The sequence below is a fragment of the Ostrinia furnacalis genome, unplaced genomic scaffold (assembly GCF_004193835.3).
Source record: "Ostrinia furnacalis isolate ACB-3 unplaced genomic scaffold, ASM419383v2 OfSCF2350, whole genome shotgun sequence".
In the NCBI taxonomy this organism is placed as follows: domain Eukaryota; kingdom Metazoa; phylum Arthropoda; class Insecta; order Lepidoptera; family Crambidae; genus Ostrinia; species Ostrinia furnacalis.
In genome coordinates, this window is record NW_021132589.1 from 962 (window position 1) to 145140 (window position 144179).

Sequence of the window (144179 nt, forward strand, 5' to 3'; positions counted from 1 at the left end):
GATAGTTTTATCCCAAATGAATGCATGCTCATTCAATATTACATTAGGTATAATAATACATACTTCTATAGGATAACGTGTCCTATTGAATAATATACAAAATTACAGGATAAGTATAGAGTGAGATAAAGAAAGAGAAGCTAAGTGAATCTAGAGAAAGATTATTGCATCATGAGACCCTGAAACCTATTAGGTATGCGGTTTATTACGATACAGATCTTATCGCTCAAATCACAGAGTGCAAATCGACATTTAAAATATTCACGAGATAGCCTTAATCACGCGTAAATAACTGCATATTTACATTTCGATTCCAGTGCTCGCCGAAAGCGTCATTAATTCCTTTAATGATTTTGTGCAACGCGTGTCAGGGGACATTTAATATCCACCAGTTTATATCGGGACGAAAAATTAAAAGTAGCCGTGTAATAAGTTTAAAAACATGAGTCAGGTCGGTCACGAATATAATTTACTCGCATAGGGCAGCAATTAATGCCTCAACTTTAATCTGAGGGGTGGGTCAAATGTCAACTGGTGGATAAGGTTGCAATGCTCGGTTTCGACAAGCTGACGATCAATCACCGCAAACAGGTTATGATTACCCTCAATAACTTCCATTTGGCACATAAAGAGTGGAAAGATAGGACACAGTACTTGCGCCACAGCGTTCCGACAACGCTGCGTGCATTTGCAATGCAAATGCAGTGTAAAACAAACAAATCATATTTTATACGCATACCCAATGAACGATGATTAATTTGGTTTTAAGCTCAGTTATGTAAGTTAACCAATTGCGATTAATGAATTTAAATCACGTATGTATGATAAAGTGCGTATATAGGCAGGTACGGAGATTTGGACATAGACGTCTAACTCTACATTTTTCTAGGAATCACAGAAGATTTTATTACCCCCCAAAAGGACAAATAAATAAATAGTATAGTAGTGAAGTCTTTCTTTAGCCTAGCTCAAATTAAATCCAGTAAAAAATAATAGGCACTTAAATAATGGAGATATAAAAATAAACAATTCGAGTTAAGAAACTTAACATTCTTTCCGAAAATTATCTTGCATCGTTATTTCCATTAAATGCAGTGTCATTAAATTGAACGCGTATAATCGCGGCATGTCATGTCTGCATCGTTATGGCGCCGTTGTTTTTAATCCGCGCGTTAACAATGTCGACACAGCGTGCAGCGCGTAAAGTTCACGAAAAAACATACAATATTAAAATGCAGTGCAAAAAGTGTAATTGCGTGTGTGCACGTAATTTATGTTATTTTAGTATGATTGATCGCGGGCCCATCGGCTTAATGATCTCGCTCCTGTTATTGCGCATAAAATTGTGCAAGATATAATGTTAAAAACACGCCCGCATATAGGTCAACGGGCTGCGTTTGTGATTTCTCGGAATGTACTGTGGGACCGCTTCATTCACGCAACTGATAAAAGATAGTTACAATATCGCATTCGATCCTTTTTATATTCTCATTCGCGTATTTAGGATGTGTTTTGCAAGTTACATCACATCGCACATTTCTTGCAAACTGTGCATATTTACAAGGTTAAGCCACAACATTTTGCTTTTTCAGACTTTTTTCACACGTTTACATGAATCCGGCCCACTGTGTAACGGTGTTACCGCGCGGATGTTTGTTGATTCCGCGTACGTACTCCAACTGCACACGGGTGCGTTTACGCGCTAACAGGAATCACACATTGTAAACCATTAATGGTTTTAGAATAGCATTGTTTTGGAAACAGAAAACTGCATGAAAGAAAGTAAATTTCAAAGGTGATTTATTTATTTTCACATCGACGTGTGGTCTTCACTGTCGGCCGGTGAAATAAAGCAAGATAAATAAAAGCGATTCGTCTTATCGAATGATTGAAGGGAAACGTAAATGTAAACATCGAAATCTACGGGGCGCTCGCTAATTAAATGTCTGATAAGTTTTATTGGTTTCTTTCAAGAGTTTTTAATGATTTCTGGCTGCTGAAATATGAATGTTACGAAAGCATTGCTCGTAGTTTATTGGTATTTCTGTCATGTTCACGTTTATAAAATGGAAAACCTATACCAATACTTATCTTACTAATGGTTTAAGTATCGGTAGCATTTTTATTTTTTTACTAATGTAGTTCAATATTTGCATCATTTGTAGTAAGTATCTTTTATAGCAATGTAAATTAATGAGTTAAGATTGTTTTGTTTAACTAAAAAATTAACTACACTCAAGTAGGTATTTCAGGCATTCAATTTAATATGACAATAAGACAAGGCATAAACCAACCGATTCCTTTTTAAAGTGTCCAAAATAACAATGACTTCACGGAGTAGAATGTATGAATCACTGACGCGTCCGTTAGGTATTAATAAATATTGTTAACCTAATAATATAACTTTCTCGTTAACTCCACGCCATTAGTTACACTTTGTTTGCGAGGAGCGGATATTGGAAAATGGGGTACGCAGGAAATTCGAGGATCGATCGAAGCACTCCACGAGATTGTGTGGAGTCATCAGAATAAAGGACTTCGTATGCGTGCTGAAGGAGTAGCCATCAAATACATAAATGTATTAGGAAGAGTGGCCACGTATGAGTCAGGAATATTGGATCAACATTTCAGGATTGGGACTGTGTTAATATTGTTTTGTTAAAACCCCAAAACATATATGGAAAATATAGAGTCAGGATAATTGAAATCTCCATCGATGGAGATGAAAAAATAGTAACTTTTTAGTTATCGAAGTTAGCTTTTTCTACGACAAAAACATTAGTTAGCTTTTTCATGTACCTTTTTCGTGTGTCAAATGTGACTTGCATCCATTGTTGTTCTCATTGTGCATATTTTGTGTTGTTAAAACAGAATTGCTTTCATCAACTAAATTGTTTCTCCCGCGTCTGATTCACACCTCCAGTAATTAGTTGATTTTAGTAAAATTAGCATTATGTTCTAATTTTAACTTTTCGCTCGTTGAAACAAGATTAATTTACATAGACTCTGCATCTGTAGTCTGTACTGCCAGCAGTTGGGGAAGGAAAGGATTGCCGACCGTAGACTGGAAGACGTAGCGTGGGTAGGCCTCCCACCTAGTGGACCGATGACCCAGTTAAGGTTGCGGGAAGCTGTTGGATGCAAACGGCTCAGACCTCAGAACTACGTGTTTTAGCGTTCTATGCGACTTCTATATCCAGCAGTGGACTTTCAAAGGCTGATGATGATGAAAATTATGATTATAATTTCTAGGATTCCTTATCATTACTAACTTCTTATAATACAAGTAGTTAATATAATGTAAGATATAAAATATAACACATAAAGCTAAGTGCGTAATGACGTCAAGTAGCGAGAGAAACATAAAATGTGCGCTGCGCCCGCGCATCCGATAACGCATTATTATTATGAGAGAAAACAACTGAATGGATGTGCGAAGTATGACGTTATGCCCGCATATGGCGGCCGCAACGGTAAATGAGTAGCCAAGGTCTTGCTTTTATTTTCATTGTTTTAGTCATAAAGTGAGCCGCCGCGAAAACAACATAAAAATGAAAAGTAAAAGTTCTTATCCTTATATATTCAACGTTTATTGACATGTTTGTATTTAGTAGTAGGCATACCTAAAATCTGGTTTCATTCATAAATTCTACGGTATGAATAGTCACAATTTGTACGGGATGAATAATAGTCATTTTAGGTAAACAGTTTCAGGCATTCATATTAATTTGTTTACAGCAACTACTGAAAAGTATGAGTCATCTACATCGTTAATGATAATAGTATTTACAACTCTATCCACTTTGCTTTTAAGGTAGAAGTTTCTGTAACGGTCCATGGGGCTTTTAGTGCTCCTCCTCCAGTGTTAATAAACTGAGAAGTGCAGTCTGGCTGCCCCTGTCTCTATCGTCTATGCACTACATAAACGTTCAGCAGAATTGCCACCCTTATCCCCCCTTGGCTTGCTGGATGGTCTGGAATACTTTGTAAATGTTCCTTAATGTGTTTGTTTTTGTGCGATATTTTATCTAATAGTAGTGTATTGTAAAAACAATAGATTATCAATTTGCAAGTAAAGTTTGTGTTTCATACAAAACATGCATGTTTAATGTGTTGGTAAATATACATATTGTTATTGTTATTTTATGTTTTATCTAGAGCTTATTCTTAATCGTTCTGCCCTTTAGAGACAATACCTAAATAAATAGCCATTTTATTAATGACCTTTTTATGACTGGCAATAAGATAGAACTTGTTTTAAAACTACATTGCGCATCAAATATTTCGATTATTCGGCAGGTTTATTGAAAATTGATTGACCTGCCGAAGCAACATCCTAATAAGACCCGTGGTCCGTTATGTTTCGTAATGATTATCACAATTAACAGGTGCAATTAGCAGGTCAGGTACAATCGCGGTACCGACCGAGTGGATATATTCTGGGGTGGAACTACTGACTACCAACGGTGGACAAATGAGCAAGGTAAGTTCGGGATAGACTTCTTTGAATTGGTAAATAATCTCGTTGACTAAATTTTATACAAATAAAGCTCATAGATTAATGATAGTTACGGACAAGGAATGTAGTGTAGAGGGTTTTCTATCGGACTTTATATGACTATTTCTTTGACTCTACAAATAAAAATAATACCTTTTCTAACTTTGAGTGATTAGGGTCATTATATACCTTGTTGATACAGGTGCCTATGTACTATTTTTATTACAAATGCGTTAATATGTCATGAATTAACCGAATTATGCTTATATATTTTTATTTAGTGTTTCTTTCATGTTATCCATATTATATGCTTTTTTATTTTACTTAATTTCTTCAGTTTTGTTAATTTAGCTGATCTTTTCGCTTTCTTAGTTAATTTATATTATGTATTTAGTTAAAAAAGTTTGTATAATATTAGCGCGCATGTTGCATTCGCCATAATAGTTTCGTCACTGGTCGTTTCATAACATAACTCGATTGTTAATTTAATTGAAGCGTAACATTTGGTAATATTAATTATAACAATATTATGTTACTTACTCGTACTACCACTCTTAGAATGGTCCAGTCCACATTTCAAATTGTTTCTGCATTATCTTGAAATGGCTCTACCTATTAAATTACTACTTATTGTCAGTGGAATTGAAATATTTTCGTAAAATTCTTCTCATTAGTTAATGAGAGCTATCTGGAAGTAGTATCATCATCATTTCAGCCACAGAACGTCCATTGTTGAACATAGACCTCCCCAATGATTTCCACAATGGCCGGTTGGTAGCGCCTTGCATCCAGTGCCTTCCTGCTAGTAGACATGGGGTCGATAAACCGTCATTTACGTTAATAATCCTCAACAAAAAAATCTCCCAAGAAAACAATAGAAACCTTTCAGCTGTATCATTAGGGTAGATTACTCGAAGTTTTTATAACTGTTGTTTCGATTTAATATTTTAGTTGATATCTCGTAAGAGTATTTCTACTTTAATTCCAACTCGAATTGAAGTTAAGGTCGGTAAAATGTCAGTGTCACTTTACAAAATTCCCATGACTAAAGTGAAATAATATGTGCAACTGTTTAGCAGTTCAGAGAGAAATTGACATACTTTGAAACCTAAAGGCGGATACAATGACGCATTGTGTAAAAAATGCAAACACGATTAAGCAGATCAAGAACCAAAAAGTGATGTTTTAAGGTTTAAAACATGTTCTCTACTCCATTCCATTCGTGTTGCTTCATCACCGGACCTGCAGGAGCAATTTTTAAATTGCAGGTCCATTACGAAATTGCACAAATCGCGTGTGGATCAAACATGTAAACCATGAGGTTATCTTAGGCTGGATTGCCCATCTTATTTTAACTTTAACAAACGTCAAAAATCTGTAAAACTCTATACAAAAACACCAGTTAAGAGTTACGGTTAAAGTTAGATGGTGCAACTCAGTCTTAATGTCTACCGAGTAACAGGTGACTTGATATGTTTTTTTTCCGAACGAGTGACACTGATACTGTTACACGATACAGTGCGACTGGAAGGGAACACCCCCTTATAATTATCATCCGACTCCGACTAGTCGTGTTTTCATCTCAATCAATCTCCGAAAGCAAATCAAAACTCGCGACATTGATTACCCACATCAGCCACAAAAGGACTGCGAGAAACGACTGTTCCTTACTTAGACCAAGTGTCTTTTTAGTCCCTAGGTGGGGCATGAGCGAAACGTGAGCAGTAAAAATAGCTGGAATTTGAACTTGGCTGTCAGTTCATTGAGTCAATTGTTTCTTCCTTTGGCTCCACGGTTTTCTTTGTGCGGCTGCGCACTTATTGCCTACGGAAAAGCAATTGAGCTGATCATTCATGAGAACTGTTCAATTGGTTTGGTACACCGGAACGTCTTCATCTAAGAAAGTGACAACTTTAAACGCTCTACAAGATATTAGTGTGTAAATGTTTGTTTAGATTGTGACGTAAATATTCCTATACCTAATACATAAAGTAGGTATATTTGTTATGTCATAAAGTCAACGAGTAACATTAGCGTTATCTTTAATGGCTTCCGTTTGTATTCGTAATATCAAGTTTTATTCTCTCTCTGGTAAGGATGAATTTCTTTCCGCGTATTAAAATTTGGGCCTCTTAATATTTAAATGGAAAGAACTATAAATATTAATTTATAATTAATTATTTATTACTTCATACCCAATTAGTTTCAAAGAATGGCAGTCAAAGAATTTAGGTGACATTTGTCGAGCCTGACCTAATAATACTGTATTTGGTCAAATATGTACATATTAAATAAGGAGTAAAATTACGTTTGAATGTTAATCAAGCGGTTAATAATACCATCGCAATTATATCATTAAAAATCACGACATGAAAGAAACTTGCAAAAGTTTCATTGACCATAAAGACTGCGGGTGACAATGAAATGCGTTCAAAATTACTTTCGCGCACACCCTACTTGATTTAATTAACTTAATAGTACAGGTTTAAGTTTAAACTTATTAACATTGAACCTATGAACCGGGTCTTTGTTATTTCCAATAAGCTGTAATGATTCATCAAATCAGTTTACGATTGTGAAACAAAAGATGTTAGTATTGATAAAAATATTTTCTTTTTAGAATTTTCCATCAATACCTCTCTCTATTTGCATCTTACCTTACAAAAATATCACATTCGTGTACAATTTTGTTGAAATTTTTAAAATTAAAAATGGAGGTAGTTAATACTCACGTCTTTCTCCCTTGGCTTGTTGCACCAGTAGCCTCCACACCTGATGCAGTCGTCACAATTCATCACCGTTTCGAGGTTAACATTGAAGCAGTCGATCGCGAAAACTTGCTGTAACGAACACGCCACCAAAACAAAATAAAACACATATCCAGCCATCTTAATTTTTTTTAAACAAAAGAAATTGAATACACTGCACTTTTTTATTAAGTCTAAACGGCCAGTGCTTATTTCTTTTTAAAATAAACAAAACTTTTTTACGCGGTCAATTTGAAATTCAAACACGACTCGGAGCGTTCCAAATATGAAAAAAACGCGCGCGCCGCGAGACGTCTCGCCACAGACTGTAGACGAACGCGACCTCTCTACATCAAGAAATAGTTGCGAGGAGATGAATCATCGCGGATCGAGGAAATTCGCGGAAATCGCATTTGATGGTGTGCGTGTATATTAAAAAAGTTATTAGAAATAATTATGTAACTTGTTTGATTCCTCTATTATGATAAATTACCTAGGTACTCAAGTATAGATCAGGTATAGTTAGTGGATTATTTATTTATGGTTCAATTAATTCTAGTTACGTTCTGCTTTTGCTACATTAAGTAGGCACCTACATACTACCTTATTTCAGGTTGTTTCACGTAAGAGTTATGTATATATCATCAGCAATGAAAAATATTTTGTTATAAGTAGATCTGTAATTCATGTTATATTTTATGTTTTGACTTGTTTTTAGAATTTTTATTTAATTTTGAAAGAAACCTAGATCTTAAGCCCTTATGAAACTTGCGTTAATTTTGGGACACCTTTTACTTATACGATAAATATAAAACAATGCAAAAACATGTGATTTAAGTATTCTGTACTTCAATTTTACTGAAAATCAGCAGTCTCAAGTTTTCAGTGAAAGCGTAAGCCTGGCCTACCTGTATAAAGTCAAAGCCTAACTAATTAAATGTTAATGAAAAAATATTTATTTACTATATTTTTATCGTAAAGATTCCTATAAAACCCAAATACACGAGAGCAGTCCATATTAGGTAGCGCCATCTGTGGTGTAATAATACATTAGTGATAAATGTAATTCTACAGGCTGTCCTAGAGGGGCAAATCAAATCCAACTTCAATGGAGGTAGCTTGACATAATCTGACCTAGTTAATATACCTCTAAAAATATGTTAAAAAATTGTACAAAAAATATTATTAAAAATGGTATGGAATTTTCTTAAGTTTACGAATTTATTTGCTACTTACTAACTAATAATAATTGCAAGCGATTGTTTGGTCCGACTGTAAAAAACGTTTTTTTTTGTATGTAATAAAATATTTTAAATATTTTAGGGGTAGGTCAGAGGTAACTATAGCTGTTTGATTCACCCATTCTGGGTCACCTGTTAACTCCTTAATAATATACCATAGTGTTTTGACGCTGTTATTTTAGGGGGTGGGTATGTAAAAGGTTTCATCGCCATTGCAACTTTTTAATCTCTACTTAGGCTGAGTTAACTTACTTACTTTAACCGTAAGGCTATGCGCGCACGGGTGACTTTTTGTTACTACAGTGACAGTATATCTTTCTCATTTACACTTGTAAGAGAAAAAGAGAGAACGTTGTACTTATTCTTATCTATGGAAAAACAACTGTGACGGTGATTAAAGTCACCTAGACTTACCAGTGATTTTTGTATGGAGTTTGACAGATTTTTGACGTTTGTTAAAGTTAAAGTAAGATGGTTTAATAACTCGGCATTAATATAAAATTCTCATGTCACAGTATTTGTAACAAAATCCTCTAAAACGTTTCCGATTCCTCCGAACTGATTCTTATGAAATTTTGTGTTTACAATTAGTAGATCAGAAAATAGGACGTAATAAACTTCATTTTTAATACTCCTACCTGCAAAAAAAATGTTAGCTGGGTCAGCTAGTAATTAATAAGAATCTTGTTACAAATAAGTACCTACTAAATTTTTGGGTAAGTAATTTAACAAATACAACAATAAGGTTTTATTTATTAAGCTTAATTATTTTTAAATTATCTTGGACATTTACATATTTTAATACTTGTTTTTGTATAAGCTTTGTTTATACGAAGCACTTGTGTAGTTGTGATAGGTTCGATTTTTCTGCAAAATAATTTGTGGCTGTACGCTTAACTGTACTACGTTAATAGGTATGTAACTTAAAGTAATGTTAACTAAAATTTTAAATACATAAGGTTGTACAAGTTTTTTAATTATCTAATAAAATCTCAACATCCGTACTTAATTATTTTTGAAATCAACTGCAGGATTTCGAAGTGTGCTTAGTAACTAAAACCTCAAATAATATTTTTTTACATTAAGAAAATTAATAAAATTAAAATGATATTAAGAACAAGTTTTAGTTATTGGCATTCTCCAAAGTACCACTATACTCGTAGGTAATTTACCTAGGTAATTAATTGTTTTTAATATTGTAAGTAATAAGTAACTATTTAATAAAATATTTAACTGAACTAAAATTAGAAATATTTAATGTGTCGTAGTAAGATACTTAAAAATGTCGTAAAAACAATATCAGATCAAGAGCTAAGCTAAGATAGTTATTAGTTAAGTGTAGACAGCATGCAAACAATATGGAAAACTGCTTCAGCTATGCGAGATAAGCTTTTTTTGTCGCGGAGGAAATTATTTGCGCACCGTCACCACTGCCAAGGGATACGGTGGTGTGTGGGACTCCCGGCGCCTTGAAAAGGGCGATGCTCCGTCCTGAAAAGGACGGGGTATACCCACTAAAACCTCCGCGGCGTTCCGTCATCGCCCGAGTGGGGGTGTCGCGAGAATCCGGCCGTAGCCTTATGCCCGTTTTCACCATCAATCCCTAACTTGTAAGTGACCCCTATGGTAAAATTTAACAGGAATTTTGTTTTCAAAGGGGTCACTTAAAAATTAGGGATTGATGGTGAAAACAGGCATTAGACTTCAGCGACACATGCGAGATAACCTAAATTAACTTAGCTTAGCTCTTGGTCTGCTAGTTGCATTAGCCCCCACTGATTGGTAGGATAGGTATGTATTTGAAAATACATTTACTTTTTATTTACAGTGTAAACTCTATAAAAATGACATAAGGGTCATAATCTATGATCTGAGGTCATAACATTTTTCAACATTATACAGGGTGACTGAAACTGAACCCGCCATAGCTAATACGCGTATAGAGGAGGTCATTTGCTAATTATTGAACCCTACTTTCTATGACTAAAGTTTTATAGTTTAGGAGATATGACAATTTTTATACTTGTTTCAGATTTTCCCGAAATTTGACCTAAAAACTGCTAAAATTTTTTTTCTCGCATGATTTTAACCGATTTTTTTATTTGATACTAATATCGAATAAACCTTTAGTCAAATAAAATAAATTTCAGATCTAGATAATGATTCAATAACTAGTTACGAGCCGCCAAAGTTCAACAAAAGTAAAAACCACGATAAAAAATTCAAATTCTATTTCAATTTAAGAAAAAACCAATGGTGATAATGGATTGCCAATGATCTTAAAAATATCTCTACCTTCTCTTCTTTCCAATGACATATCACACGTAGTAATTAGATATTGAAATTTATTAAAAATTCAAAGTTTATGGAAGAAAATGGAGTAATTTACGAAAATTATCCATACAAAGTTTCTTCAAACAACTCATATTTTCTGCTATACTCCTTTTCATAACTATTTTCGTGTTTTTTTTTAAAATGAATTTAAAAATAATAATCACATTATAAAGAAAAAAAAAATTAAAAAAATTCAAAATCAACTTTGTATGGATAATTTTTGTATTATTACTCCATTTTCTTCCATAAACTTTGAATTTTTGATAAATTTCAATATCCAATTACAACGTGTGATATATCATTGGAAAGAAGAGAAGCTGGAGATATTTTTAAGATTATTGGCAATCCATTATCACCATTAATTTTTGTTTCAATCGAATTTGAAGTAGAATTTTTTATCGTGGTTTGTACTTTTGTTGAACTTTGGCGGCTCGTAACTAGCTATTCAATCATTATCTGGATCAGAAATTTATTTTATTTGAATAAAGACATATTCGATATTAATATCAAATAAAAAAAACTGTTGAAATCACGCGAGAAAAAAAATTGAAGCAGTTTTTAGGTCAAATTTCGGAAAAATCTGAAAAAAGTATAAAAATTGACATATCTCCTAAACTATAAAATTTTAGCCATAGAAAGTAAGGTTCAATAATTAGCAAATGACCTCCTCTATACGCCTATTAGCTATGGCGGGTTCAGTTCCAGTCACCCTGTATAAGGAGTTAAGAGAGAGAAGAGAAGGAGGAACGTTAAATAAGGAGGCACGGTAGAGCACCGTGGTAGAGCGGATAGAAAGATATTTCCACGCCTTTGTATAACGTTTACAAAACTTCTAGCTGTTATTGTATTGGATAAAATATTTTTTTTCCAGCTTAAATGTTTATTGGGAAATAAGTAAAATCGACGTTTTAGAGAGTGTGGCGTTACATCGAATGACGTTGTAAAGAGTTTACGTATTTATTTTATTTGAAGTCTACTGAGAGTTTCCTGAAGACTGGATTGGATATTGTGGTGGAGGCAGGCCGGTAGTTTGGGTTCGTCTGTGGTTCCTCCTCGTGGTCGTCCGCGTGTTCCTTGAGGAACTGCTCGTACTCCCGTCGGTCCTGGGCGTCCGTCAGCCACTTCCAGCCCACCAGGGTGGCTATCCCTATCAGGATGATGGATCCTAGGCATATCCCGCCGTATACTGAAATCGAAAGGAATAAATTAATGTCAACAAGCATTAAGCACTAACAACTAACATTATGGGCGGGGCATATAGCTCGTAGAGACGATGGCCGTTGGGGCAGGAAAGTTCTCCACGGGCTGGAAGACGTAGCGTGGGCAGGCCTCCTACTAGGTGGACCGACGATCTGGTAAAGGTCGCGGGAAGAGCCTGGATGCGGGCAGCGCAGGACCGTTCATTATGGAAAACCTTGGGGAAGGCCTTTGTCCAGCAGTGGACGTCATTTGGCTGAAACGAACGGACGAACTAACATTAAAACTGCATGCAGGAAGATTTATGAATGCTACTGACAACGCCACCTTGTAGCAGAGTTGGGCTGATACTCTGTAGGTACATATGTTAGCGACACGACAAGAAGAAGAAGCAATAAGCAAAACGATATCATCGTGGCCTTATAAAAGAGGCTTTAGAATGAAGCAATTTGCATGTTTTTTATAAGATAAAAAGTTCAAAATAATACTAACAGTAGTAACTCTCCAAGCAATTCTTATAGGTTTGTACCGCCAGTTCAATGCCATACACACTGTCATCGTATCTATACATATACCGGGTGTAGCACCCGACTTCCACTCTCAGGTCTGGGCAAATATTCCACGAAGAATCCTCCGTAGAATTAAGGAATTCTACGCGCGTGATTTTGGTACCATTGTGGCACATTGGACAGGTTTCCTCGGAGAAGGTGCACTTGGCGCAGGCTTCTAGCATGATGCATTGGGGGTTGTGGCAGTCGGGACAAGGCAGTATCTCGCAGTGACGGTCCAGGTTCTCCCGGGCGTCCCAAGCAGCAGTGCGATCACACACGCACTCCCCGCACCGGCATTCGCCTCTCCCATTGCATAGCTGAAAAAGCATTTAGGAATCACTAGCTTGTAATCGATTAAGGCTGAGTTGCACCATCTTATTTTAACTTTGACAACGTCAAAAATCTGTCAAACTCCATACGAAAAGCACCGGTTATTGGTACGTTGGTGGTGGTGCAACTCAGCCTAAATGTCATAAGTGTCACAAACTAACCCGTTGTCCTAGGTGAGCAACGGGACGCGAAATACGACCAATACTTCATATAATATGACACATGTTATGACATGATACACACGTCTGCGAAGGCCAGTAAAGTTTGACAACACTGAGGTGTCCCAGACGTTTCACATTCACAGGAGGGCGCTACTATCAAAGTGGGTAAATAATTTAGACTTGACGTTTCAAAATCATTGCACTTTATTATTAAAACTACTTGATATTTTTACATCGGGTCGTCGCGTTGCCGCGTTTATCTTTCTCCCACGACAACGGGTTAGTGAGCAATATCTCAAGAAGGACAGCATGTCCAGCCCCCCTAGACAAGTGCCAAAACGTCACAGTTGTAATGTCGAAACACGGTCGAAAGGCTGTTTTTTTTTGTATGAATTATTTATTTATTTATTTCTTTATTAATAACTTTATTGCACACATAATAAACAGCGGTACAACAGGCGAGCTTAATGCCATATGGCATTATCTTCCAGCTAACCAGAATATTAGACAAAACAGAGAATTAATTATATCGCTTTGTGAACGGATTCTATTTTCGAATCAAAAAGTGCCACATAATTATCTTTGCTTGTTACTTACTTCTCCGCTTGATCCGATGCATCGTTTGTTGAAGCTAGGACACTGGCAGGCGTCACCATTCCACTCCTTGGAGCAAACGCATTTTTCTTCTATGCACTTCCCGTGCCCGTTGCATACTTCGTCGTTGTGTCTCGGGCAATTGTCGCTGTTGAATTGGCAATACTTTCCCACGTAGCTATGAAAAAAAAAAGAAACAGATTCTAAATAGGTAGGTGAAAATTTTCATGTGAATTAAAATTATTTTATTTTCAATTCGGTCTGTAAGTGGCGCGTGTATACGGCTAGAAGTACCTGGCGCTGAGACGTCACATCCACGCTCTGGTATGTGGTATGGAACGGGCCGAAATCGGGAGAGGTGTGAGGTTAGTGCGAGGGAGAGTCGCATTCCAGCGAGGTGCGCAGTTCAGTCGACAGGGTTGTATATCGATGCTAAAACACTTACGGCGAGTCACTGATGCAAATGCAAGATCCGCAAATGCAGGATCCGTGGCCGCTGCACAGTTCCTTGTCGCCCTTGGCGATGCAGGTGGAGTTGTCGTCGGCGCCCGGGTTCTTCGGCTCACCGGGCAGGCTGTTCGTCAGGCAAGCGCACTTCTCACCATATCTGCAATGAATACATATTCTACATTACATCTTTTAATCTTAAATTAAATAAGTTGTATTATAAACTGACTAATGTCCACGTTTTCACGGTGACATAATTCTGTCTGTATAATACGACTTAGTGACTTAGTTTTTTTATGCAAGACAAGGCAGGTATTTGACCGTAATCGCTCTCTCTCTCTTAAAAATGTTTCAAGAGTATATTTTCAAATTCTACTTACTTTACTAAGTATCTACTTACTCTAGTAGTAACAGAGAGAGATAGAGAGAAAGAGAGATAGAGCGATAATTAATTTTATATGGTTCTGTACTTCTTAGTAGAAAAGGCAATATTTGGAATCACTGTAAACTAATATGTAGTTAAAATGTGTTAATTATGTGTGTGCTGTGAATTATGCTACTAAAGGAAAATACTCTACAGTGTAACACTGATTTTATGTACTTTTATTAAAAGGGGATTCTGATGAACAGACGAGTTCACGGGGATCCCTTGGGGGATCGGGTTAGGGGATCCTAGTGGACGAAAGGAAATAATCGATAATTCCTACACATAAGCTTTACCGAAGAGGTTCATTAATGCAACCTCTTGTCAAACTTACCTATGCTCATCACATTTGCACACTCCGCATGTAAATGTTCCTGCATTGTTACATAGCGGTGATTGAACCACAGCATTTGGACAGTCGCAGTCTTTTATTAAATTTACTTTAAGAGTTAACTTCTCGTTAATTCCTTCGATTATTATGTCAATTTCAGTTTCGTTTTTTGTTTTTTCTTCAAAATAGTTTAAAGCTGTTATAGTACCAATGAATTGTTTCTCTTCCACCTTCTTTACATTACAATTTAAGGTATTTACTTTAGTCGTAGCACAATCCGGATGGAATGTAATATGGAAGTCATCATTATGTTCAGAAGGTATATTTACTTTTAATTTTATGGTTCGAGTTATTTCCTGAAATAGAGTGTAAATTTTAATGGCGAACTACGAGTACTTATATTAATATAGAAACATTTTGACTATGTTAAACTTACTTCATAAATGTCGGTAAGAACAGTTGTTATCTTTTTGCCATCATCGATTGTAACATATTTTGATCCACTTATGGCTTCACTGAGATGACTGTAAATATTATCTACATTCTTATGTACAGCAAAAATAATAGTGATTTGTTGATCTGATGCTAATTTTCTAATGATGCTCACGGAAGGGTAATCCATGTTTAATTCGTTTGTATAAACACCATCTTTCATGTAACATTGGCCATCGTAGGGTTTGTAAATGCCTGCTGAAATTCCATCACCAGCTTGGTGAAAAGGTCCATCAGTGAAAAGCAGGATCAGTTTTCTGGACTCAGTCCTCCACTTGATGAGATCTGTGCAGGTGATGACCTGTGCCAGTGCATCCAAACCTCCTTCTGGTTCGTCAAAGTTGTATCCTTGTAAAGGCTTGTGAACCGTGTCCTTGAACTGGGTCGAGTTGTCTGTTAAACTCAAATGATTTCTAAAGGAGTATGTGTTTGTGCTATTCAATATGCTGCAACAGAATAAATTCAAATTAAATGATTTATTTGCTAGAATACATAAATTACATGCTCGTTTTACAAAGCAGATCTTATGGCTAATATGATTCCTATGTATTCAACCTGCAAGTAGACGTACAAATATTTTATCACTCAGATTATTATTTAACATACAATGTTACAAATCAAATTAATGTATTAATATTTCAGTTAATAAATTTACAATGTCAAAAAAAAATGTAATAAAGTATGAGTTATTGTTATTTTTATGATTAAACTTGATCGGAATAAGAAGCATCATCGGCAATACAGCACTTCTTAAGACATCCTAATAATGCCATAGTGTTTGGTTTACATTTCAGGAAATTTTTATGTTTGTATACTGTATTAAGCCTTACTGTAGTATGCGTTTTTCCGTTTTTCCATTACGCCTATAAAGGAAAATCTAACTTACTCGGTAAAAGGTATCGCGTTTTTATCGACGAAGGTCCCCATTCCTAACTTGATATTGGTTGTTAACTCCTGCATAGTGGCAAATATGTTCAAGGCCTGTTCTTCAATCTTATCTTTAATTCCTGCCATCGTGGACGATGCATCCAGTAAGAAGTAAAGGTCGACTGGGTAGTTCGATGCTGGTTTGTAAGAAAAACTGAACTCCTGCGGCTGACCTGCGCGCAAATCCAGTGTGACCTCTTGGGGCTTAATCTGGATTACTTTGCCTATGTCAGAGCTGAAGTCTACGTTTTTGATGGGGTCTGTGGAGATTGTGTTATTTGGATTTTGTACTGCTCCGAGGCACCAGTTCTCAGAGACCAATCTGGACGATTGGCATCGCGCGCCGTCGAACTGTGTCTGGAATAAGTCAATCAAGGCGTGGTATTTTTATATCTGTATGTATATCTAACCAATTTATTATCGTCTTCTACGTTTACATTTTTTTCTTAATTAGCTTTACCGGTATTACGAGTAGGTATACCTACGCGCCAACCATGCATTCTTCTTGCAGTTTCAGAATTTTAAATCCGTTAGAGCGCTTTCACAGCGCGGCAGTGGAGTTTTTATAATGTAAAGGCATGCATCCGCTGTCACATAGTATGAAATTTTCGGCAGCGCGGCTGTCACACCTTTGTCGCGCTGCTAGATCGCCTAAATGTGAAAGTGCTCTTATTCCAGAAGTTAGTAGGTATTATTTCTGTTGTTTTCCGGGACAGTGGATAAGGTAAAAAATATTAGTAACCTACTTTTGTTTTAATCCAAATTAGCAAATAATGTTAGTAATAACAATGTGATGAAAATTAAGGAAAACTACATTTTCAAGGACATTAAAACCCCTAGTTTTAAATTTACACCTGGTCATTAGAGTTTGTGCAATGTAATTAACCTGTTTATTTCAGATAAACTCCGTGGCGTATTGTTTACTTGTTATATACTGTAACTTATTTGCAACGAAAATTTTGATACTATAGGAACTCACCAAAGCACACCATACGCAGACACTAGGATCCTTGATGCAGTCGTTGCAATCATCAGTGTGGCTCGCACATGTGTCTGCCTCACTCCCTTGGCCCATGACCCTGGCCAGCAGTACCAGAACATAGAATACAACCACACCCATGGCTTCTGGGTCTTCTGATTACCAACTAAAATTAAATATGATTCCAACACCGGAAAATCAAACAGGAAAAGTATTTGATTTAAGGCAAAGGACTATTTGTAAATTGTCAGGCTCGGGATGGATTAAAAAATAGAGATTTTAAGCATCTGGTGTGTTAGAATGTATATGAATCCTAACGATGATTTGTTATGTGAGTCCAGACCAATTTTTCTGTTTTGGGTAGAGCGTTAGTAAATTCAGGACTTATTGTTTTTTTCCATGAAAATTTATAAAGGCCCTAATACTTCGTGTTGCCATTAGGTGATGGGGAATCATTTACCTACATAATGTCTTTTTTTGTTTTGGTTTAGCCTTTAACTTTTCCAGCTAGTTTCATAGTCAAGATGATTCATTCCGGTTTATTTTAATTATTAAATTTATTTTAATTCATTAATTAATTAAATATATAATAAATAAACATAGGAATAGTAATATAGGTTTCATAGTCTTAAAATAAATTCCGAACCTAAAGGGCCAGGTATTTGTAACTAGAAAATTACTTATTAATATGTTCTAAAACATCATTTTTATGAGCTACTAGCTGACCCGGCGAACTTCGTACCGCCTTAGCGTAGAGATTTTCTTTATATTTTTTTCCGTAAAAACCTTGTACAGAGTATTAGAAAACTACAAAAAAAAATCAGCCATATCGGTCAAGCCGTTTTCATGTTATGTCGTGACAATGGAAAACGGGTTTCATTTTTATATATATAGATTTATGATAAATGCCACAAGGCATTAAGTTCGCCTTTTGTACTGCAACTATTTTTTTGTGCAATCAAGTTTTAATAATAATTAATTAATTAAAAGTACACAATGTCAAACTTGCCCTTAACCTATCGAGCTAAATATTGAAATAACATCCTCATTCAAAATGATTAACAAAGCGAGCACCATAACGGTCGTTTGAGTTAGTTTAATTATTAAAGAGTTATCATGAAAGTGTTAGTTGCAATAGTTTTCTTCATTTTGTATGTAAAACCATCATTTTGTGGTATAAGTTGTAGTAATTTTGCAACATGTGGAGAATGTATAGCCTATGGCGGTGATAAGTGCGTCTGGTGTTCTGAAGTACGTATCTAAATATATAACTCAAAGGTGACTGACTGACTGATTGACTGACTGACACAGTGATCTATCAACGCACAGCCCAAACCACTGGACGGATCGGGCTGAAATTTGGCATTCAGGTAGATGTTATGACGTAGGCATCCGCTAAGAAAGGATTTTACGAAACTCCATCCTAAGGGGGTAAAACGGGATCCAACATGATGACGATTGTAATTCGTTTCAATTTGTTGGGATAGCCCCGATATAAAAAATAATACCTACAAAATTATAATGCTCTTGATCTCACAATCCATCAGGCAGCTACTTTTTTAATTTAGAAAATAATTAAATCATTTTAACCTTTTCGCAGCCAAATATAACCACTAGCAGATGCCAGTCAGAGGCTTTGTCTAAGAAATCATGGTGCAAGAAAGAATTCTTGTACAACCCAGTGATGTATACAGAAAAAAATATCACAAGTGAAAAATTTCGTTTAGGAAACGAAAAATTAAAAAGTATTCAGTTGAGACCTCAAAAATTACATTTGAAAATTCGCCCTGGAGCCACCTACAACTTTGTTATGGATTACAAGCCTGCCAAACATTTTCCACTAGATGTATATTATTTGATGGACTCTTCCTATACTATGAGAGACACGGTGAAATCATTAAAAACAAAAGCCAAGTCTGTGTTCGAATTGCTTACTAAATTCACCAACAACGTAAAATTTGGTCTTGGAACTTTTATTGAAAAACCAGCCCTGCCTTTTGTTGAGTATGTTTTTTCATAGTACCTACCTATTTACGCATTTTTTTAAAGTAAACATACTCGTAACACATTTCAAGATTGTTCTTTTTTGCAGACCAAATTTGCATTACGCTTATTCCTATCGACATCACCTGAATTTCACTTCAAATATGACGGAGTTTGTTGAGGCCATGAAGGAGATAAAAACCGGTGGAAACTTCGATGACCAAGAAGCTGGCCTCGACGCGCTTATGCAAGTGATGGCTTGTGATGATGAACTGGAATGGAGGTCTGATGCGAAAAGGATTATTATCCTGTGCACCGACGCGGCCTACCACAGCGCCGGAGACGGCAAAATGGTCGGCGCCGAGATACCTAATGACATGAAGTGCCACCTAAACGAATCCAAGTTCTATGATCACAGCCTCATACAAGACTATCCATCAGTCAGTCAAATCAATAAGATGTCTTCCGATGGGAATTTTATAATCATCTTTGCAGCAAATAAAATAGTTGAATATGACTACACAGCTCTGGCAGAGCAAATAACAGGTGCTAAATATGTCGAGCTGACATCAGACATTTACGAAATTATAAAGACGGCTTATCTGGTAAGTTTTAAGAAAAATTGCTTTACTTGGGTTGCGCTATCTTACTTTTAGGCCCTTTTCACATGTCCCGGTTGCCGGCTAACCGGCGCCGGGTACCCGGTGGTGAAGTGTATGGGCATGCCTGTACGCAGCTTTCACATGTACTGGCGTAATTAATCCGACATGCCCATACACTTCACCACCGGGTACCCGGCGCCAGTTAGCCGGCAACCGGGACATGTGAAAAGGGCCTTAGGCTGAGTTGCACCATCTTACTTTAACTTTGACAAACGTCAAAAATCTGTCAAACTTCATTCAAAAACCACCGGTTATCGTTATAGTTACCGTTAAAGTTTGGTGGTGCAACTCAGCCTAACTGTAACAGCGTCAAACTCCATACAAACACCGGTAAAGCTAAAGTTAAGGTAATGCAAATGATTCAAACCATCTACGAAAAAGAGTGTTTACTGAAAGTGGTAATGCTGGCAGTACAGTAGGTACAAGCACATACGGCTGTCTCGCGAGACATTCGGGCGAGGCTGGGCGAGAGCTCTCGGACTACATTTGACGAGAGTCTACAGCTGGTATTAATGTACGATTATGGTTTTTCTACAGTCGACAGCACATCAGCTTATAGATACATTTTTGTTGCAAAATAGCCTGGATTTTAAACGAGATAAGATGACACTGTGTTTAGCTTGTTGTGCTGTCGTCCGTACTCTAACTCAGCCTGTGTGAATTACAGAAATCAGTAAGGCACCTCACGATAAAATATCAGTGGCCACCGTACGTACAGTTGAAGTTGGACCCAGATTGTACTGTTGTTGACGAAAGATGCAAAATGGCACACGAAGAAGCTGTTTCTATGAAAGCTGAAATAAAAGTGACTTCTTGTCCAGAAAACACTACCGTAGATCTGGAAGTAGGTCCCACAGTCGGCGGGCTGGCAGACAAATTGATGATCAAACTCGAAATCGACTGTCAATGTGAATGCGAAAGAGATGAGAAAGCTGTCCAAAATTCATCTATGTGTAGCAATGCTGGCAGTTATCAGTGCGGTATCTGCAACTGCAATAGCGACCGGTTAGTAGTTGACAATCATCAAATGAAGGGTACAGACAAAGATAGGGAATCTCCTTTAAGAATATTGTGAAAAACCTTCATAATTTAACCCTTTTCGCTACAAAATACTACTTACCTATTGAATTAATCGTATGAGAAAAATCTTACCTAATAACCTAAATCTAAGGTTTATTTCCCAGGACATTCCCGTTCTTTGCCCGTATTCACAAACATTACTATGAGGTCTCACAGTGAGCGTGAACGCACAGGGTGAAACACGACCCAATAACAGAGCTTTATTCAACGCTGTTCGTTTGATTTATTGCTTCACAAGCAAGCATCGTTTGTGAATACGGGCGCTCTTACTTTCAAATTGATTAGCTGAATAGTCACTTGTTAATAAATATTTTTGGATTAATAGGTTGACGGGTAATAATAACGTCCCGATCGAGCAAACCGAGGCTAATATTTATAAAATAATAATTATTGATTATGATTTAGATAACTGTGTTTATGTTAAAACCAATTAATTATTCCGTTTGTTCACAGAGGTGGTAATATTTGTCAATGTGATAAAACTGCAACGAGTACAACAGACTTGGAAATAGACAAGTGTAAACATGAAAATGGTACAAGGTTCTGTAGTGGGAGGGGGTCATGCGAGTAAGTGGTCATTTAATATTTTATTTGTCCATGTTGGTACAAAATATCAGTATCTTTTTTCTCTAGCCCTTTTTCCCATTATTTGGGGTGGGTTCTCGTTGTTCTGAGGCGCCAGGACAGCTTGTCTTGGGTTGTCGAAATACTTGTCTTACAAATAAGTATGAGTTTAATTCCTAGGTTTAGTTGTATCTTTATAACCTGTACCTCTAGTAGGAAAAACTTTCGAGTTCGTTTCGTTGCGTATTCAAAGTGTCATCGAAAAATTTTGTATGAAAAATTAAACAGCGCCCCCTATATTATAGCCGCCCTAGGGGGCGCTGTTTAATTTTTCATACAAAATTTTTCGATGACACTTTGAATACGCAACGAAACGAACTCGAAAGTTTTTCCTACTAGAGGTACTATATTCATCTTCTTATCGTGTCGACAACAAACCTACACAGTGTCAGCCCAAAACTCCGCCACAAGAGTGGCGTTGTCAGAGGCATTCATTAAATTCTTCTGCGTGCAGTTGCTCAGGCACTCAGGGCACGACATCTTGTGCTTCCTCGACTGGGGAACATAACCTGTATTATTCGATGCAGATGCGGGAAATGTAAGTGCAGCGTTGGCTTCTCCGGTGACTTCTGCGAGTTCGACGACAACTCCTGCAAGAGACAGGACGGCAAGCTGTGCTCGGACAACGGCCGGTGCACCCACGGCGCCTGCGAATGCGACGAGGACTGGGGAGGCGAGGACTGTAGCTGCTTCAACCGTAACTCTAACTGCTTCGCACCGTACTCTAAGGAGGTAGTTACATCGTTCATTCAGCCGAATGACGTTCACTGCAGGACAAAGGCCTCCCCCAAGGATTTCCACTAAGACTGGTCCTGCGCCGCCTGCGTCCATGTACCTCTCGCGACCTTCGCCAGATCGTCGGTCCACCTAGTGGGAGGCCTGTCCACACTATGTCTTCGAGAACTTTTGTGCCCCAGCGGCTATCAGTTCTGCGAGCTATGTGCCCCGCCCAATAGATACATAGTGATACCAAATCGAAGGAGTCTTACGCTAGTGTAAACGTTAGCTTGCTTATAATATTATATTGTAACGGCATGTTTTTGATTTAGCCGTGTGGTTTCGGTAGAGTGGATGTTATATGATAATATGAGACGAATTAAGAATCTTGTTTAGCTCAGCTGGACCTCTCCATTCCATACCTCTACCCTCTATAATAGCTTTAAACATGTTGTCCTGAAATGTAGTGTAGCATTTAATGCATTGATGTGAAATATATTTTTGTCTAAGTGAATATATTTCCTCAGGTTTGCTCGAACAACGGTCAATGCGTGTGCGATGAATGTGTGTGCCACAAGATAGCAGGGAAAAACGAAACTTATTCAGGCGCGTTCTGTGAAGACTGTGAAGACTGCGCCGAGAAGCGATGCAAAGAACTCGAGGATTACGCCTACTGCAACTACCTAAATAACCAAATGTACTGCGACGATAAATACAATCAGACATCCAACACCGACGTCCAAATCTTGAATAAAACTGAAATAAGCGCATCAAAATGGCCGACGGCCAAATGGTGCCGGAAAGTATTGGAAAACGGTACAGCACTAGTATTTCTTCACAGCTACAACAAAAACAGCAAGAAACTGCATATAATAATACAGAAGGAATTAGAAGCGCCACCGAAAGCTAATATTTGGGGTAAGCAACGTAGGACGTCCACTGTTGAACATAGGCCTCCCCCAATGCTTTCCACGTTGATCGATTGGTAGCGGCCTGCGTCAAATTGTATCTGCAGGAAAATGCTAAGATTAAAACTAACTGAAATTTTGTTTTTCAGTTCCCGTGGGCATTGCAATTGGCACCGTCATCCTCATTGGCTTATTGACTGTCCTGGTTTGGAAGGTGCTAGTGGACATAATGGATGAACGGGAATACGAGAGGTTCGAGGCGGAAGCCAAGGCACAGGGCTTCGATGTCCATGAAGAGAATCCTATTTTTGAACCAGCGTCCATAAACTTCGCCAATCCGACCTACACTCGCGGCATCGCTACGAAATAAGTGGGTAAAAATGACAGTTTCACCAGGTCATGAAGAAAACTTTTATGGTACGACAAAAAACCTACTCTTAAGATTGTAAACTGAACTGAACTAACATTACATTATTATTGTAACAAAAAGATTAGGCGGTCTAATCGCTTTTAGGCGATCTTTTCCAGACAACTTAGGTCCTAGAGGATATTATTAGGTACCTACTTATTTAGATTAGTATTAATTTATTGTTATGAGACTTGCGCTCTTTGTCCCTCGTAGTTTTTGTAAATAAAAGGAAAGTAAAATGTGTAAGTATAATGTTTTTGGTTTGTTTGTGTTTTATATGCGAGAAAACGTATTACGTACTGCAAAATAAAAACTGGATAAATTTTAATGGTTTTTTATTACAACAAATAATTTATCAATAAATAGGTAGGTACATATAAATAATACTTTCAACGAATAAACAAAGATAAAGGATAAAAATACTTTGTAAATAAATATAAAATCGTCCACAAATTTAGATGCACACCGACACCGCTTGTAAAGAAATGATATCCGTAATTTTGAAGCAAGCGATCACAAACTTCTAGGTTCTTCTAGAATCCGCGTCAATCTGGGATTCTCTCAGGAGATAATGTCAATCCGTTGTCTTGTCAAGTCCTTGTAGGCGGGATTAGAAAGGCCTTTCAAGTTGGCCTGTGTTGTAAGTCTAACCCCGGCCAAAAGTAGTCGCTATTTTTTGTGGAGCCGGATGGACTGGCGGTCGTGAGCCCGTCGCAAGCGCGTCGGCGGCTCGTCATTGTATAGTTTTCTCTCTCGTCTTTCCTCCACGTCAATTTTAGCTAGGACCGCCTGTAAAAGAAAAAGAACATAGATAGCGCGTAGCTGAATAGTCCAAAATCTGGATTATCGAAGATGGCATAAGAGGGTACTTTTTATGAGCTGTAAAAATTACCCCATTGTGTATGGTGGAGGAAAGTTGGTTTTTAAGTGGTGTTCCGGAATTATATCTTTACACTACTAACCCTGTTGCTCTCAGTCCGAGTGCGTTTCTGTTTCAAGCCGCCAGACACGCCGGGCACCAGGTCCCCAGCCGACCTTCGTTCACCGAGCTCCAGGTGGCACGTAGCAGTTTTACAGCCACACCTTAAATATTTTAAAAATAAGTAGACGTAAGTTTATGTATTTACATTTACATTGTAGACATACTGTAGGGGACTAGTCTCTTTCTATCTTCGTCGTCTCGCTTGCGCTTGCAGCAGCACCGCTGCGACGCCAATGCTGAGCGACTGCCTAACAAGCACTTAACGCAATAGCCGGGTTGCGTTACGCGTCGATGCTGTCTGCGTCGACCTCAGTACCTCTAGTAGGAAAAACTTTCGAGTTCGTTTCGTTGCGTATTCAAAGTGTCATCGAAAAATTTTGTATGAAAAATTAAACAGCGCCCCCTAGGACGGCTATAATATAGGGGGCGCTGTTTAATTTTTCATACAAAATTTTTCGATGACACTTTGAATACGCAACGAAACGAACTCGAAAGTTTTTCGTACTAGAGGTACAGATCATAGATCCCTTCTATGATCTGAGGCGTCGACGCTTGCGCGGGCGCTGGAAAGACAACGACCTTTGAAAGACGCTAGTGTGGGGGGTCCCTTATACGTAAATGACAATCTAATTCTACACTCCAGTAGGCCAAGCAGAAAATGAAAATGATGATGAAATTAACGTTCGCTATACAACATTAACATGTTAACAAAATAGACGTGTAATCTTCCTTGTAAGTGCAATTGCACCTGTGCCAGAAGGAGTCTCTCTCCCTTGATAAAAGAGGAAGGTGAATAATGATGATGATGACAATAATGATGATTAACACGTACAAGAAATCCTTTTCGGCTGCAGTGGGCGGCGGCGGGGGCACGGCGCGCGCGCCGGACTGCGGGCTTTCCGCGCGCGACACAGGCGCGCCGGTACACACAGCCTCTCGCACCTCTTGCAAACGCCGCCTCTCTTCTGCCACTTTTCGGTCTAAGTCCGCTACTGTTAAAAGATACGCAGTTTTTTTAAACGGGTCTTTTTTGACTGAACCAGTAATTCCAAGGTACAACTTGCTGAAAATAGAGTCGTTTTCAATTGGCTGTAAATTCGATTTTTATTATAATAAATCCTACTAATATTATAAATGCGAAAGTTTGCATGTCTGGATAGACTTTTGTTACTCTTTCACGAAAAAACAACTGAATGGATTTTGATGAAACTTTACAGTATTATTCTTTATAACCCAGAATAACATATTATAGGCTATAATTTATGTCGATCTGTGACAAACTAAATTTCAAGCGGGTGAAGCCGCGGGAAAAAACTAGTAAATAATAATTTGTCAGTCAATCGAGTTCGTGACATGACTGCATAGTTTCGCTATACAAAAAAATGGGAGTCGCATTTTAAGAGTTCAGAAAAGGTTTGTCGATTGACTGTGATTGCATTGACAAAAAAGTTTTATGATACTTGTGTTACATTAAATAATGTGTAATTCTTACTATGTTGCTGTGCGTGACGTTGTTTGTTTAGCAGCTCACTCTCTAATGAGTCTATTCGTTTTTGAAGAGCCTCTTCTTTGGTCAGTTTAGTTTTCCACGTTCGACATACTTTGAGATGTAGAAATGAGAGCTCTTGTGCGTCTAGTGCCTGAAAACATTGGAATTAATATACAGGAAATACCTCTAATTTTAAAGATTTATGAATACATTTTAATGTCTATATATCACCTCGACATTGCCGTTAAGTATTTTGTTCGCAATATACTTGACGTAGGTATGTTCGGCCATTTTCCGTTGGTCGATATCGACTTGCTCAAAAATATTCCGGATGGTGTCAGAGACATTGACATCCAGGGAGCAAGTGCACGGCCCATGCGCACGTATCTTGGGTCTAACGTTAAACGCTTCCACGTTCGTTTTTGTTAGAGTTCTAGTATCGATACGAGATCTTCGGCGTTTCTTAGCGTCAGGCGCTATCTTGGTAGGCTCCTGCAATAGTGAAATACCTCGTAATAATTATAGAAACGTACTATTAACAATGAATAGTAAGAGGCGACTAAAGGAGTAGTTATGCTAACATTAAGCCTCCTCAAGCTATGGTAAGGAAGTTGTAGAGAGTCATGTTCCTACAGTGAAGACTAAAATAATGATGATGCTGATGAAGATGAAGATTACAGACTTATTTAAACTTACACCAACCTCATCCAAGCCTGTTGTGGATGAATGATCTTGAATTTTAGTTTTTAAGGAGCGATTCTCCTTTTCAAGCTTTTCTGCTTTTCGGTTTGCTTCTATGCTCATTGTTCGTAAATTTTCGATCTCATTTTCGTGAATTTTAATAATGTCTTGAAGTGTTTCTTCATGGAGCCCTTGTATATTTCTAACTCCTTGATTATGTTCATTAAGTATATTTTTAATATTGCTATCGTATTGTACTTTTATTGCATCCAGCCTTTTTTTATAATCTTTTTCTGTATTTTCCAAAGTTTTAGTTAAATGTTGAATTTTTGCCTCATAGTCTGTCAAATCGTCTATCTTAGCCATAACACTGCGCTCAACTACAGAATGTGTTTTGTCACTTATTCTTCCAAAACTTCTACTTGGACTTGATATTGTTTTATACTCTAATGAAGACACTTTAAGCGGGCTGTGTTTTGATGGAATAGAATCGCTATTTTCTCTTATCTTTCCCAAATTAAATCTTTCATCACTTTTGCTTTTACGAAGATCTTTTACTGCGTCGAAAAATTTTACATTGTCTGTATCTACTTCACGCTTGACTGTATCTAAAATGTAATCTAGAGCAAAGTTTCTGGATTTTTTAGTGCTTGAAGCGTTTTTATTTTGATCGTTGGAATCTGCAATATTGCTGTTAGATTTTATTAAATATACATCAGCTCCAACTCTGGATAGTTTGTGATGTGATGCATCATCTTTATAATTATCCTCATTAGTTTTATTTTTATTAGATTTTAACTTTTTATTTTGGGTGATTTTTATTTTTCTATCCGGTTGTTGAGGACTTTCATTGTATTCTGAAGTGTTTTTAGTATAATTTGGATTTTTCCTATCAAGTATCTGCGTCAAATCCTCCTCATCAGAGTTTAATCTAAACGAATTATACGAATCTAAGTATTGATTTCCATCATTAGATAAAGTAGGTAAAGATGGTGAGTCCTGTTTTAATGTGGTAAAATCTAAATCTCTGATGCGTTTCATATCCGTAAATGAATTTTGTTTCGGTGACGGATAAATGCCTAAAGTATACGAGTCAAGAGATTTCTTGTCACCTTCAGATGTTGCTACGATAGATCTACTATCATTTTCTACCCTGGGTAAATTTATGTTCAGTTTAGGTTTTACACTATCATCTTCATCATTCTCTTCTTCTTCAAGATAAACGTCGTTGTCAGTAAAGATAATTTTTCTCTCTTTTGTTTGTCTATGTTGGTTCATTCGTTTATTTTCTTTAGAATATTGCTGACTAGAAACTGATTCAGCTATCATTTCTGCTTGTTCCATTGTTGTCATCGGCTTTCTACCGATTTTTTTGTCTCCATAATTACTATCACTATCTTTATAAATAACAAAAAGATCTGCGTCTGTCGACTGTTGAGATGCAGGCTCAATAAAGAGTGAATCTTTGTATCTATTATTCTTATTACTTTCCGTTTCAATACTGTTTTCGTATGTGTAATCGTAAGCTGTAAAGGCACTTGACTTTTCAGGGCTTTGTGGACTTTGAGGTTTAGTAGCAACGTGGTCTTCTTCATTTTCAAGTATTTTCGAAGAAATACTGTGTATTGACCGATTGTAAATATCAACCAGATGACGATCATTTAAACCGTCATTTTCAATATGATTTTGTGAATGGGAACTGCCTGGCTCTTCTGCATTCGAAATAGAGTACTGTTCTAAACGTCCAGGACTAAGGCGTTGTATTTTATAATTTAAATAACTACTTTTAACAAAATCAAATGTAGGGTCAACATTGGCGGTTAAAATTTGAACCTCGTTGAGTGAATGAGGATGCTGTCTTGGCAGTATATTTGATACGGGTATATTTTCAGCTGGTTTAGTAGTCTGAATTATATTGGCATGTGAGACAGTACCATTGTTTTTCTTTACGCTTTTGTCACTGCTTGTAATGTCTGGCTCTAATATCGGAAAAGAGTTTTCATAATCAAAAATATGCATTCTGTCAGTCTGAGATGCTACACTTCTATGATTACTAGGTAAGCGTACTTGAATTCCATAATTACGAATAGGTTTGTTGGTGAATTCAGTTAACTGACGCGTCAATTCTTCAAGTTCTTTACATTTGTCATTAAAGTCAGAGTTTAACTTTTCAATTAACTTTTCGTGTTTTTCTTTCTCTTCGCTTAAGTTCTGAAGTTTTTCTTTTAGAGAATCAGCTGCTGCAACAGATTTTTTGTAAGATTCTTGAAGTTCTTCTTTTAATTTAGATATCGTATGTTCGTTCATCAACTTTTGATTTAGTATATTAGCTTCAAGATCTTTGATTATCTTCGCATCATTGCTAATTTGAGTGTCTAATTTATTTTGTAGTTCTTCTAGTCTTTTTTCCATGTTTAGTCTGTCTCTTATGGCATCTTCCTTCTCCATAATGATTTTCTGTTTTTCTTTTTCTACTAACTTTTTAGCTTCATCAGCTTTGGTGAGTAAAATTTGCGATGAAGTTTGCACTTTAAGTATAGTTTGCTCCAGAGAGGTACTTTTAGAACTTTTAGCTTCCAAGCTTTTCCTGATGCGGTCCAATGACACTAAAACATCTTCTACGCTACATTGCTCTGGTGATAGTGCACTGTCACCAACACTTTTCAATTCTAGCTGTTTTATGTCAGTCACAATAATTTCTCTCTCATTTTGAAGATGGACTACTTGTGATAAATACTTGTTTCTATCTCTTGATGATTCTTCGGTTTTCATTCTGGTAACTGATAATTGTTGCTCTAACTTTGAGTTTTCATTTTGCAGTTTTGCTAATTCCATCTTCATATTATGAGCCGCTTTCGAATCTGAGAAAGTATTTTATTTAAATTATTTAGAACCTTAATGAAACCATTTTGAGTATCCCTGAGTAAAAATTGGTTCCTGTAGAGAGGATGGAAGACTATTTCTTATAAATGAATAATAAAACTTACGATGAGCTTCAATATTCTGGATTGACTGATCCATTTTGATAAAGCTATTATCTCTAATGTTTTCCCCTGCATCAATAACCTCGCCTAAGCTATCTTGTAATCTTCTGATTTCATCTTCCATGCGGTTTATGTGATTTTCCAAAATGGCGATTTTATCATCGCGATTCGAAATCTCTTCACTTAGGTTAATTATTTTGGTGTCCTAGAAAAATATTATCATGACAAATTTTGTTAATAGATTAAATATAAATCATTCGTTCGTGTAAATACAAATCATCAATACCGATTCATCTAATTTATTTATGAGATTTTTTATTTTATTGTAGTTTTTGAGTTTTTCTTGTTTCATTTCATCTAATTCCTTAAGAATGTCTTGATGCGTTATGACTGAACCTCCGGGCTTAGAAACGAGCTGTAAATAAACAGTATAAGATGAGTACCTGTAAAATTCATAAGCATTTTAAATAATTGCATCAGTTTAATATTGAACTTACTTGATTCCTCGTATTTATTAAAGATTTTTCTAAATCTTCGTTTATTGTCTGTAAATGTTTGTTTTCGTCGATCAAACTTTTGTTTTCTTTTTTGGTGAATTCCAAAACAGCTATCTGGCGACTCAACTCATCTTGAAGGCACTCGTTTTCACATTTAATTTTGTCAAAATCTGACTCTAATACTTCATATTGTTTTAATTTATCAATGAGCGCAGCACTTTCTTTTTGAATAGCACTTAAAGTATTTTGAGTAAGCATGTTTTCATTTTGTAAAGCAATTAGATTATTTTTAGTTGTCTTTTGATGCACCTCTAAGCCTTTAATTTGTTCTAATAACTCTCGATTTTCTTCAATTTTCTTTTCCAAAGTATTGTATAAATTATTGAGGTCCTCAGTTTTATTATCGAAATCATTTTGTAAATCGTTTTTCTCGACTAACAGTTGATCATAACCTTTTTTAAGATCAATCAGTTCATTTTCCAATTCAGCAATTTTTTTAGAAGATTGAAGTAAAAGTTCGTTTTTACTATTGACAGTTTTTAAAAGACTTTCAAAATTTCTTCTTCTATCAGTTAGCTCTAATTGCAGTGCGTGCTTTTCATCCATTAATTTATTATGTGCTTCATTCAATCTTGCTAACTCATCTTCCCACATTTGAGCTTGATCTAATTTAACTATCAATTCTTCACTTTCTGTTTTACATAGCTGAAGAGATTTTAGTGCTTTTTCGAGTTCATATTTTTTGCTGCGCAATTCATGCTCTAATTTTTCTTTCTCTTTTGTGAGATTTTCGTAGGCCATTTTAAGTGAATCAGTTTCTTGTGATAAATATTCAAATTGCAAAAGCTTGTTTTCCAAAACTTCGCTTTCTTTTTTCGTAAGCTCAAAAGACGTTTTATATTCATTTTTTTGATCTTGTAAATTATTAATATTATTTATTGCGTAGGAATTTACCTCTCTAAGCCTTTGAATTTCTTGCAACAATATCGAGTTATTATTCTCCCTACTAATCAGATCCATTTGAAGACTTTTATTTTCTTCTATGGTATCTTTAAGAACATTTTTTAAATCATCGTAGTCTTTAGACGTAGTAGCCAAAGATTTTGTCATGTCATTATTTCGGTGTAAAACGTCACTATAATCTTTCACCTTCTCAAGTAGCTCTTGACTTTCTCGTCGTGCTAATTGCAATGACTCTAATGCTTTAACTTTTTCTTCTTCTACAGCTGACATGTTATGGCTATAAATTTCTTTTAATTTTTGGATTTGATTATTTAAAATTTGTTGCTCCTCATCTTTTTTTTCAATATTGTCCTTTAATTGTTTAACCTCTTGTGATTTAGTATTGATAATGTTTATGAGATTTTGAACCGCAGTAGATTTTTCTTCTACGTCTTGAGATAAATTCCCGTTTTCTTCCATAAGTCTATGCATTTCTTCCCTAAAATTGTCTGCGCATTTTTCCAAATAATCATTGCGATGAACTGTTTTCTCATACGTACCTACAATGTTAAAAATGTTTTACTTAAAATCTGTAAATAAAGTGTGCTTAATGATGATACAACACGACGTCATGTCAAAAATCTTAAAGACTTCTGACGTGATGTTATGCCGTGCTTGCGTTTTTTGATCCTTACTCTTCCAATCTTCAATTTCCATTTTGAGTTCATTAATGAATTTGAGTTTATCTTGATATTCTTCATGTAATTGTTGTTTTTCTTCTTCAGAACAAAATAGTGTGTCCTTCAGATTTTTAATCTGTTCTTTCAGAGATTCTATTTCATCAATCAAAGCTAAGGACTGTGATGGGTCTTCATGTGATTGTAACTGAAATGCGTAAGGTAAAAGAAATTTTGACGATTGTTACAAATTTTTGCAGTCTTGTTAGTGCAACTTACCTTAAATCAGTTGCCTTTTTGCAAATACCAACAATTAATTGAACTACAGCTTGTGGAAAGGTAATAAAACAAAATAAAATAAGTAAAAAGATTGAAACTACTAAAACTCATAATATACCAACTTTGTCGTGACTGTGTTCTAATAGTCTATCAATTTGAACCGACAAACTTTTTATTTGTTGCTCTTGACACATAACCGTACACTCAGTTTCTTTTATTTTACATTGAAATGCATTTTTTTCTTTCTCAAATGCAATCAGAGCTTCGTTTAATTTTCTCTCTAGTGCTATATTTTCACTTCTTAATTCTTCGATAGTAATAGATTTCATATGGTTTATTTCGCATTCAGCCTTAAGTTGGGTTTCTAAGTTGGATGTTTCGTCAGCTAACACCAAGTATTGTTCTTTTAGGGAATCAATGTCAATGGAACGTTTTCGATAATGCTCTTTCTCTGTCCACAAAGCATTATACTCTCTAAGTTGGTCTTTTAAATCATCGAATTCCTTTTCTAACTCTTCATATTTACGGCATTTAGATTGCAGGTTGTCTCTTTCAAATTTCAATTTCTCGTAACATGTCATTAGATCGTCGTAATTTTCTTGTAAATTTTTCAAGCGCTTCAAATTCTCTGTGTCTATACTGTAGGTATCGAATACACAGGCGTCGTCCGTTCGTTCTTCGTCGTTTTTTTCTGAAGCACTGTCTTTGCTCAAGATCTCTTTCATTTCATCGTGCTCCATTATGTCGGCTACTAGTTGGGCTCTTTTGTTGTCGAGACTCGGCGTTTTGTTGTCGGCTGCTAAAGGCGCGAAGTCCAGGCGCGCAACGACTTCAGCTCGAAGGCAGGCGCAGTCTTGATTCGAGTCCCTCATTTCTTGTGAGCAAGGAGCTATAAGAGCCATACTAAACTTTTCTAGCACCTTCAACTTATAAAGAATTTTGCCTTTGATATCAATGCACCGGGTATCTTTGCCTGCTGTCTAAAAAAATAAAATTGTACGTTCAGCTCTCTAAAAAATTTAGTGTCACTGTTCATTATGTAACTTTGTTTTAAAAAGATTAATTGTATTAAAAAGACTAACCATTAAACTCAAATACAGCTTATACTTATCGTTTTGACACAATACTCCAAAAATTTTCTCTAATGCGGTGTAAATATGCGCATAAATGCAATATGGTTCGCAGACGTCATTCTCCATAACCTGATGAAATTGGTAAGAATCGGGTGATTAAAGGTATTAATATTTTGTTAATTTGAAAAAGTAACATTTTCGGCACATACCGCTATTGTGTTTTGCATGGCGCATAATTTGGCATCTTTACTGATAATAACGTCTTGCATCTCTTGAATTCTTGGATCTTGAGCATCTAAACGTAAAGGTTTAAAGTTATTTTTTCAAAGATGGCATCAAAAATATTGTAATCACAGCTCAAGTAACTAAAGTTTTTAACTATATGTTAGCGCCATCTATGGGCGCAAGAAAACAACTCATGACGTCAAAGGCGCGGAACCAGAGTGAAGATCGCAGCTAACTTCGCGCCGCGCCGCCCTCCTGTCAACTTAAAATCGAACGTTTAAAACACTCGACAATTTGATCTCGTTGCATACAGTCTGTAAACCCATCACTTTAAATAAACGTTAAAACCGTAATTTCAATAATAATTAGTCATTGAAGAGACCCTTATTCCAACATTATATTCGAAAGTCTGAGCTCGAAACACTATAATTGACTTTAATCAATCAAGACTATAGGTAGAGTCGCATTAAAAAAGTACATTCATACAGTATTTTTGGGGCACTATCCTAGGGGCTAGTCTAGTCAAGATTCAATAAATCAGAGTCTTACGTGTACTAGCATCACAGATACAAATTAACCCAGCTTGATTGGATTTGGTTTCCATTCTTGGAGTCGCTTCTTTCTCAAAATTCCACTGCAAAGTGACAAAATAATGTAAAATTAGCGTCAATAAAAGACTATACAGGTTTAAGCTATTTAACACGAAATATCTATTTTTTTATAAGCCATCTCGAGGTAGAGCAACATTTTTTTTCACATAAAGGTTTTTAATATTTTTATTGTACTAACTTAAAAAAATCTAAACGATGGCAAAAGCACGAGTCTGAAAAGTTAGGAAAGTGAACTCACTTCGTCACCTCGAGACTTGGCACTCTGGAAATAAAAATAGTACAAAATTAGGTACATTGTCAATACTAATTTAGCTTACCAGGAAACAAAATAATAATGCCAATTTACCTCACTTCCTTTTGACATCATAGTCTGTAATGTTATAATAAAATTCATAAATCATTTACCCAATAATTAAAATATGTGTGTAATTAGGTAGGATGCATTCGCAAAATACTAGGTAGGTAATAAATGTAATAATATTAATATGTTTAAAATACTAATGCGGGGGTAAAACTGTGTCTGAACGAAAGTGACACTTCTAGTACAATTAAAGTAGTGTTTAGACCACGGGCTGGAAGACGTAGCGTGGGCAGGCCTCCTACTAGGTGGACCGACGATCTGGTTAAGGTCGCGGGAAGAGCCTGGATGCGGGCAGCGCAGGACCGTTCATTGTGGAAAACCTTGGGGGAGGCCTTTGTCCAGCAGTGGACGTCATTTGGCTGAAACGACGACGACGAACGAGTGTTTAGTAAGTAAGTGTAGTGCTTGAGAGATTCTACAATATCTATTTAATTTATTACAAATTTCCTTTACCTCTTCGGTTCGGTATCGGCATGGCTAAAAATAAAATAAGGAATTCAATGAAAAATTAATAACAAACCTATACCACATACCTAACCTATTTCATGATCTAATTATAGTATAAATACCTCATCTCCTCGCGATTTTCCTGTCTGTAAATAAATGTAAATAGTATAGTTCAAAATAAGTAGGGAGTGAGTATAACAACTAAATTATTTACACAGTAACAAAATTGTGAAAAAAACTACTACACACCTCAAAAGCGTCGGAATCCATGCCCTGAAAATATGTTGGTTTAGTTATTTTACTTATTAATAATTGTATTTTAAAAATTGTTATTACACAAATGCATACCTCAGTGAAACCTGATAGATCCAAATCCAAGCACTGTAAAATAATTAGTAATGAATTACAATTACTTATGCAATTTATCTTAAGTATTATTTCAGCATTAGTATACCATTTCGTCCAGTTCTTTGTTGGCTGCTTTTATAGCTGCGTGCTAAAAAGGAAAAAAATAAGTAGGTATTAATTATTAAATCATTGGGGGAGGCTTATAAATGCATTCAGCAGTGGACAGACATCCTGTGGCTGAAATGATGATAATGAATTATTATAGAACCAATTTAACTAAAATGAAAAGAGAAAAAGCAATGGATTCCTATGTTTAAAAATAAATACATACGGCATTGGCGATTTCACATTTCTGGTCGCAGGTCAAATCGAGCTGGTCATAGGCGGCCAACATTTGCTCAAACTCCTCGATCCTTCGCCTCAGCCGGTCGATCTCAGCGTTCTTAGCGACCATTAGGGTGTCCACTATCACGTTGGTCGGCACGTACTTCGTCCTGCACGTCTCATTATTCCGCTTTATGATCTCCACCAGGTGCTCGGTCTTGTCCGAACAGAAGTGTGACCACGCTCTCGCGTCAGTGCAGGACGCATATGCCTTCAGCTTCCCCTCATTCCTCGGCGGCAGGTCAAACAGATCATACTCGTTGAACACACGCTCCCTTTTCGTTATGAAAGACATCGCGATGCCAACTGTCTTGTCCACTTATGAATTACAAATTTTTTTCTAAACATGTATCTAGTAGCTACGTTTCCCCTCCATCCATTTTACGCATGACGATGTGATTTTAAATATTTGATTACAATATTTTAACTTACGGCAAAATGTAAATACGAAATATCAAATATTTTGAAATGTCATCAGAAATCGAGGCGGAAGGGCGGCTTGAAATGGAATGTCATTTTCAAATGAAGTTTTTTTTGTGACGATTCTACCAGTAAGTGAACCAAAAAGGTTTTTCTCAACTTAGAAAATCTCTGAAAGGTCAGTCTCCTTTTCAGGATCCTTTTCGTTTTGCTCTATGATCTGTTTCTAATGTCATTTCTCTACAAACATCACTCAGATTTTGGTTTTCAAAATTTAGCGTCACATCACATAACCAAATGGACGAAAAGTCGAAAAATATCTTTGAATCGGCGCTGATTCAATGAATTTGTTAGGCTCTAACATCCCTACTCACCTTCGGCTTGCATCAAGGAACGAGGGTAAAATCAAGTCTTATGAGTCTTGCAGCGACGTGAGGGCATGGAGTCACGACGAGAGGGTGCGTGACCGCTACCTGAAGGAATGGATAAAGCGCGATATGCCCATTTGTGTTTTGCCTGTTTGCACGTTAGCTAGATTTTTGAGGACAATGACGTGCCGGAGTCGTGCGAGGGTGAGATCACTTACATTTTACTTAAATATTTTTTAATTTGTTAGAGTAGTGAAGATGGTAAAGCAAAGATCATCTAGGTATATGTATAAAGGAGCTTTTCTGTGAGTTTTCCTAGTATACCTATAAAAGCAAGTTGAAAAAATTTAGGTATCTGCCATCTCTGTATTACAAGCCGAAAACGCTGATGCTTGATTAAATTGCTTAATAATCTTAATTAATGTATATTCGTATAATAAAGAGAGAAGATAATTTTGAGCATTTATTACAGACTACTCCCAGATGCCATCCAGACTGTAAGTCCAAAGTGTTGCTTGAAAGTATTTGTACTTCTTGCCATGCGATAAAAGAATGCCTCAAGGATGACCCAAATTTCGATAAATATTTTGCTGAAGTAAGTTAAATAGGACTATAATTAAAACTAAATAAAATTTAAAGGTAACATTGTAGTACCTATAATCCAAATACTTATGTTTTTGTAGGAAGATTTTGAAACCAGTCATTGGCCTTGTGACAAGTGCCTCGATGTTTTGAGAAGTATTAAAATGTTTTGGAAAATAATAGTCGAAAGAATTTTCGGTATCAACCTTTCAAAGACTGAAGAATTTGAGAATGTTCAAGACAGTCGCACTGCCAGTGTGAAATCAGTTGCCAAACTTTGGGAAAAGGAATTGGTCCAACAAGCACTTTTTGTCAAAAATGTAACTCCTTTGTTGAGCAGAGGATCCAGTTTAAATAAATCAGAATGCCCTTGGAAGTCGACTTGTCCAAGGAAAGAAACAACAACACGCATCCCAAGGCCTTGCAACAAATTAGATATAAAAGAGCCAACGGTTTCTCTAAAGGTGAATAAAGTTAAAAGCCCCACAAGTTCTTTGTTATCTCAAAGAACCAGAACAACAGATCACCATGGGAGATCCAACATCAGTATGAATCGAAATGCTGATAAGATTATTCGTAAAATTCATAAATGCACGTCTATCCGAGTAAGGATGGTGGACGAGGCGTGCGAAACATGCAACATAGAGTCCGAAGACCTCAAAACGTTTAAAAATAATATCGAATTATTACAACAAAGGTGCAACTGTCAAGAGTCAGAAATAGACAAATTGAAAAGAGAGAACAATTCTCTCAAAATAGAGTTGCAGAACTTTTACAAGACTTGTTCGTGGAAGACTGTGGTGCAGTCTCCTATTCCCGAATCGCCTAACTTTGATAAATCAGCATTAGTTCCAAAACCTTATGAATGCTGTATCGAGGACAACAGAAGAGGGAGCTCCGTAAAAAATACGGACTCTGAAATGATTATTACTATGAAAAATTGCAGGAATGAGGTAATTATTGTTTATTAACCGACTTCAAAAAAGGAGGAGGTTCTATGTTCCGCTGTATGTATGTTTTTTTTCTTTTTAATTACATACTTACATAGTAGAATGTCATTGGGGGAGGTCAGGAGGCCTATGTTCAGCAGTGGACGTCCTATGGCTGAAATAATGATGATGATAGTAGAATATTGTAAAATGACTGTACATGGGTATTTCTCATCGCCACGGTTCTCATCGTCACCTTCGTGGCGAATTTTATTTCTAACTTATTTCAACTTTTTGTAAACATTAATTGTAGCGCTTGATGTGAAGATTGTATTCTCAGTAAATCAGTCAAATAGTGAGTCTCGTTTGGAAGCTTTAACGTTTTGAATTTTTTGATGCCACGAAAGTGATTCTGTACTTCACAGCAATAATATTTTCAAACTTTATGACTGTAAATGACTCTTAAGTGTTTATAAAAAATATATTTTGTCTTATAGACAAATAGCAATAACATAATATAAATAGTACTTACTTAAGAGCGTTTACGCCGTTTGGTGCAAAAACAGTACTTTTTCAACTCGTTACAATCATTAACCAGTAATACTACAAATATGTTATAGGCATAAATAGTTAGGCAATTTCGTCGTCTAAATAGTTAATTGAGAAAATATTGCGATTAGTTTAGTATTTAAGAATTCTATCAAGATAAGTCCACACAGGTTTTGTAAATTTCCACTTTAGCGTCAGTTTACAAGCTGAAATTTTTATAAAAATACTGTGAAAACGATTTAACAAACATTTATATCCTATAGCATAGATCCTTGGGCAAATAGTTNTGTAATTTTTTCCTATTATTTTTGCTTCTATTACGATAAAATTTATATTGTATGTAAATAGATATTTTATCATCTGATTTCAAAGTTATTGTTCTAACTTATACCGTTTATGAACTATTATTGTGTGACCATCAAATTTGAGTGTAAATGAGAAGTACCCACATATTTATATTGCAGAGTTTTAGGCATGTATCTCTACTACAAGTACTTCACAAAACAAATGAACCAACTCTAAGTGACGAACAATTGGACGCTCCATGCAGTAAAAAAGAAAACCCAATCGATCTTCTCACTAAAGGTAAACATACTTACTTAGTACAGGTAGTATGCAATGTTGGTTGCTATCCAATAATTTATAATTCAATGACCTTATGAAATGTTTTCAGTCCAAAATACTTTTGGGGAAATTGTGAGACGAGAAATCATGATTGTGAAGAGCAAAAAGCAAAGCACCAGGCAGTCCGATATCGACGCTAGTTTCATGAGGCTACACAACAGCAGATCAGCTCCATCTTGCTCTACGATATGCTCAGAGTCCGGTAGTTCTGAGTCGAATTTTGTAAGTTAGTAATCACTTTGTTCTTCAAACGCAAATTGATCAGCTTCCCTAGACAAGTTACACTTTTTGATCGAATCCAAAATCGAATCCGTCAAAACTCCATACAAAGGAAAGGCCTTTCGACCATTTTTCGACTGGTTTGCGATTTTATTGTGCACTTTGTCCTTAGGGCCTCATACCTACACATTTAATGCCAACTTTTCCTTTTGATCATTGCAGGTTAATACTGGAGCTTAGTTATTGAAAAGAACAAACAAGAGTAAATAATGTTTTGTATTGTCATAAAGTGTTGATTACATATTTATAATTAAACATAAAGATCTTTTATTAATTGAACTTTTCCATGATGTTCATCAAACGGTCGTATATCAGCTTCTTTGCGTCGATCGCGAATACAAAATCGATGTGGTTGAATTTGGCCAGTGGTACCCTGTATTTCCCGATGACAGTTTTTATTTCTTTTGACAGTCTGTCGACATCCTCTGGTGCTGCCAGCCAGTCGTTGTCGGAGTAGTGTAGGAATACGGGTGCTCGAATGGCGTCTAAGTTGTACGCGGGTGGTTTGAAAGTACCGTATTTGATTTTGTTGGTTATTAGGCCGTGGTCAAACTGGACGAACTTCTTGGAGTTGTAGAGTTGGCCGAAGTGGACAATCTGTCTGGTTGACGCGCCGGCAGGCGTGTGCCCGACGATCAGTGGGACCATTGTCTGGAACATTGATAAATTCTTTATAGGTTTTTTCTCTAAAGCAGTGGTTCTTAATCGGTGGTCCGCGGACCACTGGTGGTCCCTGGAGGCATTCCAAGTGGTCCACGAAGACTCGTAATAAACAAGTGAGGTGACGTGATGAGTCCAGTCAACACAACGCAAAAAACGACGCACCACGGGCGAGAAATCGACCTCCCCTTTCATAGGATTTTGAAAAAATAAAAGTAGTCCCTGACAAGAAAGACATTTGGTAAAATAGTTCCTCGTGACTTAAAGGTTAAGTTAAGAACCACTGCTCTAAAGTGTAGAAAATTAGTAGTGCTAATAAATGCTATTTGTTTATATTGTTTTTCCCATCAGTTTTGGCTAACACCAAGTTTCGAAACATTTCGCGTGAGATTGCTAAGTTAGATGTATGGGACTAATCCCAACTCCTCTCAGAAATTGACCGTCAACAAAACTCAACCAGTGAAGGATAATGCAATTAATCAAAATAAAATAGAAGTTTGAAGATGAGTTACTTTATTAGAAGAGAGACAGACTAAACTGTGTAGGATAGATTATTATGAAATAAAATCGTTTTATAACTCACAGAATTCAATTGTTCTTCATTATATCCGCAAATAAGGAACAAAAGGTTGGTGCAAAGAACTTGAGTAATTGCTTCTTCCAAGCAAATGGACTGTCCTGCCAGTTCGTTGACTTTTCCATTTGGTAAAATTTCATTGGTTCCCAAAATTTTGAAGAGACGCTGAAACATTTTGTAAAGTGAATTTAATTTGATTGTTTATGACATTGAGGATACGATAGTAATTTATTGACGCATTGTTTATTTTTGGACTACAACGAAATTATAATCAAATACCAACAATGTAGAGGAAACAACAATTTTCCTAGTTAACATTATAACATTGTTAGTTAATAGTACTATGTGGTTTACAGTTTCAATACCAGCTACTGTTTATTTACACACGATTTGACCTCAAGCTAATCCATGTCCATTGACAGCGATTACGATTGTCTAATCAAAAGATAACTTACTTCTAACGAGTTGGTGAACGGTGCGATGGCCTTTACGAGTGGGCTCTTGGCGTTGTTTAGGTAAGCCACCGGCGCCAGCGCTTGCATGGTGAGAATCTTATCGTTATACTCTGGTCGCGTTGACGCCATCACCCAAAAAGTGGTCGTTCCTTGAGAGAATCCAACGTAATGGATTTTAGGAACTCCAGTCTCTTCTATGACGTAATCGATCATAGCTGGCAGATCGTAGTAACCGATCTCGTGCCAGCTATACTTCCAGAAGGAGGACGAAGAGGGATTCAGGGTCATGTGGCTTCGGGAGTACGTGTTTCCTCTGACGTTGCCCATCCATACGTCGTAGCCGGCTTCGGACAGAATGTATGCTGAAAATAACCCCGTTTAATAGAAAAACACACAAATCAAAACATAATACGCTGATACTAACCCCCTTAATAATAAAACTTATACGCTCGTTGAACAGTGTTTTAAAGTGACGTTGTATAGAAATGTTAAACCAGTGTTCAACAACTGTATAACTTTTTATTAGTAAGGGGGTAAGTCAATATCGTTTGATGAATGTGGTAGCGCAATATTATTACAGATAAAAAATGTGGGACTTTTTCCCTCATACGGGAGTCGATAGTGGCCGGCAATTTGAACTCTACCATATAAAATTAATTCAGTAAGAAAGAAATACGTAGGTACATACCTACGCCATTTCGAACAGTTTCAAATCTACAAAATCTACAAGCTTACCTGAACCTATTATTTAATTTTATCAATAGCTCTTATCTACATACAGAGCAACTAGGTACCTAATCACAATCTATACAGAGTGGAATTTTGTAATGCCACCTGGAGGGAAAGTACTCTTAATACTATAGATAGAAAATTTTACTCAAAGAAAACATTCCTTTATTTTTGAAAAGAAATAGAACTGCACTACAAAATGAATGAAATATGTTTTTTTGAAAAATCTCACCTAAACCTTTCCCGGGACCCATGATAATCCACTCTGCTGAAGAAGATAGCAGTCCGTGCATCAGGAACACCACCGGCCGAGGGTCACCAGGGTTGGCGCAGTCCTTGTCATACGGGATCCGGTGCATCTCCAGAACGTATTCGTCTTCCGTGTAGACGCGGTGGATCTCGCAGTGATAACCATACTTTCTTACGATGGAGAACTAGATGGGAGAGTGAAATGGATGTTAATTATTTGGTGGTGAACTAGTGTTACCACCCTGTATTTATTTCATTTGCCCCCAATATTTGATAAAATAGTTTCGTTGAAAACATGGAATGGTAGTTTAATACCTTTAGTATTGTCAATATACTTGAAGGTTTAGGTACCTACATTGTAGTTACTACATTGCGTTTATTACTCACGGTGTCCAAATGTGCATCTTCAAGCAAGCTGCTATCAGTCGATCTCAAGTCTGCGTTTATGAAGGTTATCAGACTCAAGATTGAGATAAGCTTTATTTGTGATGCGGAGAACATTTTGCCTGATATTGAAGAGCCAGCAACTCCTTGCATGGATGGGCTAATGACTGAGCACGGGAACAATAGTTTTGTAAGAGCTAGCTTGAAGATAAGAGAGACCTTCTTCACCGTGATAGATAATAGATTATGTTATAGTTTTACAGAAGTTTATCTATCGGATTTATTTGACGGCCGATTGCTTTGCTAGATGATGGCAAGGTACAGTCAGCGTCAAATACCTAGTTCGTGATACCAAATGTGGCCAAAAAGATGACAGCACAATCATTTTTGGATTTTTGAACTCGCCCAGTTGGCTGTCGTGGGTTTGAATCCTACTTACTGCTTACCTGCGTGGCCCTGGAAACCAGTCACCGCCCAATATGGGGAATTTTTTACGCTTATTGGAAATAAATAGCCTCGCTTCAACAGTTCAACTTTAATCTTTTATAGAAAAAATGTTCAAGTATTGTCCGGGGATCGAACCTGCAACCTCTGGTCTGGCGGAGTGGGTCGTTATAATGTATTGTTTGCGCCATCTATCGCAACTTAGAAAAATGTTGATGTATCAATGTTGAACCAACAAGAGCATGGTACGATTTAAATAATATTTAATCCAATAGATGGAGCTAACTAAGCAGATCTATTAATTATTATTCACAAAAATATCAGAAAATAACTATAGTTAAACACTAATAAAAAAGATCATAATTTAATGTGTTATAAAATTAAATAACTTTTTATCTTATAAAAATATTTTCGAATTGGCTCAAAAAATGCAAAACCAGATCACTAAAAAAAAGTTATTGGTTGCTTGTCAAACTGTCAAACCAATTTCGCGTCTTCGACTTTGTGTTTTTCATTTTTATTTGCTTTTTGTCAATTATCCTGTATGTTTTTATAACAAATAACTATGGCAAATCAAGAAATAAGTTTAAAATGGAACGGGTATCAAAATAACATATTGTTAAACGTGAAAGAGTTGTATAAAGACGAAGGCTTGTCCGATGTAACGTTAGTATCGGATGGACAGAGTTTTAAGGCTCATAAAGTGATATTATCTGCAAATAGTATTGTTTTTAGGAGTATATTTCAAGTGAGTATCCCTTAAATATATTAAATAAAGCTACAAAAGTGTTATTACCTCGTCAGATATGTTCGTAACGCCCACTCATTTTTTGCAGCAAAACCCCCACAAAGATCCAATTATAGTACTTCATGACATCAACACGGCCTCTCTGAAAACACTGTTGACGTTTATGTACAACGGGGAGGTCAACGTGACTGAGGAATTCCTGCCAGTGCTTTTGAAAACAGCAGAAACATTGAGGATCTGTGGCTTGTCCCGGGGCTATGATGCTGGCAAGGAGGATGAGGTAAAGTGCAGCTTTTTATTTTCAATAATTCAGCGTTTATTTAGATAATGTTGGTCTGAAGTCATAGAGTAAGATTAAAAGTTCACTGAATCTCATAATGTTTATTGATTGTGGCTATGACTCTTCATGAAATAGATCTTCAATGAATTCAAGTGAACCTTTTCAAGATCCAAAGCACTCTATTCCAAAATAATAGGCGATGACATAATGTTTTTCAGAAAACAACTACGACTCAAACAAAGAAACGGAAGAAGAGTGAGCATGAAGACAACAATAATACGAACAAATGCAAGAAGCTCACTAGTCCGCCCAAGCCTGAAACCGTGGTCAACTCAAGCGTCAGCGTTGTAGACCCGGCCAAAAGCTATGTAAGTATGGACAAGTAATAAGTCTTATCTGTATTGTTTTATTAGGATACAAATCTCAATAATATGCAGTCATAAATTCCTTCATTTTCATTTATTATTAGTAACTAGCTTTTGCCGCGTCATAAATTATAGCCTATTATTATGTTATTCGGGGTTATCCCAACTAATATTATAAATGCGAAAGTAACTCTGTCTGTCTGTCTGTCTGTCTGTCTGTTACGCTTTCCCGCTTAAATCTCGCAACCGATTTTGATGAAATTTGGCATAGAGATAGTTTGAGTCCCGGGAAAGAACATAGGATAGTTTTTATCCCGGTTTTTGAAACAGGGACGCGCGCGATAAAGTTTTTCTGTGACAGACAAAATTCCACGCGGGCGAAGCCGCGGGCGGAAAGCTAGTACACAATAATACAGTAAAGTTTCATCAAAATCCATTCAGTAGTTTTTGCGTGAAAGAGTAACAAACATCCAAACTTTCCCATTTATAATATTAGTAGGATATATTTTAAGTGACATGTTCACATTGGTCATAAATTAAAACAATTTCCCTTAATTTCAGGTTATAGTCCCTAAAGTGGAGCCCATAGATTCGCCATTGACAGATTATTCAGGCGAAAACACAAACGACACAGACATTGCATTACTAGAGGACACAGAAAAGAAATATTCCATAAGTCCAGAAAGTTTGACCGGTAAATCACCGTGTACCGGTTCCATTGATAATAGCGTAAAGAAATGGATCAACGAAGTGAGCAGCACTCAACCTTGTCTGAACGTTGCTAATGATAAAACTAGCCTTGATATAATCGATGAAGACAAGGAATCCATTGAAATTGACAAAGAAGTTGAAACGGTTTTACAAAGTGGGACTATCGTAGAATCTCTGAGCATCACAACTGAAAATTTGAATTCTGTGTCTAATGATGCGCATATCTGCAAAGGTACAAATTGATCACTACTATTCAAGTATTTTTTTAAAATGAATATGATAGTAATAATAATTTATGGTTGTTTTCAGATAAGAATAATACATGCTATGCTAACCCCTCGTTTCCGTGTCCGTTTTGTCCACGCATCTACAACAGCTGGGGCTATAGGCGAAGACATGTGAAGTCCAGGCATTTAACAAATAGGTTAGTACATAAGCACTTCTATTAAACCGTTTTTGTAAAGATTTTTTACATAAACTGTTATTGTTGAAATATTATGGGAATAAAACTAATACGAATAAACTCATGTGGCAGAGGAAACACAAGGTCGAGCAAACACAAGGTCGACAGGCGCGGAATAAACCTGTAAAAGACCTTCAGAAGTCAATTAAAATTGTGGTTCTCGTTTGGAGACCTCTTTTCAGCATATGTGTACTTATTATAGACCACATCCTAGTAGAAAACAACATGGGATTATCCTTTTTGACATTAGCAGAACCTAGCAGTGAACTGCATCTTGATAATAATTTTTGATTCTGGAGTATAACCAACAGAAAAATATTATATGCTGACAGTGATAAAATGCCTCTATTTAACTTTTTTGATTTTTACTTTTTACCACAGACTCGTGCAATGAATACTGGCAGCCAGAACACCGCCTATTTATTACTTTTTTTCTTTTTACCACAGACTGTCATGCAAATGGTGCGTAGCAGTGCTGCCATCTACGGGCGCGTGGTACGCGCACGCGACTCGCGCGCACGGCGTCGCGCACGAAGAAGCACGCAACTCGCTCGTGGTCATGGTGGAAGCCCACGCGGTCCTTACACTACACGAGCCCAGCGTGGCCCAGCTGCTGGGACAAGTGGGCATGAACGAGACTGCTGTGAGTGAGAAGAATTGAGGTTTTTGATGATATTTAGTATTTATCCGTACCTTTTGTATGGATTTTTTGAGGTACATTTACACGATTGCAACAGGTTTTGGCTAAGCCAAAACTGCTTATTAAGATGATGATGAGTAAGTAACGTTAACATTTATACTACTTAATTTAAATCGTGATTCAAAGATGTTTAAAAAACGATTGCCAGATTTAACATTTACTTTCTGGTAAAATGAAAATGACCAGGTCCATTTAGCATTAATAAAAAAAAAAAAGCAACATTTCATTGCGAGTGGTCAGTGTCGCCACTTCGCCAGTACTTACGTGTGCAAATCAAAGTTGATGCCATAATGTTCTAATACATTATCATAATTGATATTGAAATAAAAGTAATATCCGTTTTTAAATACTGCTTGTTCTGGACAGGCCTAAATTTTAAAATGACAATGAGATTAATCTTTATAGATCACTTCCTTCACTATCTTGATAATGATTCTAGACTATATCCACGTTTGAACGATTCTTTATTCTCTGCTTTCAAGCGAAAAAGTATTAACTCAACAATATAGATGTATTGTTTTATATGTTTTATTTTATACATAATCATAACGGCCAGTACCGGCATTATACAAAAAAGGTCAGTAAACACTTGTTTTATTCGACACTTATTTTGTGTTTAAGTTAGATCTACTTATTATTGAGAAAATGTGCCAGTTGACATAATAATTTATAAGAACTGGTATAAGAACGTGAATATTTTTATAAGTTTTAGCCGCTGTAAGATACCAAAAAAAGTTACTACAGATATTTTTTTTCGTAAATGGTTATGAAATCAAGAACAAGTCATAGAAAGTAATAAAAGTCATTTATTTTTTAAGTAAGCTTTTAAAAATCTCTTTTACACGTCCCAAGGGATTCATCAAAATTAATTTTGTTATGTTACAGTGGCTTTTTAAATTCTTTGTAAATAATGATCTCAATGGAATAAGTCAAGTTTTACTAATTTTTGTCAGTGTCTACGTGATTTAGTTAGTATGGTTTATTGTCTTATTTTACGACGACTTTGTCTGTATGGTAATAAATAAGATAAAATTAAAAATAAATATATTTTTCCCTGAACCAATACCACAGTGAAATAATTAAGAATGTAGTTTTTAAAACGATTCTAACATTTTTGGAATTGATTAATAGTCACTATTTCTATTTCATTGGAAAAAGAACTTGATGTTTAAGGAATCTGATTAATTTCACCATTGCATGGAAAACCCTATGCTTTGATTTTAGAAGTTTGGTATTTTTATAACATTTAAAAAACGTGTGCAAGAGTTGAAGTAATTTTGACTGAAAAATTAGAGCTTAAGATTAAAAAATATTAATATTTTCGTATGCTTTTAGATTTAAAGAATTAGCTGTAAGTCAATTATTAGATTTGGCAATAAATATAGGATGTGATTTTGAAGTGCTAAAAAGAGTTTGAAAAAGCATAATATTTGGACAGTATTTTATAATTATAAAAATTAAAATATTTAAAAAACTATAATGTCGAGATTAACTTAAGAATAATGGAGAAAATAAAAAAGAAATTGGCATATTTAAAACATTTATTATATTAATATTTTTGTATTGTTCTGAAGCAATAATACGACGTAAGGTAAGGCAGTTGAAACTTTGTGATTGAACATAATAAGGGCCCTCGCCCACGGCGACTTTTTGTAGCGATGCAGTCCCGTTTCTGTAACGCGTTAGTTGTAGCGCGTTGGCATCACTTCTGTAGTGCGTTGCAAATGCGACTAACGCGCGTTAGTAGCGATGCAGTAGCGCGTTGGCATCACTTCTGTAGTGCGTTGCAAATGCGACTAACGCGCGTTAGTAGCGATGCAGTAGCGCGTTGGCATCACTTCTGTAGTGCGTTGCAAATGCGACTAACGCGCGTTAGTAGCGATGCAGTAGCGCGTTGGCATCACTTCTGTAGTGCGTTGCAAATGCGACTAACGCGCGTTAGTAGCGATGCAGTAGCGCGTTGGCATCACTTCTGTAGTGCGTTGCAAATGCGACTAACGCGCGTTAGTAGCGATGCAGTAGCGCGTTGGCATCACTTCTGTAGTGCGTTGCAAATGCGACTAACGCGCGTTAGTAGCGATGCAGTAGCGCGTTGGCATCACTTCTGTAGTGCGTTGCAAATGCGACTAACGCGCGTTAGTAGCGATGCAGTAGCGCGTTGGCATCACTTCTGTAGTGCGTTGCAAATGCGACTAACGCGCGTTAGTAGCGATGCAGTAGCGCGTTGGCATCACTTCTGTAGTGCGTTGCAAATGCGACTAACGCGCGTTAGTAGCGATGCAGTAGCGCGTTGGCATCACTTCTGTAGTGCGTTGCAAATGCGACTAACGCGCGTAAATAGCGATGCTGTCGCGCGTTTCGTAAGTCGCCGTGAGCGAGAGCCCTATGGACGGTCGCCAGCACATCAATCTTTACCTTTACATAAATATTCGTTCCAAAATCGCACTTATTACGATTACATAAGATGCCACAATGTTTAGCTTGGTGTGCCGTCGTCCGTACATTGAGTAGATTTAAGTACTGAGATTGCGTCAGCTCAACGTATAACGATATAATATTTAACAATACATTGTCGTCAAACAAAATTTCGTATGAGACACATATCAAACTGTACAAATAATCCACGAGCTTCATATACTACATATACATAATAATATGTAACTTACATGAATTTTCACTTTTACATATTAAGCTGGATGTAAACTTTTTCAAAGTGTTATGTAACGTAGCGTGTAATGAACGTGAATTTGGTAGCGCTAACCATTTTTTCCAAGGTACAACTTTACAAAAAGTACACAACTCTATCTTTGAAAATGACCTTGTAGCTGGTCTTTGACAAAAAATATTAAAGAGATGCTTTGACAGACCACAAAAAGAATGTAAACTGACTAGTGTGTCAATACGGTAGTATTAAGATGTGTCATGTAACATGTTACGTGTTAGTTTGGGTACTAGTTCCAACTAAAGTAACAGTTCACGTAGATACAGAGTTCGCACTTAGTTTCTTCCACACTGCGTTACATTTCACGACAAATTACATTGCACGTTACACAAGTCTGGGTCTTTAATTTCCCGACAGCAAATATGACCCTTGTCGTCAGTCAATATGAATTATGAATATAAATATAAACACTTTATTCACAAAATAAGTACAATCAACAACAACAACAATACAACAAGAACAAATCCATTATTAAGCCACTGCGTCAATAGGCTTTCACAGCATTTATTTTGACATGCTCGTAAGGGTATGTCAAGAAGCTCTTCCGCGGACGCCCTTGCATTTGGCATCGCTCATCCTTAAACACCCGATAGAAATACCGTTCTGTCCTTACAAGGTTATATTTGCTGTCAAACTGGTAATATACCATATTATGAGCACTTCTATCAGCTAGGTGGGTGTTGTAATAAAACACTGTTTATCAACAAAACACACGAAGCGTTTGCTATTAGTACCTCACATTCTATAAATGTGAGAGCTTTCATAAAAAAAACTATCCCAGTGTGAGTATTTTTCGATCAATATTCTTAAAACAATTCTTCCTTCATCTTCTGTAAATATGAATTTAAACACCCACCTTTAAATAGCTTTAACCATACATTTCCACAGATACTGTCGACCAGTTTTTAACAATAAGTAATTATAATAAGTTACCAAAGCAATTTATAAAATAAGTTTAGGAATAAGCAAGTTTTAAAATAAATATATTTTTTATAACGTGATGAGCCCTAAGATGTATATTTAAGTAACACTGTGTGTATATTTTTATAATACGCCATAATTCGCTTTAAGGTTTACTTTGTATTTAATATACTTAACTCTATTGAGATTTAAAACAATTAGGTATTAATTATCTCATTCATAACATAACAAAATCTTATGACTTATGTAAACCATGTGGCTTTAAAAACTTAACTGTCAAAAAAATTTAATATAACGCCATAATATTAAAAATAAAATGTATGCGGACTTCCAGTACAATGGAGATTAAATATATTTTTTACAAAAACATGTTTGGGTTTGCATTTTACAAGTCCGTTACTATACCTTCCACTGTGATACCGGGCGCCAACTCGACTTTCTCACTCTCCAAGTTATCCACAACAGTGCACAGTAGGTCCGTTTTGGAGTCTCTCTTCTTCAAAGCGGCCATAATGAGTTCCTTTGAGTCTTTTCTGATTAGTTCTCTGCTCATAGGCCGAGGCGGCGGCGGCGCAGGACTTTTCTTCCCTGTGGGCGTTGCTTTGCCTGATGCTGGTGTTGTTCTACCCGCAACAGCTGGTGAAACATGGGCAACCGGAGACGGTGCAATTCTTGGATAAGGCGAGGTATATCTCGGAATCCGGTCCTCCAAAATACCATTGTCAGTCTCGCCAGATCGCTTCATCGAAGCTCGATTTCTAGGAGTCTTCTTGAGCATTGCTTGGAAATTAAATGGAGGGTCATCATCATTCATGTCGCTCGTTGATTTCGCCATTGCCTGCAGCTCTTCTATAGGATTCATTTCTGGTGCGTCTATCGCGTAAAGACTTCGACTGTAACTTGTCTTCCGAAGATTTCCGGATGTGTTCTCTAAGATATCGTTGTCGTCTCGTACTCCCGACCAGGGGACTGGTGGTTGGTAGAAATTTGGTGGGGCATATGCTGGCTTCTTTTTATAAACGGCTGGGCGATTTCCCATGTCTTTGCCAGCAGCCTTTGGGATAGGAGGCGCGGGCTCGTCTGGCGGTAACTTGGGCACCGGCTGTGTTGGGTCTCTGCAGAACGGCACAGCGATGAGCGTCTGTGTGCTTGTAGACATCTTTATGGGCTCAGTTTGTGCTGAACTGAATCGCCGTTTCAACGGCTCATCCCACTGCTCGTGGTCAGAATCGTATTGACTTGCGAATGTGTCACTAAAATAAAATGAGAATTCGTTTAAAGCTGCTCACATAAGGAAGTCATGGTAAAAATGGAAGATAAATTAAAAATGTTACTCACGTGCTTTTTGCCGATGGGTCGCACATGTACGAGGTATCGTAATATTGTAACTGGTCAATCCGGAAGGGCAATTTCCAAACCGTAGGTGGACCTGAACCAAGAAAATCCGCTTCCTTGGCTTGAGGATCTACGCGGTCTAACAAAACTGATGCACTTGTGTTGAGCAGAGCCTCTAGCATTGCTTGGTTGTAGATGTGTACCTAAAAAGTTAGGACAATATAGATGACACTATTATAATAGATTCCAAGTTATTGTTTATTGCCGATTTACCTGTTGTGAGAAATGAACTAAATCCTGATAGCGTACAGCTCTGTACTGTAACAGGACTTGGAAAATGGATCTACTCTTCCATTTCATGGCGAATCGTTTTAGAAATGTCGCCGTTTCTTCATCAATCTGCCCTGTAGATTTGATGAGTGGTCCGTACGCCTTTCTTACTATGTATCCACGGTAGGCTGGAATTGTAACGAATGGTTATTACTTAGAATCCTAAATTGAGTAGATGATTCAACATTAGACCAACATAATATACATTTAAAATATATAAAAGTACCTTTTTGGATAAGTAGAGCAGCTTCATCTTCAGTCACGTTCATCGATTGTTGTTTCTTTAGTTCTTTGACTAAAAAATAATCAAAAAGTTTTAGGAAAAACTCGTCGAGTTTCAGTTTTTTTACTTTCTGAAAATACTACTTACTGTGTACAGCTTTGGCCTTGTCTTTCTTTGCTTTTCTTCTTGCCAAAAATGCTCGCATCATGCATTGTACTTTGACGATTTTTTTGACCTGGGTTTCGTATAACCTAGCCAAGAATTCTTCATTGTAATATTTCAGGAAAACTTTCGATTTTCCTAAGACCCATCCTTCCATTTTGAGACGTATCAAAAGCAGTCTGCAGTTATCTTTGGTGACTTCCACATTTTCGTCAAAATCGAATGCTAGGAAACGGTACCTGTAAGGTTTAATACTCATTATGGTGCTTATAGGATAGGATAAGTTAAATTATGTTTAAAAATATTTCGAACCTTCTAATAAATTCAGCAAAAGGTATCCGAGAAGAATATCCGCTTTGTCGAGCCTTAGCAGTGTCCAGAATAGCTAAAGCCCTCAACTGCTGCCTAATGACTTCAGTCTGAAATCCTCTAGGGTTATCATTTAGATCTGCTCTGATACATCGAACGTAGTGTGTGCCCCCACTCCCTGGGCCAATCGAAAGCTGCTTCAGGATCTCAAGACTGGTAGCCCTGTATGTGGCTGCGGCCGTTCGCATCCTGTGCACTTGTGAGTATTGCCCTTTTGATACTGTATTGTATTTCTGTAAATAATTTTATGATTACTATTCTGCAAAATAATATTTATCTACTTCATTTATTAGGACTAAGTGCACTTTATTAGGACTTATTACCCTTGTCTTAATGTTTTCCATTTCCTTTTCAGATTTGGACCTCACCACCGCTACTTTTGGTTGAGCTGAAGATACAGTCAAGTTCCCAGTTTTCGTCAGTTTGTTCCTGAACAGCTGCTGAACCGTGATGTTTGTTGAAGCCCTCATCGTCTCAATCATCTCCGGGGGTAAGAAATCCTTGTTTTTGTCAGCCATCTCTCTTGCGTCATAGTTTACTTTTCCAGTGTAATGTGCCACACTGAATTCATGACTTCCAGATAGTTTTATGTATGGTCCTTTACAAGTGGTTCTGATTGTGCCTGAGAGATAAAAATAAATTAGTACCTAATACCATTTTCTCTAAATCGTACTTAAGTTGAACATACTCATTATAAACTCCTGTCCACTGCCCGTTCGGCTTGCTTCGTCTAGTATGTAAAACAGACCCAAAGGTCTGCCCATGAGCTGGTCTACCGAGTTCTTATTATCATAAAAATGCAATGACACAACAGGGATATCTTCTTCAGCTGTTTCTTGCATTTCCCAAGCGAATATCCGCTGATTATACAGGAACTGTATTTGTTCGTTTGTTGTATTAACGATTAATTGCTCTATACGATTTCTGTGGTAGCATTCGAAGCCAAACATGTCTAATAGACTCACTGAAAATTTGTCGCCACTGTAATGCAAAAAGGGAAGTTAAAATACAGATGAAAATAGTAGAATATCATAAAACTATTGTGCATTACTTACAATACTGATCTCATGAATGATAACTTCGAATTAATTAGGTTAATCATCCAATCGATTAGTCTTTTGTATAGAGTTCCCGCTAATGTGTCCCTAGCATCTCTGGCTTCGTCAGTAGAATGTTTCCTCTTTACCGCAGTCCCACTTTCTATCAAGCAGTAATTTAAGAGAGCCCAAAGAAATTTCACTTCTTCAAGAGATAGCAGCTTGGCTACTTTCTTAGCTTCATCCAGATTTTCAATTTCAGCAGATCCACTTTTGCCGTCTTTGAATCTTACATTTCCGAGTATAAGAATAGCCGCCAGGACAGTTTCTAGAAATGTTATGTCTTCTTCTTCCCAATCTAGTACTTTCAGGTTATCAATAAATTCCTTGTAGCTTTCAACATTCTCTAGTGGAGTTTCTCGAACACCTTTTGTTCCTTTTGTTGGTTCATCTAATATTCTTAAATATCGGTGTTTCCGATTTTTTTCGAGATTTAATTCGTCCAAGCGATTCGCAGCTTCCATCGCATCGTAAAAATAGTATAGTAGATTGAAGTTGGCATGAGACCTGAAACAGACCTAATTTTGTAATAGATATGATAAAATTATAGAAATTTATTAATATTTGTTTGATATTTACATGTCTGTAGACGACACACGCCACTTCTCAAGCTGATAAAGCCAAAATATGGCGCCACTTAATTTTCCTGAACTGCCATACGTTACTTGGATTTGTAAGATTGCTCTCGTTGAATTTGCATTTATAGGAGTTGCAGCACTAAGGGACGATTGTATAACTTTTGCTGCTTTCTGAATTCTTTCAGCTGTGTTATTTTTCATAGCGCCCAAATGTGTCAGATGTGATAAAGCATGATTCATGTTTGTGGTTTTCCCAGACTTGCTTTCTCCAGAAAATACTATGTGTTGTGGTTCGTTGTGATGTAGGGCATCCTGGTAAGCACTATCAGCTACGGCAAAGATATGCGGCTCGTTATCTGATCTTGATTTGCATTCGTACTTTCTATGATACTGTAAATCAAAATAATGAATTCATTAACTTGACTTATCTTGTAAGTCCTAGTAAATATGATTTGGAAATCTCTACTTACTTCTTTGTTATAAATGTTATCATTTGTATTCGGGTTAAGTATTAGAAGAATATCGCCGACGAATGATGTAAATGATCCTTTGGCCAATTTGGTTTGCAGTTCAGCAAGAATATTTTCTTCGGTTAGGTGTTCTAAAGCCGCTAAATCTTCGACCTGCATCGTTTCCGGTTCGGTAACGCCTTCAGTCGTCAAAAGGCTGTTCTTAATTATTCTCTCTGGTTTTTTTGGTAAACCTTCTGTTGATTTCAAATCTAGTGCCAACTTTTTCAATTCCGTCGTAAGCTGTAACATCATACAAATAGTATAAACTGTCTTATAATTATCTTATGTATTAAAAATTACTTATTCACTTACGTGGTAATCATTTTCAGGAACTGATTGTATGAAAGGATGCTCTTCCAGTTCCACCATATAGGGGCGATGTTCTGGATTTTTTTCTAAGCACCTAAACAAACATTTCATAAGTATTTCCACAATTAGGAAACTTAATTACCAGAATATAAATTACTACTACTTACTCAGTTACAAAGTCATTTATATCATTAGACCACATTGAAGCCTTTCCGATTCCAGGCGGTGGATTCCTGACGATTTGAAATAGTGCTCTAGTCGGGTGCATATCTTGAAACGGAGCCTTCGCGTCTGTCATTTCTATAGCCGTTATCCCCAAGGCCCATACATCAGCTCGGTTCCCGTATCCGTCATCGCCGCACGTCACTACCTCAGGAGCCATCCAGCTGGGCGAGCCGACGTTCGTGTTACTTTTATCGAGCGTCCCATTCAACTTGGATGACAGCCCGAAATCAGTCAGCTTCACTTCGCCGTCCTTCGTGATCAGAATATTGCTGCACCGCACGTTCCGATGGATCACTTTATTCTCGTGCAGGTACACGAGGCCCTAGAATAAATGCGGACGTGAGATGGATTTATCGAACCAATAGCGGGAGTCAACGCGTTGACGGAGTGATGGAGTGACCGCCTCCCCAGAATGGTTCGGGGGTTAAGAGTCCTACGTATATTGGGAACCCTACTTGAAGTATGTATTTATGATAGGCTGTCACATTATATCGATATTTGTGGCATGTTATGCTAATGCTTAAAAACATTTTTTTTATTTGACTCTAATGAGACTTTTCCTGTTTAAGACCAGCTCTTTTAAACATATTTTCCAATGCAATAAGCATCTAAAAACAAAGAGACTGCAAAACCAATTATGAGATTCCTGAACCAATAAAAATAATAGTGTTGTTTGTCATTTAAAAAGATAAAATTTAATTTGCTTGGATACTTAGTGATACGTGGGACCCTGAAGTCGGTCGCGATAGCCGCGTCAGTGTCACTCAATGGTCCACGCCCCCGAGATTCATTGGGGACCATTTGCATACGTATCTGCGCCGTCGCAGCTGTCTGGGCGCTCCGCCGGCTGATATATCAGTGTGTTTAATGCGTTCATTACGGACGTTTAGTTTTTAGGGACGTTCGTTGTCGGACAGATGTCGTTTTTGTTGATGTTGACACATTTAATTTGCAAAGGTTTTCAAAGAGTTGTCGACGAAATGAAATGTGAAAAAACGTGTAATGTAGCGCCTGGAGGATTAGATAATTTCTCAGTAGATAACGTTAGTTGAAAATACACAGAGAAGATTAATAGACATCTTATTCTACCAATTGATTAGGATTTTGTTATTGTAATTTGTTCAATAACTATGAAAAACACAATTAAAGTTATAATTATAATGTATTTATTTGTATGTGCCAAAGTAGTTAATATTATCGCAGTATTTTTATCATAATGTACAACTCAATGCTTTTAAGTGTTCATTATAAACTTTTTTGTCGATAAGATCTTTATCGATTATCCTAACATCACTAAGCTGTCTCTGATTGTAGCTTACGAGATGCAACATCGATAGATATGCGTGGAAGATCTGCCGAACGAAAAGGACGGAGCACCGGTATTGTGAGGCAAGTGGCTTGCATAAAGATAATACGCATTTATCCGGACCGTTTGCTCTTAAAAGCCTATGAGGTTGCCGTGACGCATACGATTCGGGTCTTAAAGTCGTTGGAGTAAGAGGGTTTTTGTGATGATGCGCAGGAGTTTAGAGATGTTTGGCTACTGCGCGCGAGGTCCGTATATCTTGTGTGTGCGAGCATTATTTACGATAATTGAGCGATGCGCCGCGATGGGGGGCCGCGGCGCTGCGCTCGGACGCCACCGACATTCGCAGCGACAAGTTCGACTGTTCCGTCGCGAATCACATCAAATAAAGCGGCGTGCATTTTAAGTAATGGCCCTAGATAGTATTTCAACGTACGTGGACATTCGTCGGGTAATATTTTATTCCACGTCACAAGGGCAGCGGAATCGCAGGATCCGAGAACAATTGAGTTTGCGAGTTTGCATTCAAAGTATCCACCAATTGATTCTGCGGTTGAAAGGTGGACTGGCAGCCCCTTTGTTTTATAAACAGCCATCTCGGCTTGAATGTGACGAGGGACATGTTTATAGTCAGTCGAATATGGACTCACCTTGATCGTATATTTGAGAATGTAAGCGATGTGTTCCTCGGACATTCTTCTGTCGGTCGCGTGTAGCTTTCTGACAATGTCGATGACAGATCCGAACTCGCACAACTGAAAACACAATGTAGTTAAATTGATGCGGCGGAATCTAAATGAGCTCACTTTTGTACAAACGATAAAAAATTAACAAATAAATGGAAAACTTGTTCACATCGGCCTTCTCACGTTTCGGTATTCAAATAATTCCAGTTATACCTATCTATAACTTTAAAAGTACATAAAATAAAGTTAAATCTTTAGAAAACTAGAACTGTACAATGCTTACCTCCAAAACGAACCATATCTTCTTCACCCCCTCCGACTTTTCGCAGAACACACCATAAAAATCAATCAAATTGGGATGTTTCGTGAAGTCCCTTAGAATCTTATATTCTTTCTGGATGTGGATTTCGGTGTCATCCGTGTACGTCTGGACTTTGACTGCCACTGCTTTTCCAGCTGCTTGGGTGTCGGAGGCCCTGAAGACCTCTCCGAATATGCCCGAACCAAGCTTGGTGTCCAGGGTATACCGGTCCAGAGGGCTGGGCAGCGTTGCTATGTTCAGGCCGTCCTTCATCTTGCCTGGTTGAGTAGGCAGTTGTGAAAGTAAATCTGTGGAAAATTTTGTTACTCAAAGATAACTTACGGTACATTTGTCCATTGTGAGTGTTTGTGAACACGTTCAGCGAATTCACTAAGAGATTTCCGATTTGGACAAAGTTCATTTATTAAGTAAAATTCTATCATCTATTTTGTCGTCGTCTTTAATCTTTTTATTATAACGTTGATTATAATATTTCAGTTTAATTGCTAGATCCCTATTTTTGTATTTTCTTATGGTTTTGTTTTCAGAATGTTTATTTTGTTCACACGTCTACAAATTGCTGGCAATATTAGTTAAGTTAGAATATAAAACTTACCTTTCCCGAGCTCCTCCGACGAGACCGCACTGGTCCCGCGCCGCGAGGGCGAGTGGCGGCTCTCGCTGCGATCCCGCACAAGTGCACGGGCTTCGGGAATTAGGAGCACATCACTAATCCTCTAATACTATTAGGTAATGCGTACGACCTTGCGCCCGCCTTGGAAACAACTTAATTGGGGTCACGTGCGGAGTAATTAGTGCCAATGCGGTTGATTGGCTTAGCTCTAAATTGGTGATAGGGGTTTATTCAGATTGTTTACGTCATATATAAGATGCGATTTGTTTTATACGAGTAGCACATGCGGGGATTCGGCTTTATCACCACTTGAAGGTGTTTGAGCAGTAGTTTTCGTCCGTAAGCCTTTTTATCTATTTTCATTTTTATTAAAAACTAAAAAGTTTTTGGTGCGACATAAGAACAGAAGTTTCCTGATTTGGAAAATCCAACCGCTACTGTCGGTTAGCTCTATCTGAAATTATGCAATTTGGAAAGATGAGGTAAATGTTAGATGTCAAATGGATTAAAATTTTGTCAGCCCAATCTGATATCTTACCTACCTCAGTGACTAGCATTCATTGTCACCAACTGCGATCGGTTTCCAAATATTGACAGCTCAATCGATTTGCTGATCGATTTCTGCAGTTATTAAGTTGTCAGAACACTGTCATATAAAACGTCAAATGCTTGCGATGCGTGACGAAACATACTTAACTCCAAACACTTGAAATCGATTCGTTTCGGCATCACCTTTTCCTGTTTGCTCGCAAAAACAGTACAAGAATAGAAGATCCCCATTGCAGGTCTTCAATCAACCGTGCGTAATAACTGAAGGCACTGTTCTGATATTAGGGTTCCTTGTTAATATCTTGTGATGGGATTTTGTTATGAATCGACTCTACCATGTGGTTTTGGTACTTAAATACTCTGCTTGATTTATTTCAATTACTCATGTACCTAGTTAAGTCCACTGTTTTAATTTTTCCTTTTGTCTCGAAAAAAAAAAAATGTAAGTGTAAAATTTCATGTATGTATTTTGAACTTTATCATAGCAAAAGCCATGGAAGTAAAAAAGAGGCGAAATTACAAATAATATAAATGCAAATTCAAAATGTTTAACTTAACAGTCAGTATTTAACACAAGTATTTTGTCTGCCTGTCCTGTTTTAAGCATATTTCTTTCACAGAATGTTCAGTTCTGTAAAGCAACTGTTTCAAAACACCCTTAGGCACTAGACAAGAAAAGGCCTGAAGTTTAATTGCTCTGGATCACTCATTATTATATTGTTAGAGTAGTTATTATTTAATTAATATTATAAGGTATGTATTGCGGTACGAAAACGGTTGATGTTGTACGGATCTCTCGGTACGTTTCATGCTCGCTCATGACCGTTTTTTCTGCAACAATGTTGTGCTCGCAACAATAGCGCACTCTATTAAGTCATCACTTCGCGCTGTAATCCTCTCAAAGAATGTCAAGTTTTAGAAAATAATTCCCATCCTTTTCTTGTATTGCCTACTCATGAAAGAGAGAACATGCATTCGTTGTTCATTCATACAGTGATGTATTAAAACTTTAGGTAGGTATTATTAACGAGTACTTACTATTTACTTGCTCCTATTGTTTTAATGCTGCAAGTTAATATTGTTAATACTTACGAGGACTAAACAATAATAATTATTATTGATTAATTAATCACTTTCATTAGTTAAACATTTATGTTGATCAGCGGCTCTACCATTTTCAATTTCAGTTTGTTTAGAGTAACTAAGCTTTGAATAGTAAGCGACTATTCTCATAATATTGATCTGAGAATACATCAAAGTCTCAATAAGAGCCATTCAAAAAGTATCATAATCTCTTAACTCCAAAAAAATCCATTCACATCAATGTTTAGGCAGTTTGTTTACAAAAACGCGTTGGATGCAGAGGGCTCTCGAGTCGAGTGGGCAAATTAACCGGAAATAACCGGATAATTGCCAAGAACTCATTCAGATGTCGCTTCTGCTACTTGGGTGATCTTTGATGTTGCTTTTTGCCGAATCTTTTTATCGCGATACTTGAATGAAATTATTTACACAAAGAAGCTTCTGTCTATGATATTTTACAGAAATAGGGCTGTCGCTTTACAAAACATATGTTCCTTGTTTGTAATAAGTATTTGAATGCATTGGTAAGTGAAAAACTATCGTATTTTATTATTAATTTATTACTTTCTTACAAAATGTACTGACATTTAAAGGACCTTAAAATTAGAATAAATAGTAAAGTCAATAAATATCACGGCACTGGGAATGTAGAGTAAATTGGAATGTTAATATATTTACAAAATTCATGGAAGTTACTTACTTAAGTATTTTTGCTTAACATTAATACTGATCGTCAATATCGAACTAACCTACATTACTTTTATACAATTTGTCTAAGCAAATGGCAATAGGAGTATTAGATAATAATAGATTTGGTTAAACATTCATCGAACGCCTTTTTTGGGGAGCCCTTCAAAGAAACCTATATTCGATTCTCGTATTGCCTTCAAAATTTCATCATCACCATCACCACCTTCAAAATAGGGATTAGGGAATATGCAGTTTATATGATTTCTTCAAATTACTTAAGTCTTGGCATTATCAAACCATCCAGCGCCTTTCTTTTTCAAAAATCTCTAGTGATATTTAAGACGTTTCGATCCACGATGTTTAGTAATCTCATGACTTTATTTTTCACGTTGAAACAACACAAATCGTCCCATACTAGTTAGTATGTTTATGTGATATGACATCACGCTTAGCTAATTTCGCACATGGCGTTTAGACGCTAAAATAGTTTTTATTTCTACCTCATTCAGTATTTCTTTTATAAAGATCAAAACTGCATATTCCTAATTTGAACGAGAATAACATTTTCTCATCCAATGCATCAATCAGCCTATTTACAGACCGCGATCCACTTCTCGTCTTTACACCTCTGGCAGTCGACCCTGCAGCACCAGTGGAAGGTGCAGTTGCTGGGCTTGATGCTGGACTTCCTCAGGAGTGCGTGTCCTCGCCCACAGCAGAGGAGGTCGCAAGAACCGGCGCGAGAGGTCTTGCCCCATATGGCATAGTATGGAAGCGTGTTATGTGACGTCATTAATTCCAGATAAAAAAACCCTTGATCTTTCTTATTTCTAGTTAGATTTCAGTTCTTCTTTGAGAGGTCGAACTTTTAGAAACTGTGTAAACCTTTTAGATAACATTTTCTCATCCAATGCATCAATCAGCCTATTTACAGACCGCGATCCACTTCTCGTCTTTACACCTCTGGCAGTCGACCCTGCAGCACCAGTGGAAGGTACAGTTGCAGGGCTTGATGCTGGACTTCCTCAGGAGTGCGTGTCCTCGCCCACAGCAGAGGAGGTCGCAGGAACCAGCACGAGAGGTCCTGCCCATACGGCAGACCCGACCTGATGTGCCCGCTGAATCGGTCTTTGGATCCGCGTCGCAGAAACTTGGGGATCTGAAAGGTAAGATGGGAATTCAGGTGTGTATTTATTAGGTTTTATTGATTGACGCACTACACCTGTTCTTTTTCATCTATATCACTGTCGACAATGGACAAGGTCAAAAAGAGCTAGGTTACTGAGTTAAGGTTTGTGGAGATATATTTCGATGTAGAGTCATTTAAAACAAAATTTATTTTTGCTGAGACTTGTGACGAAACTTCTGCTGAAACTTCTTTGTTTAGTTGTCAAGTTGTCATGTTTTACAAATTAACGGCAATTCAAAAGTGATATAAATATAATACTTACTTTTCAAAGAACAGTAAGCTAGTCTTCGGCGCTGGCTTTGCTCGGCTCTTCCTCCTCCCTCGAGGCCGGCCTCTTAGTACTGACAGTCCGTTGTTGAGTTCCTCTTGGGCCACCATGAGAGCCTTTAACATAAAAAAGGTTAGTAAATAATAATACTCTACTATTTTATACAATTCTTTTTACCTATTGGAGCAATGCAAATAGGCACTTTTTCACTTCCGTATTACTCTAACTCTACCATTGCTTTGGGACAGTAAATGGGCCAGTAGTGCCAGTACTAAGAAGAAGCAGCTCGAGAAATTCAGGCACCATTGTCAGCCTCTATCAAGGGTTTACAATAGTATCTATAAAAAATATAGGCTGGGTTGCACCATCTTACTTTAACTTGACGAACGTCAAAAATCTGTTAAACTCCAAACAAAATACACCGGATAGTGTTATAGTTACTGTCAAATTAGGTGGTGCAACTCAGCCTTAGCTTAGCTGGAGGGGTTAGCGGGAATATTAGTCTTCTTCTTTGTCCTAGCCATTTTCCATTATTAAGGGGTCTCTTCGTTCGGGAATATAAGTATGTGATTTATGCAATAAAATGACGAACTCTTTTTAAAAAACCTACCTTTCTATACTGCCTCTTTATGGTAGACGCGACGACCCTGAAGTCAGGAGTGGCTCTCCAGCAGGTCCGGAGTTGGCAGCTGCCCGACAGACCGTGACACTTGCAGCGTACTTCCATCTGGGATGACAGGATCTGCGAGAGAATATGAATGGGATGAGGACATCAAGTAGTTTCAAGGTAAGTAGCATGAAGGTTTGAATGGTGTGCAAAAGTGACATTTTGAAGGGTATCATTGGCCTTATCCAGTGTGCTGTGTATCTTAACGTATCATTTTCTTAAAGTATATTTTAAAATTATAACGTTCATATCGGTCATAATGTTCTTGAACTACATTTAAGAGCCACTACGGCATTACGATTTTACGCACATCGGCGATCGTAAAAATAATTCAGACCAAATGGCGCAGTCGTGTTCTATCATCACAACAATACACCCAGAAGAACTGTGGCTTCAGCGTCATAATCGCACACTCAGACGAGCATTACCATAAAAGTAATCGACGTAATCTGTTACACTCTCAACCGAGGAGTCCGCGGCCGACATATTTCAAAGCCTTACAAAATAATAAATCAGAATTGTCCTGATACGTGACCGCATTGGGCATAATAACGCCACCCACCGGCTAGCTCGTAACATTTACATAATGAAACGCCTTGCTGCAATCACGCTGACGTCTTAATTTCGCGAATGCCGCCGGCTGAACAATTTCCCAAATTGAGTCGGGGCAAAAATTCAAATAAATCGGCGGTTCGGCCCGCCCCTGCGCCCGGACAGCCTTAATAACCCGGTATTAAGAGCGTTCGCGATAGAATTCGCCACCCAAGACGTTGGTAATACGTGTAATGAAGCCGGAATATTAAAAATGGACCCGAACCGCTTATTATGTTCTCACCTCGACCGTCGGTTCGTGAAATACGGCCGACTAATATGGGGCCTCGAGCAGGCTCGCAACGTGGAAAACTTTTAATGTGGCGCCACCTACTATGCCTCTTGGGACTATCTCGTGAATGCAAGCCTCGTTGGCTTGGGAAAGGTTTGAGTAGGTGAGAGATGCGACACGTCTTGATGGCGGTGGCTAATTGCAGGTTTCAAGGTAGCAAGTTAATTTAAGTGTCTGAATCATGTGGCTTGTAAATGCTGCAATAAGTCAGCTTGATGGAGGAAAGATTGGGTAAATGTAATACTTTTATACTCGTTGAGATTACGAGATCACATTTAAATAATGAGACTGTAGCTGATCTCTGCTAACTCGCATTTTTATTGCACAAAAGTTGTCTGAATGATGAAAGATCCTTAATTTCTTGTGCGTTAGAAAGAAGTCGCACGCGAAGTTTTGGTTTATAGTTCCTTACTTCAAACCATAACGGTTGGTGTATTGTCTGTTACGTATTTATTTATTGTTTTGATTCTCTACCCATGAGAAAGACGGGGCCCTTCAAAACATACAAGTACGTGGTCAAGTGCGGTGTTTGCGTTGATCTGTCAATAATTCGTCATTGGCCATGCCAGTGTTTGTTTACTAGGAGTGGAGTGATTAGACTTGTTAGTTTTATGGGTAGACTAAACATGATGTGGTGGCGGTGACAGATATAGTTGACACCATAAAGGCTGGCATTTTTGTTGCAAAATCGCACCAGGTAAATAGTATGGTGGTAGGATAAATTCTTCATTTGCTTCTGGTAAATTAGAAAGGGTCATTCAACAGTGGAGACTGAATGAACTGATGATGAAATCGGATGATCTAGTGTAGGATGATACTTACAGTGAACCTGTATATGTAGGTGTGGAGTGTAAACGAGACTAAAAGTTTGCAAATCCATAATTAACGGAAAGCCTTAGAAATCTCCAATCAAATTGTTTAATCCTTCCCAGGTGCGTTTCGTAAGTTTACTGCTAAAACTATAGATCCAACATGGATCAATTAACGTTCGGTGAGCAACACTAATGGGCCCGCGACGAGCGTGGCTAATCCAGCCCACAATTAGCTATTAGGCGAACCGCACACGGCGCGCGCGCATCTGGCCGGTAGGGTGGCCATGATTTATGTGAATCACGGATTGTACGGAAATGGGACAGAAGATTTTGGTATAAGGAATTCTTCCCAATACATTTCTATCCAAGGTATACTTATGAAAATGACAAACTGTGTAGCCCTGTAAGTTTTTCGAATAAATTTTTGTTTGACCCGACTGCGCCAGAAAGAGAGTTTATACTATTTCAAGAATTAAAAAAACTTAGTAGCTGGTTGGAACATAATTTCGGCTATATTTATCAATATTAATAATCGATTATAGATGACCCACGCTGAACTGTCCCACCAAACTCAATGACAGGGGGGCGCTACCATCGTTCAACTATATGGTTTCCGACATGGCAAAAATCGGAACCAGCGATCCGGTATTGACGGTGGCGCCCCACTGTCAATGTCAGGGGTAGGACAGTTCAGTATTTTGGAACTATAGCACAATCTAACTAGTGTCAAACAAAAAGTCATGTGTCATAACTGTCACTGACTTACTGCAATAGATAGATTTTATAAAAGCGCTTTCAATGGGATATTAGAAAAACTGAAACCGAGTTCCATCTTACAACGCTATTCGATTTTATCCAGCTTTTTGGCCACCACAGTCCACAGTGCGAAGGAATTCCGATAGTTGCGTAAACTCGTTCTGTGGCTTATATTCTTCAATGCACTTGATTGTTTACGATCAATTTTAGATTTAATTGAATAGTTTGATGCCTCCATATTGCTTCATTTAACTTGTAGAAGATTAACAGAGTTAGTACACTTTACGAAGCATAGGATTTAGCAACTACGTAAGTTTATTTCCTCAATAAATTGCTTTATTCAGTTTCTCTGTAAAAAATAAACAAGATAACAATATTTTGAAATTAAATTAGCTCGAAGTTAAGTTGTAATTTGTAAGCTCACATAAATAAAAAAGCTTACGACTTCATCGCTCTCAAAAGCTTTAATGCCGCAATAAATAAAATCCCCGTCCACATTTAATAAAATAACTATAATTACTGATTAATACCCATTCTTAATATGCTCTTGCGCATTCATCGAGACACAAAGATCAGAATTCATCGATTAATGTTCTCGGCCTGACGTAATCGGGAGGAAAAAATAATAGCAACAAAAGTATATTTATATCGATATCGGAGAGTCATCGGGACATAACAAAATATTAACTCATCGAGTCGGTTTTTTGTAACGTAATTATCACCTCGGCTCTCTAATGTGGTACCTAATTTCTTGTGTAGGTCGGCCCGCGAGTCTTTTATAGCCCGCTGCGGGACGAACTCACACCGTTGTAAACTTTTTACAGTCGAAGCGAACGTTCGGAACGTTAAGACGAATAAAAGACGTTTTAGGGTGATGAATTAATATGCGATTAAGAAGTGGAAGCTATTATTCAACACGAAAGATGCGCGTCATTATTTAGAAAGGAATGTGTAAGTAAGTATTAGATGTGTTGAATTCTCTTATTATCTGGATTCAACCGCTCTGAAATTAAGTTATGTAAAAGATACAGTATCATTGTATTATTTGTTTTCCCTTGAAAAACATCATTTTATAGAAAAGCTTACATAGCAATGAGCTTGAATTATGCGTTTTCGACTTATTGTATTTTCTGTATGTAATCGCTTTCTTGTTTTGTGTAAAATAGAGGCGTTTCTAGCTTAGATAAATTTTCTAAATTAACCATAAAAATTATTTACATGTGTCAGTAGAGTCACCCAGTTAACGATATACAGGATGACTGCCATTTACCTAATGATTTATCTAACGTGGGATACTATGTATATTCACTAGGAATGTTTATTACCTTAATGACAACTCAGAGATTCAACCTCCGTTCGAATTTACGGCTCGCCACCAATTTTTTGCGGCCGCGCGCCACGGTGTGAACGAGGCCGACTTTATTTTGACATTATAAAAATATCATCGCGGGGGTTATTATAACCGAGCGTGTCTAACAGAGATCTCACTGGGCGGCTGTTAATTATGTGGCCACAAACAAAATGGGAGATCGCCGGAACAATGGACAAGCGTAGGGTCCAGACCACCGGGCTGGCGGGAATAGTTCAATTTGCTGAGCCGCGTGAGGTCATGGTAGTATTAAATATTTGATGTAAATATTCGGTCCATTTTTATACTTTTGTTCTCGCCTGAGGTGCAGTTAATGGACTGGGCTGTGAGGTGCATCTTAAAGGTAGAGTCGGATGAAAGGAATACCACTCGATTTGGTTGCACAACGCTTACGTTGGTGTATTAAAAATGATTTATCGGATTAAACTGGCATCTACGATGTAGTAAGTAATGTCTTCATTATGATGCATTTTGAAATGTTTTTAATAAGTGTTTGCCTCTTCATTTTATTCGAAAAAATAGAAATATAGTGGTTTTCCAATGCTAGTACTGAATTTCCTTAACTATGGGGCGGTTTAGGCAAATGAGTACCTAATCAGGTCCCAAGGCCTTCAAAAGCACGAAGTTGACGTTTCGTGTCATTATATCGATTTAAGGGGAGTAAATTTTAGTCGTCATAATTTGGTTTAAAAAAAATCTATTGGTGTCACGATAAAAAGAATCGTTCACGCACGATAGGACATCTTGGTGACTATTTTCATTATCTACTAGTTTCTACTCGTTCCTATCACTCACTCTTAATTGGCCAGGATCTACACCGTGACTCCCACCCAGTAAACCATATTGAAGACTAAATTAAGTCCAAAAATATCCTTTGGGACACTAACAAAAACATAATTCAATTATAGTTTCGCCATAAAAATCTAGATGACAACTCAATGGAAATAAATTATACTAAACAGATATCTAGTCATAAAAGGCAACATTGTAAAAAATAATATTTAAGCTTTACTAAACATTTTATAGACCACAGGCTGGGTCGTAAACTGTCATATCCTAACTATTTGTAGTTAATAAATTATGTCAAAATTGAAATGGTGTTTCGCATTATGCTACCGAAGCAAAGTCAATTAACATAAAATTAAAGGTTGTTAATTTGTTAAAATTAATAACTAAGTAGGTGAACTGTTAACTTTATAAATATACCATGTTATTAGATTATTAACGCTTCCGTCTACTAAAGTAATTAAAACTTGACCTTTTTAACAGCTAATTAGTATAAATTAATAGATTCGTTGTTTAAATACAACAATGCATATACAGGGGGAATCTTTCATGTGTATTTTGAAAATTTCAATGAAAAACGAAATGCCGTGAAAAGTTTGAAATCAGAAATGGAAATACAGGAAAACAGTATTTAATTTCCGTGATTTACATAAGATTCACAACTGTTTATCAGAATTACAATATTCAGAAAAATTTACAAGTGAAATAATATTATTGAATCATTGTCTCATTCTACTTCTACTGTGGTGACTGAAAACTTGCGGAAAATCATCTACTTGTTCAAAACAGAACTGAAAAAGCTTCATTGTATAGAATAGTTAAGCTTTTTCAGTGTCACTTGTTTAGAGGAAAAATTATTAGCTAGGTGCATAATTCTACCAGTAGAGATCATACCGAAATAAAGAAATTAATGTTAATGTAAATCACCAAATGAAAATTCAGAGGATATTGGACTGAATCTACAGGTTGTTAGGTAAATGGGTATATGAGCCGACATTTACCTAACACCCTGTATACTAATATTTTATGCGAAAGTAACTCTGTCTGTCTGTCTCACTTTCACGTTTAACCACTGAACCGATTTTGATGAAATTTGGTATAGAGATAGTTTGAGTCCCGGGAAAGGACATAGGATAGTTTTAATCCCGGTTTTTGAAACAGGGTTGCGCGCGATAAAGTTTTTCTGTGACAGACAAAATTACACGCGGGCGAAGCCGCGGGCGGAAAGCTAGTTCTTCAATATTTGATTGTTTCACAGTACTCGTTTTGTGCAACTTGTAGGTCACTCTAGAAAAGTCCGATTCCGTCATTTTTTTTTATCGCAATTTGCAATCCTATGCATATAAAATACTATGGGTACTATTAAATTAATATGTCAACTATATTTTAAGAGCCACCCATAAACGAGCTGAGATTTGGTTTTGGTCATGCATTCCAATAAAGTCACAAGTCAAATGTCGTTAAGTTAGAAAATAGTCTTATTAGTTCGCTATAAACGTCGCGAGACTGGTGGGCCAAATAAATTAAGCCGACTACCGCCGTATAACGAATTACAAATTAAATAATTTGTACCTACACGTCGTGTTTGTATTATAAAAAAACGTAAATTGTATTAAATCGTAAATCCGGATAATAAGTAACTGAGAGACGTGGAATGCCGCCTTAACGTCAGATTTGGTTACGAACACCAATTTAATATTGTCGACAAAACTGTTTTGCTGTCAACACACACAAATGTTCGACTTAACACGATGTGTTAGAGATTAGTTTCGCGTGATGTTCGTTTAGATAGTAGTGGCTCTACTTTGGGCATGTAGTATTTAACGCTTGCCTGACATGTTTATTATTGGGTAGAAGGGGCCTATTAAATTATTTAGGAGTAATCCCTTCGCCCGGCGTGTCTAATGGTCGTCGTGTCTACTAGTGTTAGATCAAGCGACATATCACTGCTCCGGACATGTTTACACGACGCGTAAGCTCTCGTTTAAATTCACATTAGCGATACTCACAGCAGTCTCATAAATACAATTTAATTGTCCCTTTGCTGTAGTCCTTTGGGTAGATATTAAAATAAAGTACGTAATCATATTGATCTTGACTAAAAATATCGTGAAAATTAACGAATTCCTTCATATTGGTATGTTAATTTCGCCTCATCACCTCCAATAAAATTGTGTTCTTGAATTTTATGTATTATCCGAAGCTGACGCGGTGCCATGCGATATCTACTTTATAGCACATAAAACGGGGTGTGATCGTCCTAACCGCGTGCCTGGGCCATATAACGTAGTATTTATAGGCACATGTCGGCATAACCGCGACCACCCACATGGTTACGGGTAACCACGCCCACCTCTCCCGCTCTCCAAATTGAACGAAATAAGCTGGACTCGTACCACTTTTGACGCCTCGCCAGACCAATTTAGACATCTATGTAATTTGCCCTCGAACCGACTATTCTATGGCGATCCCAATAATAGGTGTCGTTACCTCAATTGTGTGACTGTTAAAGTAATTCCAGGGACCAACGCAAATTGGACGCAGAATATTGTGGTTGTTAAGTTAAAATTGTAAAATAAGTTACGTGTCACATTGTTTTGGTTAAGAAATTAGGGTCATTAGGTTTGGTTTTGTTTTTATGATTTGAGCCTCTTTTGAGGTTTCAGTCATTTACAGATTTGCTTTTAAACATTTCTAAGACTCTATTTATGACATAATTTCTACAATGCCCTTCAAAACGATTTAAAACAGCCCTTCGAATTCAAAATTAAAATCACATTCCACCATTTCATTGAATAATCTGTCTGGCATGTTATGATTGCATCCCCCGTACATTCCTAAACGAATTAAAATGCACCCTTCTGTTGATCAAACATGGGTTATGCATTCACTAACGAGGTAAATTGAAGGGCCATCAGTGTAGTGATCTTTTGAGTGTGCAGTGCCCTTGAATTCATCATCAAAGATGTGACGCCATTCAAATTATGCAATTGGTATGACAAAAGCTTTGTTTGGGTCCGTACCTACATGTCACGTGCGTTTAAAGGTTTAAACTTACCTTCTAGTATGTTTGATGGATTTTCCAAGAGTCAAAAGTTAATGCACACTTATGTATGGTTTATGGTTTAAGACATTTATTTCTCTAAAAGAATTACATTCACTTACAAGCGAAATACAAAATTAACCTCAAAACTATAGATTATATAAAGTATCTAATATCTAGAGTAACATTGACTTTTTACCAATGTACTAGCAAAATTCGTAGCACTACAGTGGCAGCCTGTATTTTTACTATTGAATTCATCATTGAAACACACTGCTTGTTAGATAGGCGTTGTCTAATTACATTTTACGATGAATACTCATCCCTGAGACAAACATTTTTGTAAGTTCAAGAGTTACAAAATTAGAGTCACTAAAGCTTACCTTCCGCTCCTCATCAGTTTTTTAGCAAGATATAATTGGGATGTGTATGTATACCTTATCCCTGAAAAGGGCCTAGAAAACTAATAAAGATTTGAGTTTGAGGCATGGAGCTCTGCCTTTTCTACCCAACTTAGAAGATTATCTGCACATAGCAAACACAACACAAAAGACAAACAAAAGAACTTACCGATCTCCCAGCGTTGTTGTTATGTACATTGATCTTCGACTGCAGATCATCCACCTGCTCTCTCACATCCAGGAACTTTCTGGAGAACTCGATGCCATAGGCCAGGTTGTGGGAACAGCCACTCCATTCCCACTTGTTGGGGCGCGCCCTCCCTCTAGGGTCGTGAGAGGCTCGGTAGCCTAGAGGGTCGCAGCCGCAAGAGAGGAGCCGGCCCTGTGCGCACGCGCGGGCTATAGCATGGGCTACGCCGGCGGCTGTGAGTGCGTAGAGGAACGCTGACTCTCGGAAACCTGGGGACAAACATCATCATTAGCAGGATGTCGTGAGGACTAATATGGCAGACATCGTGAGGCAAGCAACATCTGCACTTAACATCACAGTTGATGACGACTACGACCACTCAGTCATAAGTGTGACGATTGAGATGTGGGATTCCCGCTGGCCTAGAAGAGGCACCTCCCATACAGGAGATGTTTGGGAGAGGTCAGTAATAAGAATCTTCCGGGCAAGCTCGTTCTTTTGGCTGAGATTTCATAACATACAAAAATTTCTTTGATCCAAGCACATTCATCGAAGGTTTTCCATATTTATTATGACTCTATGCAAGTATCATTTGCAATCGTTTGAACACGTTACATAATGCTACTTTCAGGCTCTATTTTTATAGGGGATCTCGGACTGAAACGTATTTTAGATATTTACAAAATATTGTGTTTTAAACATTCTGTCTGACTAATAATAATACTTTAACTCCGTCCGTTAAGTAAAAGTAATTTGCTCCTGCAACTTGACCTTAAAAACGCTCTTTTACATGCCAATATATGGTATTTAAATCTCTTACATTTTCGTACTAATTGGCGTAAGTACAAAATTGCATTCATTACCACCGGCAAGGAAATGGAAACGGGTGCACTAACTAGAGCCAATTCCTAGAGCCTCGTTCAAGGGATGCAGATAATTACCAACATTATGTACGGTTATGTAAACGAACTAGTTTCTTGGAAACATGACATATGTTAGGAATATTATGTAGAATGGAATCTTAAATAGCTAAGAGAATCTCAAACAGATGGAAGCTACTGGCAAACAGCTAGCAGGAGGAATGTACCTACGTAGAGCTTTCATACTTATTGATTACCGGTAAGTGTGTAAAGATAAAATTATTAATCAAAGATTTGAATGGATTGTTGAAGTAGATACAAATTATGAAAATAGGAACAAAACTTCAAAACTATACCTATTTACAGTTGTATTCAGTCAACAAACACAAAATAGTGTAAGTACTTATCGTTCAGTTTAAACTTAATCGTACCTTATAACATAAAATAAAGTCGAGTAGATGTGCTAATAGATATTTCAAAATATTGATTTACTCGCTTCCACTACTGGCTGTACGCGTTTGCTCCATAGGAAATACTAAATGAAATATTACCATCACGCGCGGTGTTAGAGGAATACCGAAGATTAAATCATTAAAGCTCAAACACACCATATTTGCAACTGGATATAAACAGAGCCCCATCCATAACTTTCTTTTTAGTTTATTCGACCAATGTTTGAATGCGCGTTGGCAGGACTTGGCATACGTTGATTGAAATCACTACCAACTCTTTAGCTCATCCAATGCTGTTTTAATTCCAGAAGCTTATAAAGTCTTCGTACAAAACCAGCAATGGTATGCAGACATTCAGATCGAATCGCAGGGACACTCCTGTCATACGTAAATTGGTACCGGCATAACTCCGTCTCGACTTATAGAAATCCGGAACGTCGTACAGTACATTTATCTATTTTATTGCAATAAATTAAGTACTGAATACATTCACGATGGGAAGATAAGCTATTGGCCCCGGACAATGTAATCTTTTTACCTTATAAGGCTTGATTGCGATTTGCATTTGAGTTAGGTCGGGCAGTCTTTAATTGTGTTCGGTTGTAGCTCTGAAAGGGTTAGTAATGTGCTATTCTGGCTATTTCATTGTGTTAACGTGAATAGGCATTTAGCTGGCGTATAAAGCTCAGTGCTCACTCCGGTGTTAAGGATAAATCTTTAAATGAAGCTTAAAGCGTTTATATTTTTCAGCAGTGAGCTTTCTCAAAGAAGTTCTTAGTTTGCATCTTTGGCCAAAAGCTCATTATTTACCTATGCATGTACCTAAAGAAGATTAAGTATGATTAATTAATCAAAGTTGGATGTGTCAAATAAATGCAATGCCATTCCGTGGTCTAGTAAATAAAAGTAAAACTTTTCACATAGGGCTTACCGAATTCAGTAGTGAAAAAAATCATTTGAGTCAATCACCATTAACCATACCAAAACTGGTTGTTTGTAAATTTTACTTTTTGGTTGTGCAATAACTAGTGAAATAAAAGTTACCAGTTGTGAAATAGGTCTTATATCTTCACTGACTTGTGCGATAATGTTACCAAATGTGAAATGGATATATTCCTGCAGTGAGAACTAAGCCTTACTATACCCTTTTAATGGTCAATTAATGTCTGAAGGTCTAGCCACCTGCTACGCGATTTGGCGTCTGATTTTTATGCTTTTATCTTTTATCAAGGCTTTTATTGCAATTTTAGTTAATTGACGTAATTATTTAACAAATTGAAATATTTCTGCTGTAATTGTTTATTTGTTTACCTAGGTATATTAACATTTTTAGATTACTTTTCTTAAGAACAAATAATTTCATTCGTTTTCAACAGTATCTTTAGGTACAGCATAAAGTTCAGAATGTGTATATTCAACCCATTTAACATATTGAGTACTAGCATTGCTTATTTTAAATTTTATATAACAGTATACAAAATACATTAATGGTAAAAAATACTTTATTTTCTCATAAGAAATCATTTGCTTATTTGACTTTTCAACTCGAGCAGCCATACCAAACATCTAGGTCACGTAACTTTTACTTTATCGGCCGAAAGTTCTCACATCCATCCGAATATCTCGATAACTGATTCGAGTGAATCGAATAAATTAATTCGATGTGATTAATCGGAGATGGGCGCTATCGGGCGGCAGTGGATCTGTAGAGTGATCCTAATTGACACCGGGAGATAGAGTTTATTAAATAATGGCGTTTTTATTCGGAGGGACAAGGTTCTTGTTTGACCTCATTTTATAGTTTTAGATGTTACCAAAGAATGTCAGTGAAGACCATTGCCGATAAAATATTCTAATGTAAATGCTTTTGTTAATGAGGGTTTGATTATTATATTTTTGTCCTTCAAGATGTACTATCGGCAACAGTGTTAACTACCCATTGCCGGTCGTGTCGTCTGTTCTATCGCAAAAAATCACCATTTGATGAGAGCGAGAGCAAAAACGGAAATGGATAGTTAACAGTGTGGCCGTGTGTACCTAACTGCTAGGTACCTAAATGTATGAAGGAACAGCTAGTATAGGTAAGTACTTTGGAAAGTACTAGATTTGTCACTCTACATTTGCTAATAAATTGAATACAAGAAGTAATTTAGTTTTTATATCTGATTTTTCAGATGATTAACCTAATTTGCAGTAAAAACGTTTTTAATAATTCGATTATGTCATTATTTGACTTGGTATAGACACACTCGTATTAGCTAGATAATTAGGCAAACTCTGCCGGCCTGACGGATCAAACTAAATACTGTGGCATTTTATGTATTAGTAATTGATTCTATTTTGTAACATGATCATGAAGTCTGATATGCTGTAATGACCATGTATATCCTGTAGTAGGTACGTACCTCCAAATACAACGAATGCCCACCACTGCACATAAACGTGCACTCGATTATATGTCTAGTTGTCTCACGAATACAGGCTATTGTTGTCCGTCGCCCATTATGTTATACTTTAGAAGGTTGCCAATTGTATGCACTGTCATTATTTCATTTTATTAACGCTTATTATATCTTGTGGTATTGAGAGGCTGACCAACATCATTGGGGCTCGTTGCATTATTTATTTACGTTATTAAGCGTCTTAATGACGCGGTTGTGGGTCATCAAACCTGGCAAAAAGTCGAGGCATGATTTAGGATGACTCACGTTTAATAAAATGATAATCATTATAAATCAAGCATTATCTGCCTGAAGAGATCGTTCCCCAGACGAATTCATACAGCATCGCGGTTTTTATACTATGCGATGTTTAAACGATTCTGTGTAATAGAATTGAGTCATCGCCAATATAGTTTTTTGTGAGGTAGTGATTTATTTAATAATTGCATTTATTTAAGCTTAGAGTTTTATTGACCTCCGAATAGAATTATGGTGCTAATAAAGTTTATTTTGTCACTGATCGCCAACTTATTGGCATTGAATGTGTTTATAATATTCGTGTAATTATCATCGTCGTGTGAGATTTATAACGTCAACTCTATTTAAAGACATCTATTATAAGTTTCAAATTGAAAACAGCTCATTCAGCTTACACAATGTTGATCCCTTATTGATCAAAATTGCTACAGTCGCACCGTGTAAACGCACCTCGTTCCTATGTCTGCCATTCTGGATTGAAAACGGCGGGTTGATGAATGTTACGGTGACCGCTCCGTATACGGCCGTGTTATTGTTTATTTATAAACTTTGCCCGCTGCACGCGCTTTTTCCTGGCCAGTGACAAATTTATATTTGTCGATGTGAGGAGTCGCGATAGGATCGATACGTCACGATTTATGGAACGCTCTAGTGATCGATTTTGATGATTCCGAGTTATGTTCGGCTGGCTATGTTCGGTTAACTGTTATAGCCGGATTATGCCACAGAGCTCTGTTTGCTTCTAAAATGGTAAATAATAATTTATTGGGGTCTTTTGGTAAGTGGGACGGTGATTGGATTATTTGAGGTCATTCCCTTAAATGAATCTGAACAAAGACTTGAAGCATATCTTAATCTACAATCTTAGTGGAAATTAGAATAATGTAAGTTCAAAGTTCTTAAGTTTTCTTTATAGTAATCAAGATTCAAGAATGCTGAAGACTGGTAGTTTTCGAAGCCTGTACACAAGCTACATTCAGAGTACTGAAAGTGTAATAAAATTATAGAGTATTATAATAAACGTTTATTGCCGTAATAGCTACATTTCTTAACTAACCCTCGTAAGGAGGTAGATGAATAAAGCAACAAAAAGCGTATACTTCCATATTTTCCGATTTCAATACATTACTAAACATTATGAATCTTTTAATCACAAGGCTCTCGATCTTTCCTAAACCAAATCAGAAGCTTAATCGTAACTTAAATTTTCCATCAATAAAGTTCAAATTCGCTTCTCCCCCCGATAATCTACTTAAATCAATTCCGATTATTCCCTTCGACTTTTTCCTCCGAAATGCTCCGAATTGTGTCCGGTGACAGATTTTAAATTCTTCTCTTACACTTGTCCGTGTATTTTTTGCGTGTTTGTTTTAATAATGCATGACATGTAATTATATCGGATACAAGTGCTTCGGTTACGAAGATGTACTGCGCGTGCACATTTTATGAGCTGATTTAAGTTAATTTCACGCTGTACACAATGTTGCTACTTCTATTTTTTGTTTTCAGTTTCTTTTGTGTCTGTTTAAACATATGAAAGCTGCCTGGGACCGCTAATGGCTTAGTAAGAACGTATATTTTTTATATTGACTAAGTTATTTGCCTAGTTAATAGTTTTTTATGCCTGAAAAGGGTATAGCCAAAATTAAAAACTCTAATAGCCAATTTTAATTAAATATTTTAATAATAATAAACACATGTTTAAATAAGTTTAATGCTGACTTAACACACAAGCAGCTAACTTTCAACTGCCAAAGTAAAAACTGATTAATTCCATACAATGTAAATTAATTACATTTTTTCCCCGGCCTCGCACTTACCGGGAATGGATCCCTTAATGAAAGCCCCGTCGCCCCGTTACTCATTCGGATAAATAACCCATTAAGCCCTGTTTAGCAATCATTACAGTAACAATATGAATATATGCGGTGAATTTGCACTCATTTTGTGGAAAAACTCGTCGTGTGTTCATTCATTTTGGCGCCAGATTTACGAGCGGTGCTCGAAGCGAGAACGAGCGTGAAAAAATGATTTTATGTATCAGATTCGTATCTAGCGGTCTCGGGTTTAAGTTCCGTAGGGTCTGTATAATCATCAACTGCAGTTTGCATCAGCTGGACAGCTGTAGATCCACGTCAAATGGCAAACCTCTCCAACTCTACCATCTATCAATAGGGGCCATGCAAATAGGAACTAACGGCCGCCCGCGACTTCTTGCGCGTGGACCCCGTTTTACCCCCTTTGGGGTTGAATTTTGCGAAATACCGTCTTAGTGAGCACCTACATTCTAAAAGGACCCATGCAAAATTTGAGACTCCAAGCACTTGCAGTTTCTGAGATTTCGTGATGAGTCAGTCAGTCAGTAACCTTTCGCTTTTATAGATATAGATGGTGATTTTGACTATACGTAAAGTCTATATCGTAATCTACTCCCATTTGCCAAATTGTGTCCACTCTGCTAATCGAACCGAAGTCGTTCTGGAGTTAAACTCTCCTATTTATCTACCTATGTTTACCACTGGAGTTGAACTCTCTTATTTACTAGTCACCACTGTTTGCAATTTGCAATGGAACTTCTCTTTGAGCTTTTTAAAAGCAACATTTATTTGTAGTAAAGTAAGTAAGTAGTTATAAAAGAAAAGCTTCAGTTAAGTTTCAGTGTAATTCAAATAGTGTTAGATCAATAATGATACTCTTACAATTGAAACCTGCCATTGTATCTTGTAAGTCCTCCTGTCTTTCGACCACGGACCCCTAGAACTCAAAAAGCTGTCCATTGCGCAATCATGAATCGACGACCGATGCGTGATCAGCGAGTGCTCAAAAACAATGTTATACAACACGGAAAAAGCGACCACCGCGGCGCGCAGGAAAAACCGTATGCGCATGCCAAGCGCGCGCGCATATAAACCGAAGATGAAATAAAACGTTTAATGATAATTGAAATTTGTGTTTACTTAAGCGATAGAGTTTTTGTGCCCCGGCGCCGACCGTATACGGCTCATGGAGATTCGCCATTTTAATCCGCGTTTCGTGGAAGCGAGGTGGCGCTGCTGTCGTGTCGCTGTCCCAGTGCTGGCTGATGGACAGCTATAAGTAATTGGGTTGAACGTTACTTGTTTTTGCGGCTGCCTACAATGAGATGGAAACAAAAAGCGATCGGTTTTAATGAGTGGGCATCACTCTTCAGCCAACATATTATAGCAACGATTTCTTTACTTTTCATTGAATGGATCTTGATGCTGCAAATGCAAGACCTGGTTTTGAAGAGCAGTCGAAGCAATACTCTTAAAGAACAAAGGCAGGTGGCCGTGAGAATAAAATATCTACGTTTGATCAATGTGACATTGTTTAAGCGCCTGTCTAAACGGTTCGCTCACCAGTCTTCATCCCCAGCCGTGTGGTTGCGATTTCCTTCTAATCCCTCTGAGGGAAAATGAGAGTGATGACGAGTAAGCAGTATGTGTTCAGTGTCCTATGATAATTATGTTCAGAGTAACCTTTTTTTTACTCGTGTGTAATCGTAACAAAAACGTAGGTATAAAAGGTAGCGAGCGTAGCGACATAGATATGACCAGCCGAGGTTATTTGTGTAGAGAGAGGTGAATCCGTAAGGCCCCAGAATATGCATAGTAGTTTAGGTAAGGGGTCCTAAAATACCCATTATAGTTTACCTACATCTCCAACTTGCAGCATTTCTGCTCTTGTAACTTCACCCCTAGGGAGGTGACGTTAAAATCAAACGTCAAATTTCTGCTGATCAGGGTTGGAAGAGTCGCCACACATCTAGAGCTCTCTACAAGTTGCCTCTGCGTGGAATACTAAATTCCACCTTCGAACACCTCACACTTGAACTATAAATTAAAACTTCAAACAAACCTAGCATGGCTATTAAACCTTGATAAAAACAAAAGAACATCAGAATCTACTAGGTAAAAGCAATTACGCAACTATTTTAAACGTCTATTGTCTGCACCAAGGGTTACTTTTTAAAAAATCAGCCAAAATTACATAAAATATATTCTGTAAAAGTAATTATCGTGACCCACATAAGACTTTGACCGTCGGTTTTCGTTTTAAAATTATTTTTGGTAGCAGGAATCCGCATATTAAGCCCGCTTCAGTCCGTGTTGCGAATCGGTAATAGCGAGCGATAGCCCCGTGACGTCATCCATGACAAATTTAACACCCGTTAAGGCATTTTAAATATTCCAGGAAATAAGCTGATTGGGTTAAAATGTGATGACCGAAATTAACATGGTACGGTGAAATCTTTTTAAAATCATTCTATTCGGTCGTAAAGTTCGCGCATAATATAGATGGTAAAGTTGTGAATTGACCAACTAATATAGGCATCAAATTGTCTGTATCCATGTCTATGATTTTTATAGATACATGTAATATGAGTAGATATAAGACTACTGAGATAAACCAACATATTGTTACAAAATTTCAGAAGCCTATTGACGTAGACTATGTTGTTCTCACTATGTTTTTTCATGAATCATGAGTCCTGCTAGGAATAAGTAAGTGAAGTATATATGGTACTATATTCGCTTTTACCCGTTACCTTGGCTAAAATGAAGTGGTTTGATTTAGTTTAGTTAAGTATTCATTGATTGGAAAAAATAGTATTTTACTCGTGATGCAAAATTGAATCCAAAAACCCTTATGATAAGAAAAAAACGATTTTCTATCAGAAAAAGTGCGTTTATTTATTTTAGAATAATATTTCCAATCGATTATAAGAATTTAAGCAGAATCATCGCTCCATTAAAATATTGTTTCGAAAATCCGCAACATCACTAACATACCTCTCGAGTTAATTAACCCGTAAATGCCGTCTCATAATCCGTCGGGAACAAAAGGCCCAAAAAGCCACTCGATGTCACGTCTAAACCCGGCAACTTTGGACAAATTCAAGTTTTTATCGCGCCCTTTGTGTGTTTTTTCTCACAGTTTAGAGGCATCTGAAGGAGCACGATTCGGTAACGCACCGAGGAAGATGTTATCGCGGCCATTAGAGGGTTGAGAAGCAGTGCATTGAGACATTTCGACACGTTTATTTTTTTAAGAAACTGTTATTTTGGGTCAGCGAAGATGCCGTGTTAATTCAACCAAACTGCTGGACCCCGTCAAAATTTGAGCTTTCTTCCGACCCACAATTATGATGCACAAAATCGATAAGGGTAGCAAAAAATTTGCACGAAGCTGCTGAGAATGAAGATGTTTCACCGCCAAACGATGTTCCCACGACACTCCGGGAGATAAAACGCGTCATAATAACAACGAACACCGTTTTTGCAGCATCATAAGCACTTTGTCGCCGGCACTCCGTCTCCTGGAGCACGTTGTTGATATAAAACGCCAATAAATGTCACTTTTTTATGACACGTCGGCTCGTGAATTCATGTCACGTGCGCCCGCGCAAGATTCGTATCGACGCATGCGCGCCACCCTGCCTGCCCCGACGGCCATTCTCTCACGTGACGCGAGCGACACATGACGCGTCTCCTCGCTAATCTAACCATCGCCAACGATTAACCCGACGCCTATGAAACTTTTTTCTCACAATGGACTCATTAGCCTCACAAAGGTCATTAAATTTTGACAGAGCTGCAAGAGTATTGTCCCCTCGTCACGTACAACAAGAACGCTAACAACGTGTGGAGGATCTCAGGGAAGCGGAACAAATTCCGTGATCTATCCAGAATGCCATCCGTCCACAGCGCTCTTTCATCGATGTATCTATTCGGACAAAAAAACGAACGGTCCGGAATCATTATTATCTTTCTTCTTCGATCATCGATCGCTATTATCCTATTTAAAAGCCTCTCGATTTGTTCTTCGGCGTTTTTTCCTTTCATTCCCCCGTCGGCGTTTCAATTCGGGACTCCAACAATGGGCAAGTTAAGAAAGATGTTTAAGTGTTTAGTTACGCTGTTTTTTCACAATTTTTCAATTTAAACAGAGTCGTGTCGCTGAAGGGCCGGAAGGTGTCGTTACGGAATATTACCAATACTAATAAACGGATCGCGCTTAAGAGTGGTCCATCTCGATTCGTGCTTCGATTAACAATTAAGTTTTATGTCTCAATAACATTCAGCAGTAAGACTTTTTAAATTACTGGGAATGTAATATGCAGGTCTGGATAGAGAATTTCAAATTGTTATTAAAATGCGTGCAGCTATAAAAGGGCGTGTAGAAAATCGAGTATCTCCGATGGGACCTAAGGGCCAGCAATTTCAGTTAAGATATTAATTGGTGAGGTCTGAGGGGCTGGGGGAGGGCGGGGCGGACCCACACGTAGCGTGAAATCAGGAGCGAGGGAGCGGCCACCTGGCCACCAAGAGCCTTATTATTTGTTGTCTCCCATCATCCATGCTCGTAAATTTCCAAGTCAACGTGTGCGATGATTGTGGAAAAAATAAGGTCGACAAAGCCTTTTCACACCACAGACACTGGCATAAAGGCGAGAGACATCCAGTAAATACATATATTAAGAATAATGCATCGCAGCGTCCGGCGAGGTTTAATGCGCGTGAATAATTTTTCGTCGTAATAAATTCGGATTGTAATGTCTGATCGCGATGCGTTTGAAGGGTTAGCTACGTTTATTTTAATGTATGATGTTCTCGGCAATGCGCAAGAGTCGATGGGATGCCTGATTGCTACCACCTACGTTTCGAATCGGTATATTGGTCAATTAGTGACAAAGCTCCATAAATTCTGGTGTTTATAACTTCTGAAGTTTTGTTTGGCGAGTCGGGAATGTAATTATGGACTGCCCGGGTCGAAAACTGGAATTAAAATTAAGTTTTCTTAAACACTTATGTTTATGATACGACACCTTTTATGCGAGGGGAAAATATAAAAATGTTAGCACTGAGCATTGGAATGTTTTATGTTGAATGAGTAAATGCTTTAAACAGAACAGCATTAATATTGACATTACCTACCGGTATTTACTGACATAGTTAAGAATTTAGTTTATTAATAGTAAATTTTAATACCTATTACGAGACTAAACAATTAATTTACTTAACTTATTTATGGGCCTTAGTGTCATTGACCACTGAACTTTTGGTGCTTAAACAAACAGATAATCATTGAAATTTAATTAAACGTCATCGACAACGGTGTGTATATCAAATCGCTTTGTGTGGCAAATGGATTTGTTTGTACTGCGCGTGCTCAATGAAAATGTTATTATTAGTTCTGTCCACTTAGAAATAAAGTTGTTGGTCTATTGGACCTCCATCACTAGGCGACGGGTTTTGTTCTAAATGTCGGGCTTAGGATGGCTTCACATTTAAAGTTTGAGTGAATGTATACGCCTAAAGAAAAAGTAATTCTTAGTGTCATTCATTGGCATGTAAATCTTCTAGATGGAGTTCTTCTATCTTCTTTAATTTTATTAGCTGCCAGACACTAACGGGGATCGATCGGCTCAATTTGCCCCCCATACTTATATTTCAGTTAGAAAGATCATCAGGTTGATTTGAGATTGCATTATTATACTGGCCACCAAAAAAGCTATGAAAAAAAAAAACAAATGACAATAAACAAAGAAAAGAAGGCCAATCGAAAAAGTAACTACAAGTTCTTATAATTAGGATTAAAATTAGTTTCAAGCATGATCACGCCCTAATATCCGAGGTGATGGAACGTCACAGGACAAAGATATGGCGGTTGTCATAGAGGACAAGAGGGCAATAGATCACAGATTATAGTCACACTACTGTATGGGTTTTGTGTTTAGGTTTTAAAGAAAATGGCACACTTATATGGGAGACTAGGTAGTTCACAGATGGTAAAATGTCATAATAAATTTTACTAGAGATCTACAACGTACGGAATATAATTCAATATTGTAGTAGTGTAGCAAAATATATATTATGATTGAAAATCTACGGTTAGAGATACACGGTTCTAAATTGTTATTAATGCTATATCAGAGCCCCGATTACGGTAATTTTTAACGTCAACAATCCAGACACGCTTCTCGATTCTGCGATACGATTGGTCGTTCAACAGCGTACGTCAGCTGTTTTGACCAATCGTATTGCAGAATCAGAAACGCGTCTGGATTGTAGACGTTAAAAGTTACCGTAATCGGGGTGCAGGACTTAGGTGTATAATTGTTTTTAAGCTTTCGTAGCCCTTTCGGACCCGCGCTTAAACTAGAAAGAAATTTGCAATTTTGCAAATGAATTTCAGGTAATTTGGGGCCGCAGATTACGAATTTGCTATAATTTTCCAAATTTTCCGCAGCCATCTTGGAAAATTCATATACCAACAATTGTATCAAACTGGGCCTTTCACTTCCTACGTACAATTGTGCGGGTCAAAATTGTAAGGGTTTTTGAAATTTTATCAATGGCATGTATGTATTCCGAAAAACGTATTTATAACCAGTAAGGAATAAACAGGTTTAATTTTTATACCAGTATTTGCCATTTAATATTGATTTGTGGGCAAAACCATCTGTTCCATGAGCGCAACAGTAAATATAGCGCTCGAAATATTCCTATGGAGTTTTAATATCTCCTGGATCATGAACAGCATCTCCTGGAAGATGTTGACGATTGAAAGGCTTCGTCTGCTATGCCACTTGCATACTCAGAGGTACGTATCGTCATGAATGTCTGAGCCTTCATCAGAAGAAGAGGAGTAGTTCATCTGAAGTAGTCGAAACTAGCTTTTGTCGTTGTCATCGCTCTCATCCCCAGATGCATTGAGCATCTCTGCGATAGTAGCGTCGTTTAAAATCGGAAACATGGTGCGGAAACCACGAAAAATTAATAATTACGAGAAACTTAAAATACGCATAAGGTATTGTAGGGCCCACGTCGATACAATTGTGTCAGTAAAGTTCGTTAAGCCGTTACGCCAAAGCCTTTGCTTACAAGAAGTCACTGTTATCACAAAAAGATGCTATTTTTAACTATTTGTCTAATCAATAACTTGTATATTACTACAATTACAAAATAAAACCATAGTAGGTACTTTCTTTCGCCAAGTCGGGGAGCGCAATCAGTCGTGAACTGTACAGGTTGTAACCTGCTCACCAACTGCGCTTCGGACAAAATTTGCACGGGAGGTGAAAGAACGCATCCCGCACAATCGTACGATATTCAGCCCATCCACTTCCGATGTAAAACTAATGAGATAATCTCGATTTTGTAACCCGCACAATTGTATTGGAGCGGTCCGAAAGGGGTAGACAATGATTTTGCAACTTTGGGTAAAATTGAATGTTACTACGATAATTAACCTACTCGTTATATCAGCTAACATAGACTTTAATTCAATTTGTGTACTCTTTCTCGTGTATTATTTATTACTCGTATCTTTGTGCTTGTTTTATTGTTTTCGAGAAAAAAACTTCAATGATAAATGTGTGTTAGTGCGTGTAAAAACTTACCTCTTTTCATAATAGCACTAGAATGCGGGTTCGAACTCTTCACAGCCAAGCTGGAGCAGTTCCATCTATGCCACCTGAACTGGTGCTGGCACTCCTTGACCGCCAGCTGTAGACCCTCGAAGGCTATGGAGACGGCGTCTGGCAACTCCTGGCAGAAGGCTCTTTGGTCTCTGGTCATGCCGCCGACTAACCGACAGGTTAAAGCCGAGTTGAGTTTGAGGTGGCTCGGCAGCATGTTTCCACGGGAACTGGAAAATAAGTTTTGATGAGAAAAAGTAAAGCCTGCAAAAATCGACTACCTTAGTTGGATTGAAATCGAATTTATTATTTTTCACACGTTTTTATTTAAAAGTCAAATTCCTCATCATCATCATCATCATTTCAGCCATAGGACGTCCACTGTTGAACATAGGCTTCCCACAATGCTTTCCATGTCGATCGATTGGTAGCGGCCTGCGTCCAGCGCTTCCCTGCTACCTTTATGATGTCGTCGGTCCACCTTATGGGTGGACGCCCTATGCTGCGCTTTCCGGTACAAGGCCTCCATCCCATCACCATTTCATTTTACGAGGAAAAGAAGTTATGATGAGAAAAAATAAAGTCTGAAAAAATTAACTTGGTTGGATTGAAGTCGAATTTATCATTTTTTTTAAAGTCAAATTCCTAATACTATTAACGTGTAAAATGTTCTTTAAAATACGATGAGTAAATCATTGACACAATACAGCTGACTATGGAGGTTTACACTATCATGGAAGAAGAAGAAGAAAACACAAATTGGTTAGCCACTTGCTTTTGGCACATTGGTATCGATCAGATACGAGTATGTTGTAATTTGTAATCTAATAGCCATTTTCAAAGTCAATACTATCAATCCACTAACATATAACTATCACTGCAAAAATCAGATAATATTCCTTGATAAAATATTCTGAAATATCTGAAAGCGAAACAGCGCTATTTTTCAGTCATCGAGATCCACTCTTAGCATTCCCCAACAGTTGTTGGACAAGTTATTTTATCAAAGCATTTCACAAATATTCATAAACGAGCATTCCACGCGCTCACCAGAGTTCGAGTCGAGATTAATTAAAAATCTTCCAACGCTTCACTTCCAAACTCCAACGTTGGACACAAAAATATTTGTTGAACGGGAGCCAACCAACAAATTGTTTGGGCCAACTATTCCAAACTCTCCAGATACCATCTGCTCTAACTCGGAATAAATTAATTATAATGCCTTTAATTACATAACATTTGCCCAATTAGTGACAATATCCACGTACACACGGACGTTTTGACTTGTTTTATGGTATAAGGAATTAATAAACGACATAATTTAAGAGATTCTATGGATTTTTACGCGATTACAATTTAAATTAACGGCTCTATAGCGTAAATTATTAATCATAATGCTTCGAAATGAATACATTTAGGATGTAACTTCGTTGTGGTTCCACTTTTCCGTAGTAATTTGATTGTTATTTATACATTTTAATGGGGTTTGAATAGGAACTTGTTCATTTATTTATTTTTAATTTGAGAAGTGTGTGATGAAGTTATTTTAAAGAAAAATCATACATAGTAGGTTTTTGTTGTAGGTGGTGAAACATAATATTAATAAATGCTAATTTAACATAACACTTTAACATAAAGTTAACAATTTATAACTTATACATCAGAATATTAAAGGCTTTAATTGATGCGGAATGTTAAAAAGTGACGTTTGTTGCGATAATGTATTGATTTACCTGTAAATTATGAAAATACGTCCGTTTATAAACAAAAGCTTAATAAGCTTACGAAAGCTCGCCGCGCCCTCACGGCTCGCGTGGGAACACTGAGGTTATCTTGCCTCACAGTTATGTAAAGACAAAACACTATTTGACTGACGCTCCTTTTGTTTTTGGAGTTCCTTCTTTGAAAAACTCCAGATGTCAATTGTTTTTTTACGTTAATAGTTTTTACAGTGGCCAGTATGTAGAAAATAGCATTTAATACAACCAAATTACGATGCTGCTTCAATTGTTTTTAAGTTTACATTTTTTTTACAGTGGCCAGTATGTGGAAAATAGCATTTAATAACCAGTTTATGATGCTTAGGGTTTGATTTGATAGGTCGTCGTTCACAAAATAACTTTCAAGTAATGTAGATTCTTATATCAGGCCTAAAGTGTGCTGAAAATTTAATGAACGCGATGTAGGTCTCTCTAAACGTATTAATTAATGCGAAAATAATATTGTTTCCTTTTATGTTTCACTTAAGAAAATTAATTAATTTTGGTGTAAAGATAAATTAACTTCTGTCAAAATTAAATATACGGAACTCTACGTTACGAACTCTATCTTCATATTCGACTTTTAAGCAACATTTGATAAGGATTGAACACACACTCGTTATACAACATACTCGTCTAACTAAACAAGAAACATTTAAAAAGACAAATATGCCTACATATTTTAGAAATGTCATTAGGACTTCTACTATGTAATTAAAACTTGAACTTGGCATAAATTAATTCACATTACTTTCTTATACTTATTTTTGCTTCGGTTTGATACTGATTTATTGTATAAAAATCCATAAACAAATATCACTATCAAGCATGGGTTTTCAAGTGATTTTCCTTTTTTTTCAATCTTTGCCGAGGAGATTGTCAGATTTGAAATATCCCCATTTATACGTTCACTTAGATAATTTGAAATCTTTAAGCAATGTATGTAATTAAAAAAGCTTAAAATTTTACTAATGTGGGTCACAACAAAGTCTTCTGATATGTGTACTTGTATTGATTAACGTACATATACAAAACGTTAACCTCGCATCTCGGTCGTTGCGATCCAAGAAAGTGGCCCGAGAATTAGCGGCCGTGCACCTAACAGCTCCGCGACGAGTCGTTAACCCACCTGAACCAATTAAAACCCAACGCGAAACTTAATAATTGCTTCAAAATTCCTCCTGATGAGATAAAAACAATAATTTTGTGCTTTAAGAGCTGGCCAGCAAAAAAATAATAAATCCGACCGGCGGGACTTGATGAAATGCTACGATACTCATTCAGAAAAGTTATTTCAATACAAATTACAGCTACTTGCATTGCTCCTCTGTGCGTGCCGACAATTCTGCAAATACTTTTCTCTTCTCTAACACTCTGTGCTTAAACGGCCCATGTTTATCTCTCGCAAACAAAAAGCAACCTTAACATTGTACACTCAAAGTTCTAAAATAAACATCAACGTATTTAGTCGCAACGTTTTTCAGTGCACAGTGGGCAAACTGATTGAAATTCCATGTACCATCTTTGTCTATTTGTATTTAATGCTTATTTGTACAATTACAATCTGCTACGTGAAACGCGATATGCGCAGTGATTTGTGGATGTATGTAATCGGCAAAGTTAACATAGTTCGATAAGTGTTAAAACGCGCATAAGTTAAAGAATCGCCTTATCTGAGCCCTGACCGCCATTTTGTATTGATCGCGATTCATTATGGCAGCGGATTGTTTTAAAAAACGTTAATTTGTTCGACCTTTGCGCGGACGGCAGCGATTTTGTTTTGTTTTAAATTGCGTAGAAATATTTTATTCGTTTATTTTTGGAATTCCTGAAATAAACATTTAAAAAATGAATCACTGTCAATTATTTGAAAATGTCTGTTGTGAGCTTAACATTTGCGAAATCTGTTTATTTTAAGCGAAAAACAAAACATGATTTTTGACGTAATTATTCAATATTGTTTCAGGTCACAACAAAAAGGTTATCTCTGAAATAAATGTCTAATCACTTTCAAAATATTTTATGAAATCTGAATCTGAAAAATATTTTGCAAAATGGTTACTTAAGTATTTATTTAGTAGGTAATCTCATCATTTAAGAACCTTTAATATTTTCACTACTGTAGTAGCTATGTTGGTGGCCAAGTGAATGCAAATCCACTTATTGCAGCAAAACGGCTGTCATTCATATCCACTGACTGGTTGTTTGTATTGAAATAATTGCTAATAGAGCCTTATTTATCAATTGCCTGTCTAACCACTGACTATTCAATTAATAACTATCTGTTATTATTCATGTCTATTTTATTAAACTGGTAGGATTTAGATAAACTAGAATTAGTATGGAATCTAGTAGATATTGAATTAGCTGACCATTCCTTTCTCATGATGTATTTGCTTTATGTTGATTGATTAAATTAAAATTAAGCTCAATAATAGAGCTTTATTTTAATTTGGTTAATCAATTATACAGAAAGCCATTGTAGTTTAGATTAATAAATTAAATAAAGGTTAATTGAAATTGAAAGGTGAACTTAGAACTTCAGTTAGTTGTAGTCTGTAATCTATAAAATTTTAGGTACATGATTATAATTTGATTATTATTAGTTACAACTTTACTAATTTGTTTGTCATTTTTATCTATTTCAGTTATTATCTCCTGTCATTTGTTTTTCTAGAACGTTTTTTGAATTTGAATTTCTGACATGTCCATTCCACGCATCATACCTCCGCGCGCGGCGTATCAATCTGCAAACGATTATGCAGCTCCGTGCAGTGGCATATCGGCCATTACCATAGTCGGTAAATCTCGCGCTATTGGGTGGGCCGACAAATGATTGTCACCTTTTAAATTTGCATCGATTACCATACATTTGCCGTATCATTATTCATTACCGTTGTCTACTTAGGCGCGTTTTGCATGATCGCCGCGGTGATGTTTCCATTCGCATATGCGCATACAATGTGACCGCCCCCTATTTGCGTGGCTTATTTTCTTTGTGTGCGTTGTCATTACCCTCATCGGGTGTGTAAATTTTTTTGTGACGAGTTTTTGCAGCTAATGATGCCAATGTTGATGATGTGATAATCGCGACAATATTAGCGTTAATAACAATAGCTTTGGGTTTTTTTGTTGAATTGAAGATAGGGCACGGCTTTTTGATGCAAAACGTTATTTTAATGGCAATGCTAAAACCGCAATAGGCCTATAAAGAAAATGTTTGTTCTAAAGAAAATGAAATGACTACATTTTAAAACAATATTATCAATAATAAATTATTATAAATACAAAAACTAAAGAACTAAAACAAAATTCAGTGCATGCATAATATTAGGATAATGTAGAGAGCTTACCTCGCCATATTGAAAAAAAGAAACAAGAAGTAAACAATAGCCGCAGGGAATATCTTTCGCATTCTGCTTTCATCAATATTTTTCATGTTGGCAACACTATTCGTTTCTTCCGCGGGCACATCGTAAACGTTTTCGTCACTGAGTTTTTCTTTTCAAAACTTTTTCGAACTTTGGAACACGAATCACTTGTTTGTTATCTTTGTCTGGCCATTAATAAACCGGGTCATTTCGGTAAAAAAAAAACAGAGAACTGTCAATGGGAGTGTAGTAGTTTGGCTGTGTATTTTGTCGCCTTTGTCACTTTTTTCGCATCGATGATAACGTTTTGTTTACGTGTTAGTGGCGTACGCCGTCGGCGCGATGCCGTCGGCTCCTACACGGCGCGATGGCTGAGCGTGAGTCGCGAGGCGTGTTCGCCGCGCCGCCCAGACGATGAGAAAAAATCTTAGAGGGGCGTACGCAACTGGCGGGCTCCACCTACTGGCTCATTATCCTTGTTTACGCGATCATTCACAATATTTCGGCACAGAATGGATGAGACATAGCGGCGTGTGCGCTCAATGAGCTCTGGTTTGACAGTGGCACGGTGGTCTCAAACCCGCCTATATAAACCGCCCCACGCTATTCCCGCCATGGGAATCGACCCCGTCGTCATTGGTTTGAGGGATTTGAGAATTGATTTTTCTAAATCGTTTGGTCTATGATTAGGTCATAGCTTCGTAAGAGCAATTACTAGTATAAATAAGTACCTATTGAAGTTACACTAAACATGTTCATAAGTTTGTAGAGCCAGATGCAGTTCCAAATAAAAGCGAGCTTTCGATTTATAATAATGACTAAATCTGATTGTCAACAAATTGTAACATAAGACGACACATAAATTAGTGACTTACAATATTAATTTACGTGGTAAAGTGTGTAAATGATCCGTAACCAATTCAAAAATTATAAAATCAAGTATGCTCTATATCGAATAATGATGTCAAAGACAAATTGTTGAATAATCGAAAGGGTTGAACTAACCGCCTGTCCACAAAGGGTTGGGGTGACAACCCTTATAAGGGATGTTTGCGTCGCGTGCGCAATTTCAATGACCAGTTACCACTAACTGTTCTATATTAGCCTTTATATTTAAAGTAATAAAGTTGTAATTAAAACGGAATAGTTGTGGAAAAGTAGTCTCATTATTGTTAGTTGTGATTCCCATTCTCTTTATATGGGCAATACTAATAACGTGGATATCAATTTCGAATTTTATTGCACAATAAAATGATTGAAGTATGTGTTAAATTATAATTTAGAGATAATAAACGGGTAAGTTAATTATTGAAAGCAATATAGTCATGAGTGATATTAAATAGTCATGAGGCTGGCTACTCAGTTATATGTTCAATCAAATGTATTGAGAATGGGGTTAAGCAATAAGATTTTAATAGTACATTAATTCCTTAATTGCAGTGTTAATTTAACATACTAAAAGATGGTTAAAGTAAGATGAAATCTGATTAAGTATAGGAAGACAGATCATTTAATTTTCCTCAATAATTTAACAATCATCTACTTGAAAACATTATGATGCGGAAACCTCTCTATGCGAAAATTTCACGAAAGAGTCATATTTTCTCGGGATTAAAAATATCAATTTAAACCAACATACCTGAACAGATTTTGATAACTATCAACTCAGTGTGTTATGGAGATAAATGATACCTTTACGAAACTAAACGCTAGTTGTTCAATTGTTTCTTCAAACTCCAAGCAAAGGCGCGGGAAAACCTGATGACTATTACAGTAGAATCCGTTTAGTACGACTTCGCTTATAACGAGCGATCGCTTTTAGCGACGCATATTTTTGATTTGGTTAGTTGATTTGTTGTTGTTGAAAAACTACTTCTTTAGTACGACGTCCGGATAGTGTGACGTTATATCATCGGTCCCTTGAGGGTCGTTATAATTTGATTCTACTGTATACCTAGATCGTTTCATCCACGGAGACGCGCCCCACCATTTTTCCGCGAATGTTTGAGTGTTATCGGTACACGCTAAATTATCAATAAGTGCACACGCACACTACAATAATGACATTCGGATTGCTCGGATCAAACTACTCGCACCCCGCGCTTCCCTCGACCAAAAATTGGTGGGGCGCGTTTTGAAATGAGAAGATCTATATTAAGATAAATTTTCTCTTCAAGTCCAAGCAAAGTCACGGCATTAGCTAGCACCTACAATGAATCTGATCTTTATGCGTCGTCAGGCACATGCAAATGGCAGCTTTGAAGTCTGCGACGCCACTCATGACAGCTTCAGTCGGCTCATTAATGTTATTACACAGTTATTATTACAAAGGGAACAATAACAACAATTTTCAAGGGTCATTGATGAATGTGTTAGATTTTAGGGGGTACTTACCTAATATCAATAGCACTACACGCTATGTACGACTACACTTATTGTATGTTGTCCGTGGCAGCATTATCATAGGTTAAGTAAGTAAGTGCTTTTTGTATGGAGTTTGAAAGATTTTTGACATTTGTCACAGTTAGTAACTCACCTTGGAATTATCGCGTGCCCTGTTTCAAAAACCGGGATAAAAACTGTCCTATGTCCTTTCCCGGGACTCAAACTATCTCTATGACAAATTTTATCAAAATCGTTTCAGTGGTTTAGGCGTGAAAGCAAGACAGACAGACAGAGTTACTTTTGCATTTATAATATTAATATAGATAGTATAGATTAATCAACACTGTAGTATTTTTTATATTTACTACTGTAACATCACTTTATGGTGACTTCCAAAACACCAGGCAGTAGTAAAATTAGTTATAAAATACCGAAGCTATGTCTTATGGGTATCATCAGCCATAACAAAAACGATATGCCTAATTAACTCTTAATGGGGTTTAGACAAATCATGGGACTGTTAGGGGGCTTTTGACAGTGTATTGCTTGATCTGTCGCCATAAAACTATACAGCAGGTGCTCTATCTGTGACTTATGTTTTATTTCTCCATAAAGTGATGGACCCCACAGCTTTTTATTCGATTTAAGTTAACACAAAGTTGATTACCTCTAACATTTATTAATTTACCTTTATCAGTAGATTTTTATCGTTGTTGTTATAATTAAAAACACGAGTAAATTATTATGTTTATAATAATTAATTACAGTAGGCAATTTTGTGCCTAAATATGCAGTGAACATTTAACTCAAAAACTGAAAAATGAAATTCTCCATAAATTCATATCAGAATGAGTTCAATACCACGAGCTGGAAGACATATTGTGGACCGGCCTTCCACTAGGTGGACCGATGATCTGGTGAAGATCGCGAAAGGTGCCTTAATGCGGGCGACGCAGGATCGCTCTTTGTGGAAATCCTTGGGTAGGCTTTTGTCCAGCAGTGGACATCTTTCGGCTGAAACGAACGAGTTCGATACTTTTTTGTATATCACATCAGGCTATACTTTATTTTTTTACGAAATATATCCGATCACAGTACCTATCTATCAAATACTATCACAATACATAAGACCTCACAGAGTCAGAATGTTGTACGAGTATAGACCTGTTTGCTAAAAGTAAAACAAAAAAGCTCTACATTTACATTGTAATGTAAAGTTTTTTGCAACTATGACATTTCGCATTGATCAATTTGCATAATCGTCAGTGAGCAGTACTTAAACTGCTATTCCCACGATGTACGTAATTGAAGAATGCATCTTCTGATTTGATTGCCATGGCAACAATGGTATACAAGTGCGAGTGGGATTCGTGCAGGAAGGGTTCCGTACTATCTATGCTAATATTATAAATGCGAAAGTAACTGTCTGTTTGTGTCGCTCTCATGCTTAAACCGATTTTGATTAAATTTGGCATAGAGATAGAGTCCCGGGAAAGGACATAGGATAGTTTTTATCCCGGTTTTTGAAACAGGGACGCGCGCGTTAAAGTTTATCTGACACAGACAAAATTGGAAATTGAATTGGCGGTTGGAAAGCTAGTTAACTATACTGCATTAGACGCCGTTATTAATATCGAGCAAAAAAGGGCAAAAAAATCACGTTTGTTGGGAACCCCACTTAAATATTATTTTTAGTAATTTTTTGTTATAGCGGCAATAGAAATACAAAGAGACGACCCAAGACCGACTCCAAATAAAATGGAAAAGGGTCAGGAAAAGCTAGGAAAAGAAGCGACAATCATCTGGAATTTTCAACTGTGTAGCTATCACGGTTCATGCTAACAGCTTGGCGACAAACAGATAAACAGCCGAAGAAGTCTTAGTAACAGGATCCCGTTTTATCCTTTAGTTACGGGACCTTATAAACTTGAATAACTCTACAAACTACGTTCTATGACTTGACTCCCATACTCTAATAGTCCTACAATAAATTTATTCGGGATCCGGTACGAATTAACAAATAATCAACGTTCGGATGCAATAAAAATATCCGAGGGAACAGTTGGTCAATAGGATGCGAAGTTTACTGCCGTGTTTCAATTATCGTTTTGCTCTAAGGAGAGAGTGTTCAGAATGCTAATGGAAGGGATTCGATAGAGGAGATACTGGGGCAAAGAGTAGTTCACAGATGCGACGAAAGGTATAATTCCTGAAAAAAAGAAAAGAAGTGATACTGCAGTCAAATTGTGACGTGAGATTAAGTACAATTTTTACTACCATATTGTCACAGGCATAAAGTATCCTATTAAGAACACAATCTTAGTAAGTAACTATAATTTGACAAGAGACTTTACTGAAAACCAAACTTGTCGCTGAATCAAAACATGTTCTAGGTGTCGATTTAGTTATTTGTATTATTACAGATTATCACAATAAGCCACTTTTAATATTGGTCCAACATAAAATTCTTAAAAAAATCCATGCATTAACATTGAGGTAGAGCTTTTTTGTAGGGAAAAGATAAAAGTTCACTGGAAAATTCAATGTTGTTTCCATAGTAGTGCTTATTTTGGTTCGCATAGCCCTAAACTTAACTACAAATACAAACACAAATATTTGTGAAACACAGGTAAGGAGTATGGTGTACAAGCAAATGATGTGTTCAAGCCGTGATCAGCCTTGTCGGCATACAAATGTTAAAGCATGAATATCATACCGCCATGATAGGCAAACATCGGCAGTTCTAACTAATCTAAATCAACTTTCGCTTCTGCATCCGTATGCCCTTTAGTCTCCCGCCTGCATGTAGGACAGAGAGGGCAGTTTATCAAGATGGCTAAATGCTCGCAATTAGCCCATGTGAAATGTCGCATACGCATGCTAACGAGATCCCGCCTCGGGCGAGCGTTCGCAGGTTGACCGCACACCGGACAATAGACTATTACTAGTATTTTGGTAAAAATAAGGGATGTTATGGATATGTAGTTTCGGTTATGGATACGGTTACGGATATAGGAATAATATTATACCGGTTTCGGTTACGGATATTTTTTTATTTCGGATATCCGAAAGTTTCGGTTACGGTTACGGTTATGGATGTTTTATTATTTCGGATACCCGAAAGTTTCGGTTACGGATACGGATATCCATAATATCCCTGGTAAAAAAGTGCCTTGTTGTGTTATATCTAACGCTTAAAATGTTTATATGTTTATGTCTGAAGAAAAAAGCTCTCTATTTTTCATGCCTTCAAGAGTAAGTAAGTACCTATGTTTCATGATGATATATCAATCTGTGAAAAATAAAATTACTCGTAGACCGTTTTATCCACGAAGACGCGCTCCACCATTATGCGCCTAAACCCTTCAGCTAATGTTTGAGTGTTATCGGTACACGCTAAATCATCCAAAAATGCACACGCACACTATAATAATGACGCCCGGATTGCTCGAATCAAACTTCCCGCACCCCGCGCTTCCCTTGACCAAAAATTGGTGGAGGATCGAGGATGAAACGAACTATAGATAGACTGATTGCTGGCAAAGCTGTAAAGAAATGATATGCTATTTCAGTTATGTTTTCACTCCAGGCCACTGCTTGGTAAGGTACAATTGATACACGTTTTTAAATTAATTTGTATCTATTGTTTTATTTGCATACAATTTACCAACTGCATCAGACGCTCATCTGCAGCCAGCCTAACATTGCGTTCTACCCGCTCACTGATTTACGACCCTTATATGGTCCCCTAAAGTTTTCTAAATCGTGCCCGTGTTGCCCGTCATCTTAACAAACTTTAACATAATTAACACAGGTTTATGTGGCTCCCAGTTTATGGTCTCAACGCTGTTGTTTAGAAGTTATTAACGATTTGATGTTAAATCTTAAATATTTTAGTTGTAAACTGCATCGCTTTAACTGTTTTAATGATAAATTGGAGTTATAAGAGTTGGAGAGGACTGTTTCTAGTTTTCAAATGAAAGTTTAGTATCATTTCTGCAAAAACAATGCACATCTTTGTAAAAGCTCAAATACCATATTTCAGGACTACCACCGTGGGCTTATATGGGTATGGACAAAATAAAGCAATAAAATATTGGAAATTCCCAGTTGCAAAAGTAAGAATTTCTCCGTAAAAAACAAAAACAATATTCACAGTGGGTGATTTCACAATATTGCTGGCAACACCTTTGCACGCCACAAAGCGCTTCCCAGCCAACATTGCGGTGCGCGATCGTTCGCGGGGTAATTGATAATGACAGAAAATGATGCGTGACAGTAGCTGCGAGCGAAGTGTTGGATGTAACACGTAATCGTGCGCAATCTGTAAATGCCCGTGATGGAGTTACCATAAGGAAAAAGTAACCTGAAAGTCGGGTAATTGGCTAATAAAATAAATGCGGTGGGCAGCTAAATGGGAAAGTATTTTTTTGCTATTTTAGGCTCATAATTTTGTTAAATAATTTACATGAACACAAGGAGTGCTTTTTATGCAAATTACTATAATTTTCTTTATTAATCGACGCAATTTGAGCCCAGCCTTATTTATTTTTATTAAATTATCATCTTTAAGTGTACAATACAGATTTCTGTTTTTTTTTCTTATATAAATATTAAACTTCCATTTTATTTTATGTAAAAATTACGTTATTAATTGCGTATCTTTTATGTACAAATATGTAGAAAGCTAGAGAAAATGGGGAAAATTGACGTCGCCGACTGGCAACACTGCAATTAAATGTGGTAACCTATCTACCGCATAATCTCCTCGGATATTTATTTAAACACGAGTGTTTACGTCCTAATGGCCGCCAATAACGGATCATTTGCCGACACTCGGGCCGCCACCTCATATTATTAAATACATTGTACCTAGAAACTATTATTGCGGTTTAGTCATAAAACATACCTGAGTTCTGAGTTAGTCATCTTATACACCATTGTTTCATGGGATTAAGAATAAAATTGGCGGGGTTAATGGGCACTTTATATGAGTAACATCTCATTCAAGAAATGATGAGTAACATTCAATCAATTGTCTCTGTAGATTACCTATGCTTATCGTAAGAGGTTTTGACCTGGAGACTCGTGTATCCCACAAGATACACCGTCTTTGAAGAAAGTGGTGAATAAACAAACTACTCAGTCTGTTAGACATTGTGATTAACTGCCACTGCAATTAGTTTTACCCGTCAAAAGTCTGTGACTGGTTTAGCGATTGTGGTAGATGTCTACAACGAACGAGGTTCCTTACTTTCCTTGCTGACAAAATCGTTTAGAATGTAACCAAGGTGCTCTGTATTTAAATAAATCTAGGTATTAAGAGACGCCATTAATGGAAATCTGTTTGCTACAAGCAACATTATTTTTGATTGATTGATTTCAGTTGATTTGGACTTATTACAATACATACTACATCAAATACGTAGTTCCTTACGTAATAAAGAGATAATGACAATTGGGTGGTGGATTCTATTAGATAACTCAACCCTGAAAGCCAAGTTTTCAATTGGCTGTAAAATTCGATTTTCAAATACAAAATCTATGGTAGAGTCACGTTTTGACAGCTACCTACATAGGTCCTAGATAGTCCATCCACCACCCTATTGATGTGATTGTGAAGACTGGATTTTATACAGGGTGTCTTTTTAATAAGCTCTTAAGAAAAGTTTAACAATATTTACAACTTGGGAAAAAAAATCTTTACGTAAATCGATTATGTTACTGATTCTAATTCGCTCCTTAAAATCACTCTGTATTTGACGTAATGTAAGATTCCAGTAAACCATCATAACTTATAGCAATAGTTAATTAAATATCTACGGCGGGGACGGCGCGCGAGGCATGCGTTTGCGCACATAAATCACTCGGCGTCCGCGCGTCTCTGACACAGGGCATACCCGTCTAATTGAACGGAAAAACTTGCCTTCATCTTAAAATATCACTTGTTTTGTACTGCTGAAAGAAAATATATTTCGTTTGCAGACAGAGGCTCTTAAGAACAGCAGGTAAGCCCCTTCATCTTTAAATATCACTTGTTTTGTACTGCTGAAAAAAATTATATTTCGTCTGCAGACAGAGGTTCTTAAGAGCAGCAGGTAAAAATATTTATGGATATGACATGAAAGAACTGCTGAAAAAATTGACGGATCGTTCCGTGAAACTGTAATTTTTTCTTTCACACACAGCGTTTGCTTAAGCAAAGGCACGTTACTTACTCTAGCTAGACGAAAAAAATGGAGACGAAAGTAATTTGTAACTCACTAACTATTATTTTACAGTCATTTAAGAAAATTCATTTCTTAAATGACTTGAAATAATGGACCAGGTCACATTGATGCGAAGTTCTGTGTGTGGATTTTTCTGACCATTCTTCTTCTTTCTTCTTTTCCCTAGCTCTTTTTCCCATTTGAGGTCGGCTCTCCTTGTTCTGAGGTGCCAGGACAGTATGTCCTGTTTCGTGACCATTAAGCATTAAAAATATTTTTTTATTTTTTATTTATTAAGGAAACAAACAGCATGAGTTTATACATGTGAACTTAAAAAATAAAAACAGTACAGTAGCTTAATCAGTTTCCACAGATAAACTTTACAAGTTAATCGAAAGTTATGCAGAGTGCGAGCAATTTAAAATCACAAAATATAAAAAAATGCACAACAAAACCTTACATTCTTAAGTGGATTAAAAAAAAATCTTTATAATAATAAAGTTTGAAATCTATAAACCCTTCAATAGGCGACGAAACTGCGCCAACTTCAAATTAAATATGTCGATATCACTGTAAGCATCATTATACTTATTACCTACTAGCTCTTATAAGAAAACTGTTTCATCTGTAATAAAATTAGTCTTGCAAACAGGGGTTGAAAACGTGAACTTACGCCTCGCGCCAGGTCTAGAACACTTCAGAGCCAGACTGCTTAACAAGAAAGGAGAGTCGACTAATCCAATAAAAATAATAAAATAATATGAAACACATACCTACGTACTTATGTGTTTACGTTACGAGGCCATCTCTTTACCTTACAATTTTCCTTACAATATGCATCCATTTTTGCGAATTATGTATTTTAGACGAAACACACAAATTTAATTACATGGTCTATTATTAACTTTTATATTTAAGTATAGATCACTCGAGTATTTTCCCACAATGATAAAGCACGACTAACAGCTATCATCAGAAAGGAAATTAATTAACTACGAACTTTATGAATGTCTCATACAAGCCCAGATAGTCTCGATTGAGTGCAGACGGGACGGGGCGTAATTTGTCAGTGGTATCGATCGTATCGAGCCGATGCTACATCGATAGATTTATCATGTTAATCGATCTAATTTCATCAGTTCGCTCGGTGAGCGATGGCGGTCGTGGTGGGAACGCCACCGCTGTGCGCAGTCATGCCACAGACTATAACTACAGAGAGCACAGTAGAGACATTATGAGTTTCAACAATTGACGATCGAATAAAAAAATAGGTGTGATTGTCTGTGCTATAATACCTCATCACAAAGATTTGATCGTGATGCTGGCAAAATGTAGAGCGCTGAAGATATTTAGATGCGAATAGAACAACTCTCAATAACGCGACATTTGTTATAGTACGAGTACTTTTTTTTATCTACAACGAGGAAGCTCTTTATAATAAGCTTTTTAGCTGTGCTTTTTCAAGAAGACTTCATAGGTTGACGTCATAAAGTAAATAATAGAGCTCCAAATTTTAGCTTGACATTCATGGGTCAATCAAAATAACACAAATAAAGTTTATAAACTTACCTTAACTTATTTATTTACGGTATGTTTAGTCGCACAACTACATCCACACGAATATTATTCAACACAAAAAGAAATTAAAGAAAATATAGCGAAGCTATGTAACATGTTGTAGTATCTATACTATTTAAATACTAACTGACCATGCCTATAAAAACTTCGTGACATCTAAGAAGCTTAATTTCATTAGGCATAAAACCAACAAACAAAAACTAGAACGTAGTTCAAACTCTTTGTTATTATTTTTATTATTGCGACCACCTGAGAGATATCCGCCTAGACATGGAATATTTGTATTGTGCTTTAATTACCTCCCATTGTGGTTAGTGATTCGACTATTGTGCGAGCACGATGAACTTGTACGATCAATGCCACTAATGTAAACCGTGTATTAGCATCCCTGTTTAAGAAAAGATTAGATTGTAATCGTTGATTTACTTGTACTTTTATTGTAAGTTTACCATTAGAAATCATTTTTTCTATACATCCACATTATGCTTAATGACAAGGAGTTCGATGTTGAAACAAAAAAAAAAGATATTTTACTGGCCATCTAGACGTTCTTTTGTTCAACAGAAAAAGTTTTGATGCGCGAGCGAATTTTTGAACGGCGAGAAATTTCAAACTTTGGACGTTGGAATTTGGAATTTGAAATTGAAAAAGCGGGAAAATGCGGTGGATCGCCTGGAACTGGCGAGGGGCGGGGTCGTGGTGGGGCGTGGTCATGGAATTCATCTATGGAGTCTACCTACTTTACCAACATTACTTTAATGTAATGCATATTGGATCTACGTGAGAGGAGGAAGAAATTATTCATATTACTAATCAATGATACAACTTGTGAATTAAAGTAAAAAGGGGCTATCATAATAATTGCCTACAATTTTATGCAAACTTTTTACATAAGCTAAAAAGCTCAAAGCTTTTACGATTTAGTTTCTACAAATTTTATACGACAGAGGTCATTTCCATAAAATAGTTAATGTTATTTACTAAAGATGTAAAATTGTACTTATCTAAATTGGAAAATACCCTGGTGTGAAACTGCAGTAAATGAAAATACTTTTAAGTTACCAAAAATTATAAAAATACAACATGTAGCCACGTAGCGTGGGAAGGCCTCCCACTAGGTGGACCGACGATCTGGTGTAGGTCGCGAGAGGTGCCTGGATGCGAGCGGCGCAGGGCAGGTCTTTGTGGAAATCCTTGGGGGAGGCCTTTGTCCAGCAGTGGACGTCTTTCGGCTGAAACGAACGAACGAACGAACATGTAGCCTTATCGAAAAATCCCTCCATTGATTTTTTGGTCATAAGTAATTAATTTGTTAAGAATATTCACCCTACGCATCCCTAAGCGAACCACGGCAATGATACGCAAATAATTACCTACGATACGCCGCGTCAAATTCACTTTGTCTCGCGCGTCAATGCCGGGATGCCTTAAGATTCCGATAACCATCGCTCGAATCAGTCGCCACCTTTACAACAACCATCACTTTGACACTTATCACTGGACATTAAAGTCCATTTTTGAAAATCACAAGTATCAAGACACATTAGTTTGTGTATTATTAACGTGTCAATCGCTCCTCCTCCGCGGGTAGTTATTAATAATAATGTCAATCTCATCGTGAGAAATATTTTAAAGTGACTCTGTAACTATCAATTTGTGGACGATTATTGGGTAATTGTCGGTGTGGGTTTGTGATTGTATAATTAATTTTTATATAACTTTGTGTTGGAGTGTGCTGAGTCACGGGAGAGGCGTCCCTTTTGGAGTAAATAAATAAAAATAGCTGACAACATCGTTTTTTTCAGCGTTACAATGAATAAAGCGACTACAGGGTAGAAGCCGAAGGCATTTGATGGGTTGTTTTTGAAATTATAACAAAATTGTTTTCTTTTAACATTGTCTGTCTGTATACGAGCCGACTAAATTATCTTAATTTTCAAAATAATCTAAATAAATATTTGTTTCATACCACACTTGGTGAAAAAAAAATACAAGTAAAGACTTTTTTTTTACTAAAAAGGGGTGCCAGGTCATTTGCATTAGCCACTATTTAAACATTTAAATCACCTGTAGGTACGTCTATTTGTCATTAAGAATGTGCAAGCTTTTGTGCTTTCTAAGCTCGACTAAACCAGGTGTCATATTTTTCATTTTATCATAATTTACATCCGTATAAAAATTATATCGTGAAAGACTGTTTTCGGGTTATCTTGTAGGAGATTTAAGTACTCAAAAAGTCAACAAATCTGGGGGCACGGGAGTGCCTTTAAGACGAGGCAGGCCATTGCCTGGCGCAAAAATATTTGACCAATTACTTACCTCTTTATTAATAAAACTTACACGCTCGTTGAACAGTGTTTTAAAGTAACGTTTAGTATGGAAATGTCATTTTAAAACAGTGTTCAACAACTGTATAACTTTTTATTAGTAAGGAGGTTAGATTTAGGGCGTGTTGAGTTAGAAGCTTTGCTCTACATAGGATCTCATAATTATCTTTTCAACAGTGCGAGGCATACGGTTCATCTTGCATAGATCTTGCTTCTATAGCAACAATTTGCTTGAAAATATTTTGGTGGGATCTCTATTGATTAACCAAACATAATTCGCGAGTGGCGTCATAGTTAGGCAGCTAATAGTGAGTTGTGCACTAATAGCGGTCCATTAGCGGGGAATCGGATCGGATCCTGCGCCCGCGCCGCCTCACATTCCGATGAAATTGGTAATCGGATATGGATCTCTCGATCATTACCGGACGCGGCTCGGATGTGGGAAGATGGGGAATGGATGCGGCAATTTGTTAGATTATCGTAATCTGTGATTCGTCAGTTATATCTAGACTTTTTGGACCATTTTATTACTTCTGGCGCTTTATATTCAACTAACGTATGCAGAGTATTTATTTATTTATTTAAAGAAACCAACAGCGATATATTGAAAATGTTAGTTATAAGAATTAAGATAAGATAAGTATTTATAGCGTTTTTTGAGTTTAAATAAAATTATAAAAGTTATACAGAAAAACTTATTAGAGTTTTTTAAGGTTGCAACGCTTTTTGTTTGTCATCTCTTGCTAGGTGTATTTAATCTGGCACGATAGGGCTATAAAAGTTACCTAGGGGCATCGAATTTCTTCGAAGCTAGCAGGCTTCCGGCGGAATATAACATTGTTTTTCAGATATTCTTAAATATTGGAGGAAAACTTCTGGAAGCTTATTGTACCTACTTATTAAAATACAGTGGAATAGGTATAAATTGATAAAAATGACACATGTTATTGTTTATCAAAAACTTCATTTTCAGAAAAAATATCGTAGTTCCACATTTTGATATTTGTTACTGATTCATTTAAATAATGGTACGGGTCCTTGAAAATCCAATGCCACATCCAAAACGCACTACTCCATCGCAGAAGTAAATCCGAGGCGGGGAACCGGCGCGGGCACCGATTATCTACAGGGCGCTCATGTATTTTGCACCCAAAATTAATTTATTTAACACTACCCTCCGAACCCGATATCGAAATAGCTCTGTTTTATGGTAAACAGTGCGAGCCAAATTGCTGAGAGGTTTGCAACAAAAAGATGGGCTTTTAATGAAATGTCTGCACGATGAAGACTTTATTTAAAGGGTATTGGCATAAGAAAAAAGCTTTTAAAAGAAAATTGTTTCAAGATGTACCTATCTACGAGTACATAGGTAGGTACTGTAGGTTAATTAGATTCGACATGCACATATAATATTTTTTCATCATTTAGTTAACCTAGGAGGTTAGTACTGCCAACTGCCAAGTATGGCAGTCCGAATTTTTAATAAGCTGCCAAATGACATCAAGAACCTCCCAATTAATATATTTAAGAACCGTGTATTAAATCTTTTACTTTGCAAATGCTACTACACCGTACAGGAATATTTGACGGACAAAACTTTATAACCGAATTGACATTTTATCTTGCTGAATTTTTGTATGGCCTGATTTATTATGTGAATTTATTATCTTAGACATGGTAAATAATTGTAATTTAATTTCTCTTTGACATATACTAACTATAATTTTATATGACATCTGATACTTAATATTTAATTGATTCTTGTTAACTCTCAATTCTATGAAATTTGTTTCTGAATTGTATTTAAATTTGCATGTCTGAAAGGACTAAAAGTGTGATTATAATATTGTTCATGTTTTCATCCTTTGTTACCACTTTTTAAGCAAATAAATTATTTCTATTTCTATTTCTATTTCTAAATCTTGACTGTTGATTTTTCAGAAAAGCCCCAAAGATATTAAATTAAAGATTAATGTTTTAAATATTTTTAATAAATACCTTCAATCTGATATTATAGATATAAATATGACGTGTAGATAGCGTTAATAGAAACTACCCATTTTTTTTTTTTCAAAACCGACTATTTTACCTATTATACATAGTTCAGTCGTCACACGTTACAACTACAAGCTACGCTACGAAAATAACTGCTACGATATTTTTTACTTTATAGTGTTACGTTCAACGAAAATATTTTGGTTGTACGCTCTCATTCCGTGAACTTATCCCGGATTCCTCTCACGGAAAAAACAAAAATTTGATAAACTTTCGTTTTATTACAAAAACAGTTTTACTATACTGTAGATGAGATCTAGCTCCATTCATTAATTTTATTGCTTGACACCTCGTTCGTGGGCTACTTATCTGGGTTTTAAACCTACACAATTTACTTTCAAAATCACATAAATGTCAGCCGAAGTTCGGATCTTCTGCTTTGTGTAAAGTGCATTGATAATAATCTGGTGTGTGAGCGAGATGGTGATAGGGGCAGGCGTGAGTGCGAGCGTGACGGGCGGTCTTGAATTGAAACATCAAAATTTTACAGCGTTTTTATTGCGCTCGCGCATGTAAGTGTTTACACGAAACGTCCGGTGCGCGCACCTTTGGGGTGTAGGCGCGCTACTGTGGATGTCAAGATTTTTAAAAGTATCCAGCTGGTTTTGGAATAGAAATAAACTATATTTGTACCGTTGAAATACACATATAAATTGTTATTTTCCCAATAGTACTTATGTTATACTCACAAACATCATGCCCTCTTTTCTGCAGTCGAGTTAATGTTTAAATAGAAAAATAGAATCACTCAATTCTGTAAGAAGAAATCCTTTATACAGGTTAGTGGTTAAATAGACCGCACCCCAAATCAATTTTAACTTTATTCTGTGAAAATCTACGGTTGATAAAAATATTTATTTTTTTTAGGCCTTGTTAAGGGTTAAGCAGATTATTTAAAACCGGCTTCACCCGCGTGAAATTTAGTTTGTCACAGATCGTCATTAATTATAGCCTATAATGTTATTCTGGGTTATAAAAAATAATACTGTAAAGTTTCATTAAAATCTGTTCAGTACTTTTTGCGTGAAAGAGTAACAAACATCCAGATATCAAGACATCCAAACTTTCGCATTTTTGATATTAGTAGGAGGAAGTAGGATAATTAATTATTTATTTGAAGTTATAAGTTGACGGTCTTATGACTGGTATTATCTCTTCCAGTCAAAGAGCAATCCGGCATGAACGAGATAGTAAGCATAACTTAATATTATGTGTCCTATTTTCGAGCCGCGGCGATAAGCACTGCTGGTGTAGTGGTATCATGCAAGATTCCCATTCTTGCGACCCGGGTTCGATTCCCGGGCAGTGCACTGAACTTTTTTCACAAAACCCTGTATTTTTTTTTCAATAATACCTACTTCTACGTCCTTTCCCATCAGCTTCAGTTATCAGACGAAGCCGGGCATAGCTCAAAACTTTTTGTGACGGACAAAATCTCTGACATTCCGCGTGCCAACGCGGTAGGTTGACATGGGAATGATGACCAGCTAAGCGTCCTTCCCATGGCTATACGCAACAATTATACGGTGATATTTGTGGTTCCCAAACTTTTAATTACCCCCTTTTCTTTCAAAATTTATGTTGTGAATTCATTTGCTTTGCATTTGCAAAAAGTAATGTTGGTTTGCTATTTTTCTGGTATTAATAGTTTTATAAAATACATACAACCTTAGTATATTGATATCAAAACAAAGACCATCAATTAAGATTTAAGTATATGGAACTGCCTGTAAGATAGGCCAAACTTTCCTGAAGTCCAGATCTAAAAGAAAGTATTCTAAAAATCCTACAAACGCCTCCTCCTTATCCATAAAAAATACAAAAATCCTTTTTAACATAAAATAACATGAATTTACTCGCGGAGAGATCGATCCCTAAATCAAATCATTACAAGATCATGTCAAAGGCCTATTGTAAAAAATCTTTGAAATTTTAAGTCATCAGATAGCTGACATTAATTTTATGCCAAAAGCAAACAACTTATTTCATGAAAGTCCTATAAAAACACTATCAGCGCCCCATTCTCATTAAAACGCCCCACTGGGCTGTCACCACAACTTGAGAGCCACTGCCCTTTATTAACAAGGCCATGGGAATCGCACGAATTAAGTGCACTCCCACAGTGAGTCACTGGTGAAAACTGTCGAGAGCCCAGATTCATCTCAGGAATTTATTTAGAAATATTTTGATCGTGTAACTGTATTTTGGGGACTCTTTTTAAAGTTTACTTCCGACCATCGTCTACTGATCTTGAGAATTTGAAATTCTTTTGAGTTTCCATTTTTGCGAATTTCGTAACTTTTTTTAAACAAATACGAATACCTTTCTAAAAATATAAATGTTCGTTCATATAGTCAGCGTCAAATAGTTCGTGACACTCAAAGTAGACAAAAGGTTAGCAACTCGTCATTGTTACATACAATTGGAATAAGGTGTATCAATCAACCATAAGGTTCAATCCAACCAAAAGGTGTTGTCAACTTTTTGGATTTGACGCTGACCGTACACAACATACATTATGTTAGATTCATTCGTCATCTCAAGTCAATCATCATTCTGCAAGAACACATAGCTATATTAGGTATGATAACCTAATATAGCAATGTGTTCTTGCAGGGTTTTACTATTGCGGCATCTTACCATTTCGTCAACATTTCATCATCTTTATTAACAGGACAACAAAACACACTCAAGCTTGATACATAATTTGATTGATGATTGATCAAATCATCTAACCTTATTAAGTGACTCTAGGGTCAAAACATGCTTTTTGCCCCAAAATATTCCAGCAATAGTTTAAAAATTTTGTTTCTCAGAAGCAAACACACGTCAATGGTGCGAAGGTCGCATGGAAGAAAAAAGCCATGATTCAGAGCATTCAGAACCTAATTATTAGCTTTTTACTGAAATGATTCACCTTCCAGTTAATAGTGAATAGAGGGAAATCCGGGTTGAGGGAATAGTCACCCCAATGACCATTAAATTGCACTTTTTTGTTTATTTGACTCAGGGTTTAGTTATTACAGGAAAATATTTCCTTTTTCTTTGTATTTTGAAGTCCTAGGTGTGATAAACATTTCGCAAGACTAAATTCATTGTATTTTTACTAACTATAATCTTGCTAATCATACGGACATCTTACTTACATTGTTACATTGATAATGAAATTCTAAAATACGTCACGTTTCGATCAGTGGATATTGTCAAAAATAATGTTACTTCAGTAAAATACCGTTTATATCATGGAAGAGAGCATTATTTTTCCAATAACAATCGTCGTGTAGGTGCAAATAAATTGAATTTTAACTTTTTAACAGTCGTTTTGCACAAAGTTAAAAAAGGGTTCGCTGTATGGAATGCGATATACAATAAACCATACTTTCTGCCCGCGCATTGTTTAAATACGACTAATTAACTAACTCATTACACCGCGAACTGGGGCTAATAAAATATTATTTTATTAGGATTGTTATTTCTCTGTTAAGAGCGATTTAAGAGAAAGTTAAAATAGTATGGATTTGAAAAACTTTGTCATGCATTATCCTCAAGAAAAAAGGACTACCTAGTACCTACCTATTCATTTTTATTTCGAAACATAAGATGTCAAGAAAAGTGATAAAAGATAAGTCAAGTGCAAATCAAAATATGGAAACGACCGCGTCGCAATGCCAGATCTATTTTTCAATGTTTGTGAAGCGTTTGACTTGCGTTTGAGAAAAAGTAGCTTTCAGTCAGCTTTTACGTAAGGGGCAGTTGCGCTCCGTTTACATTTATGCTTCGTTTAAACTAGCTGTCAAAACGATACCGCGATACGGATTTGTCAAAACGCTGATTTTTGTTCTTCGTTCAATCGCGTTGCAGTTGAAAACTTTTTAGCGCAATCGTTGCCTTGGTCGATTACTAAGACTGGATTGCACAGCACTAATAGACTGGGTTGCATCTACATTAAATATAATAAACGTCAAAAGTCTGTCAAACTCCATACAAAAAACACCGGTTACGGTTAAAGTAATGTGTTGCAACACAGCCTAATATTTTGTTGCAACGAATCCACAAGTTTCTTACCGATCGAAGAACAATAACTCGTAAATGTTTATCACGCGTTGTAAATGAGCGTTTTTCAAGGGGCTAATTATTTCCATACGAACCCACACACAATTGATTTGACGCTTTTCAAAACTAAACCATTAGTCTGGAAATGCAGCTTTTAATTATGAAATTGAGAATAACAATATTGTATTGACTTTGAGCGAGTCGGATTATAAAAATAAGACTACCACACTCAGTAGCCAGCTAACAAAGTTTTGACAAATAATAGTAGTTTCAGTTAGTACCTATTTTCTCACTTCTCCTATTCTAAAACTCTTCATGTACTTACTCGTAGCTTCAAAACCCAATTCAACATTCTGTATTTTATTGCCAGGCATACAAAATCTGAGGGAGTACAGTGGAGTATGGCGTTTTTGCACTAAATGTGTTGTATGCGCGTAAAATACAGTAAGCTCACGCGCCGATGCATGTCAACGTTGCCGCGTTGACTTGACATGCGCGTTGGACGTGCATATGCGCTTAGAATTAGGTTTACACGCTCCGAAAAAATGCTGATCTGAAAGAGCTCTAATTAGTCTTAAACGAGTAATAGAGACGATGCACTACGAAACATACGTTGGAATATTTTTTGTCCAAAACTACGAGAAGATGTAAAGTACGTACATAGGTATTAAGTTTCAACAAAATGAATTCAGGAAGAGTTTATGTGTTACAAACATGCATCTTCACAATCTTATGCGCATACAATATTAGTGTAGATTGATTGTTAGTATAGTCATACCTATACATTTTTTCTGTCAATACCTTCACATGAATCATTAAAGTCACAATTCATTAAAACTATCATCAAGCCCGCGATCAATAGGGATGTCGATTGACTGTTATTGCATGACATATCGACGTCCGTATCTCCGATCTTTATCGATAAACATTCCTGCAAAGTCACTTGACTGGGGTGGCATCACGTCTCTTTGTGTTATCTAGTAAGTACCATATTAAGCGGCTAATGTAGGGAATTTAATATCTAAAGGCGACGAGAGACGTAAAGTCGGATCGGCTGGCGCGTAAAATGGCGGTTACGACGTTTGACTCGCGAGATCAGATTATGACATTGCTCGTAAGTTGAAAGCTAATCAAAATGTTTTAATCGATGGCGAGATTATATTAGGGTTGTGACGTGGAAGGTTAATCGATAACTCAATTTAAAAAAGAATTATATTTTGTTTGTATTAGTTTAATCATTTTTGATTTATGACTAACTTTTTGATAACTGTCACTGATTGGTAACTTGTTTCGCTATTTTGGTGTTATAAGTATTTTTTTTTTATTTGATAGGAGGCAAACGAGCAGACGGATCACCTGATGGTATTAGGAGAAAGGATAATTTTATTAATACGTGAGTACCTACATACTACTAGCTTTAATCAAGTAGGTAAAGTATGGTTAAGTAGGCATTTCTAAGAACCTTTTAATTGAGGTATTTTAAAACAAGAGTAAAATTAATTTCTTCACATCGATAATAACGTTTTATATCGACAAAGCAATATACGTCACTATTATAAATGAATTCTTTGCATTACTGAATTGATTTGTTAGATATTTCTTCTTGAGTAAGCCATCTTTGAATTAAATATTAAAAGTACAATATCACTATAAGAGCTCCTTAAACGGGAACACCAAAATTGTTTTAACTGTTATGTTTCTTGATATATTCTTTAACTGTAGGCTGAACTGTAGACTGCGTTTACTGTTAGATACCTTTTTGATGACTTGTGGATATTAATCTCTATGTGTTGTCGACTGTGTAAAAATATTTATTCCTTATTAATTTCCATTTGTGTTAATTTCTGCCATCGTTAATAATTAAAACTTACAAAACGTTCATTAAAATAAAACCTAAAGTCCTCTGTATCAATATTATTAACCTTTTCAAACCCACCGAGATCTCCGATTTAAATCGATTGCCTCTCTATTATAAGTATTTGACTACCCATTGAAGGGGCAAAAAACGTCTCGCGGCGGACATCGGAATCGTTTTAGTCCGAGTGCACACTCGACCGGCATGTTTGTCCAAGAGTGTTATCCCACATTCTGGAGTATTTGGGGACTTGAAGAGTTTGTCGTGTGAACTATGCTTTGTTTTCTTTAGGTTTGACGGCGCATAACGCAAACAGAGCTTAAAGGATCTGTAGGGCGTAAGTGACTCACATTTTAAGTCTTTTGAATATTATTGCTCTTCAATGAAAGTAAAATAATGCTTAAAGATTTTGTAGAATATATTACAAAATAATCAAGGAGTGTTTCAGCGACTTGGCCCACTTTTATATTGGTCCACAGGTCAATGAAAAAATTATTTAAAAATTCAATCTGGCGACGGTGGGCCTAACAAAAAATAATATTGATAATTCACATTGAAATTCTTTATTAATACGTATGTAAGCCTTTTTCAGGACACGTTCCAATAAGTATAGCTTGCCCTACCACTTCTTTGGGGTAAATGGGCTAGTGCTGAGAGATGTCTTATCATTGATTTTTTTACTTTATAACTATCCTTGTTTTTTAAGACGAGATCTAGAATCCACCATAAGATAGCTTTAAGCGTATGATAAAAGACAGACACCGTAAGATAATGTAATAGAGGTCACAGTTGCTCATCTGAGTATTCTCTGCTGTCTACCTCTCAAAAAATAGATGAGTAACAGTGTTTCAAACGTACCGGCTGTAAAACTTTACCTATAGTGTTTATTGTCTCAAGATGGTTGGCTAAGAAAATTAAACAAATGAACATCGATATCAAAGCGCGGCTCCGAGAAGAGAAAAGGGCTCCGTATACGTAGTTTAAACTAACATTGTAAAACCATCGAGAAAAAAAATCTAATTCTTCTTTAAGAGTCAGACGTGACGTCTACTCTTATGGTTTTCAGATTTATTTTAATGTTATTAAGTAGCTGAAACAAAAATATTATCGGAATATCGATAATTCTAATAATGTAAAATGTACACTTGTCTAAACAAATCACAGATACCTCTTTTATCTTTTTGCATTTGATGATGTCTGGATTCTTTGTATAGCTTAGAAATGTAGCGAAGCGATCACAATGTAATTGAACGCGAATGTCACATTGTCTACCAGGCAAAAATAAAACGATTTTATGAAGATATTAACCTCAAACTTATTAAATGCTTCTGCTGCGGATCTCTAAAAACAATTAGGCTATTTCACAAGAAGGTCATAGTTATTTGAAATAATAAAACGCCTTTGATGTGTGGCTAAGCTTTTGCCATATTCTTTTGTGCGATCGTGCCAGATTCCCCGTAAACAAAGATTAAACGGCAAATCGGGATTTTCGAAGATCAATAGTGTATGGTCGTAGGCGTAAAACTCTTTACACGTGGTTATGAGCACTACTTCAGCTATAATAGAGTCCCTCTAGAATTTAGATAAGCTGCCCTTACTAATAAAATAAAGTTGCATGCGCCTGTTGGACACTGGTGTTTTAGTGTTCCAGTGACTCACGGGCTAAGTCGCTGAATTGAATTTTTAAATATTTCATTTTTCTTCCAGTAAATTATAACACCAAATCAACAAAAATCTACTCTAGAATCTTAGGTTGAGCCCAGTTACAGGAAGAAAAATTATTTAAAAATTGATTCCAGCGACTTGTCCCGTGGGCCAAGCTAAAAGTGGGCCAAGTCACTGGAAGACTCTTTAAAATGACGTTTAATGAGTAAAATACATTTTTCTTGGGCGCAATGCATAAGTAACTCATTTTTTGGATTTTTTTAAGGACAAGGGCCTGCATCAAACTAAGTTCTGTGTATCTTATGGAGTCATATCTTAAGGTAAAAAAAATGTTTTTTTTATATACCTACCTAGCCAAGCGATCACTAGGTAGAAATGAAAAGGGTTGTTTTAATTGCGTATAGAAAATGTCTATTAAAACTTTTATCTAATACATTAAACTAATAAAGATAAGATGCACCAGACTAAATCATAATGAACCGGTTTTCAGTCTGAGTCGGCGATCATTAAAGGTGCCTAATGATGTCCTGCATCTGCAACCGGTTTCATTGGAAACCGGTCTTAAATAAACCACCAACCGGTATCTTGAATCGGTAACTAGTTGGTTACCGAAACCTGAAACAAAGGTTTCAGTTTGAAAATAAAAATCATGAAAAAAAAAATTAATGACTTTTTTACCTATTATTTAGATTTTTTTAAAATAAACGCGACCGATTAGAAACATCAAAGTTAAATAAAATAAGTTATAATTTAGAAGGAAGTACCTAATTACGTTTATGAATATTCGCATGGTCCTAATAAACTAAATAAATATCGAAAGTCCAGGTACAAAGGTTTGCTTTACGAATACATTTTATTTTATATCAAAACCCTTTAAAAACTCATCAACGAGCGATGTTTATCTTGAGACGTCGTAATCGAGGCGACCTTAACCGTTAACCTAAATGTTAACGTCCACTCACAAATCTATCCTATGTCATACACCGCTCAAAAACAGGTGCACAGGTAAAATGGATTGTTTGATTAACACAATTAGACTTTCGCACGTGTCTTCTAATAATAGATGCGAGCTCTTCTCACTGTCGATCACTCGTTTCAGCAATCAGCTAATGTCTGCTCCGTAAGTGTTGCCCAAACAACGCGAAAAAAAGCAGGCAATATGTCAGGATTATTGAAGCTTCATTAATTGGTGCGATAATTTATAAATTCGCCCACTCGCGTCGTTAGAGCGTATCCCCACCGTCAGATTTCTAATCATGCGAAGCCTAATCCGCTAAAATCTTAGCCAAAATAGCGCGAAAATTGTTTCGCTTGCGCGTACGGCGGGGTGGGCGCTGCTCAGGTGAGCGTCAGTCAGCGCCGCGATCTCCGGCCGGCAGGGATCCACGCGCGCAGACGCGGTTAAATTTTTGAAAATCGAACGCGTTTCAGAACTGTGCCGAATACCGAAACACGTATTCTTTTAAAAAATGAGAATGCAGCATTATTCGGGTTAAATCTTTCACGTAAGTGATGTCGAGACGGGCAGGGCCGTGATGTCGAGCGATGAGGCCGTTTGTCATCGCAGCCTGTCTTCTGCTCCTTGCGCCCATCACTGACTCCTGGTGGTGAGTGTTTGTATACAACTTCAAAATTAAACAGTTTGAAACCACTTCAATCTTTTACTGACATCTTTACAACTAATTATGAGATCGCTCATTTATCAAAGCATTGACAAATCAAGTTTTGCACAAAAAACTTTATAGAGTCACAACTCAATATCTTCTGATACATTTTTGGCAAATATAGCTATAACTTTTCAAGATTTACGGCCCTAATGATCTGTTTATTGATATTTTGTTCTCCTCAATCAACATTTTGGCTATAATTAAGATTTGAAGTGATTTGTTTACAAATTGGGTTTACATTTCAAAGCAATAGAGGAAATTCTTTATCGCTCAAGCATTTTAATTAGGAAAGAAGGTAAGTTATGTGTAAACATATAAGGCTTGTTCACACGTGAAGTATGTTAGTGGTTCAGCCTTGATTAGTTTTGGATAATGAGTAAACTTTAGCTAAAATTCTTCGGCATTCACATTTGCAACACATCTTTTAAAATTTTTGTAGAGTGCTTATAACGTTTTAAATACGAAACACTCGATTTAATTAAGTGATTGAATAATATAATGAATAAAGGAGAAAATATTTTTTTATTCTATAATCTAGGTTAACACTTTGACAGTCACGTAAGTATGTCGCAAATAGTTTTACTTGTAAAGGAGTTAGAATGTAAATAGTATGTACCTACCTTTTTGACACACCACTAAAAATATCAATTTCAAGAAACAAAAAGCTTTTCAAGTAGTTTTTTAACTTTCTTGGAGTATAGTATATATCCCATACATACAACAGTCTGTATTACCCCACAAACCCGATTATACGGCGCTCGGTACAATTTCATACAGAACTAGTGTTAATGAGGCAATAAATAGCCGTAGCATGTATTTATTATACAAATTAATCTTATTACGGAAGTTTTGTTTACGAAAATCGCTTGTGCCTGGTAATTTATATTGGTCCACGCTATTATATTGAACTTTTAGATAGGGGAATTCTTTTACACCAATTTATTAATCGGTGTAAAAGTATACACGTGTTGGTCAAACTTCGCTTGTGCTTTTTGCCGCGGTTGGGTAAAGATGGGTGACCGTTTGCGAGGTTTGAAGTGGCATTTCTTTTGATATAAATGAAAGAAAGAAGGTTAGTTACAGCCTAAGGGATTCCCACACTCCTTCAACAATCTTACTAACTAGGGTGACAAGTATGCAATAGGACTTACAGCATTTAATTTAATTTACATTACAACTCATACCAGCACTTAAACGCAGACTTTGGGTACTGAGTAGGAGCATTTGAACAATTTCCCAGCAATTTCACAACAGGATTCAGATCGGCAACTGCACTTAACGCTTCATTCAGTCCTCTACATGAATTCTAGGGCAGGTCGACAAGAACTCTACCAAACTCTAGTTCTTCAAATCTATTACATACAAGAAATTAAGACTCAACAAATTATACCTACTATAGCTGCAGCAGCTGATATAATGAATATGTAGAGTCGATGTAAGCTTCAAAAGTACTGCATTATCCAAACCCTATGATAATATTTTTATAGAAAAAAGGGAAACTGAATCCTTAATATTAATAACATCAATATAGACAAACTGAAAGTAATAAAACTGTAATAAATTTGTGTTACAAACACAAATTTTCAAGCTTCTTAATATTACTTCAGTACAAGTTGGTATTTTTTTTACTTCCTTGTCATGAAAAGGGGATGTTTTTAAGAGTAAAAAGTAAGGAATGAAAATACTAGTTATTTGGTCTTTTATTCATTGTGACTTCTATCTTAGATGGCCTAAAGCTCGGTTGGTTGCTTTTAAAAATCTGTCATCTAAATTACAGTGATTCAAATTGATTAAGGGACACTGGTAATTATCGCGTGACAAATGTCCGTGACATCCAAAAAGCACAGCTAGTACAAACAACAGCACATCTAACTAATCACTGATACATCTTCTGTAGTGCTAATTAGGTGCAATTTAGGTACAAAAGTGTTTAGTTTCATGTGCTTGACTGTACAGACGACGGCTTATCAAACTACACGCTGTGGCATCTTATGTTATTGAAATAAGGGCGAGTTTGCTACAAAAATGTATAGTCCGATGTGCTCTTACAATGCACCGAATTATACCTAGGAAGCGCTGAAAGCTATAGTCGTCGAGATCTTTGTGCTGCGCTAAATTATCATGATCACTACGCGCATTTGATCTACGGTTATTAATGACTGCGCGCGATTTAGTACTCGTTTTAGTCTGGTTAGGCCATTATATGGTTAACGGTGTGTGCCCAGGGTGGTGGTAGATGTTATACTTTACGTCAAACTTGCAAAAAGTCAAAAGATTGAATGAAAAAGGCGAAAATTATGTTTGACCAAACTTGAGGGACGAAAATCACAAAGAAAATATTTTTCTTCTCGACGACTCGTGTGAGTGTAACAAAACAACTACTACATGAGTCTGACATAACTTAACTGCTTGGCTGAACTGGTATTATTACTATTGTTTCGATATGAAGTTTTTTCGAAAGATCAGTCATTTGTTTTCTATAGATATTCAGGTGGATTCAAGTAAGCGGACTGGCGATAATTAATACAGTAATTTATTTTATCCCACCTGAAAATTAGGCCAGGACTTTCGGAGAGTCGAACTTTATAGCCAAATCAAAAAGCTAGATAAACTTTGAACTTTACTTTCACTGTCTTAATTTACATGATTCTTTAAAATCCTCCGTAACAAAAAAGTGTAGCCCCCAATTATTTTCCTCCGCGGCTTTCCACGGTCCGTAATCGGCGTACGCGCCGACAATAAATTCGCCACGGATCGCATAAATCACTCTTGAAATTCAATAAAGTCATATCGGAGAACCACCTCGGTCGCTTTTAATATACAATTAATCAAGCCGAACCCTAAATTAGGAGCGCGCGCAAAAAAGGATAACCCACCTTAATGAGGTCAGAGTCTTGAAATTCATTGTAATTGAATTTGTTTGTATGTTGTCTGACTGTTGTAGGGTCAGTCTTGAGTGATATGTCATGGTATTGACGCTGTCCGAAAGATATTTGAGAAAATATTGGCAGATTAACTTTAGTCTGCGACTTCGATCACGTGAATTTCAGTTTATCACAGATTGTTATAAATTAACCTACGATAATCTAATGTATAAAAAATAATACTCTAAAGTTTTATGAAAATCCGTCCTGTAGGTACTTACCTATTGCGTGAAAGAGTAACCCACACAAACTTTCGCATTTTAATATTAGTAGCATTTTTTACTAGGCAAGTGCTTATGTACTCGTAACTTAATTTGAATATTGTGTTTTAATAATTCCATGTACGAATGTGTCCTATATAAAACGAACAGCCTACAAAAACCATCTCAAACATAATTTATTTCATAATCTTTACTCGACTCGTTCTCAGCTTTCATTTTTTATCTGTGACCGTATTTAGTTTATTGCTATTGAATATAGCGATTAAAAATATATTAATCGATTCGTAGATATTTTATTTTTGTATCGACGTGTGGGCGATGAACGAGTGTCTACCACACCCGCGATTACGGGTTTGGTACTAATGAACGGCTTGATTGCCTACCTATTTGTATCCATTTGGGTTTACTAAGCGCTTTACAGACCGGGCTTTATTTGCGCCGAGCGTTTTGAAAAGCGAGCGTGCCAGCAACAAACTGCTAAGCAGCTTAGCGATAACTAAGTAACAATGTAATTAAATTGCATATTAAGAAATTTTTTATAATTTACTACCCAATTAAATTGTACAAAATATACTTAGGACGTCCTAAATCTGTGTAGAAAATTCATCATTTTGTGGCATTGATGTGCTATGATCTTATTTTTGATTGCATGAAAGCTTTGAGTGTTAAAATTTACGTATATTTCAGCAGAAACAGTTATGTTGACTGGCTGTTGACTAGCATAAATACTATTAACAGATTTATTTAATAATGGTGTTGATTTTAAAATCAATTTCTTACTTTATATTGCATATTGACATGACCACGACCACTCTGCCAAGAGTGTAGCGACAAAGAAGACAAGAAGAGACTGCATTAAAATAATACATAATTACACCTTTTTAGTGATAGTTTTCAATGCGCGTTGAACTGTGGTTGAACGCTCAATCTGTAGCGGCCCTAACCATATTTGAACCACTTTGATACAATAAGAACTGAAGTAAATTAATTGATTTATGTAACTTCTTTATAGAGTTTCATTTGTTTTTTTATCAAATAAAATAATGCTCTGAATAAAATATTTATTAGCGGACAAAAAGTATAAAGTTGACTATAACTTTTTATTGCAAATAAACAAGTTAGTTAAAACCTAGATCAGTAAAAAAAAAAATACAATTAGACTGGTAATAAAAATGATACAAGCTTTTCAAAAATTATGTGACGTCACAAGCCGCGAGCCCTTAGTATTCTGTGCCCATACGGAGGCTTCAACGTGACAAGTGACGTCACATTTCAAATATCAGTTCTTTAGTTTATTCAGATTTCTACGAGTACTAAAGAATAACACTGAATAATGACGATAGAAATAGGAAAACCTATTTATCTAACTCTGGTAGTAGGAACAAATGCCAAACAATCTAAAATATCACCACTACAACTTCATTTCACGCACTTAGAACGAAGAAGTGATAAATCCTCATAAGGCATCACCCAAAGCATGTAATCAATCAATCTGTATTCAACTGGAGATTCCCGCCAAAATGAAGTCATCGCAGCCAATCAGGGCGCCCTGTAATAAAGCCGGTGCCATTAGCCTGATGCACCTTAATAACTATGTCCGATTACTAAAGAGTTAAAAGACTGAATAATTTAATACTGGGCTCTTGTTTTTCCAATTTGTGTAAAAAAAGTAATTCATTGACATGTTTAAAACTCTTTGGTGTTCGGCTGTATGGCTGTGTGCCTTTGCCTTCTATTGCAAAAAGAAAAAAAACTTTTTGGTATTCCTTTATCGGACTGTCAAAACTGAGGTCTTCTTGTAGTTCATGCTTCTAATTGCTTAATTTTAATTTAATCCAATCAACATTCACGATAAACAAAAAAGAATCGTATCGTATTATGCATTTCACCTAAAATATACATTATACTCAGCAAGTTTTGCTTAATAAAGTGCATTTTCATTTCTTGTAACAAAACTAAGTTGAGTTGCACCACCTAATTTCGACCGTAACTATAACGATAACCGGTGTACTTTGTATGGAATTTGACAGATTTTTGACGTTTGTCAAAGTTAAAGTAAGATGGTGCAACCCACCCTAAGAGTTTTTGGCCTAAAATCTCTTAGGCCTAGCTAGGTTTTACTATAAGAGATCAATGAGTCCTATTGCTTGAGTAAAATCTTTCAACATAGTTTTCACGAGAGTTACGAGTACTAACAATCGCTGTATGAAACGATATCCACTGTCTTAATAAAAAAGCTTTTAGAGTAGAGTTAAAAACAAGTTCATCGCAAGCCAAAAAATACGAAATCCTATCTAATATCTTGAACAAATCGTTCTAATTAATAAAAAATACTAATTTCGTATTTGTCATTTGGAATTGATATTAATTCAATATCTTCGCTGACAGAATTTATATTTGCATTGAAACAAAGTACCACACGTTAATAGGTAGTCTCGATCCACCATCTGCAAGATTTATGATGTAATTAATTTATTTACTTCGCATTAAAGTGCTACCTACCATTCATTCTATTAAGGAGATGACTGTGTTTATACATCATTATGAATATTAACTGCTATAATCTGACTATTAATTAACATAATCCCTACTAATATTATAAATGCGAAAGTAACTCTGTCTGGCTGTCGGTCAGACTTTCACACCTAAACCACACAACCGATTTTGATGAAATTTGGCATAGAGATAGTTTGAGTCACGGGAAAGGACATAAGTTAGTTTTTATCCCGGTTTTAGAAACAGGGACGCGCGCGATAAAGTTTTTCTGTGACAGAAAAAAAATCACGCAGGCGAAGTCGCAGGCACAGCTAGTTTAACATAAGCAGAAAGCTGTATGAGACTGGACCTGCCTAATTCTGGCTTTAAGAGAAAAATAGATTTGGTTAACCACAAAAAGAACCTAAATTAATTCTTTATGGTCATAAAGTCGATGACCTGTCAAAAGGTCAATTTATATTGTAAAAGTTGTTGATTGAATGAAATGATGACGAAGTGATGACCATACATATATCATTGGTGTAATGAATCATCATCATCATCATTCAGCTTGACCGTCTGGCTTGGTGGTTAGCGTTACAAAGCCCGTTGCGATCTAAGTTGCGATTGCAGGTTCGAATCCGGCTGAAGGCGAATGTTACTATGATTTTCATATTTCCATGAAATCTAAAAAAAATAATGAAAAAGAAAAGAGATTTTGCTGTGTTACAACAATAGCAAGTGAAATACAGTTAAATAAAAATGATTTATCATTAAAACTTACTTGTTTATTTCACAATGTTCAAAGGATTTGAATCTTCTTTTACTTGACTTGAGCTGATGACTCTATATTCTTCTTTTGTCATCATCGTCTTTTAACTTCTTCTTTTTTAAAATAATCTATTTCCATGCATGTATTAATCCTTATAATATGTATGTTACTTTTCTCAAAACAGTGCATTAATTACCCATAAGGTAAAGATACGTTATTACATACGAGTAAGTACATTACAGATGATTCACAAAAGGCAGAGCTTGCGCATAACAAAATAGAAACTTATATGTATAGAGCTATCCATAACGTTAATAAAGACTATCTAATGTATAGAACTGTCCCTTAACATACAGTTAATAAACACGGTAATATCCGCTTTTGTAACGCAGTCACAACATTGGATTCCAGTTTGTTAATGACAATAAAACTTGATAGATAACTCCATAGATGGACATTTCACTGTTCGCCTCTAATTGGGAATTTATAAGTTACTGAACGCATGAGGGTAGGGTAACCATGGTTTCAAGACTCTTGAGACAATTTATAGTCGGATAAATCGTCAATTTCACCATTTCTTATTACCATTACTTAGAAATTTTTAGAAGTAGCTATAAGGGTAGACCTTGTCGTCCAGATTTTATAATGATTCTAGTCTGTTGGCAGCGTTTAAAATATTAACTTTTAAATATAGGTAATTACGGAATAGCTGTAGGTGCTTTTATTGTTAACGTAGATATTAAAATAAAATAAGTTTACTCGATAGAAGAAAAAGAAGCTCTTGTAAAATTACAAAGATAGAGTCTATCAATTTCACAAAGAAGAATAAAATCTGTGGCTAAAAAAGTAAGGATATGGTCACCACACATGTAAGCGACCTGTTAATTAAAATATATCAGATTCTAAAGGCGTATTCATTCATACGCTATTCAAAAGCAAATTGAAAGAGTGTAAACACGTCTTTTATGAATCGGAATCTTTTGAGGGGATACGAGTTTGCGTTATTTATTCAAAGTTCCCTTTTGTTTGGTTTAATCTCTTATTGCTTCTGGAAATATTTACTTTACTCACACATGAATGGAATAAAAGATCAATGACTTTAGTTAATCAAATTAAAATCTCTACTATTCATAATTAAATTGACGCTTGTCTTAAACTTGTCTTTTCAAAGACAAAATTATCTTAACCACACCTAAGTAGTATCTTATCTTTGTCTACGAAATGTTAATTATCAGAGGTCACCTAAATTAGAGATATCTTACTCATCAATGGAGGCTGATGATGACATTTTATGGGCAACGCAGACGCCGGTTTTGTCGGTGACCATATTTGTATAACGACTAATTTTTGTCTAAGTGTTATTGTCAATGTTACGTGGGTATAACGTACAATGTCACTCACAATCACAACCGTCGTTCGTTCCTTGTTCTCATAAGACTGATTTTTCTCTCTCTCTTAATGATTTAACCTACACGGGACCACGGGTGGTAGGGAAAGCTATACCTATTTGGGAAGTGTACATACCATAGTAGGTCGCATAACTCATTCAGTGCTTGAGGCATGGGGGCGGCACGGGAGGGGTGACATTGACATAATAATATTATGAAGTGACAGAGCATACAAATGATAAGCATATTTGAAGTCCCCCTGACGTTTTACGTCTCAAAAACACCCTCTCTGAGTTAAGTGCTAGGCCTATGGTATGTCCACTTCCCAAATAGGTACAGCTTTCCCTACCACCCGTAGTCCCGTGTAGGTTAAATCTGTCAGAGAGAGAAAAGTCAGTCTTATGAGAACAAGGAACAAACGATGGTTGTGATTCGAATTAATTTTTTTTGACTCCCAACGTTATTGAATTAGAATATTTTCCCTACCTCTCATGCAAAACGTGATGCTAGCTTAAGCGATAAGTAGAGACAGATGGACTCGAAACTACATAAACCGCGTTTAGAATAGCCCTTCCATCGTCTGCGCTAGGCCTAAACCGATCCATTACGAAAGTGGACTTATCCAGCAATCGGCACCGGATCCATTAACTGTCATAGTTTCGATTTCATATAATTACCGCGTTTTGATATAAATACTCTCACTTGTAACCGATCGGTTTTAGATTAACATATCAGTGATTAAGCTCTTCCGTCTATAAAATGGTTGATACGAAATTTGCGTCATTAGTTTAGACAGTATTTTATTGGTACCATATTTGTAGGAATAAAACTTTTCATAGAGCATGCTAGAAGGCCTTTTGTTTTTCATTTTTGTATTAAGAACGCGAAAATGAGAAAATTCGTCGTAATGGAAGGGAAGGGAAGTCAGTCACGACGATACTAGGTACTGCGTACAAATATTAGGGACTGTTTAGACCGCACAAAATGTAACATGTGGCTTTTAAACTTATTTAAATACCAACTAAGATACCAATTTAAATCTATGTTATGTTTACATTTATCAGAAAAGTAAAATTAGCAACATTGCAAATATGTTTTTCATCTCTCTGTACAAATTGTTGGCGCTCGACATCGACGAAAATGTATGGGCCATCTGAACTGTTTTCATGATATGAATCTACCATTTGTATGTTCAAAATATAAATTGTATAAATTTTAGCCTATATACAAGTATCAGTACGTGTTTGTAGTAAAAGTGGAATAGGAAAAAAAATTCATTGTTCTGAATTCTGTTACTTATTGTAAAAATTGAACGGAACCTCTTAAAACATTAAATTCTGCTTCACAGTTTCATCGAAGCCGGACGCTCTCAAAAACAGGTCACAATCAAACATCTACCTTCGAACTAAAACAATACACTTTAGACAAAACGTCAATCTCGCGCTAACGTTGTATCTCTATTATGCGTCGGAGTTGAAGCGTATACAAAGAGTTAACACGAAACAGCGCGTGTCTGTATTGACGGTTTGTGTTTACGCAGCTTTCAATCATTATAGCGAGAATAACATCATACTGTAATTGCATAGCAGAAAAGGATTATAAAGCTATTTTCAAGTCATTTTGAACTTAAGTGCCTTTAAAATTAGATTCAAGATTGCATATACGCAGCTAGATATAAATAAAAAAGTGACGATCGCTTCCAAATTCAAAATTCGTCAAAGAATAAAACTTTCAAAAACAGAACGCAACTGCTCCAAAATATGGAAGTGGAACTAGTTCATTTAACACGGAGCGATGGCCTGTCGCGCGACCGCCCGCGCATGTTTGTCGTGCGCTTAGCGGTGCCCCGCTAACAGCGTGTCGCTGCTGCAAAGACTAAGCTGAGCACTCAGAGGAGTTCAAATATGTCTGTACATAGGCAGGAAACTGTGTTGGACGGCATGCATACTACAACCAGACTGTCAAACAATACCTGTATATAATAAACTAATACCAGAATCTTAGAGTACTTGCAGGACTCTAGAGTAGTACGAGTAAGTAGGTACCGTAAGTATTAGTAATTAGTTGAACAACGATTCTTTGTAAGACTGTTTAAACTGTGATATCCTTAAGCCTAGGCCGTTTCGATAAACGTATTAAGTACCAATTGTTAACTAGTAACTACTAGTAATTGGTTACCAAAACGGTTAAAAAAATTAAAGGTGCAGTTAGTACAAAATAAATTCGGATTTGGCACATAAAAGACAGAATTGCAATCGCATCTATCACTTGCATATATCCGTAACAACTCTTGTACAATGTGGGACAAAGTGTGTAGGCATAATTCATAATTTTCACGTTTTTAATCTTTGACCACGTAACTCGGAGGACAGTGCGCGTCATTGTGCGTAGAGCTTCACCAATTATCGCGGAGGCCCATTATGGCTGCAAACGCGGCGCTAAAACGGGCGACAACCAATCCGAACGGTTTGTTGTACTGCACTTCATTTTATTTTATTGCTGCACATCATAAATGTACGGTAAAAAGTGGACAAACGCCACTCGGATCAAACGAGATTCCGTAACTTTATCTTTTATGGCTCTTATCGATTGGTAGTGGTTTTAAGGCGTTTCTGTAGTAAATAGAATTGGTTATTGTCAGTTTTAATATATTAATAAAGATTGTAAATCTTGTCTGCCATTCATCATTTACTTAAATATCATTAGAATTATCATTCCTCCACATTACAAGAAAAAAAATAGTGATGTTACTTTCTCAGCAGTTTCAGGTATATTCAACGTGCTAGTTCATGATTTATTTTTAATTCTATCTAGCTCTAATCATAATAAAACTATGGAAGAATAACTGTATCGGAAAGTTAGAAATTTTCAGTTCAACCAAGTAAGTCCACTAATACTTTTCCAGCGGACCTCTAAAAAGAGGACAATATAAGATTTGCCTTCGCACTTACGACTCTCGGCGCTTCAGGGAACTTCAGGGGTGGTGAGGCCAAATGTTTGCAAAACCTGAACGCAAAGAAACCTGACGAGTTCTTGAGATATCGCGATGGTTAATACGGAGCGTAAATATTTTACCACTCGTCAAGACATTGTTAAATATCACTTACATTTCACTAACACTTACATTTTCATTATATGAAAAGCGCGCAAAACAAAAGAAAACAATTAAACAGATGTTACTTTGTTTCTGTTTTTCTTTTTAGAGTGTAAAACAAGTGAATAAATAAGATAAGTGACAAAAAACAATCTGTAACTTTTGAATTTCGAATCGAACGAATTCAATTTCCATCAAAGATTAAAACAACAGAAGGTCACCAAAACATGAAAAGCCTAACCTTTGCAGTCAAAAGTTGTGAAGTCAACGCTAAAGATATTTCGAAACATCGATACGCATTCCGTAACTTTCGAAAGGGCTACGACAGTCCAATTTAACCGACGACAAACATCAGGCATGAGCGACTATGATGCGCCCGCTAAACCGTTGCGACAACAGAGCTCATAGCGCATAAACTTTTAAAAGTGTTTGCTCTCTACACTGCGGGTAGGGATGCGCAGCTGAATCTTGGCTCGGGGAAATTATCGACTCGAAATTAAATTAACACGTTAACAACTAAAAAATTATTAATGTAAAATCCATTTAAGCATGATTAAAACAAAACATCGTGAGAAGCTGCATACTATGAGTAGTCACCTGATAAAAATAGTGACTTTAAGGTAACTTACAATTTTTGCTTGCTACAAGGTTTTTTTTCGTAGCAGGTCTTTAACAAAAACTTGAGAGTCGAGATCCATTTGTAAACTATGAAAATGGTTATGAATAAAACCGTTTAAAGATTAAGTGAGCTCTGGAAGTACGATAATCACGTAGGATATTTGTGTATCGAAGTATTTGCCGATCCATTTCCATTGCTTAACGAATTCACACTACAATCGAATAAAGCATCACTACGACGGCGTGACACAATTGTGACAACTCTATTTCCTAAACGACATCCCTATGATCTCTTTCACGGAAAACTCGACCTTCCTTTCACAATTTAGGGTTGAAGTTTTATTTTCCTGTACAACAAGAGTAAGTGATGTTAAGATGTTTACAGTTACATCGTCATGTGGTCGCTAAGCGGGCGAAGTCGCGAGTTAGCGCCTCGCCTGGTGTCCGCAAACAGCGTCATTCATTGTCACCCCATTCAATGCCACCCTTCCGGTTGTGAATAGGCCACAAAAGGGCTGTTAAGGCTGTGATATTTTGAGGTTGGATTTAGAGTTTGAGGTTACAGATGCTGTGGAAATTTTTATAAGGATAATTTTCCATCAAAAATTTACACTTTTAATTTTAAGGCTCTTCAGTTATCTATTCCAATTTGTGCAATAAATTGTGTTTAATATAATTCATCATAATATTTCCACCATATTTGCAACCTCTACATGCGAACTAAAGGTTAATATTTATTTTCCGGCCAGTTAGGAGCAGGTCTAAAAAAAGACTCGAAAAACAGACTTTCAACTTAACGTAATAATAACTCTTAAACATTAACTATCGTTTTCTCCACCTGGTTTGAAATTGCATTTGTATTGTAATTTTTGTCTTTGCTAAAATAAAATTCATAAAATTCATTTATTTTTGCAAATAGGCTTTAAAAAAGCACTTTTACACGTCCCAATATTAACCCTACCACTGCTTCGGGACAATAAATGGGCCAGTGCTGAGAAGAAGCAGCGCAAGAAACTCAGTCACTATTGTCAGCCTCCTTTTCAAGGGTTTACAGTCTTTAAAATATACAAATTATAGTCATAAGTATTGATGCGAGCTAGGTAGTTAAACATTCCAAACATTTTTATCTTTTATATAATCATCAACTTTATAGTATAGGCCTTTTTCATTAAGGTGCTTTTGATGTGTGTTTTAAATTTATGAATGGGCAATTCTACAACAGTTTGTGGTAATTTATTGAAAAGTTTAATACATTTCCCCATAAATGAATTACCAATCTTGTGCAGTCTGAAATTTGGAACGGCAAGTTTATTCTTGTTTCTTGCTCTTTTTAGATGTCCTTTTTACCGACTCTTTTCACGTCACATTTTCCTTCTGTTTCCCGTTACATTTTCATTGTCATTAATATTAATTTATATTTAGCTCAAATTATTTAGTTTTCTAACTCTATTTTTACTTTGTTCTTTTCTATCTTACTACAAATGAAATAACAAAACTAAGCTCTCCAGTTTGTAACACCGAATCATGTTCCTACTTCACCGCAACACTGTCACTGTCATCACACAATTAATGACATCGTCAGTCTCGCCAAATGCCAGTCAGTTAGTGCGCTCGACCCAGCAGACAATAGTATTGTAGCAAATATCACTGCGTGGTCTAGTAATCGCGAGAGGAGTGCCAACTGGCGGCCCGGTGACGTTGGTCATGGATACTCGTGGATGCTTCCTTTTATTATATTGAAAATTTATTGATATAGGTAGGTACTTATTGTGAGGGAGGGAGGTCGTTTTTGGTTTGACACTAAACCTTCTATTTTTTGTTCAATTGTTTTTCTTTTCTTACGGCTTTGCTGCTCGAATATAAAGACATTCAGATGGATTACGGAAGAAGAACAAACGTAGCACAGTATATTCAGACCGCTGCCGCGCTGATACCATTTGACTAGGTACCTATATTGATATCGACATTCTATTTTTTGTAATTCGATCTCCTAAAGAAGATATTATGAAGCTGTATGATCAGGTCTTAATTTTATTCTTCACAAGGGCTTCATTATACTTAAATAATGATATTATATTTGACTTAAAAATAAAAACATCAAACACATTATTGAAAATTAATTTTATTTACAATATTTTATCGTCATGAACAATAAAAACCTCTTAATAACTTGCCATTGAAGCAGTAAGTATTTTAATTAAAACAGTGAAAATATTTATTACCACCAGTTGAACTTAGTAGAAATCTAAAACGACAATCATTCCATTTAAATCGGCTAAATAACTAACCACATTTCACTTGTAAATCGATCCAAGTGACAAATAGATTAATTTTTCCACCGACGTCGCTCCATCATTACCGCGCTTCCTCCTCGCACTCACCAGATGGTGCTTTGAAGAATAATTAATTGACATACAACTTATCACTGCTAATTTATACGTCTGGATAGACAGCAACTGTCGCTGGTTTGGCAATTTTCCATTTAATTGTCCACCACTTAAATTTAAACCTTAAGTTTACAAGATAAGATTCAAAGTTACCTGACGATGTTCTTAACTTAAACTAAAATCTCCCTGCCTCTAAGAAACACCTAAATTGAAGCCAAAATAAACTGAAACTGTTCAATGACGTATGTCGTAACTGTGTCTCTAAATGCGATGTTTGACAAATAAATTCGACGGCAGACGCAAATACACTAAGTGGGTCATCAGTGTTTGTGCAAAAATGGGCATGTCTGTTAGTAGTTTACGAAGTAACTGTTTCGTTTTCTTTACAATCTGCATGGATGATGTTAGTTTTGGGCATAAAATCACTATTTTCGAAGCCAACATGCCAAGTGTTAAGGTCAGGAAACGTATAAAATTTTCCGGCACTGCTTCCAAAGATATACCTAATCAATCACGTCATAGTCATGGAATTATTAATGCAAATAGGTTAAAAATGCGCGTTTCACACCTACCCTACTACTGCTTCGAGGCTTTAAATAGGTCAGTGCTAGTGAAATTCAGTCACCTGAAAATGTTTTATGAAAGAGACTGATGAATGAATGCTAACCTGATGTGGTTTTACACAGGCTCAAGAGATATAGATTATACACAGAGAACTATAGGTAAAACGAGTATCGCAACTTGGGAGAGACTGAAACCGAAGAAAAAGAGGCTTATCCCTAAGACCCTCGTACTTATTAAATTGTATATTTCACTATATAAATAGTACTTTTTTTTAAACGCACATAAATTAAACATGCGATTGTAAATCCCGATGCTAGTGCGCAAACGAGAGTCGTCGCGGTGTCAGCGCGCGCGCATTCACACGCCATTCGCGCGGATTGATTCGCCTAATGCGCGCGCAGGTAATGACCGATCTGATATCGATACTATCGAAATATCGACTTGGGTTGGCAGTACGATTTATCGATAGTATACTTTGACTCTGGATAGAGTCAATCATTGGATATCCCAAATTCTCTGATCGCTCGGACATTCTCGTCGCTCGAACTCTACGAAGAAATGGTACTTTGTGGCAAGTTTTGCAGAGCAATTCAGTAGGTATATTTTCAGCTGCTAAGTTTTAACATCGCCATCGGTATAAAATGAATTTCACTCTAAACTTATGGATAAGTTTAGATAACTAGTACAAGTGTGCTCACTCAGGAAGGGTTGAAACGTGGATTTTTTTAAATAAATAATAATTATACTAAAATTATTCTCTTATAGTCTGAAATGAAGAACCTACGAGTACCTATTAGCCGATAATTGCAACGTTTATCTCCCGTTCTTCTGTAACACTTTTAAATAAGTCTGCGATCTTATGTATTGTGACATCTATCGAAATATCTGAAACTTATCACATCTCTACATAAGTATGTAGGGTCTCAACTTTGTTATTTTCAAATGTATCATGATCTCTTAAGGCAGCGTTTTGAAATTCATATGAATGAATGTTTTAACGGGTTAGAAATAGACAGATTGATGTTGAGTCACGGTAAGTTTACAAACATAAACTACTTTGTAAATTATCTAACCTAGCAATTTAATAAGACAACAAGAGAAAAATGACAAGAAAAAGATGTAAGGAACGCAAAATACCCACACAGAATACTGATATTCACAAAATCTACAAAACTTTGATTGACACAATTAACGTGGGCTTATTACTAGCGATCTCTTCCAGACATATTATGGAGAAGACAGTTGTTTGAAATAAAAACGAGAAGGCGGTGAATAATACCAAACTATAAACCAAAATTCGACGAACCTCTAAATCTTTTTAGTTTCTCTCTATCCGTCAGCACGCCACGTAATCGGCCCTTAATTCATAAAATATGAGCGGGTAGTTGTAAAAATGTTTAGTACTCCGTCACTAACGTGTAAACAAATCAGCGCGAAAGGCGAGGTATTATGAAACCGAGCGTAAACATTTACGAATGGAGGGGTTAATAAAATCATTTTGTGCGGTAAACTTGTAATTCACAGCTACATTGCGGCCGTAATTTAGAGCGTCTTGACGTTTACTGTTGTGGGTACTCGCTTTTTAGGGTTCCGTACAGGTTTTGAAAAGGATTAGGTACACTATGTGTGTCGAACTTCATCAGAACCTAGAGTTTGTTGTTACAAATAACTCTTGAAATGAAAGAAAGAAGAAGAAAGAAATATTTATTACGATGAACAATGAAATGACACAAAGATGCTTTGTAAAATTAATTTAATGGTTTTGTGATGGCTAATTTTGAAAGGTCCAGTAAATAATGAGAAATAAGTTTTACATTTAAGTCATACGAGATATCAAATGAAAGGGGTTTTGATGAAGATGTTGAAATATCAATTAATGTGTTTTTCATTATTTAGAAAAATGTACGAAAAATACTAGTATGTAGGGTAGACCGGGGACAATAGTACCATTTTTTGGAAATTGTTCAATATTGAGAAATCTAATGAAATATAACTTATTCTGTTAGTATGCTGTAAAAACTAGACTCCTAAGCTACAAATTTAAGCATGCAGAGTTGAACTATTCTTTCGAATACTTAATGAAAAACGAGTTTGAACTGTACGATGTCTCATGTTACAATTGACCCCTACAACGGGTCAATTGTACCAATAATATATGAAGCTATAAAAGTCGTTATGTTTATCTAATCATCACCTTTATTGGTATTCTGTACTCTTGATCTCCTACAATCATCATTCTTTATTAATTGAGATCGAAAATATTTAGGAACAAGTATGAAAAATCAACACTAAAGTTTAAAAACAAAACAATAACTTTTCTTCCATAAACACGAAAAAGCTAACTGTTTCTACATAATATGTCATTTATTTGACTCGGATATTGCTCCTGAAACAACAATAAGCATAATAACAATGATAGAATAATCAAAACTTAAAAATCTATTTTTGTATGAGGGTACAATTGACCCCTGGTACAATTGACCCTGATTTATTTATATCTACTAATGCTTCGCCCTTTTAAAAAAAAATCATAAGCCTGTTCATAAAGGAATAGATCCGTTGATCCGTGATCAGTACTTTCGACTCTACGACGAGGCATCTAAAACAAAACGTTCAAATACTTAGTTTCTTACTGAATTAAGCTAAAATGTAAATATTCAGAAGGGTTTTAGAAACCTATATTAAAATATTTTAAGTAGGCATTTAGGTACTTATATCACCTTTTTATCGACATATACCTACTAATTTAATAAAACACATTTACAACTATTTTTTCAGTAGGTAGGTATGCCTATAATTATAAAAATATAATTGTAAAAATGTAAAATAACCACGTGAATGTTTTATAATAACTTATTTTATTATAAGTACCTAAGGTTACCTAGGTTCCGGGGGTTAATTGTACCACGGGGTTGATTGTACCGCTACAATTGACCCCATGGAGACTGGTACATTTGTTCCAAGTAGGTAGTCAAGAGAACTTCACCTAAAATTCAGTCATTTTCACAGTGAATGCCAATAATTCGCTGTCGATACAAAATTTAGAGCCTGGATAAACTATTGACAACAATACTTTGGTAACAAATAGCATATTAGGCAACTTATGGGCTCATATATTTGACATAAAAACTTACTGCGGCTGGGCAAAAAACAAAAATCCTTCCTGTACATCTTCGTTTTTCAGCGCATGCGCCGCCGACTGGTGAGCGGATAGAAACACAAAAAGCGCATATTCTGACGCTATGCACACAATCTAACGTCGCTTGTATGAAGAAATATCGCCGATGGTACTATTGACCCGTGGTACTATTGTACCCGGTCTACCCTACCTACCACTATTTTAAAACTTGAACGAACAGTGAGACGAGAACGTGCGGAACCCTCCTACACTATAGTATAATTCACACATGTCTATTTTTTTTAACTAGTAGTACCGTGAAGTTCGATTTGTTGATGAATTATGTGCATACCGACATGTTTCGCCTAGAACATTCCGATCAGTGCACGTACACCTGTGCGGATATTTTTAATCCGTTTCGTGTCAGTCATTTAATGTCAACATATAATTACCGGTGAATTCATTGCGTAAGCTTATTAATGGGCCGAGCGAAATAAATTATATTCGGGTAATTGCGTTTTCTTACCACACTTTCATGTAGCAATTTTGACAAGGAAAAAACAGCGGTATTTTCGTTGATCTGAGGTTGCACAATCGAATAAACAGAACAATCGAATCGCGTCTGTTCAACGTCATTATCGATGGAACGCACTAATTCCTGCAATACGAGTAGCATCTGCATCGTCAAACTGTTCTACGGAAAATAATCAATCAGCTTCTATCAATTCCCGGTTCCCGGAACATAGTCTACAGACACGTCTAAATTTATTCCGAGTAGCTTCGCACTACATTCTGACAATGAACTCTTAAAGTGTAAACAGTGGATCTCTCGCCGCGTCCTGGGCATCGGCTGTCGGCGCTCGCCGTGTCGGCCAATAAATCGATACATCGACTAATAGCACAACTCTACTCGTAGTGAGTGAGTCGAATTTTACGACAGCGATTTGGTAACATTCCGATTTTGAAATTGATCATAATTGGTGCAGTGTAACGGGATGCGGAGATTGACTTTCTTGGTCTGAATTAAAAGTCAATGCTAGTCGATTTGGGTAATGAACTGTCGCTTATTTGTAACAATTAGGCTGGGTTGCACCATCTTACTTTAACTTTGACAAACGTCAACAATCTGTCAAACTCCATACAAAATACACCGGTTATCGTCAAACTTACGGTCAAAGTTAGGTGGTGCAACTCATCCTTAGTAATTATATCTATACAAATACAGATTTAATAATAAAACGATGAACATGCGTAAAAATAATGTACAGAAAGTACTCAAAAATTAAAACGGTGTTAAAACCAATAATTATGACATCGTTCTTTACGTTCCTCTCTGGCTCTACATGTAGACACAGTTCCAATTTACTAAACCACCTCCCCCTATTGCACAATTTATATTTATAAGTATCACTAATTTATTAGAAAACGAAAGTTATCTTTTTCCAAACAAAACAAAACCAATACGATTATTACAGCATACAAACGCTGCTAAACTCCAACCTTTTAATACTGCCCTGACCATACCCATTTCCAGTAGTAGATAAATAATAGTACTAATCCATAAGAGTAGCGATCACGGACCGGAAGACGTAGTGTGGGCAGGCCTCCCACTAGGTTGACCGATGATCTGGTAAAGGCGCGGGAAGAGCCTGGATGCGGGCAGTGCAGGACCGGTCGTTATGAAAATCCTTGGGGGAGGTCTTTGTCCAGCAGTGGATGTCATTTGGCTGAATCGAACTGAACTAATCTATTAATAAATTTGTTCCAGGGCGTCTGGAAGCGCTGTGATCCTCGACCCGCGCATGGTGTGCAAGAAGAATCGGCGCACGCGCGGCCGCCTCGCGCAGATCTGCCGCAACGAGACCGGGCTCGTCAAGGAGATCACCAGGGGGGTCACCTTGGGGGCCACCGAGTGCGCCCACCAGTTCAGGAATAGACGGTGGAACTGCACCACGCAGAGACGCAGCATGAGGAAAATACTCATGAGAGGTCAGTCTTTGACATTTCCTATTCGATGTCTTCCGAAAAGACCTCTAGCTCATTCGGGATTTGCCGCAAACAGACCGGGCTCGTCAAGGAGATCACCAGGGGGGTCACCTTGGGGGCCACCGAGTGCGCCCACCAGTTCAGGAATAGACGGTGGAACTGCACCACGCAGAGACGCAGCATGAGGAAGATACTCATGAGAGGTTGGTATTTCATTTTATTTACAGAGCTTCCCGCGAAGCCATTTGAATCATCAGAGAAGACTTCAGGAGATGAGACCAGCATCTGCTAGCTTATTCAGGATCTGCCGCAACGAGACCGGGCTCGTCAAGGAGATCACCAGGGGGGTCACCTTGGGGGCCACCGAGTGCGCCCACCAGTTCAGGAATAGACGGTGGAACTGCACCACGCAGAGACGCAGCATGAGGAAGATACTCATGAGAGGTGAGTTTTGCACATAGCTATACGAAGCCTCTCGCAAAGCTATCAGAAATCACCAGAGATGACTCCAGGAAAAACCTAGGCGTCACCTAGGGGGCCACCGAGTGCGCCCACCAGTTCAGGAATAGACGGTGGAACTGCACCACGCAGAGACGCAGCATGAGGAAAATACTCATGAGAGGCGAGTTTTTATTGCGCCTTGCTTAAACGAACAGACCGCCCTCATCATAAAGCCAGAGAAGACTCCAGGAGCAAGCCTATGAGTCAATCTTACCCTAGCATCCTTAGGATCTGTCGCAACGAGACCGGGCTCGTCAAGGAGATCATTAGGGGGGTCACCTTGGGGGCCACCGAGTGCGCCCACCAGTTCAGGAATAGACGGTGGAACTGCACCACGCAGAGACGCAGCATGAGAAAAATACTCATGAGAGGTGAGTTCTTTTTCTAGCCTGTGCATGATATTCTGCGAAGACCTCCTCCTCTTCAAAAATCAACAGAGGAGACTCCAGAAGTGTGGGAATAATCCCATATTCCCCTAGCATCCTTAGGATCTGTCGCAACGAGACCGGGCTCGTCAAGGAGATCACCAGGGGGGTCACCTTGGGGGCCACCGAGTGCGCCCACCAGTTCAGATATAGACGGTGGAACTGCACCACGCAGAGACGCAGCATGAGGAAAATACTCATGAGAGGTGAGTGCTTATTGCGCCTTGCTTAAACGAACAGACCGCCCTCATCATAAATTTGCCAGAGAAAACTCCAGGATCAAGCCTATGTGTCAATCTTCCCCTAGCATCTTTAGGATCTGCCGCAACGAGACCGGGTTCGTCAAGGAGATCATCAGGGGGGTCACCCTGGGGGCCACCGAGTGAGCCCACCAGTTCAGGAACTGCACCACGCAGAGACGCAGCATGAGGAAAATAGTCATGAGAGGTGAGTGCTTATTGCGCCTTGCTTGAACGAACAGACCGCCCTCATCATAAATTTGCCAGAGAAGACTTCAGGAGCAAGCCTATGTGTCAATCTTCCCCTAGCATCATCCTTAGGATCTGCCACAAAGAGACCGGGTTCGTCAAGGAGATCACCAGGGGTTCACCTTGGGGGCCACCAAGTGCGCCCACCAGTTCAGGAATAGACGGTGGAACTGCACCACGCAGAGACGTAGCATGAGGAAGATACTCATGAGAGGTCAGTCTTTGACATTTCCTATTCGATGTCTTCCGAAAAGAATTTGCCGCAACAAGATCGGGCTCGTCAAGGAGATCACCAGGGGGGTCACCTTGGGGGCCACCGAGTGCGCCCACCAGTTCAGGAATAGACGCTGGAACTGCACCACGCAGAGACGCAGCATGAAAAATATACTCATGAGAGGTTAGTAATTCATTTCAACTGCGTGTATACAGAGTCTTCTGCTAAAACACCGACCTCGTGAAAGAAATCACCAAAGGAGACTCGAGAAGGAATAAATCGTACGCGTCTACTTATCTTTCCCTAGCTAGCTTATACAGATTCCACAATAACGAAACCAACCTCGTCAAAGAAGTTACCGAAAGGAACTATAGGTATATCTAAACTAACATCTTTTTAGAAAATGATGCAAAAAATATTTTCAAACATAAAATCAGAATGATTCAATAACGAAACCTCGCTTTTATCACCCCTAAATTGATCACTCAATGTCGCACCAGGTTAATATCTTACAATACGTACGACTTTTACAACTTATTCGCGAAAACCGCAGTATACAGCCACGCATTGACCCGGTGAATCACACGTAACCTTTTGCGCATTTATTATGTGTGCCAACTATACAATGAGGTGTGGAAAGTCTGCTGAGTGATGAATCGGCAATGAGGATGTGGAAATTACGTGACAATATTCATTTAGTATACAGCGAAAAGATTTTGACCCTAGTCAAAAGCTGAAGCTGTTTATTATTGTTACGAGGCTAATTTGACCTAGGTTTCTTAGGTTAAGTTGCACCAACTTACTTTAATCGAAACTGTAACAACAATCGGAGCGTTTTGTGTGGAGTTTGTTAAAGTTAAAGTAAATTAAAGCCTTTTCTGACTTCGGCAACTAAAAAACGTTTTTCATCTGATTAATAAGTTCCAGTAGGTCACAATGAACGTTTTGGTTCATCATTTCAGTGCTTGAATAAACTTTACTTTTTTTGTACCATTTTTTATTTCAATTTTAGGAAAATTGTGAAGCGGGAATGTAAGTATGTAATTATTGTATTGTCTTAAAAACTAAGGTATTATGTCGGCAGGGTGCTCAGATGCCCTCAATGTGCGACGTTTTCCGCGAAGATCGGCTTCGTAAGTCATCTAGTTAAGAGTCGATGTGGTCGCCATGGCCGAAATTGGTCGGATAAATCATTATCCCATCAAAAACAATACTTGTCAAAAAAACCAAGTCTCGCAACTCAGTTGTTCTACGGTAAAAAGTAGTGAGATCCATGTAATACCAAGTCCAGGCCAGGAAATCTTTAACGTTTTACATAAATATATTGACTTGGCCATCGCACTAAATAATTTAATTTACACGTGTTTTCATGCGATGGCCAAGTCAATATATTTATGTAAAACGTTAAAGATTTCCTGGCCTGGACTTGGTATTACATGGATCTCACAACTTTTTACCGTAGAACAACTGAGTTGCGAGACTTGGTTTTTTTGACAAGTATTGTTTTTGATGGGATCTTATTTCTTTTTGTATTTTGTAGACAGCAGTTATGTATCTAGAAAACTGGACCGAAATTGAAAAATTTTACTCGACTTGGCGGTTGCACTACCGTGCCCCCAAATATTTTAGTTTTTCCTTGATTCATACACCAAACACTACTTATATTCCAAATTTGAAGCTTCTAGGTCTGCTAGAAGTGCCTTAGAGTTTTGATGATCGGTGAGTCAGTGAGTGAGTCAGTGAGTCAGTGAGTCAGTCAGTGAGTGACAAAATTAAGTAACTTTGACCCGTTATAATTCTTAAACTACTGGTTCAAATTGAATGAAATTTTAAATATACCGTGTCTTTACAATGCCTGCATAGCTAATGAAAATTCAGCCTTCTAGTTTTATCCACAACGAAGTTACAGGCGGTCGAAAATGGCCTGAATTGCTTCGAGAAAAGGATGGTACGGCCGTGCCGCTTTTTTGCTCGACTTGGTGGGGGCACTGCCGTGCCCCCAGATCATCATTATGTTTAGTAAGCTTATGTGCTATCGACGGATTTCACAGGTGGCTACATTCTTTAAAACTCGTACATTCACTTGAATGAATCATACGTGTGACTTTCGATACCTACGGCTATAAAACGTGACCTTTGGGATTTATATGTGCTAAGCCCCATAAAACACTATTATCAAGAGATAACATGTCGTATTGTGGTTTGAGGCTGACTACCTGCGCTTTATTTTAGACATTGATTGGGTATTGATAATTATATGAACTAGTTTTTTTTATCCACCTGTTGTTGCGAAGGTTTAAGTTGAAATAGGCTTTGCCTTTGACTTTGGGGTAGAAAAGTTCTTGAATGGTAACCACAAGCTGGAAATCGTTGTGTAGGCAGGTCTCCCACTAGAGGGACTGACGATCTGGTAGCGGGAAATGCCTGGATGCGGGAAGCGCAGGACTGGTCGTGGAAATCATTATCTTGCCTTTGTCCAACAGTGTAAGTCCAATAAGTATTTCATCGTTTCCATATCGTCGCAGATGACCGCTGTCCCTGCGATGACCAGACTCCACAGACTTGGAAACACCTTTTAACACAGTGCCCTAGATTTGCTTCAGCCCGATATAATCATGAAATGATATCCCGTTTGTTAAACATCGATCCATACAATCTCTCAGAAATAATCAGAAAAGAAGATACAGCAAAAAGTTTTAAAGCCTACATTACCAATATAGTCGATCATTTAAAAGAATTCAACCAAACATAAGCAGCCAACACATTACAACAATAAAAATCACAAACTAAATCACCGCACTGCAATTGGAGTACTCCACTAGCTCCAATTGCAGGTGCATATCAATAGCACTCATCAAAAAAAAAAAAAAAGTATTTCATTTTTTCCAAAGTTAATGTGCTATCTCTGATAAAATTACCTATAGGATTTTTTTCAGTAGTTAAAGGGTGAAAACGAAACCACTGAGTAAGTATTTTCATTTCGTTTAATGTCCGCAAGCAGCATAGATATACATAACACTATTTCCTAAACCACAGTTATGTCCTGAGAGACAGCAACCTACTTCATGGTGACAGGGTTTATGGTGATCTAACTATATTCTGTAAGACGTTATAATATCTACACTGTGAAATGCAATAAAGCATTGAGTATTGAGTACTTTGTTGGCGATATCCCTGCAAGCAAAGCACGGGGCTGTTACTAGTCTACCAACATTAGTATAGATAAGTTCATCAACTCGGCTCCGGCCGCTACCTGCGCCTGCGCTTATTATTCCTGACAAAAGAATGCAAAACGTGTTAAATCGCGCTGATTCGTATCGAACCTAATTCGATTAGCCCAGAAGAGTTGATTTTTATGCGACCGCTCGTTTATCTAAATGTGCCAGTTTAGTGATGCCCCATATTAATGCAGGGTTTATCGATAATTTTATAGAACATAATTCCTCGTAATATAAAAAAGTTCTAATTAATATATGTATTAATGGCCATGTTGCATGGCAATGCAATGGCAAAAGTTTATGTACACAAATGTACTGATTGATGATGAAGATAAAATAAAAAAAGTTCATCGTGTATAAACGAAAATATTTCGCGTAGATACTTTTTATATTAAAGTGCATTTAGATATAGCAAAAATTTTTAAATCAAACTGTTGTTTATTTTTTGGCAATATTATAAATAATATTATTATAAACATTTATTTATAACATTAATTTTACATTCATAGTAAATAAGTTACTGAAATTCTCGTCTATAATTTAAATTATATCGATCGAGACACAACACTAGTGACCCAACCATTAGTTGTCGACGTGCATTCATTTAGGACTCATTAGCGTAAATTAAGTGGTATTTGTCAAAATTTCGTCCGCATACAAAATATTTATAAACGCCACCACCCCGGGCTTTTAGACATTCTTCAATAAATTATCCAGCTGGGCCCACACCTTTTTGGCGCATATAACCGAAAATAAAAATCCAGCGATTATAACATACGTACCTATAATACATAAATTACGCAGATATTAAATGTCAACGCTTATTTTTACGACTCTGTTGGAATATCGACAGCCATTTTACTAATGTAAAATACATTAATTAAATATTTTATTGCTGGTCATGATAGCTTAATTCGATGTTTTTGTTTTTCGTTTAGGATTGTTTAGCGAAACGTGATCGGGTTATCAGCTTAATGAATTCTTGAGCTTCTAAATCCTGGCTGGAGAGATAAGGCCAGAAGTCAGTTCAATACGAAATTAATTATTTAAAAAGTAAAGCGGGCTGCGTGGGCGGCGGGTAAGGCCGGGCGGGGTGAGGGACGCGGGGGTACAACAAATTAGGTTAAAAGCCTATAAATTGATGCGAACAGCGATGGGTGGCGCGGGCGCAACGGCCTACAGAGCTGAATTAGTCCCGGATTCTTTATCACTTGGTGACAAGAAAAAATAATGCATACAGGCTGCTCTTACGCATTCAACTTTTATTCATCTCAATCCATAAAAGTCTACTTAATATGAGGCAATAAAAAAGTAATTAACAGTGTATGTAAACATTACATAGATGCCTGCGGTTGAAAATAGAAACTTCAACAGAGCAATTAGTGATAAATTCACGGTTTTATGTCGGTTTTAATAAAACGGATTAAGTAGCTCTACACTCATATTAGCATTCATTTTATTTCCCATTTATGTTTTATTACAGTTAAATTGAATATTGTTAACTTAAAACGTCCTGTATATCAATACTCATGAGAAAAAATAATCATCGTTAATTGGCCCCCTTCATTAGTAAGTCCGTGCATTCTTCGGTTCGTTGTTTTTTGGGTGTCAAATCTTTATCAATGAAAAAAGATTTCATTCTTATTTAAATTTTGTTATCGGAAATGTACAATCCAATGATTGGTGAGCGTTTAAATTGTTTCTCTTAGTATCTACAGTAATTACTTTAGAGGCATATTTACGTTATTTCAAAGGGAGTAAAATTTAATTACTCTCATAATCGTGACATTTCAAAAGTCCGTTATATTATCTCGTCGTGTGTTTATATTGCAGTCGTAATTATATTCTCTTGATAAACACTGCCCTGGTTCGTGTCTGACGTGAAAGGTTAAAAATAAAAAGCTCCTTAGAGGTATTAATTTGGATATCGACGCAACATAAAGTTGGATCAAAACAAAAACTGAATCGAACACGACAGTATCAGATCGTAAATACCCCGACACCTTATCTGGCTAGACTCGACGCCGAAGCCGATTTCCACTTAAGACAAAACAGCCTAATTAAGCTATAAACAAAGCCACAAACACGGTCCCCCAAAATATTGGGGAGTCAGACCTTACTCGTATACTAATCTCAGTAGGCCATTAACTGTCGACAGGTCTCAGCGAGAGGTCCCAGGGGCCATAAAGATTACCACACGATAACGCGACTACTGGACCCAACGGACCTCACACATGCCCCGAGATCGCCACATAAATACCGACGAATGGCTTCATATCGACAAAAAACTCAGCGATAAATTTGGCGCCCTCACCACGTAAATGTTCTTAATTATAGTGTAATATCCGGGGCGCATTCGAATATTATCTAATCTGTTCACTCTTTGCTCGATACCCGCACAGCGGCGCGGGCGACGGTCGTAACTATGTCGATATCGATTATTGGGTTAGGCGCAACACTAAATGATTAACATAAAGTTTTACTTATAAATGATGTTTCGACGATTCGGTTTTGAGTTTAATTGAAAATTTAAAGTCAGATTCAGTGATCGCTAAGTGTTATGGTAATTTTTATGAGTCTGTGGAGAAATATTAAGCTTTAAAACCCTGCAAAGGGTTCTGAAGGAGGATTACTTACTAACATGTTATTATAGGAAGATGATAGATTCTGTTTCTTGCAAATATAAGTCTGCGAAGTGAGCCTCTGAGACACAAAACTTTGTTTTTCGTTTTATTTTGACCAAAACATTTGATATGCGATCTGAAAAGGAGAGCTTATCTCGGGTAATGGCTACTATGTTATAAATTATGCTCCATAATAAAGTCGGATTTTAAATGAGTGTCTAAATTAACCTTAGTTTCAATTCGCCAAACGTCGTGTTTTATTTTTAAGGCGATTGTTTATTTACAAATGCAAATTATGAATCATTTGGTTTGATTACACCTGTGTTTAGTGCATCACAAAATTTTGAAATTTTAATTATTTATATGCAATTTTAACATGAATGAAAAATACATTGAGTAATCGGATGAATAAAATATATCTCACAAAAATACCAACCTTACCCGATTTTATTAGAGTCTCAAACGTGCCTGACAAACGATCGCGGAACACCAAATAAAGCCTGACTACATATTTATAAGTGCTCCATATAGCCGATGTCAGCTTGTTGGAACTCGGGAATAAACAATAGCCCGGCCATTTGAAAGTCAAACATCAGCCCGAGTAATCGACGTCTCAAGCACACCACGCCTGATGGAGGAGATATCGACCGACGTTTTCAGTAAACTCACGAGATCGCGTCTTTTGACAATACCTTTTCCCTCTCAGATGTGGACCAATTACGTATACACGTCCTTTTCTCGTGTGACTTCTGGGTTATTCCATTTTTTTCCCTCATTCTCGCGGACAACAGGCCGTCTGTCTGTCACCGTGACAGGCGCGCGCGACGCCCCGACAATCCGCTCGCGCAGCCCTTGCCAAATTAACGGAAATGCCCCACACTAAAATAGGCGCTGGGAACGACCGCGTTAACTTAACTTTTTTTCACGAAATACGACGTTTTCAAGAATTATAATACAGCGAAATAACTTTGTGTTAAAGACTTCTTTCGGCCGGCTTAATGAGGGAAAATAAGGGACGTCGGTTATTGTGGAGTCACTCGATGTCCTCTCGTCACCGTGAGAAATATGTACGTTCACGGGCGGCGTAACTGTTAACTGGTTGACTGATTGCGAAATCTCCGTCCTTATTATGAGCGAGTCGAAAGGCCTGCGGAGTTTCTAGAATAGCGATGCGTGGATGTGACGCAAGCGGCCGGTGCATCCTACGCTAATTAGGCGTTAACTAGAAGAACAAAAGGAGGCCGTAGCGCTCGCGTGCACTCGGATATTCCGTTCGCATTAACAGGGCTAATTATTCCCATTAAAAGGGTCCAATCCATTCAAATTAGCAATCGGACGTCGCTGAATAAAGTTCGCGTTTTGTGCGCGACTGAATGACGCTCGGCCCCTTCCGGTGGGTGGTTTCTGTCACAACACGAATGCGCGTCGCGGACCGCACCGCATAATGAGACGCTTGCTCGCATTAGCTTAAGAAATTGACAAGTGAACAATAGCGGGCCAAGGGAAAAAACGAACGCAAAACTGCAGAAAGAGCCGGACAGTGTCGTATCGTATTACCCGACGTAAAATATCTGGGGGAAAGGAATGAGAAACGATCGTTCCATTTAAATGCGGGTAGCTCGGGCGCTCGCGTGCGTTGGTAGCGTGAGAATGCGCTTTATTCGGCACTAGGGCTGCCGACTTACAGGTTTTTACCCTGAATTAGGGGTAAAACATGTATGACGATTCAACTCAATAGCACCCAAATTGGCCACTTAATCATGATAGAGACTCTCGTTGCTACTATATAAAGACAAAGTGCTATGTAATCTTGGTGTAACTGAACACATCTTAGGCTTAGAATTATCTTACCATATGGGCCTGCTTCACAACTGCTGATGAAGCCTAAAAGTAACGTGTCTGTCAGCTGAACTTCAACTTTAGCGTTCTATGGTTCTATGTCAAATAACTACCTGAAAATCTACCAGGAACCGGTCGTATTTTTTCGATAACGATAGTATAGTTAAATCCGGATAACATCTTATAGAGCCTATGTTCTTCAGTAGAGTTAACACTTTGGGGTAAACTCCACCCGCCCTGGCATCCCTGTCTGCGTCGACAGGGCTGCGTCGCGATAAATCAGCTGCGTGGCCGCATCTCGCGGCCCTCATATATCGGCCAGGGGGCACAATGGGTGCGCGGTGACACTGACTCCTGACGCAATTGCTGCTCCGCCGTCCGCTGTCACTCGCCGTCGCCCTACCCTCACTTTATTGTGCTAAATATCTGAATTAATCAGATGAGATAAAACGCTCGCCGGAATTCCGATGCGGTCGCGGTGACAGCTCGATGTATTGTGCTGCGTTAAGTGATCCGCGCTTAAAGAGTTCACGTCTTTTTGCTCGTGCTGGTTGAGGTTTGATAGGCAAATTATATTTTTTGTAACTAGATCCAAGGGTAATCTTCAGGTGAAAAGCAGATGAGTGTTTGAAAATGCAATGAAAAATTTTCCGTATATAGGTATATTCTTCAAACATAAAGTTCTAAACATAAGGGGTAGGTAACTCGGTTAAAATCAGATTTCCATTACTAGAACGTAGCAGATGATAAATCAAAGGTAACTTTCATGATATGTTTTCCACTAATTATGCAGTGGCTAAAAACTTCCAGCGCTTTTTTGCACTAGAAAGCATGTAGCAACGTTGGACTAACATTTTATTCTACCATAGATGTTGTAGACCACTATTCTACATGTACCTTTACTACCTATAAGTACTGTATCAAATACAAAGTAAAGGTCTTCCTAAACTGTAGGTTATGATCGTTTTACGAGGATCTCCTGGCCGCACGTAGCTGACAATCTGACATATGTTTACGGCCCGGCGATGCTCGACACACGATACTTGGCACTGTCTAAACTTGACGGCGCATATTTCCCCTCCCTCTAAGATGGGGGTGATGTTACGCGATGGTATGCAACACTTGTCTTGCAAACCGTAAATCTGTCATAATTGTGAATTAGATAGGTCAAGCGCTCGTGAATGTAGACATACTTGTTGTCCAGTTGACCAGTGTTAGGTTTCTACGACGCTGGATTTCCAGCATTCTTTAATAAGAAAATAAAATATAGTTATACGAGAGTGGGCCTATAGCTAAAGTATGTAGATTGTCTTCTGTTTTGTGCTAGAGTCAACGCTCATACTCAAAAGACTGAATCTAAAAATAATATATTATGTAACTTTTTACATTTCAACAAATAGAGCATTGCAAGATATTTTAAAACAATATAAACTAAATAACACGATAGCACATTCTTCGACAGCAATATCCAACATAGAGTTAATCAATTATTTACACAAGACTATGCAAGTAAGACATTTTTCAAGGGTTTTCAAGAATATCTACCCCCACACTTTAAAATGCTACAGAGCACGTAAAATCCTGTTTAAGTTCAATTTATTGTTTATTTCCACTGATTTCCCAAACATCGCGATCAGCCGTCAGCTGATTAGCAACATGAGCAACAAGTGTCCGATCGTCCATCTCAAATCTAAAATTCCTGAACGGGAGTGCGTGAACGGTTAATTTAAAGCTGCGTCCGAACGCGAATGCGACTGCGATCCGTATCGGGAAGCGAGTTTCAGTTTATCAGTTTCTAGCGGGAACGTCCGCTCTGTTGGGGGGTTAAATGGGGAGAAGAAGCGGGGAGATATAACTACTTAAAGATTTGATCCAAGGACTTCAGATGCTGAACCGGCATCATCGTTTCAGCCAGTGGCAGTCTGGTTTGGATGGACGTGGACCTTCTCCAAGGAACGCCACAAAGATCGATCGACTGAAGTGACGATTTTCCGCCTTTCTCTAGCCCTACCAGCCATTTTATTGAAAACAGGCTATCTTGATACAGGAGAAACTGTGATCAATCAAAAAACCAAGTTAGTGGTCCCTCTAGCACAGGCACTTATTTACTTTAGCTTGAAGAAAGTTAATGGGAATACAAAGTTATTTGCGCGCTAGATTACGTAACGTTTACGTTAAAAAAAAAAACCGACTCCAAAAAACAAACACTAAAAGTTGAAAAATAATTACCTACTAATTACTTATTTATTAGGACGAATTAATATTTATGTTATACCATGATTGATACTTCTGGAGTCGGTGCCAAGATTATGAAACGTGTGAAGTTTGCCTGCACCGACTCCAAAAGTATCAATCATGGTATAACATAAATATTAATTCGTCCTAATAAATAAGTAATTAGTAGGTAATTATTT

General features: G+C 37.0%; 9 protein-coding genes and 1 non-coding gene across 12 annotated transcripts in view; 5 read left to right on the top strand and 5 right to left on the bottom strand.

The window, feature by feature from the left end:
• Positions 1-11505: 11505 nt before the first annotated feature.
• On the bottom strand, positions 11506-17543 carry LOC114355124 (integrin beta pat-3-like). The gene is made up of 8 exons (XM_028307806.1): positions 17254-17543; positions 16234-16631; positions 15292-15793; positions 14859-15211; positions 14099-14260; positions 13657-13831; positions 12510-12885; positions 11506-12006 (listed from the first exon to the last, which is right to left on the bottom strand). The coding sequence occupies exons 1-8, from the start codon at positions 17392-17394 to the stop codon at positions 11783-11785; spliced, it is 2331 nt and encodes a 776-aa protein (XP_028163607.1). The 5' UTR covers positions 17395-17543; the 3' UTR covers positions 11506-11782.
• A 741-nt stretch (positions 17544-18284) lies between these two features.
• LOC114355125 (integrin beta pat-3) lies at positions 18285-23852 on the top strand. The gene is made up of 8 exons (XM_028307807.1): positions 18285-18504; positions 18854-19257; positions 19346-19841; positions 20566-20903; positions 21432-21545; positions 22130-22334; positions 22847-23237; positions 23377-23852. Exons 1-8 carry the CDS (start codon positions 18370-18372, stop codon positions 23595-23597), a joined length of 2304 nt encoding a protein of 767 aa, XP_028163608.1. The 5' UTR covers positions 18285-18369; the 3' UTR covers positions 23598-23852.
• Positions 23853-23944: 92 nt separating this feature from the next.
• LOC114355127 (golgin subfamily B member 1) lies at positions 23945-36051 on the bottom strand. The gene is made up of 22 exons (XM_028307809.1): positions 35564-36051; positions 35339-35380; positions 35233-35265; positions 35134-35157; positions 35007-35030; positions 34891-34914; positions 34423-34446; positions 34315-34338; positions 34015-34099; positions 33450-33535; positions 33250-33369; positions 32290-33147; positions 31907-32096; positions 30270-31771; positions 30059-30187; positions 29776-29977; positions 26810-29649; positions 26339-26599; positions 26111-26258; positions 25451-25610; positions 24599-24719; positions 23945-24425 (listed from the first exon to the last, which is right to left on the bottom strand). Exons 1-22 carry the CDS (start codon positions 35909-35911, stop codon positions 24306-24308), a joined length of 7365 nt encoding a protein of 2454 aa, XP_028163610.1. The 5' UTR covers positions 35912-36051; the 3' UTR covers positions 23945-24305.
• Positions 36052-36305: 254 nt separating this feature from the next.
• On the top strand, positions 36306-39561 carry LOC114355134 (uncharacterized). The gene is made up of 6 exons (XM_028307820.1): positions 36306-36608; positions 36877-36999; positions 37088-37939; positions 38929-39049; positions 39138-39314; positions 39530-39561. Exons 1-6 carry the CDS (start codon positions 36378-36380, stop codon positions 39532-39534), a joined length of 1509 nt encoding a protein of 502 aa, XP_028163621.1. The 5' UTR covers positions 36306-36377; the 3' UTR covers positions 39535-39561.
• A 23-nt stretch (positions 39562-39584) lies between these two features.
• LOC114355141 (lipase 3) lies at positions 39585-43707 on the bottom strand. 2 transcript variants are annotated; one of them, XM_028307827.1, is made up of 5 exons: positions 42425-42566; positions 42021-42222; positions 41060-41421; positions 40611-40769; positions 39585-40018 (listed from the first exon to the last, which is right to left on the bottom strand). In XM_028307827.1, the coding sequence occupies exons 1-5, from the start codon at positions 42536-42538 to the stop codon at positions 39638-39640; spliced, it is 1218 nt and encodes a 405-aa protein (XP_028163628.1). In that variant the 5' UTR covers positions 42539-42566; the 3' UTR covers positions 39585-39637. The 2 variants fall into 2 exon arrangements, with proteins under 2 accessions (XP_028163628.1, XP_028163630.1); XM_028307829.1 differs by lacking the exon at positions 42425-42566 and adding an exon at positions 43662-43707 and having other exon boundaries at positions 39606-40018.
• LOC114355140 (zinc finger protein 131) lies at positions 43340-46214 on the top strand. Its single transcript, XM_028307826.1, has 6 exons — positions 43340-43613; positions 43702-43893; positions 44112-44261; positions 44820-45201; positions 45279-45393; positions 45880-46214. The coding sequence occupies exons 1-6, from the start codon at positions 43431-43433 to the stop codon at positions 46091-46093; spliced, it is 1236 nt and encodes a 411-aa protein (XP_028163627.1). The 5' UTR covers positions 43340-43430; the 3' UTR covers positions 46094-46214.
• Positions 46215-49486: 3272 nt separating this feature from the next.
• ninaC (STKc_myosinIII_N_like and MYSc_Myo21 domain-containing protein ninaC) lies at positions 49487-57884 on the bottom strand. The gene is made up of 16 exons (XM_028307821.1): positions 57825-57884; positions 57191-57516; positions 56872-56976; positions 54858-55237; positions 54694-54784; positions 54340-54621; positions 53871-54259; positions 53250-53798; positions 52883-53175; positions 52518-52816; positions 52138-52427; positions 51811-52064; positions 51667-51735; positions 51384-51568; positions 51114-51313; positions 49487-51028 (listed from the first exon to the last, which is right to left on the bottom strand). The coding sequence occupies exons 2-16, from the start codon at positions 57479-57481 to the stop codon at positions 50161-50163; spliced, it is 4545 nt and encodes a 1514-aa protein (XP_028163622.1). The 5' UTR covers positions 57482-57516; positions 57825-57884; the 3' UTR covers positions 49487-50160.
• A 3109-nt stretch (positions 57885-60993) lies between these two features.
• On the bottom strand, positions 60994-89657 carry Wnt10 (Wnt oncogene analog 10). The gene is made up of 6 exons (XM_028307822.1): positions 89098-89657; positions 83967-84214; positions 70508-70797; positions 62232-62363; positions 61616-61737; positions 60994-61323 (listed from the first exon to the last, which is right to left on the bottom strand). The coding sequence occupies exons 1-6, from the start codon at positions 89181-89183 to the stop codon at positions 61089-61091; spliced, it is 1113 nt and encodes a 370-aa protein (XP_028163623.1). The 5' UTR covers positions 89184-89657; the 3' UTR covers positions 60994-61088.
• A 15251-nt stretch (positions 89658-104908) lies between these two features.
• Positions 104909-104979, top strand: TRNAG-CCC (transfer RNA glycine (anticodon CCC)). The gene has a single exon. It is a non-coding gene; the product is annotated as a tRNA-Gly (tRNA).
• Positions 104980-112543: 7564 nt separating this feature from the next.
• Wnt6 (Wnt oncogene analog 6) overlaps positions 112544-144179 on the top strand; it is a 40657-nt gene continuing 9021 nt past the window's right edge. The window contains exons 1-3 of one of the 2 annotated variants that reach the window (XM_028307824.1): positions 112544-112849; positions 132239-132350; positions 132792-132900. In XM_028307824.1, the coding sequence (XP_028163625.1) occupies positions 112788-112849; positions 132239-132350; positions 132792-132900 (283 nt within the window). In that variant the 5' untranslated portion in view covers positions 112544-112787. Of the gene's footprint in view, positions 112850-132238; positions 132460-132791; positions 132901-144179 lie in introns of both variants that reach the window. The other variant, XM_028307823.1, reaches the window with a different exon arrangement.

What these genes read in the sequence shown, in the direction of transcription:
- LOC114355124 (XM_028307806.1), bottom strand. Translation starts at nt 17,394, where the DNA reads ATGGGTGTGGTTGTATTCTATGTTCTGGTACTGCTGGCCAGGGTCATG. An exon ending in TCTGCGTATGGTGTGCTTTG is followed by an intron (nt 16,632 to 17,253) that starts GTGAGTTCCTAT and finishes GACTTATTCCAG; the next exon opens with ACACAGTTCGACGGCGCGCG. An exon ending in AACGCGATACCTTTTACCGA is followed by an intron (nt 15,794 to 16,233) that starts GTAAGTTAGATT and finishes ATTCTGTTGCAG; the next exon opens with CATATTGAATAGCACAAACA.
- LOC114355125 (XM_028307807.1), top strand. Translation starts at nt 18,370, where the DNA reads ATGAAAGTGTTAGTTGCAATAGTTTTCTTCATTTTGTATGTAAAACCA. An exon ending in CCAGCCCTGCCTTTTGTTGA is followed by an intron (nt 19,258 to 19,345) that starts GTATGTTTTTTC and finishes TCTTTTTTGCAG; the next exon opens with ACCAAATTTGCATTACGCTT. An exon ending in AGTGGGAGGGGGTCATGCGA is followed by an intron (nt 21,546 to 22,129) that starts GTAAGTGGTCAT and finishes TATTCGATGCAG; the next exon opens with ATGCGGGAAATGTAAGTGCA.
- LOC114355127 (XM_028307809.1), bottom strand. Translation starts at nt 35,911, where the DNA reads ATGTCTTTCATAACGAAAAGGGAGCGTGTGTTCAACGAGTATGATCTG. An exon ending in TGATGTCAAAAGGAAGTGAG is followed by an intron (nt 34,339 to 34,422) that starts GTAAATTGGCAT and finishes TTTTATTTCCAG; the next exon opens with AGTGCCAAGTCTCGAGGTGA. An exon ending in TACTTAACGGCAATGTCGAG is followed by an intron (nt 26,259 to 26,338) that starts GTGATATATAGA and finishes CAATGTTTTCAG; the next exon opens with GCACTAGACGCACAAGAGCT.
- LOC114355134 (XM_028307820.1), top strand. Translation starts at nt 36,378, where the DNA reads ATGAATTTGTTAGGCTCTAACATCCCTACTCACCTTCGGCTTGCATCA. An exon ending in CGTGCCGGAGTCGTGCGAGG is followed by an intron (nt 36,609 to 36,876) that starts GTGAGATCACTT and finishes CATTTATTACAG; the next exon opens with ACTACTCCCAGATGCCATCC. An exon ending in AATCGATCTTCTCACTAAAG is followed by an intron (nt 39,050 to 39,137) that starts GTAAACATACTT and finishes AAATGTTTTCAG; the next exon opens with TCCAAAATACTTTTGGGGAA.
- LOC114355141 (XM_028307827.1), bottom strand. Translation starts at nt 42,538, where the DNA reads ATGTTCTCCGCATCACAAATAAAGCTTATCTCAATCTTGAGTCTGATA. An exon ending in CGTTCACCAACTCGTTAGAA is followed by an intron (nt 40,770 to 41,059) that starts GTAAGTTATCTT and finishes AAAATGTTTCAG; the next exon opens with CGTCTCTTCAAAATTTTGGG. An exon ending in ATGAAGAACAATTGAATTCT is followed by an intron (nt 40,019 to 40,610) that starts GTGAGTTATAAA and finishes TCAATGTTCCAG; the next exon opens with ACAATGGTCCCACTGATCGT.
- LOC114355140 (XM_028307826.1), top strand. Translation starts at nt 43,431, where the DNA reads ATGGCAAATCAAGAAATAAGTTTAAAATGGAACGGGTATCAAAATAAC. An exon ending in TTTTTAGGAGTATATTTCAA is followed by an intron (nt 43,614 to 43,701) that starts GTGAGTATCCCT and finishes CATTTTTTGCAG; the next exon opens with CAAAACCCCCACAAAGATCC. An exon ending in TGATGCGCATATCTGCAAAG is followed by an intron (nt 45,202 to 45,278) that starts GTACAAATTGAT and finishes GGTTGTTTTCAG; the next exon opens with ATAAGAATAATACATGCTAT.
- ninaC (XM_028307821.1), bottom strand. Translation starts at nt 57,481, where the DNA reads ATGAAGGACGGCCTGAACATAGCAACGCTGCCCAGCCCTCTGGACCGG. An exon ending in ATAAATGACTTTGTAACTGA is followed by an intron (nt 54,785 to 54,857) that starts GTAAGTAGTAGT and finishes ATGTTTGTTTAG; the next exon opens with GTGCTTAGAAAAAAATCCAG. An exon ending in CAAGGCCAAAGCTGTACACA is followed by an intron (nt 51,736 to 51,810) that starts GTAAGTAGTATT and finishes ATTATTTTTTAG; the next exon opens with TCAAAGAACTAAAGAAACAA.
- Wnt10 (XM_028307822.1), bottom strand. Translation starts at nt 89,183, where the DNA reads ATGAAAAATATTGATGAAAGCAGAATGCGAAAGATATTCCCTGCGGCT. An exon ending in TAGTGCTATTATGAAAAGAG is followed by an intron (nt 70,798 to 83,966) that starts GTAAGTTTTTAC and finishes GTTTGTCCCCAG; the next exon opens with GTTTCCGAGAGTCAGCGTTC. An exon ending in ACAACAACGCTGGGAGATCG is followed by an intron (nt 62,364 to 70,507) that starts GTAAGTTCTTTT and finishes ATTCTCTCGCAG; the next exon opens with ATCCTGTCATCCCAGATGGA.